This window comes from Ctenopharyngodon idella, chromosome 9 (assembly GCF_019924925.1).
Source record: "Ctenopharyngodon idella isolate HZGC_01 chromosome 9, HZGC01, whole genome shotgun sequence".
NCBI lineage: Eukaryota > Metazoa > Chordata > Actinopteri > Cypriniformes > Xenocyprididae > Ctenopharyngodon > Ctenopharyngodon idella.
The window spans coordinates 13,269,116-13,413,294 of NC_067228.1; the positions used below are offsets into that span (position 1 = coordinate 13,269,116).

The following is a 144,179-nucleotide window of genomic DNA, read 5'->3' on the forward strand; positions in this document are numbered from 1 at the left end:
CAGGGATACACCCCTACTCTTTACAAGAAGTACCATGGGATTTTTAGTGACCACAGAGAGTCAGGACCAGTCAGATTGGTCTCATCTGAAGGACTGTGCTTTTTACAGTATAGTGAGATTTTCAGTCAGAAAACTGAACTACATTTTGTAAAACAGCAGTCACAAGATCAGCCTCACAATCTTATTTACAGAACAGAACCCATCATTCCAGTTGTCTTGGAATTATACCGATATTTATGTAGAGTAACAAACGTTTTCAGTTACTGATTAGTGTGGTTATTGTTAATTAAAACTTAAATTATTTTAAAAAAAATGTCAACTGAAATAAAACAAAACATAAATATAAGATAAAAACTATAAATGTAAACTATAAAATATAAACTATAAAATACAAAAATTGCTTTGCCAACTGAAAATTAGACTAAAATATATAAAAATATATAAATATAAAAATAAAAGCTAATTAAGTTAATTAAAAACTATAATACAATAACACTGTTACCGATGCCATTGCAGAAATTTGCTATTCACAGTTAGCAATGATTATACATGTTCAATAAAATGTATTGACTAAAAGTATTATTCAACCGGTCATGTGATTTCAAGATGGCAGTCTGGTTTTCAGTGCTTCAGGAATGAATGCTTCTCACTGTGAAGAAGTGCATGCATTATGAACTTTTTTCTTTTTTATGTTATGTAGCAGCATGGAGGGAGAATGTGATGTGTCGACTACCACACTGTTATTCAAGGACATTTACAGCAGCCTGACCAGGTGCTTCAGTTCAACAGCTCAGACAGAAACAGTGAGATGAGATGCCGGACAAGAAGTCCACTTCAATTTATATATAACCTCTATGGTGGGCGTTCAGTCACTGGACTGCAGAACTCTCCTGCTGGAGCTTCAATCCCTTTCCAGGTGAGAATGGGACTAGAGATATTGACAGCAAGACACCAGAAAAATGTTTTATATAATCAGGATGCATAATAATAATAATAATAATAATAATGTCATTTTTGATAATTTTAATGCATCTTTGCTAAAGATAAATACTAATTCCAGAAAAAACATTTTCAGTTGAGAAGCTTCAGTATAATCTTACTATCAAAATGAGTGTATAATGAGGTGAAATGCTGACATCTAGTGGTGTGATCATACACAACAGCTAACCTGTTAGGCTTGGATGATACTGATCCTGGCTTTGAGAAAATGCCAAATTGCCAATATTAAAATCGGTAAACGTAAAGAAAAATATATTTTTTGTAATGCGATCTACACATTACCTCAGATGCTGTGTTTGTGCCTAAACATTTACAAGGGAAATCTTCACCTCTGTCTTTCAAAAAGCAGACTGAAATAAGCATGTGACTATTTTCAGATGAGTTCAGTAATTGAGACAGTACACATTTGAGAGCAGTCACTATACTTTATTTGAGGGGAGTAGTAGCATAAAATTTAATCTGTACATTATGTAACAATTATGTCTGATCAGGCCCTGAATGCGTTAAATACTCAAGAGTAAGGTGGACAAAAATGGCATGTCCAGCACAACAGTAATACAGCTGCTCGCACCTAAAATAGAGAGTTTTGGTAAAGCGGAGACATTCACTCAATGAGAAGAAGCATTGTCACTGAAGTGTGTCTGAGAGAATAGACAAAGAGAAGCTGCTGGTCGAATCCCAGGAGCAATACTTGCAACGCTGCACCATGTTGTCTGTCGTGCTACACTGTTTGTTCAATCTTTTGAACGCTGTGAGTGGAAGTCTGAGGTAAAGGACTGATTCTTTTGTAGTGTTGTATCTGACTAGTTTTAAAAATAGAGAAAGCATCACTTCTCATTTATCGAGAAAAGAAGAATGACAGTTGGGCCATGATATAAATTAATAAAACTAAGATACAGATGTACAAAATTAACATTAAAATATTTAATAATAATAATAATAATAATATCAATAAAGGATTTCTTTCTTTGAGACATAAAAAAACTCATGCTCTTTTCACAATCTTAAACAACATTCATATGTACATACGGTGCATTTTCAATTGAGTCTTCTACTAAACAGGGGGCTTTTAAAGTTTGGCTTTTTCTCTTTTTCAACTATCTTCCCAGATTCCCCAAATAAAACACCAAAAACAGACAAGGGTACAGGACAGCACCTGGTGAAAACACTCTACAGGCCAGCAGCAGTCGCTCACGCTTAGTGAATCTTCTGTAGTGTTTACAGTCAAAAGAAATCGCAAGAACCTCACAGATGATGCTCTCAGACCAAGAGCACTCATCCTAACCCTAACCAGAACTTTAGCTTGGTCTTATAACCACCTGGCCTTCAAATTTTGCACCTACAGAGTCCAACTGAGGGCCTTTGAAAGATGGCATGGGCCCTTATTACTTTACCATTCTGACAGCAGTCAGATGAAGTAAAACAGAATGAGCTGGCTGAGAATGCTACAGTAGAGAGAGATAGAGAGCTTTCATTGAAAGGGCTTGATTGCATACGGTCGTATGAACCTGAAAATTGTCAAATGCATCACATGCGTTATCACAAAAGCAAAATGAAGCAAAATGAGCCACTGAATTATATTTCAGAATTTGTTCAGACAGGCAACAGAAATTCGATTTTGTATCATACTCAAATCAGTTTAAATGTTCGTAGTTTGAATGGATGAAAAAAACAAACATGAAATGAGTTGTTTACAAACCGGATTCAAACCACATCCAAGTGTGGTTTGAAATCAGATTAAAATCAGATTTTTATGTGATAAGTCTGAATGGTCTGAATCAGATCTGAATCAGAAATCTAAATTAGTATCTGACTCAAATCAGTTTAGCTGTTTGTAGTCTGAACGAGAAAAAAACCACCACATAAAAATAAGATTTTTACGAATCCGATTCAAATCACATCCAAATGTGAATTGAAATCAGATTAAAATCAGTTTAATTGTGAACAGATTTCAGGCAGATTTTTCATCATCTGGGATGCAGTGCGATGGTAATGACTGATATTGGGATATCGGGACAGATACTGACTACACTGTCTGAACAAATGGATCAGATTTGCAAAATGTCAGTTGATCCGAAAGATTGGATTTGAAAATCAAAATGGATTTAAGTGCAGTGTGAACGAATCCTAAGAGCAGCAACAGAGAAGCTGTTCATTTGAAAGACTGTCAGCCAGTCGGCAGAGAGTTACTGCATGTGTTCGGTCCCCATTACAGCATATTATTAGCTTAATACTCAGACAACCGGGCGTCATAACATATGCATAGCATGTCGTAAGCTTGACGTCAACTTCAGTTCATGATGTACATTATGGTCTAAGCAATCCGCTAGGTGCTTATATTTTTACCACACTGGAAGTGGCCCGTGAGCTGTTAAACAGTCCCTGCTTAGGATGTTATTGCACATAATATGACCACACTAATAAGGTGTTATATATACCAAGGGCCCTTGCATACATAATACAACAAGGGTTACCAGAATGGCACCAGAGGGCTCAAAGCAAAGGGAAACGCTTCCTGAGACATACTGAGATACAGTTCTTGTAGAAGTGTGTAGAAGGTCGCCTGGCTGCTGATCTGAAACCAGTTTGATCTGACAGACAGTGATCATCGAAGACCAGGATTGGACGATTCCAAATGAAAATGAAAATGAAACAAAAAGTGACGCCCTGAAGACAGGAAATACTTCAGATTAACGAATAACGAAGGGGTTTAAATGACTGCTAACGGGATCTCATGCACAAGCTCCACGTGATAACAAAGGTTTGAAAAACAAAGGAAAAAGAAAAGAAAAAAAAAAGAACACAAGGCATGCACATACGTCAATGTTGTGAGGACACTGCAAACCTATACTGGTAAGTGCTTCTGTATTATTTTCACAAAATTCATATTTTCAGGGATTTTTTTCTTCTCAACAGGTCTCGATAAAGGTCAAAAATTGTTTCAACAAACAAACGGTCACAATGCTAAAAAAAAAAAAAAAAAGTATCACATTTTAAACAGCAGGGCAACACAGAGAACAACTAAAAGAAAGAAGGCAGAACACTGGTTTATGAATGGCCATCGTTTCTTGGCATAATCTGTCATATAAAAAAAGTTTTCCCCGTATTTAAAAAGCTTCCGTGCCAAATGGAGGTCATCGAAAAGCCTCTTTTTTTATATCATATAGTGTTACAAAACAAACGTATTATTAGGATGAGAAACTGAGGTATACCTTGTCGAGAGGTTGGTGGTTATCTGACAGAAGCTCTGAAAGCTTTCAGAGAAAACACGTGTTGATTTGGGTTGTATCGTCACCCTTTCTGTTGATATCTGTACAGCAGCGTCACACTACACATTCAAAAAGCTGTTTCTTATTGGCATTACAATAGTCATTCATATGAACACATTAAATGTGTTTTTTTTTTTTTACATGGACGTTGCCCTTTTTATACTGAAATGACCGTGCGGAGGAGTCTCGTTTACTCCTTGAACGGGAAAGTTTCTTCTCCAAGCAGAGAAACGACAACAACGTTTTTGATGCCGGCTTATAATCTTCCGTCCTTACCGGAGCGCTCCGTGGTACTAGTTTATATATACACACACAAACATTAACATAGCTGGCTCCAGGTATACCTGTATTAAACCCAGATTCGCCGCAAAATGTATAGTCTGCATTTGATCCAGTCGTAAGTACAGGACAATCATCCAGCATGTCTGAAGCTGGCTGTCAGAACAGCAGTCCACCACCATTCCCGACACGTCTTTTCTGTTCGGTCAGCCCGCAATTCACATGCTGATATCCTCTAGTCATAGACTGGACTCCTTAGGGGGATAGTCCACGTTGGTCACCATGGTTACGACGGTGACTATTTCCTCTGGGGCAGAGATGCTAGTCTGCCGCTGCATTTGGACCACACGTTCCTCGACACATCCCGCGGAGAGACGCGCCTCGGCCTCGTGGTCCCAACACTCCTCTATAGTTTCGCACAGCATGGCCAGACCCTGAGAGACAAATGAACACGTTTTATATCAAGCATATTATTCACTTAATTAAAACCTTTGGTGAGGTTTAACAATGGACTTTATGTACCGGATGTTTCTGCCAGCACTCCCTGAGAGTGGGCCGAAGCTTTTTGTGGACCACCACCTCCTGCATGTCCTCTAGAGTGGGATGCTGGCCCACCTCCTCCTCAAACGGAAGCATGTACTCGTCAACTGGACCTTCAGAAAAAATGAACAAACATCTGTTCAGATCAGGAAGTCCAACCACTGAGGGTGTTTTCTAACTGGGGTCAGGAAGCTACAAGGGGTACACAGAAAATTTGCAAGACAAAAACAAAAAGTGAAATTTTCACATTAATAAACATTATATCAGAATTCACATTATATCAGAGTTAAATGTAATGCAATATTTTTTGCATTTACTAAATTATTATAGTTTCATTTTGTATTTTTCTTTTTAAAGACAGAATTTATGAGATTAATTGTGGCTATTTTATTCTATTGACAGCCCTAGTTTTTAACTATTTTGAAAAACAGTTTGAAGGTTTTTTTTTTTTTTATGTTGAAAATGTGTTCATCTCTCCTTTCATGCAATGTACATTTAAGAATTGTTTGTATTTATGTTATATTTTTCTAGGTATTTTCTCAACACTGTCGACTTTATCTTTCTAACTGGAGGTTGTAATGCAACGTTCTCTGTAAAGGTGCCTTAGAACAACATGCATCGTGAAACATGCTATAAGTAAATTTAAATTTCATTAAAAAAGTTTTTTTTAGATTTTATTATTATAAATATATTTACTTTTATAATTATCATAGTGGGTAGAAAAAACAATTATCATACTATTTTATTATAATATATTTGATAATATTTAAATAATTTGCTTTGGCTTTACTACATTAACAATATTAAAGGCAATTATTTAATTTGGGAAACAAACGATAAAATTATGCTTAATATGTTTTTCCTAAAGTATAAATGCGTCTGTATACACAAACATAAATAGCTGCCTTAAAATTTTAGAAAAGGGATAGCTGACACACAATCTTTTGCATTATCAACAGAAACACAAAATAAACAAGGGAAAAGAAGCTAACCACCTGATCTGCCATCACACATCATCCATTCAATCCTAGCATGCACTGTGACTGCACCCAATGAGACTGTCACAACAGTCCCAGTCTGCTTCACTGTCCACACCTGATCAATACTGTTCCATTAGACCAAACAACAATAATCAATAATTGCGAGCATGCTGAACTTAGTGACAGGCTTATTCAGGAGTTCGAGTGGCAGTAAAACATACAGAAAATGTGTGAGCGGGGAGAGCTGCCAGACATTTTACAACTAATATCAATCAAATATCTACTATATAAGTAAGGGATAATTGGCTAGGTGTGCATTAGGGCGTTTTCAGACCTGCAGACTTTTTGCTTTGTTCCGAAACAGGGACTTAATTTGTTACAATGTTGCATTTTCTTCTTGGTTTGTTTCGTTTTCACAAGGCAACATTTCAAAGTGTACCAAAATGTCTTTATGAAGTCACATGCTAGTAAAACTGTCCTCTTATTGGTCAGTTTCCTCTGCGTCATCCATCGAGATGTAGCTGTCATTCCCGCATAATTATATAGCCTATATAATGCATTTAGAGCGGGAAGCAAGGCTTTGTCGGGACTGCATTCTTGCAATGCACAGATAAGAGCAATTACACAACATTTTAAGATGAAGAGGCACTCTTTGGTTTTCAACTGCGATAACTAATGTGCTCACTCACAAAATCAGACACTGTTGCTTTTTTGTTTGCACGTTTGCCGTTGGGTCAGATTGCTTTCTCACCTCAACCAAACTGCTCCAGTATTCATTTGCAATTGGGCCGAGACCACCTCGTTCCGGCGATCTCGGAGCATTTGTTATGGTGCTCATACAGTATATGCCCAAACGAACCGAACAAAGCGAGAAAACGTACCAGGTTCTGAAACAAACGCTTACACGGTTTGAACGCACACCTTCCATCCATAAATCATCCTTCCATCCATAAATCAGAATCGAGTACTCAGACAGACCATGGTATAATAACTGATATAACTGTAGACCAGGGCTATTCAACTGGCGGCACGCCAATCATCTTCATCCGGCCCGAGGGAAGAGAACGTGGAGGTCGCCAATGTGCCTTGAATTGTTTTTGCACTAATTAGTTTGTCCACAAGGTGGCAGCACTGGCCCAGGCCGCTGTTTCATGGCCGAATAAAAATAAAAAAAATAAAAAAAAAGGAAGAGAGAACATTGACAACAACAAACTACCGGAGACCACAAAAACAAGTGCAGTGCTAGTGTGAGAAAGATAAGAGATATCCGCAACTCTAGTTTAAACAAGTATAAAGACACTGTTATCGGTCATAACTTCTGGAGAGAAATAGTGCAGACAATGGACAAAGATGATTATCAAATGGAGTATACTTTGAAAGGCTGCGTGTTCAGCTAAAAGCCGAAGTATTCTTTGGGCTTAACGCAACACAAACTTCTTCTGGTGTCATTCAGCGCGATTTGCATGCATTTGGCAATGTGTGGGTTGTCATCATTAATTTTGAAGTATTTCCACACCCCTGAGGCTGACATTGTTTCTGCTGCTGCTGCAGGTGTCTCTGTGCGCGGAAAATTCTGTCAGTTACGTCACGTGAGGTATCGGTCTTTGGTATCGGGGGTATTTTTACGAGTACGAGTACAAGTACATGAGCTTGGTATCGGGCCGATACCGATACTGGTATCGGTATCGGTGCATCCCTACTATATTATTAATGGTCATGTATATTGTATTAAATTTATTAGGGGAGTAAGGGAATATAATTAATTTTTGTTATAAAACTATGGAAGTTTCTTTGTGTGTGCATGTGTAATATATATATATATATATATATATATATATATATATATAAATATATATATAGGTGCTGGTCATATAATTAGAATATCATCAAAAAGTTGATTTTTTTCACTAATTCCTTTAAAAAAGTGAAACTTGTATATTACATTCATTCATTACACACAGACTGATATATTTCAAATGTTTATTTCTTTTAATTTTGATGATTATAACTGACAACTAAGGGAAATCCCAAATTCAGTATCTCAGAAAATTAGAATATTGTGAAAAGGTTCAATATTGAAGACACCTGGTGCCACACTCTAATCAGCTAATTAACTCAAAACACCTGCAAAGGCCTTTAAATGGTCTCTCAGTCTACTTCTGTAGGCTACACAATCATGGGGAAGACTGCTGACTTGACAGTTGTCCAAAAGACGACCATTGACACCTTGCACAAGGAGGGCAAGACACAAAAGGTCATTGCAAAAGAGGCTGGCTGTTCACAGAGCTCTGTGTCCAAGCACATTAATAGAGAGGCGAAGGGAAGGAAAAGATGTGGTAGAAAAAAGTGTACAAGCAATAGGGATAACCGCACCCTGGAGAGGATTGTGAAACAAAACCCATTCAAAAATGTGGGGGAGATTCACAAAGAGTGGACTGCAGCTGGAGTCAGTGCTTCAAGAACCACTACGCACAGACATATGCAAGACATGGGTTTCAGCTGTCGCATTCCTTGTGTCAAGCCACTCTTGAACAACAGACAGCGTCAGAAGCATCTCGCCTGGGCTAAAGACAAAAAGGACTGGACTGCTGCTGAGTGGTCCAAAGTTATGTTCTCTGATGAAAGTAAATTTTGCATTTCCTTTGGAAATCAGGGTCCCAGAGTCTGGAGGAAGAGAGGAGAGGCACACAATCCATGTTGCTTGAGGTCCAGTGTAAAGTTTCCACAGTCAGTGATGGTTTGGGGTGCCATGTCATCTGCTGGTGTTGGTCCACTGTGTTTTCTGAGGTCCAAGGTCAACTCAGCCGTATACCAGGAAGTTTTAGAGCACTTCATGCTTCGTGCTGCTGACCAACTTTATGGAGATGCAGATTTCATTTTCCAACAGGACTTGGCACCTGCACACAGTGCCAAAGCTACCAGTACCTGGTTTAAGGACCATGGTATCCCTGTTCTTAATTGGCCAGCAAACTCGCCTGACCTTAACCCCATAGAAAATCTATGGGGTATTGTGAAGAGGAAGATGCGATATGCCAGACCCAACAATGCAGAAGAGCTGAAGGCCACTATCAGAGCAACCTGGGCTCTTATAACACCTGAGCAGTGCCACAGACTGATCGACTCCATGCCACGCCGCATTGCTGCAGTAATTCAGGCAAAAGGAGCCGCAACTAAGTATTGAGTGCTGTACATGCTCATACTTTTCATGTTCATACTTTTCAGTTGGCCAAGATTTCTAAAAATCCTTTCTTTGTATTGGTCTTAAGTAATATTCTAATTTTCTGAGATACTGAATTTGGGATTTTCCTTAGTTGTCAGTTATAATCATCAAAATTAAAAGAAATAAACATTTGAAATATATCAGTCTGTGTGTAATGAATGAATATAATATACAAGTTTCACTTTTTGAATGGAATTAGTGAAATAAATCAACTTTTTGATGATATTCTAATTATATGACCAGCACCTGTATATATATATATATATATATATTTTTTTTTTACCCGTTTAAACTACTGTTTTTAAAACAAATATAGTTTTATAGAAATCTTAACCATAATCATAGTTACATTTAACCATGGTAGTGAGAAGCCATGCATGGTTTAACCTGTGGTTACCAACTCAATCACACTGTCAGAATACTTTATTTTAACCCTATAAAAATTAGATGTTAACTTTTTATAGTGACTGTTGTTAATATCAGTCTACTTTACTGCTGAACATGCAATTCAATTTAATTTGTAGGTCCCCCGGACGGAGATCGGGGCGGCACCTCCTTGGCCCACCTCAAATTTTCAATTCGATAATCCGGCCCAAAAATGAAGCTAATTGAGTAGCCCTGCTGTAGAGTGTGATGTCAAAACGGTCTTAAGGAACAGCAGCTCACGCATTCATACCATCAGAGGCAGTGCAGCGGGCCGCCAGCTCCCAAAGCACCAGCCCGACTGCATACATGTCTATCCTGAGGAAAGAGTCTCGCTGGAAGTTGATGGCCCCCTCCAACACCTCCGGAGCCATGTAACGCCTTGTTCCCACCTGGAGCACACAGAGAGACCACCGTCTGATTAGCACAACAGTAAAAATGGTACATGTACATGCATATAGTCTGCCTTAATGAGTACAGCGTCAGTGAATTATGTGCCAGGATATAGCTGCCAGAGTAACGTTTACATTAAAGTATATGAGAATGTTTTAATGATCTAGATACACACTACTGCTTAAACACCTATAATAAAATGCTGTATATGTAGTGGGGAACTAACAGTACTTCAGTCAATACAATACAAACAGTATTAATACAAGTCCTTCTACAATCTTTCTGCCATCACTGCAGTCAATTCAGTCATGGTTTGAGAATGGATGGTCCAAGACAGCTGTGATTTATAGCCTAATAAAAACTAGTGAATATCTTAATTTTGTATGTCTTATATAACACATTAGGACAAGAAAGTTTTTTTTTTTATATTTGATCAAATTTTTATATCTTATTCAATTACTAAATGTTTACCTGAATACTTCAGACTGCTGTTAAAAAGCTGAAAAACGTCAAGCATTGTTTAATTAATTTGTATCCATTGTTCATAATTGTTCTATTTGTTCATGATTTTATTACCACCTGTTTACTTGAATAATTTCTTGGAAAAACTTCAAGATCGAGGAACACTTGAAGGCTAAATGCCATGGTTATAATTGAATTTGTTAGCATTTATATTAACATCTATTTATTAGCATTTATATTATAATTTAACTTTTTACATAAAAGAGTGTGTTCAACAGCAATTTGTTGCGGTACAGAGAATGAAATTTCACTGCTCATACGGTATCGACTACTAACGTTTAGGTTTAGTGACAAGTCTATTATGTGGACAGCACATTAGGATTTGAGTTACAGCCTCTGATACACCTCCACAGAATCATATTCATATTCAAACACACTTCAAACAGCCAACCCTTGCACAAAGGGCAGCACTTTACAATCAGCACCGGCTCCAACACTTACCTGCCCATGCGTGTCCCCAGCTGACTTCCCTGCCTCAAACCTCAGAGCCAGACCAAAGTCAGCTATACAGGCTGTCAGGTTTGTCTTCAGCAGCACATTCTTGCTCTTAATATCCCTGTGCACATATAATACAAGATTAAATATGTAAAAACTGCTCAAATTGATCACAAACAAAGATATTTTGAAGACTGCTTCAGCAATTTATGTCTATACAATGTAAGTCAATGCAGTCCAAAACAACACTGGACCCCATTGACATCTACTGTATGAAAAAAATCTTTTGTGTTCCTGCAGCAGAAAGAAAGTCATATAGTTCTGGAACAACATGTGAGACAAGATATAGACCAAGTGTCTATTCAATATATCCAAGAACCACAATGGTTTTTAGATAGTTGTATATTTCAAACCTGTGTGCAATGGCCGGTTTGTGGCCATCTCTGTGTCCAGGGAAGTCAGAGTGCAAGTAAGCCAGTCCTCGAGCCATGGTCTGAGCGATGTGACATAGTTCGTTCCACGTCACTACGTTGGCCTTCAGGTAGTCCGTCAGTGAGCCCTGCACACAGACAGCAGAGACGTGCGGATCAATCATGGCTTTGCATCAGACTGTAGTACAAACAACTAAAACCTTTTAACTCACAATAAAAAGTATAAACTCAACAATAACACACAGACTGACTGCTGATAAAGTAACTCACTTTGAGTGCTACTGTAGCACATATTGACTCAAAAAAATTGAATGATCTTTTTTTATGAAAATTATTTCTTTTGTATAACTGGATCCTACCAGGCATCAACATGACATATAAAAAATGTTTCTTTTGTAATGAATCTTTTGTCACTTCATTCTTTCTGTCCCTTAAGAACAGAAGACCTTCATAACAAAATGTTTTATAGACAATACTGCAAATTTATGGATAGATGCATTTACTACCTCAATAGCGTTCAGAAAATAGCCATGCGATGTGATATATTAATTCTCTTTCTCATTTAACACGCTTTCTTTGTCATGTTTATTTGAGTGTTCAGCTACTAGGATTGATCATTTCAATGAGCAAAATTGAAGTCTTTAGTCTAAAGTTCAAAGTCTTAATAAAAATTTATATCAAATAAATAAAAGACTTTACATTTCATTAACAACACTGCAAAAAAGAATATAACATGTAATATCCCTGCTAATAATGATGGCAGAGAGATTTATTTGCAAGTTTGGAGAAACTAAAATATGGATCTAGAAATGTTCCTCCTTTTAAGTGCAAGCCAATGTTGTCCAGCCCCCATTCAGTTCCAGACCTTTTCATGGTAAGCCGTGATGAGCCACAACTCAATGTCCAGGTTGCTTCCTCTCTTCTCGGCCCCAATGAAGTGAAGAACATTTTCATGCCTCATGCCGGGGAGATTGTAAATGTCATACTCATTCTGCCAAGACAGCTTGTCCTAAGAAAGACACAAAGTACACAGTTATTACAGCATACTGGCATGATGGGCAAACCCCTGAACACTGATCCACTGGTAAGTCGAAATTAGTATTGCTGCTAACTGACCATTAAAACAATTGATACATCGAGTTGCAGAGTCTTAGCTGACATTCACAATCAACTCAGATTATGTAAGCAAGCAGTCATTTACCAGAGCAAATTATTACATGGGCGATTGATAGATGAAACAAATAATTTCACTCGCACTCTAAGCTATGTAGAGAAACAGCTTCTGTTAGTTGTGTTTCCACTAAGGATGCCAATTCAGGAATTTATTTCATTTCAAGAAATGCATATTTATCTTTCTACAATTTATTGTTATTTAATTAATGTATATTTAACACGTTTCTATTGTAATATATTGTAAAAATGTAATGGCAAAGCTGAATTTTCAGCAGTCATTTCTCCAGTGGTCAGTGTTACACAGACCTGAAAAATCACAAGAGGTGAAGAAGGTGACATGTTTACAAACAAATTTGTTGTAAGGAGATCTGGGGGCATCCTCCCCCAGGGGAAAATTTTTGTGATTTTAACATGTAAACAAAGCATTCTGGTAGCTGACTAATGAGTTTTTCGGATATTGAACGGCTTTTCTGAGGTAAAAGTGATGGTAAATGTGACATTGTTTACAAGCCGTTTTATTGGCGCCTTTCCGCGGTTGAAACACTGATTGAGCGATTACAAGTGACATGATACAGATTTTGGTAAATTGTACTGTATCTTTCAACATACCTTCGGATGTTCATTCATGTTTATTTCGAGTTGTAACTAGTAAAGCGGAAGAGATGACAGGTTTACGTGCGCTCTGCTTGAACTGAAGCACTACAGCGATCTGTCACGCCACAGAGTGCCAAGAAAGAACCTGACAGCTCGAGACATATCTATGGTCAGTCTCTACCCAGGTTTATTGTGTTTATTGTGTAAATGTTTAGTACCAATGTAAAAGTCTTTACGGTCACTTTAATATATCCTTGCTGAATAAAAAGGTATTCATTTCTTTAAAAAATGTCTCTTGAACACTGTTCTGTTCATATTCTGTTTAAAGTCATATTTAATTATACAATTTTCAATATTTACAATAAATTTTACAATATTTATTTTATACAATTCATTTATTGTTTTATAATTTAGGTAACTATGTATCTGTCTATATGACTATTGTGTTCACATTCTGTTTTGAGCCATTATACAACTGCATCATCTTTGCTGACAAGTCTGTCATTAACTAGATATACATTACATTACACGCAAATTCATTTTTATTTAAATCACATTATATGTTAATGTTGTACATGCAGTGCACGTTTATGTGCTTCACAGGCTGACACATGGCTCAGCTCCACGTTTGGCTGTGTAATTGGTTAAGCAGGTTAGATTAACTCATCAGCTTTAGGAGCTGATTCCTTGGCCTTGAGTCCACGTGGTACCTGAATGGGGAAGATCTTCACTGCCACATAGTCATTGAGCAGCTGAGCCTTCCACACACAGCCAAAGCGCCCCCTAGCTTTGATTTCCAACAACTGCAGTGGCTTCTGGACCAGGGTGGGAGACGGCGGCATGGGTCCAGGGTCCTGCAAGACAACAAATAAGGAAGTGTAAGCTATAGAGTTAGTTGAACAGACCATATGTAGGTGTAATAACTGCTGTAGACTTCATCACTATGGTGACCTTCATCAAACAGCACGTTTCACTGCGATTTTCTAAATAACATGCTGGCTGCGCTGATTTCTAAACGCCCTATGCAGGGTTATTAGAGTGACATCATTAACCACCATAAGGCCATTTCAATAAGATGTGTGTACAGGGAAGGGCCATTCAAAATGACCTTTACAGAAGGACACTGTCCGGAATTCAGACCTTGGAATTAACCCATGACTCTAAAACATCATCTCTGTTTTGTTGATTACTTGTTCCACAGGTGAATTGTGATCCCCACTTTAAAGGAGTTAAGGGTCAGTTCATGCTAGATTTTATTTTCAATTTTATATACATGCAAACGCAAGAGAATGGGTGCACAAGCACATGCAAAGATTTTGTCTTCACTAAACTATGACCTATGAATTAGCATAGAAAAAAATTGTTTGACAAATATATTTTTTTCAGACAAATATCTGTGACACCAAGAATTGTAAATCGTATCGTGAGATTCCAAAAGATTTACACCCCTACTATTGTGCCAGATACCTTATGTAAAAATAACACATGCAAATAGTACTAGCTGACTGTGGTGATGTGGTCGGGTAAAGGTGGACCCATGTCATGCAGCTGAGCTGCATAAAGCTTTGACAGAAGGGGCTTATGGGAGTTGAAGTTCAGAGCTTGTTAAACATAATCCATAGCTTCTGTAAGTGGACCACAGATTTGATAATCAGCTGACCTAGTTTGTGGATGCAATGAAATGCACTGGCATGCCATTACACCTTGAAGGAGTGAACCTTTCTGAACATGCCTTATGTAAGCAGAGACCATTTAGCAGCTCATCTAAATGCATGAGTGTGCGCTCAAACCTTGTCTACACCCGACATGACCTTTCTGACCAATTACCCTTTGTCACAATAGGCTGTTTCCCGTTTATCAAATAAGCTAATCCCTGTTATTTAAGTGAATCAGTGTAGGCACTATAGATGGCATCTGTAGGCACAAATCCAAACCCTGCCGCTGTGTTGGCAGAGCCTACCATACTGCTCTCCTAATTCTCAACGCAAAACAAATTGAATCTATAAATTTCACATTGAAAATAAGAAATAATATTTTGCAAAATATAAATATAAAAACATATAACTGATTAAATAATATAAACGTATATACACACACACACACACAGCCTTGCAAAAGTATTCAAACCCCTTAGTTTTTCACATTTCGTTATATTGCTGCCTTATGTTAAACTACTTTTTCCCACATCAATCTACGCTCCATAATGACAAAGCAAAAAACAGATTTGACAACTTTGCAAATTTATTAAAAAAGGAAAAACTGAAATAAGTACATTGCATAAGTATTCAAGCCCTTAACTCAGTACTTAGTTAAAACACCTCAAGTGTTTTTGGGTATGATGTGACAAGCTTTGCACATCTGCATATACTGACGAGAGGCTTGAGTCTGGCCACTCTGCCATAAAGCCCAGATCGGTAGTGTTGCAGTGATGTTTGTCCTTCTGTAAATTTCTCCCATCTCCATATATGATCATGAAGCTCAATTAGAGTGACCATCAGCTTCTTGATCACCACTCTAACCAAGGCCCTTCTCCATCGATTGCTCAGTTTGGCCAGAAGGCCAGATCTAGGAAGAGTCCTGGTTGTTCCAAACTTCTTCCATTAAGGATTATGGAGGCTACATGCTTCTGTGAACCTTCAAAAGAGCAGATTTTTTTTTCTTCCCTAGATCTGTATCTTGATACAATCCTGTCTCTGAGCTCTACAGGCAGTTCCTTTGACCTCAATGCTTGGTTTTTGCATTTTCAGCTGTTAGACCTTTTATTGAGAGGTGTGTGCCTTTCCAAATCATACCCATTCAATTGAATTTGCCACAGGTTATCTCCACTCAAAGTGTAGTAACATCTACAAATGAAATTGGAATGCTCCTGAGCTAAATAAAGTGTACCAGAAAAGGGTATGAATACTTATGCAAATTTATTTAATACATTTGCAAAGTTATCATAAATCTGATTTTTGCTTTGTCATTATGGTGTAGATTTGTGAAAAAAAGTAATTTAAAGTCCCCTGTAGTCAATAATTTTATCCCTTAAAAATCATCTTTGATCACCAAAATGACACATTTAAACATTTTTTCCTGTGAAAAAAAAATTTCTTCATGCCTTAAAATAGCTTGAATGTAACTCTTCATTTATTATACACGGATCAATGAATATGCTCATTAGCCCCGTCTCCACTCACTCGCACGAGCTCAGAGATCCGCTCAGTCAACTTACCAAGATAAATGCTGCACAATGATATTGCTATTTACAACGTCGGACATGTGACGGTAACTAATATGATTAACCTTTTGCTTGACTACATTATCAAACAGCTAATAATGTGTTGCTAATGTTACACAAACCATGTTCCCGTTTGCGAGTCAGACAGCTGCCTTCTAACAATCAGTATCCTCAGAAACGCTTTGAACAACTCAGAACGTCAGTGGAGAAAGGCATATTCATCATAACATTGTAATATACATTATACACCCGCTATATTGCTAAATCTACCTGATTTTTTTATATCAACAAAAAAATATACTGGGATAACCTGGCTTCTTGAGACTCTCCTGCTTCAGAGCGGTCATAGTTAATGATATGCTAAAGCCCGCTGGCCCGTTGATGTGATTGATGGTAGTTTGTGGCGTCAGAAACACCAGCGATTTCAAACCGCGTTTTTGAAACTGTCTTTAGATCACTGCAGTTTTAAACAGAAAATACTCTGCAATGGTGTTGACTTATGAATTTGCGCATGGTTTGTCTTAAAGCATATTAAAAACACCACATAGACAAAAAGAAAAAAAGTATGTTAAAGTTAAAGTAGTTTAACATAAGAAAACAACATTCAATGTGAAAAAAATGAAGGGGTTTGAATACTTTCGCAAGCTACTGTATATATACATATATTTTTTCTCAGCAATGATTATAGTTCAACTTAATGTTGGTATGCAAATTATTCTTCAGGATCCTATATACAGCCTCCATTTTCTTTAAACAAATATAAACAAAATATAATTTTGAATTTTTTTTCTTAATTCTGGGAAGAAAAATTACCCAGGTACATTTCTTTACAGGTCTTGTGAGATTCACCTTAAAACTCTTCAACAACTTACGCATCCCATTGTTAGTCTTAAGTGCTTGAATAGGGAAAAAAAAGCTACATTTGGCCTCCTTTAGAAACAAATGCTCAATAAGTAGGTAGAATGAAGAAAGGCTGTCCACGGAGCACCTGCTGAATTGTGGTTTGGAGTTCAGGCAAAAGTAGGACAACTGGAGAACATGTTTTTATATGTGGCCTACATTTCCACCAACTGAACATGGGGGGTGGGGGGAGAAGGCACCGATTGTTCTGAACCTAGACTCCTTAGCATATGGATCTGGGTTGTTAACTAACTTTTTTCCAAGTCCTCAAGGAAACAAATGCTGAAGAAAAGTACATCGCATGACTGTGGGTGGGAGGAGACAAGGTTAAAGAACAGAACATCCATCATACAGAGAAGAAAAACACGAAACGGTCAGGACGCAGGCGAGAAAGCAAATACTTCTGAGATGGCAATGCTTTGCTGTTACACAAACCGAGAGAGCCGACACGTAATGAGGGAGGATGGAAGTACGGGAGGGACTGAGCTCCTGAGGGGGACGTAAAGAAAACAACCCTCACCCTGACCTCACACACCTACACCCACACAGGTCAGGGTCATGTTTACTTTTCCATTTGCCCAAACGTCAGTCACTAAATAGACACCAATCATAAATATGATGACAATAGGTCTAATGGGAAGTGTTTGCCCCTGGGGCAGCAGCCGTGGATGGAGGCAAAGACTGACATTTTTAAAGCATTCCTTTTCCAAAATAGAGAAAAAGAAAGAACAACACAGGTAATTTAAGAGGGCTATCCGTCTACCCAGATGCCTGTGGCAGATATAGTATTTCAGCGAGCAGGTTACTGGAGTTATTTGTGTTGTTCAATGTCTGAAAATAAAGAGACCAGTGGAAAAAGTCCAACGGACACATTTGTTGTACGTGTGAAGCATTCATACATGTTTTTAGTGTCATATTATGACCACAGATGTCCCTAATTCTCATTTCTCAACCTATAATTTGTATAAGTGGTTTTAAAAAAGATAAAGCAATACGTTTTCAGATATATTTCTTTCTCATTTGCTTTCTTGTTTTATACACATACGTTCTGTAAAAATCAGATCACAGTCAGTTTGTTTTTGCATTCAGCCCACAAGGACAGCTCACAGAAACACTTGCCTTCATTATTTTGTGGTACATCACATTATCATCACATTCAAATCAGATGTACTAGCTGATTGAAAGTTTTGATTGTTATATTTTTATCAATGCATGTCTGAATAGTTTTTAATATATAAAATTAACCTACTTAAGCTTTAAGTATTGTTATTAAGTCTACTGTAAATTTTCTGTATGGGGAAAAATTTGATTTCTATAACAAAAAACCACCCCATAAGGTCCATGATTGTTTACCAAGACTATACTTTTTGAAGAACGCACGTGCATTTGAGGGCTTTTTGTGAATTATTTAACATACAGTTGTTCATTTGGAAGACACATTTAGTTCAAAGCAATACACAGTGGTTTGCTTTAACAAATGGAAGCGTAGGCAGCATATACATACATATAGACTTCTGAGTGCCAGAGTGCATCTAATCAGTACTGACACAAGGATGGATAAAAGCATCAATGTGATGTTTTGTAATAAACTTTCAGGATGGACTAAATCTCTCAGCAATCGAGCAACAATCTTTGGCTCCAGACACACTGAATGACCAGTTGATTTCCTTTTACGTGTTTTTGGACTGCCCAACATTACTGTTCAAGCACCCTCTGGGAACACAATTTTTTTTTTTTAAAAAAGGCAATATCTTACACTTTTGCAGCATTTTTATTTTCCCCCTGATGTCCACTTATAATGTTAATCAAGGTTTCCTTGACCAAAAGTTAAATATTCTGGTCATAATTCAGTTTTTCTTAAACTTTCTTTCTGGCCCTAGGAAAAAAACAGACCGCTTTTGCTGTTAGAGTGATATGGAAAACAATTGTTGAAAAAACAATCAATATAATCTATATAATCACTATACTGCTGCATTTTTTTGCTGGGAGGGAAAAAAATCCAGTTTTACATAACATGACCCTTATAAAACTAGCAATATTTTGCTGTTACAGATTTATTTAGCTCATGGACGAACATCTGTCATGAAGCACATTCATGCAAATGTAAATAAAGCTCAGGACTCATTAGGGAATAATCTTAGTTCATTCCAGATTTTAAGAGTTTTGCCTCTCTGGCAAAAAACTACCACACAGACTGACAAATGAGTGCTGCACAGGCCCACAGCTTCACATCCATTAAACTGATCAAACCACTGATTTTTCATGTGCATTTTGTGTGCTGAAACGGAGGAAGTCCAAGGAGTGATGCTAATGCAATATGACAGTTTGTTATGAATCTTTCAATATGACTGCAAATGTTTCATATGCTAAGTACAATAAAAGCACTTTAAGATGCTCCCCATTCCCACATTCATAACATTCATCTTTGCATACATTTGCTGCATGCTTGGAGACGTGCATTTATCAACCTCAGTACTGTCATTTTACCATGCACCTAAATCAAGGGATCTCTGCCTGAATCCCCTGAATCAGAGGGGATTTTGTTTTTGTTATCCGTGCACTGAAATTCAGAACATCACAGATTGATGAGGCAATGTGCAGGGATAAACGCAAAATAAAACCAGTGGGATATTATAGAAAAATGTGCTAACGAAAACAAAGGGGTGCTTTTGATAGCAATGGAAAAAAGGTTTAAAATGAGGTTCCAACATAATCTTGAAAAAAAAGATGAATGAATCAGGCTTCTCTTACCTCTATCATTATATGAAAGGCGTGCTAGTTGAGGAAGGAAAGAGGAAATCAAGCGTTAGTTTTAGTTTAACGTATATGAGATGGAAAGACGAGATAGGGAATTTCATGGTTTCTGGAAGAACGAGTAAATCTGTTTCACTATTTCAGTAGGAACTTTTACTTGCTGGCCAACACAAGACATTTCCAAGGTAAACCCAATTTTGTCTGTCCAAAATATTTAAGATTTATGTCAAGTCAAAAGATAGGAACAGGATTTTGTTATAGTCTAAAAATCATAAAAATTAAGTGTTGAAGTTAAAATACTATAAAAATGAAGTTAAAATACTTTCTTCTACTTTAATGTGCCATTCAGAGGTTGACTTGCCCGAAAACGGGCCAACGTAGCAAAACTGACTGAACCAATGTCTTCCGGATGGGACAATCTGGTTGTCCAACCAATGATTTTGGGATTTTTGTATTTTTAAAATTCTGTTTGGAGCAGCTTGTGCTACAAAAAGCACATGCTTCATCTTTCAGATGAAAAAGCAATATACTTGTGCAGACGTGGGCTTCAAGTTCATATTCTGATTAAAATCTTGCCTTATGTATGAGAATTTCTGGCTTGTGTGTGATTTTAACTTTATGTAAGTGAATCTAACTGGAAAGAATGAACCTTCTGCCCCAAGGACAACACTTAACAGTTGCTGCTTGCACCTGAGGCCAAATCTGCAAGTTACAGCAACTTCCAGACTTCCACAAGATACTGAGAGAATTCACCAAATAAACTGACAACTAGGAACATTTTAGAATCTCAGAAAAGAAACCACAAAAAAATGGCGATTTAGATAAAGACAGAAGTGGCACATATTAAATATTAATTACTGCCTTAAACAACATCAAAATAAGTTTGTAGAACTGAGCATGTGAATGTACAAGAACTAAAACTTTAATATAAAGAAATGGATCCAAAGCAATGAGTTGCACATGAATGCAGGAGCTGACCTCATGGCCTTGAACACTGCAAAATGCGTGCAGTTGCCTGCATGGCCGTTCTTTCCCGAAACAAGAAATTCCCTTCCTCACCATGAAGCCAAGCACTTAATGCGGTTAAAGCACACTGTGCTCTCTCTCCTGAGGGGCATGTTGGGTCTTGGGCCCTTGTAAGAAAACTGTTAAATAATCAAGAAGCGTCTCTCTGCCTTCTAAATGGTATGAGACTCAAAAGTGGAGGCTGGGGGCCAAATGTTTCAAACGAAGACACATTATTTTTAACTACATGCTTTAAAATGGCCTGAGAATTGATGGAGGAACATTTCAATCAGAGCTATTCAAACCAATGTTGATGACAACTGCTAAGGGCATCATAAAATGATTCTTAAAGTGTCCAATGTAAATGCATACAGCAACCACCATAAGGTGGTTACCATACAAAGTTAAAGATGGACCCATTTAAATGAGATTTACAGTGCATTTTGGAGTTGCAGTGTAGAAGTCAATGAGTGAATGAACTAACCGACCAAGTTATAGGAAGACAAACAAAAAGAACAAATAGTGATAAATATCAAGTCGAAGTCATGCAGTTCTCACGTTACTCATATTTAGTAGGGCTGGGGGAAAAAAAATTGATTCACCTTTTAATTTGATTTTAATTTTTTTATTCCAGAATCAATATTAATTCTTATTAAAAAATTGCTTTATTTTAGTCCTTGCTTATAGATGAGGCGGAGGAAAATAATTTCTTTTATTTCAGCAGAGGGCAGTGCTCGACAATAAGGACTGCACGATTGCCCGGGGTCAGCGTAAACGTTGCTCGGGACAGTTGACGCACATGTCACTTGCCCAAACGGGCCAGTGCTGCATCACGTAAGTTTATCATTTGTACATGTTTTTAAGCCTTGCCAATTTAAATTCTCAAGTGCAAGAAGATGAGAAAGCGAACTCAATTCAGTAGTGTGAGAAGTTTTGTGTGCGCGCACATCTGAAGCGCACGCCCAGAAAGACGCTTCTCAGACAGTGTGTGAATGCTGAATTGAGCTCTCTTTCACATCTTCTTGCGCATCTTCTTAAAGTGATAGCAGCTTAATAAACCTGCTGCTGTCTTTGGTTTAATGTTAATCAAACAACAAAGGACACAGAAAAAACAAAATCGCTCACCACTCTTGACTGAATAACTTTTGTAACTTTAATCTATATTTAATTTATACAGTGAAGACTATGCAGTGCTATTTCACATTTGATTATTAATTTTCTCTACCGGAAAAATACTGTTAGACTTACCTGAAAACATGCAGTGTTTATTTTATTTTTATGTTTGTTCTATTGTATTTATGCTATTTCTCATAATTTGATCATTTGTTTTTATTTTATTACTGACAGTTTACTTGTCTTTTGAGTTAGGCTAGTAGTTTTTGGTGTCACAACCTTATTTATTAAGGTTATGGGTAAAAACAATGAAGACAATAACTAGGCCTATTTTATTTATTTATTACTTTTTTGTGGTGGGGCCAATGAAAATTTTGGCAGGGCAAGTAAAAAATTTGAACCACTGCCCCAACTGGTCCAGTAGAAAAAATCCTTAGCGTTGAGCCCTGAGAGGACGATGTGTGCTTTTACACGAACGGTGAGAATTACATGACATGACATATACGACCTGCACCATCATGTATAAGTATCATTCAATTTTTCCCCATGGTCTAGAGTTAAAAAAGCAAACAAAAATAGCAATATGTATCAATATTGAATCGCAATACTTGTGGTTTTTAAGAATAGCGATTCTACAATACATATCATATCAGCACCCAAGTATCGAATGACAGTACCGAATCGGAAGATAGTTGTATGATCCCAGCCATAATATTTAGCTCTGGCTACACAATAAACATTGTGAAAGTTAAGCTCAAATCTTTAAAAAAAAAAAAAAAAAAAAAACACTAGAAAATAGGGATGTGATATCGGCTGATAATCACATTCTATGACTCGATCGGTAGTCACTAAATTTGGGCAATCTCACAAACCGATCCCAATTTGATGACGTAAAACACTTGATGACGTCAAACTTTAGTGCCACAGTCACCTGTCATGTTCTAAAGAAATATCACATGGAGGAACCCTGGCTAAAGGATTTAATACAACAGAGCAGATAGCCACACACACACAGAGAGCAGACAGCGACAGGAAAATGGAGTGTGTGTGATCACCTGCATCTGTCAATCTTCAGGTCAAGCCATATATTTGTGAAAAAAATCTAAAAAGTTTGCCATCAGTTGTCAGAAGATGAAAGCGATATCTTTGTCGTAATATCCTTCCAATGTTTAAGGGGATTTCCCATGACTGCTGACAGCGCTGTTCAATGCACTGAATCAATGCCACTGATCTCTATGAAGTGAAACATCAACTTCAGCGTTAGCCAGGTGATGCGTTGTTCGTCGATTATGGCTTGTAAATTGGTGCTCAAAGTTAAATTAATTTCAAAACCTTGTTTTATTCGTGAATGAATCAGCATTTTTAAGTGTATTAGTTGAACGAACGGTTTAATGATCTGTATCGACCGATAATGACGACAAGAAATCAGTAGTCAGTATCGGCTGCAAAAAACCTGATCGGATCATCCCTACTAGAAAGGGAGGTGATATCAACAATATACTGCAGCAATATTAGCTCTTCTGAAAGGCAGATTAAAGCAAAATGTTATTAATAGATGCTAAGCAAGCTCTTGGAAGGTAATGGTTTCATAGCACAAGCAGATTTCTTTGTATTTCTTAGCATTTTGCGAAATGTCACACTTCCCGTTACCACGTTACAAAATCATTTCTGGCAATCTTGCAATGTTTGTGACACAAAAGACTGACAGCTTTGAGTCTTGAGACAAAATTCTGGAGGAAATGACTGATCAAAACAAAAAGTAAATTAATATACTACCGTTTAAAAATGTGGGGTAAGGTTTATTTGCTCACAAAGGCTGCATTTATTTCATCAAACATACAGTTATAAAACTGAAATATTATGAAATAATATTTCAAAATAAAATACCTGTTATCCATTTTAAATTATTTTAAAATGTAATTTATTCCTGTGATGGCAAAGTTGAATTTTCAGCAACTCAGTGTCACATGATCCTTCAGAAATCATTCTAATATTTCGTTCATGAATTTAAAGGAGAACAGCACTTATTTAAACATTTTTTAACAATGTAAAACGTTTAATGTGTCCTTTCGTTCAAAAAAAAATAAATCTTACTGACCCCAAACCCCTTTGATTTGAACTGAAGTGTAAATAAATAAATACGAAATAAAACTATATTGTCCTTCAAAATGATTTTCATTTTCAGCTGACATCACCAAGCATGTTCCCAACCACCTGTCATATACAGACTGCTTTTCACAATCCAATTAATAATAACATTTCTACAACTTTTACCGAGAGGTTATGGTAAGAATATACCATTACGGAAGTTGCAAACAGTTTCATATTGACTGTTGTAAGTGTTGTAATAGTCCCCTAAGATTTCTGACTGCTGCATTAAGAACTAATAAAGCTTCCAACATATCAAAAACAAGTTTGGGCTGATTATGATATTTGATATCAGCAGTGCTGTGGGGATGGTTTATCTGTCAGATCTGGCCTACATAACACTGAAACTCAATCGGGGAATTCCAAATGCTCACCTGACACAAAGGTAACCCTTTGTGCTACCATACGGTCCCACATATCATCCTAGTACAATATATATCTATATATAATGAAAATGCATCTATTCTGAGCTGCCAAAGATGTCCTGCAAGGCTTTTTTTTTTTTTTTTTTGTCACTGGCCTAGTAGTTCAGATTTTTACTTCACTGGCTGAATCTATAAAGATCTATTGTGTAGTTCAGAAGTAGATGTGAATCTTAATACTAGTCACACACAGGGGGTAAAGGTCACCTGATTGCTCGTGTCTTGTGTTATGTCAGTTCTGTTATCTTGTGTTTATTGTGGGAGAAGAGGGCATCGAAACACAACAGTGTCCTGACAGATCTTGTTTGATTTCAGCTGACAGTGTGTTTGAGCTTGAGCGAGTGTGACACTGAGCACATTAGATCCCTGAATTCAGTGCCATTCACGTCAACAGGAGGTTCTGCCCAGGGGAAATAACAGCTCCCAACAACACAGTTTCTACTGACATGAAGATGTCCTGATACACCGAAACTCAAGAGCTACTGATAAGAGCAGATGGATTTTACAACATTTTGTTGCATGTGATACATTTACCTTAGTGTTTCTCTTTCTCTCTCTCACACACACACACACACACACACACGCACACGCACACACGCACAAAAAAATGAAATGAGACTTTCATTCTCATTTTACCAAAAGTGAATCAAAATATCGAGTTACCTGGGTAGGCACCAGAACAGGTGGATACGCTAGCTTGTGATGCCGATACATCCAGAAGGAGAGCAGGACAATGGCAGCGATGCCCATGATGGGCACGATGGAGTAAAGGAGGGTGCTGAACAGTGGTGGCTTCTGGGTGAAGGGGTTGGATGTTGCTGGGGAGATAAAAAGAACGAGAGAGATCAATACCAATCAATACTTTTTATTTGATTATTTATCATGTACTGTAAAGCTCAAAAGTTTGGGTCGGTAATATATGTATATTTTTTTAAAGAAGTCTCTTATGCTCACCAAGGCTGCATTTATTTGATCCAAATACATTAAAAACAGTAATGTTGTGAAATATTATTACAATTTAAAATATCCATTTTCTATTTTATTATATTTTAGAATGTAATTTATCCCTGTGATCAAAGCTGAATTTTCAGCATCATTACTTGAGTATTCAGTATCACATAATCCTTCAGAAATCATTCTAATATGCTATTTTGGTGCTCAAGAAACATTTCTTATTATTATCAATGTTGATAACAGTTGTACTGCTTAATTAAAATTAATTTCTAAATAAATAAATAAAAATGTTAGCCATTGTGACTTACAAGTAAATCAAAAAATAACAAAAATAAGGAAAAATATCAAGACCCCTGTGTTCGATTCAATGTACTTGTGTAAAGGCATCCTTATATACAAATATGGTTACACTTTATTTTAAGGGGACCTTGTTACAGTGTAATTATACATTTAAGTACTGAGTAATATTAATTAACAGCATATACTTACTATAGGGTTAAGATTAGGTTTTGGTTTGGGGTTAGTTGCATGTAGTTATGCATAAATCATATTTATTACTATAGTAACTAAATTTAACAAAGACACTGTAAAATAAAGTGTTACCACAAATACTTATGAGAAACAAATATGATTGTTGTATTCTACTAGTTAAGACTGTTACAATAAACTTATATGATATATGTCATTATATTTTTACAGATACCTATTATTATAATCATATTTCATCAATTATGAAAGTGAACATTTCTAATTTGTCTGTTAATAAAAAAAGCAAAGTAAAGAGTAGGATCTCCTATATGCATATAGGAGTCCACATTCTAAGCTTTTATTATTTTTAATTTGTCAAATTAGCGTTTTTTAAATTTAGTGAACTGCATCAGCTGAAAGGAATAAAATAAAGTAAATAAATACAAATGAATAATAAGTAAATAAACAAGTAAATAAAATAAATATAAAAAATATCAGTACTTCCCTTTTTTAATACATATATGCTCTTTGGAAGCTGAAACCCACACCATTTTGGTTATTATTGGTTTAATAAGAGATATGAATGTGAAAAGGGATGATATCAGCATTTGACAGAATGACTTCAGCTTACATTTGCATTACTAAGCAGAACCTCAGACGAGATTTTGCTCCTAATTCCCTCACGAGGAACAGCACATGCACACAAGACGGATGTGAAGTCTAGCATACACCTTCTATACGTTGCATTAGCGAGATACACGGTGTGCGTTGAGAATCTCTCACTGCATACTTATCTTATGTCCCGCACCTTTTGAACTCGCTAATTACAATTCTTACATGCCAGCCTTGAAATTCAAGGTTGGTTTGATTCCCTGAAGGCTGCTGACAGATCCTGCCTTATGCAAACAGTTTTATTCCAATGCTCAGGCGTCTATGCAAATGCACATTCCCGTTAAGAGCGGTTCAACAGAACTGCACGAGTGTGCGCTTGAGGGAGAATAACGTGTATACTTAGAGCACACGGTGGCCTTTGGTTTCTCTGCATCTAGTGCCAGAGATCGGACTGGGCTGTGGCTGTTCGCCAGAGATGCAGTGATCCCTCACTCTTGTGTTATAGCAGAGCATTTCCCATTCGCCTGGGTTGACTGCGGGACCATGTGCGCAACCCACCCGGTCGAACTTCGGCTGAACCCATATTAGCGTTGGTCCAGCAGAGATCCCATTCGTGATGCCATTTCTTCCCTCTCGTGCCAGCTATGGACTTGGAAGTGGGTTAAGGACTCTGGATTAATCCACGAGCAGAGGAAAAAACACATCCACCCCCAACAAACCCACTCTCATCCGACCCTACTTCACCCTTCCCCCACTCAGCGGGCAGAATGGCCACATGCAGCTGCGGGGCATAAAAGTACCCAGTCACAAGGTCATAAAAAGCACACAGCTCCATGCTCGCAGAAAACGAGTTCTGAGAAACTCCAGTGTGCTTTGTGCAACTCTCTGCGTCCCTGTGGGTTTTTGCATTTCATATCAAGATCATTCCATATGGAGTGAGTCAGTGCTGGAAATAGACCCATTACATAAGCACGAGTGAGACCCCCCCCAACCCACCTCCTCTGCTACTGAAGTACTGAAGACTCTTCTACCCACCACATTTGCACTGATACAGACAGTTGTAGTGTCAAAACTCATCAGGCGGAGCTCAACCAGTGCTGAACGCAACTAAATCGGGCATCTTTTAAAGCGGCTGCGGGCAGATGATAAATCACAATTGCTGAAACGTACAACAGCCCTCCTGCGGGGAGCTGAGAGCAGTGGCCCGCTGACATGCCTCCATCCCTCATTTAGTTAAGAGGATGTTGATGTCAGTGTTTACTCAGAAGAGATAAAGCGACCAGATCAGCCTCGGTAATCTAAAAGACACGGTCATCTCTGGGCCTGCAAGAGCACGTTATGCTGTTGAAAGCCCAAAGACAGCAAAGCAAACTGGTGCAATGAAAGCTCTGATGTCTTCTATATGATATGCTAGACGATCATCTAAAGATTTCATTTTAGGATGGATGGAAGAAAGCAGCTCTGAATTGCCAAATTACAGAATTGCTCATGTTCAGGTCTTGTATTTTGAAGATCTACTGCAGTGGATGAAGAGCTACACAGGCTCAAACTCTGTAATGTTACGCTTAGACGAGATAGTGTGTGGAACAGAACAGTGTAAAACTGAAGTACTGCTATTTATTTAATGTATTTCCAATGAATTTAATAAAACAAGTTTTCAAGTTGTATTTAGTACCAATTTGTGTTCCAATGTGATGCTGTCAAATTGATCGTGATTGTATTTGTGCCACATTATAGGTCACCCTGCTCCTAAACACACATTAAGTTCTACAATACAGCTGCTTTAGTCTTACAATTTGGTCTACTATTTTTGTAACATATGAATGTTGCTTTTTTCTACATAAAACTTAACTAATGTGCATCTTTAACTACACATTGTCAAATGAACAATAGCTAGGCAATTAGATTGATGTAATTCTCACAAACCTAAAGTACACATCATAGTAATGATTCTCTGTAATTAACTAACACCAACTCACCAGACGAAATCTGATACAACTACATACTGACACAAAGGTTTCCCATGTTACCAATATCAACTATAACTATAACTGACGATCACTGTTGTCACATCTGCAGTCTGTTTAGCCAATTTTACATCAGCCAAACTTATGTACACCACCATTCAAATGAATTTTTGGTAACACTTTAGTATGGGGAACAATTCTCACTTTGAAATAGTTGCTTATTAGCTTGCATATTGGCTGTTTATTAGTACTTATAAAGCACATATTAATGCCTTATTCTGCATGACCATATTCCACATCCCTTAATCCTACCCCACACCTAAGCTTAAATGCTACAACAACTACCTTACTAACTATTAATAAGCAGTAAATTAGAAGTTTATTGAGGCAAAAGTCATAGTTAATAGTGAATATGTGTTCCCCATACCAAAGTGTTACCGAATATTTTTTAGAAAACACTTTTTTGCTCAGCAAGAATGTATTAAATGGATCAAAAGTGACAGTAAAGTTATTTATAATGTGACAAAAATGTATATTTCAAATAAATGCTGTCAAGTCCTGAACAAAAATGTTATCACGGTTCCCACAATTTTTTTTTTTTTTTTTTTAAAAGGAAAAAATAAATGATTACTGAGCACCAAGTCAGCATTTTAGAATGATTTCTAAAGGATCATGTGACACTGAAGACTGGAGTAATGATGCTGAAAATTCAGTTTTGCCTTCACAAGAACAAATTACATTTCAAAATAGAAAAAAATATTTCGAATTGTGATAATTCAAAATTTTACTGTTTTTACTTTAAAAGCCTTCAGTAACAGCAACATCACAACAATCATTTTCAATTTTACACAGGAATCTGCCTCTCTAAAAAAAGCAAAGGTTATGAAAAATGAAAAAGCCTGATGAGCTGTATCAATAAGGCATATGAGACAGACAAGCTCAAAAGCAGAATAATCCACAGCCATTGAGTTGTGCAGTGGTCACGAGAAATACAGATGTGTATAGGAGCCAACAGATTTAGCAGTTAACAAAGCTTTTGTCAGTGGAGATTTGGTGGCTTGGTCAAGATAAGCATATCAAAGCATACATTTTTATAAAACAAACAGAGAATTATCTTAACAAATGATTAAACATAACCAAGTTTATAAAAGTCCCTAATATCCATAGCTTAAAAGCACATCCGTAATTTGATATTTCAAAAATCAAATGTTAAAACGGTATTTCCAACATTTACATGGGGGCACAATGGATTCACTGGAACTGTACATTTATGCAAAAGAAAAATTACAAACTTAAGTTATAATACTTTCAAACCCAAAAAGCTCACAGAAACTGCACCTCATCAATGTCACTGTCTCAGAAGGAAACTGAAAATACAGACCATGCAGAAAAAAAAAAAAAGAAAAAAAAAAAAAAACTTTAGTTGCACCATATGTTTCCAACAGGAACTAATAATGAACATTCACACCACTGACAACACTTTGAATATGTCACAAATTCAATATGAGCACACTAAAAAAGCAGTACTTTCAAGACAACCAGCTGATTTAATATAAACATCATAACAGTGATATGTTATGATGTTCTGCTAAAAAAGGAAAGTAAATATGTGTATATAATATATGTATATATCATTCAGAATGTTGTCTAATGTGCACATTTTTATTAGATTTTCATTAAAGATTTATGTTCAATAACATGTAGCACAGAACACTGATGTACAGACTATCAGAGAAAATGTTCATTATAACGCAACAAAAACACAGTTGTTACAGGCAGGTATGCATTGGATTGTGGTGCTAAAAGGTGGCTACACAAATACACACCTCATAATTCAGGCTATATTAAAAAAAACACATGAAAAACAACAACAACAACAACAACAAAGACGCTAAAATGGATTGTAAGAGGATACGAAAAACAGCAAGCCTGTTATGACTTGACATGAATAGTCATGAAAAACACCTTAGAGGCTTTGAGGTAATCTGATTATTTTAATGATTAGGTTATGAGGGAATTTAGGCTATGATGAGACAAAGACAGAAAGAAGAGTTTCACACCGACAGAATCAAAAACCAGCACAATTACAGCAGAAGAAGAGGTAAAACTGAAGAACTTCCAATACCCTTAAAGACTTTGCTGTTTGTGTCGCTGAAGGGAGCCTTACTCTGAACTGGCGGGATGTCGGGGTTGTAGAAGAACTTCTCGTTGCACATGTTGCCCTCACAGCAGCAGAAGAACACATCTGGGTCCTCCTTCTTCTCCACACACTCAGTGCTGTAAGATAAAAAACAAGCAGAACTGTCAGTCCACAACTGATGTTCAATTTATTTAACCACTGAAACACTGAAATTTCTAGTAGACAACTTTTTTTCTCAAGATTTCATCCATTCACCAAATGACCCAAAAGTGCAAAACAGTACATACAGTATCTCACAGAAGTGAGTACACCCCTCACATTTTTCTAAATATTTTATATCTTTTCATGTGACAACACTGAAGAAATGACACTTTGCTACAATGTAAAGTAGTGAGTGTACAGCTTGTAGAACAGTCTAAATTTGCTGTCCCCTCAAAATAACTCAACACACAGCCATTAATGTCTAAACCGCTGGCCACAAAAGTGAGTACACCCCTAGGTAAAAATGTCTAAATTGGGCCCAATTAGCCATTTTCTCTCCCCGGTGTCACGTGACTCGTTAGTGTTACAAGGTCTCAGGTGTGAATGGGGAGCAGGTGTGTTAAATTTGGTGTTATTGCTCTCACTCTCTCATACTGGTCACTGGAAGTTCAACATTGCACCTCATGGCAAAGAACTCTCTGAGGATCTGAAAAAAAGAATTGTTGCTCTTCATAAAGATGGTGTAGTCTATAAGAAGATTGCCAAGACCCTGAAACTGAGCTGCAGCATGGTGGCCAAGACCATACAGCGGTCTAACAGGACAGGTTCCACTCAGAACAGGCCTCGCCATGGTCGACCAAAGAAGTTGAGTGCACGGGCTCAGCGTCATATCCAGAGGTTGTGTTTGGGAAATAGACATATGAGTGCTGCCAGCATTGCTGCAGAGGTTGAAGGGGTGGGGGGGTCAGCCTGTCAGTGCTCAGACCATACGCCGCACACTGCATCAAATTGGTCTGCATGGCTGTCGTCCCAGAAGGAAGCCTCTTCTAAAGATGATGCACAAGAAAGCCCGCAAACAGTTTGCTGAAGACAAGCAGACTAAGAACATGGATTACTGGAACCATGTCCTGGGGTCTGATGAGACCAAGATAAACTTTGGTTCAGATGGTGTCAAGCGTGTGTCGGCGGCAATCAGGTGAGGAGTACAAAGACAAGTGTGTCTTGCCTACAGTCAAGCATGGTGGTGGGAGTGTCATGGTCTGGGGCTGCATAAGAGCTGCCGGCACTGGGGAGCTACAGTTCATTGAGGGAACCATGAATGCCAACATGTACTGTGACATACTGAAGCAGAGCATGATCCCCCTTCCTTCGGAGACTGGGCCGCAGGGCAGTATTCCAACATGATAACGACCCCAAACACACCTCCAAGACGACCACTGCCATGCTAAAGAAGCTGAGGGTACCTAAACCCTATTGAGCATCTGTGGGGCATCCTCAAATGGAAGGTGGAGGAGCGCAAGGCCTCTGACATCCACCAGCTCTGTGATGTCGTCATGGAGGAGTGGAAGAGGACTCCAGTGGCAACCTGTGAAGCTCTGGTGAACTCCATGCCCAAGAGGGTTAAGGCAGTGCTGGAAAATAATGGTGGCCACACAAAATATTGACACTTTGGGCCCAATTTGGACATTTTCACTTGTACTCACTTTTGTGGCCAGCGGTTTAGACATTAATGGCTGTGTGTTGAGTTATTTTGAGGGGACAGCAAATTTACACTGTTATACAAGCTGTACACTCACTACTTTACATTGTAGAAAAGTGTCATTTCTTCAGTGTTGTCACATGAAAGATATAATAAAATATTTACAAAAATGTGAGGGGTGTACTCACTTCTGTGAGATACTGTACTACTTATATATATATATATATATATATATACACACACACACACACACACATATACACACACACACACACACACACACATACTATACACACACACACACACACACACACACACACACAGGTATCATATTCGGGGATTATTAAGACATGCGTGCTGCAAGGTTTATTTGGATTTCGCTCGGGTTAGAGAGCAAACAAACGAATAAATGCACATGGGCGGAAAAATGCCTGTGCCAAAGAGATACTTTTTAAATATCTGGCAGCCCACATCAAAGCAAAGCTCTCAGGTTGGCTTAAAGAAGATAAACAAAGCTTAGCAGCACACCAATAATCCTTAAGATACACACACAGGTGCAAATGAATAAATAGGAGGGGAATAGATGACATTCCAGAGGCATTTAGTCAGAAATGTGAGTCGGTTACTGTCTTGCGACGCACACGCGCCATTAAGAGGTTGCAATACTTGCTCAGCTACCTAAGGACTTGACATGAAAAAAAAAAAAAAAATCGTTCCAGCGAAGGAGGTAAACGGGTTCAGCAGCATGTTAGAACAGGAGAAGTGCTGCTGCCTTTGCACGCTATCAAAACACCTTCGTTCAGGAGAAACACTTCCTGATCTGACAGCAGTGCTACCTGTTGCATAGGGGCAGATGCGTTGATAAAACTGTTTTTAATATCTCCCCTTTTATGGCTGGAGGTTACAAGGTTCACAACCAAACCTGAATATGGAAACATGTTTACACAAGACTTTATCTGAAATACTGTGAAGTCCTGAGAAGGAAGTATTTGGTTAAATGAATGTGTGGCGTATTCTCTCTCTAATGTGTAGAGCATTAAGCATGGGCAATTTAGACCAAGTTAAATAATGCTTAAAGTATAAAGCATAAAGTATACATTACTGTTCAAAAGTTCGGAGTCGGTAAGATTTTTAAAATGTTTTTGAAAGAAGTCTCTAATGCTCACTAAATTGATTTGATCAAATATTAAAATGTAATTTATTCATATGATGGCAAAGCTCAATTTTCAGCAGCCATTACTTGTCTTCAGTGTAACTTCAGAATTAATTCTAATAGAAATCATTCAATGCTGTTTTGATGCTAAAGAAACATTTCTTATTATCACCAATGTCGAAAACAGTTGTGCTGCTTAATATTTTACATATACATACATATATACATATATATATATATACAGGTGCTGGTCATATAATTAGAATATCATCAAAAAGTTGATTTATTTCACTAATTCCATTCAAAAAGTGAAACTCATTCATTACACACAGACTGATATATTTCAAATGTTTATTTCTTTTAATTTTGATGATTATAACTGACAACTAAGGAAAATCCCAAATTCAGTATCTCAGAAAATTAGAATATTGTGAAAAGGTTCAATATTGAAGACACCTGGTGCCACACTCTGATCAGCTAATTAACTCAAAACACCTGCAAAGGCCTTTAAATGGTCTCTCAGTCTAGTTCTGTAGGCTACACAATCTTGGGGAAGACTGCTGACTTGACAGTTGTCCAAAAGACGACCATTGACACCTTGCGCAAGGAGGGCAAGACACAAAAGGTCATTGCAAAAGAGGCTGGCTGTTCACAGAGCTCTGTGTCCAAGCACATTAATAGAGAGGCGAAGGGAAGGAAAAGATGTGGTAAAAGTGTACAAGCAATAGGGATAACCGCACCCTGGAGAGGATTGTGAAACAAAACCCATTCAAAAATGTGGGGGAGATTCACAAAGAGCGGACTGCAGCTGGAGTCAGTTCTTCAAGAACCACTACGCACAGACGTATGCAAGACATGGGTTTCAGCTGTCGCATTCCTTGTGTCAAGCCACTCTTGAACAACAGACAGCGTCAGAAGCGTCTCACCTGGGCTAAAGACAAAAAGGACTGGACTGCTGCTGAGTGGTCCAAAGTTATGTTCTCTGATGAAAGTAAATTTTGCATTTCCTTTGGAAATCAGGGTCCCAGAGTCTGGAGGAAGAGAGGAGAGGCACACAATCCGCGTTGCTTGAGGTCCAGTGTAAAGTTTCCACAGTCAGTGATGGTTTGGGGTGCTGGTGTTGGTCCACTGTGTTTTCTGAGGTCCAAGGTCAACACAGCCGTATACCAGGAAGTTTTAAAGCACTTCATGCTTCCTGCTGCTGACCAACTTTATGGAGATGCAGATTTCATTTTCCAACAGGACTTGGCACCTGCACACAGTGCCAAAGCTACCAGTACCTGGTTTAAGGACCATGGTATCCCTGTTCTTAATTGGCCTGCAAACTCGCCTGACCTTAACCCCATAGAAAATCTATGGGGTATTGTGAAGAGGAAGATGCGATATGCCAGACCCAACAATGCAGAAGAGCTGAAGGCCACTATCAGAGCAACCTGGGCTCTTATAACACCTGAGCAGTGCCACAGACTGATCGACTCCATGCCACGCCGCATTGCTGCAGTAATTCAGGCAAAAGGAGCCCCAACTAAGTATTGAGTGCTGTACATGCTCATACTTTTCATGTTCATACTTTTCAGTTGGCCAAGATTTCTAAAAATCCTTTCTTTGTATTGGTCTTAAGTAATATTCTGATTTTCTGAGATACTGAATTTGGGATTTTCCTTAGCTGTCAGTTATAATCATCAAAATTAAAAGAAATAAACATTTGAAATATATCAGTCTGTGTGTAATGAATGAATATAATATACAAGTTTCACTTTTTGAATGGAATTAGTGAAATAAATAAACTTTTTGACGATATTCTAATTATATGACCAGCACCTGTATATATATATATATATATATATATATATATATATACACACATACACACATTATATATATATGTATATATGTATATATATATATATATATATATATATGTATATATGTATATATATATATATATATATATATATATATATACATATATATATATATATGTATATACGTATATATGTATATGTATATGTATATATGTATATATATATATATATATATATATATATATATATGTATATATATATATGTATATATACACACACACACACACACACACACATATTTCAGGATTCTTTGATAAATAAAAAGTTCAAAAGAACAGCATTTTAAAATAGAAATCTTTTGTAACTTGTAACTTTTGTATCTTTACTGTTACTGTAGAATTTTATGCATCCTTGCTATTTAATAAAAATATTTCTTTAAAAAAATATATATATACAGGTGCTGGTCATATAATTAGAATATCATCAAAAAGTTCATTTTTTTATTATAAATTATTTTTAAAAATGAAACTTTCATATATTCTAGATTCCCTACATGTAAAGTAAAACATTTCAAAAGTTTTTTTTTTTAAATTTTGATGATTAGAGCGTACAGCTCATGAAAGTCCAAAATCCAGTATTTCAAAATATTAGAATATTTCCTAAGATCAATCAAAAAATGGATTTGCTAAACAGAAAAGTTCAAGTTCTTTAAAGTATGTTCTTTTGTGCACTCAATACTTGATCGGCAGGACATATTACAGCAAATGACTTGCTCCTAGCACAAATTACAGCATCAGTGAAGTGTGGCATGGAAGTGATCAGCCTGTGGCACTGCTGAGGCACTATTGAGCCTTCAGATCATCTGTATATTGTTGGATCGACTGTTTCTCATCTTTCTCTTGAAAATATCCCATAGATTCAGGTCAGGCATATTGGCTGGCCAATAAAGCACAGTAATATCATGCTCAGCAAACCACTTGGAAGTGGTTTTTGCACTGTGGGCAGGTGCTAAAGTCCTGCTGGAAAAGGAAATCAGCATCTCCATAAAGCTTGTCAGCAGATGGAAGCATAAAGTGCTCCAAAATCTCCTGGAAGATGGCTGCATTGACTCTGCACTTGATAAAACACAATGGACCAACACCAGCAGACGTCACGGCCCCCCCAAATCATTATTGACTTCAGAAACTTCACACTAGACTTCAAGCAGCTTGGATTCTGTGCCTCTCCAGTCTTCCTTCATACTCTGGGACCATGATTTCAACATGAAATGCAAAATTTACTTTTATCTGAAAAGAGGACTTTCGACCACTGTTCACTGTCCAGTTCTTTTTCTCCTTAGCCCAGGTAAGATGCTTCTGACGTTGTCTCTGGTTCAGAAGTGGCTTGGTAGTCCTTTTCCTGAAGATGTCTGAGTGTGGTGACTCTTGATGCGCTGACTCCGGCTTCATTCTACTCATTGTGAAGCTCTCCCAAGTGTTTGAATTGGCTTTACTTGACAGTATTCTCAAGCTTGCGGTCATCCCTGTTGCTTGTGCACCTTTGCCTACCCAATTTCTTCCTTCCAGTCAACTTTGCATTTAATATGCTTTGATATACACTCTGTAAACAGCCACCCCATTCAGTAATGACCTTCTGTGACTTACTCTCTTTGTGGAGGGTGTCAATGATTGTCTCCTGGACCATTGCCAAGTCAGCAGTCTTCCCCATTAGTGTGGTTTCAAAGAACAAAAGATACCCGGAATTTATACTGTAGGGATGGTCATTTAATGAAACTAAAATGTAAATATTCTAATATTTTGAGATACTGGATTTTGGACTTTCATGAGCTGTACGCTCTAATCAACAAATTTAAAAAAAAAAACTTTTGAAATGTTTTACTTTACATGTAGGGAATCTAGAATATATGAAAGTTTCATTTTTTAAAATAATTTACAATAAAAAAATGAACTTTTTCACGATATTCTAATTATATGACCAGCACCTGTATATCTTACTGAGTTCACTTTTGAACGGTAGTGCCCTCACATTGCAATATTTTTACAAAATGACAACAATCTAGAAATGCTGATGCAAAACAAGTAAAAATAAAATGCATGTGAGCAGCAAAAATATCTCTACTACAGTTACAGCTTTGAGAACTATGATATTGTCAAAACAAAGAAAAAAGAAAAAAGAAAAAAGAAAATGCTGATCGTATGGGCAGTGCTGGAGGGTCTTACCATGCCTCTATAAGTGAAATCAAAACAATTGAGAGGAGAAAGCTGTGACATGTGACTACGGTTAGCACTGAACCCGACACTTAAAATGATGCTGATTAACACTGACGGAGGCTATCAGTCAAAAAGCCTCACAAACTGCTGGGTTATCAGTTTGAATTATTCTAACAAATCATTCACTGAATCCATCAGAGCGAGCACTGAATAAACATATGATTCACTTATTGAAGCACAAGTCACTGTCTTTTTCATTCATATTTGACTCAAAAATATCAAGTTAAAGTTAGTGCAGTTAACCCTCAAAAGACCACATTATGATAGTAAATTCAAAAACAATAATGAAAATTTCTGCATTAATCAGAAATTGACTTTTCCCCCCTCACTTCAGTTATCTGTATCACACCATCCAGGTCAAACAGCCAAACAGGCATATAAGCACTAGAGATTACCTGTCATAGCAGTTGACATCGTCAAGCCAGCAGCCTTGCTTTACTATTTCAACTGATCCTGACACATTTCGCCAAGTTGCGAAGCAATGAAGCCTCTTGTCCTTGTCTCCCACGCAAGGCTCAATACCGCTGCGGTTACCTCGGTTCTCCAAACTGGGGTTGTAGTTGTAGAACACACACTCTTGTGTCTCTGAGCGGCCGAGAATGGCACCTGGAAAAAAACCACAGGGGACGCTGGTTAAGACATGGACTGCCTGTAGTGGAAACAGAGATCTGCTCCAATGATCTCTCAGAAGACTTTACACACAACTCAAAGTGTAAAGCTCAAACCCCAACAATCCATCAGTCACTGATTGGCAGCTGAATATCAATTAAAGATGACAGACATTGGAGGTTCATAAGGTTCATAGGTTCATACACAACTGGTTTAAAATAACCCAAAAAAGGTGAAATCCACAGATGGGACTTCATATTGTTTTTAGAAGCTACTCATGGGTTACCATATGGTTAAAAAAGAAAGCAAAACACTAGCGAGTTTTGTGGTAAACCAAAAAACAAACATAAGTTAGTGAGTGTGATTAACACAGAAGGGCCACTCTGAAACAGGATGTGGTGGAGGCGGTTTCCCAACATCTTCCTGAAACAACCGCAACTCAGATCATGTTTGAATATGGCACTGATGTGATGAGTGTTAAGAAATTATCCAAAACATACCCCATGTCATCACTTAACACTTTTTTTTTTTTTTTTTTTCACTCTTTTATCACACTTTTATTTTGATTTCAAGAACAAAATAAAGAGAAAATAGTGGATTGAGATTCTTACTTCCCTTGCTAATCCTGATCAAAAGACACTTGGGATCTTGTGCAGGTTCTGCGGGCTCGTACGACAAAGTCTCTGTCTGGACGTTTACATAAGATGCGTTCTTGCACTCAAAAACATTTAGACGGAGCGTAACAGAATAGAACAGAAATTCAGGTGTTAGAAGCACTAGTTTGGCGGCAATCTTGCATCTATGGGAACACCTGATGTTCATATATTGTGCCACAAGGAAGAGTTTATGCTTTGGGCCAAGTATTTGAGGACTGGTTGCACAAGTTTAGTGGGAGCACTACGCTGAGTACACTTGAATGAAACACATTGTGCATAAAAAACACAGCAATAAAGTGATTACAGGAACATTCTTCAAATGTCACAAACTGCACTTTAGTATGCCCCAAAAATACATACACAACTTCTTACAGGAAAAAAAAAAAATCATTATGTGCATTCCACATACATACAGGGCATCTTCAGTACAACAATTTCATTGCACATCAGTGTTATTATTACCACAATGACATGTGTTAATTAAAACCAAATGCACATACATATACATATGCGTACAGCGCAAACCAGTGCTTCCTGCGTCACTTTTTTGGAGTGGCACAGTGAAACAAACAAACAAATATTAAATATTAGGGCTGTCACAATTCCTTGATTAAATTTGAGTTCTTGATTTTAAAATTTCCTCAACTTTACCCATGTTGAGTAACTGGCTAAATACCGGAAGTGGAGCTTTCCATGGACGGGAATCCGTGAACCACATTATTAGACCATTTTCTAAGGCTGCACGATATTTTAAAACCATTTAAAAATAGGTATATGATGAATTCACAAAGGCTGCGATTCAATTAAGTAAATATATGCCCTGTTAGTTTAATATATATGCCCTTTAATTTCACATTAAATGCTGGTCCACATGAACTGTTATCATTTACACTCGTGGATCGCGTCTCAGACTCCATCTCTGCATATAATGTGCATTTGGATTGCTTATAACTTTCATCTGGGAACGCAATGTGTGCTATTTCATCAGATTTGTAAGGTAAATAATTTATAAACCTACGCCAACACAGAATACATCAATATCTTTCTAAATATGCAAACGGATCGTAAAGACGTTGTCTGCAGGCATTAGTTATAATACATAATGTACATAAGTTTAAAACCAAATTATTACTTGCTTTTGATGCTTTTAAACCAAATATGATTGCCTCATTGTTATTATATATGTATTTTAAGTAATTTTAAAGGCTATTGTTTGCTTAGGTCTATTTTTATTATCACAAAAAATGTCCTATTACTCGATTAATTAGAAATTGGTCAAAATAATGACCGATTACTAAATTACAAAAATAATCGTTAGTGACAGCCCTAAATTAAATCAACTAAAACATACCCATACCAAAACAAATACACTACTGTTTAAAAGTTTGAGGTAAGAAATTAATACTTTTATTTAACAGGACACATTGAATTGATTAAAAGTAAAAGTAAAAACCTTTGTTACAAAAGATTTCTATTTAAGATAAATGTTGATTGTTTTAACTTTCTATTCATCAAAGAATTATGAAAAACTAATGCATCATAGTTTCCACAAAATATTAAGCAGCTGTTTTCAACATTGATAACAATAAGAAATGTTTCTTGAGCAACAAATCAGTATATTAGAATGATTTCTGAAGGATCATGTGACACCAAAGACTGGAGTAATGATGCTGAAAATTCAGCTTTGCCATCACAAGAATAAATTATATTTTAAAATATATTAACATAGAAAACATTTCTTTTAAAGTGTAATAATATTACAATATGTAATAATTATCACAACATTACTGTTTTTACTGCATTTTTGATCAAGTAAATCCAGCCGTGGTGAGCATAAGAAACTTCTTTTAAAAAACAAAACAAATCCTTAAACATTTGAATAGTAGTGTATCTATGTGAACACATGCAAAATGAATCCTGTGGTTCTTTTACATGAATTAGACTAAATTGATCACAGACTGAATCATGGAATTGAATCACAGAAAACTCACTGGTTGTTTATACGACAATGATGTATAGTTAAACATCTGCAACAGGTTTTGTTTTAATGAAAAGTATTTTAATAATAAAAAAAAAATATATATATAATTTGTTGGAAAAAATAGGTATTGTTATCACACTACAAAAACAATATCCTGAAGGAAACATGGGCATAAATTATTTTGGTGGGAATTAATTTGCTAATTGCCCATTAGTGGGGATAAATCCTCAGGATTTGTTCCAGAGACACAAGTTACTGTTATTGGGATTAGGAGGAAATCTGCTGGAATTACTGTCACATCCACATCAAGGCAGAGAAGAACAATGCTGTACAAGACACGCAATGATCAACAGAGGAAGAATCACATTTACTCATCTTAAATAACAAAAGGAGCACCCCAAGTTGCTCCAATGCCCTCAGCATATGTTTGGAAACATCTAGAATAAATTAAAAACTAATTACAAGTGTCAAACATAAGGGAATTACTCACCTGCCCTCTCCACTAACAAGTAGATAGCTCAATAAATCTTTGACCTATATTCTACGACTGCTCTTCCTGACAACAGCCCCTGCCCCTCTGCTGAGCTGCTCTCGGGTTTTAATATGAGACGCTGGGATACACAGACTCCTCTGAGTCAGCAGGGTTACATGAGGTAAAACAGCAGAGCGCACTGTAAATATACGGAGCTGGTGGAAGAGGCAGTTTAAAAACACTCCGAACACGGCCCATGAATGACATGAGTGAAAAGACCACATGCCGTAATGTTAATGGATCACGTATGGTGGTTTCCTGGACAATAAACTTGATGACCAACACTTTGCCTGTACATTAGAAACAAGCTACAATGTCTTTTGAAAGGTTCTGACTTGTAGAAGTGGGCTGCTGATGGCATGTTTGGAGATTCTCAAGCTTGCATTTTCCATCTCCATATTTAAACCCTTTGCATGACCACACAGCGATTATACCTTACACATTTCAATGCATTCATGTACATTTTGATTTAAAATATTTCTGCATTTTACATAAAAAACTTTTGTTTTAAACTTGTGCTTTGACAAATTACTTACTCTCACTGAGAGTGAGACTGCACACTGACTTTCCTATCAGACACTAGCTGGGTTTACATGGACCCTAATAATCCGTTTGTAATCGGACTAGTAGCACAGTCAGAATAAAAAGGTCACGTAGCCATGTCAACCAGAATGAATTGGCCAAATCCGATTGAAACTTCATTCGGATTTTAAGGGGTGGTTTAAACCTTTTCTAATCCGTTCGACAGGACATGTAAACACTCAATCAGATTGAAAACTGGAACTTTCTGCGCATGTGCAATGACATATGTACGGCGTAATGACCTATGACGCATTGGAACAACTGAAGAGTTCATTTGCAAAAACTGATAAATGCTACTTTAAAAAAAGAAGTGAGAAAAAAGAAATGAGTGCTGTGCGTTATTCTCCACATATAGCACGTTCTGAACCCTAAATACGTTTTGTCAGAAAAGCCACTTTTGTCCACTGTCAAAGGCATCGCAAGTTCACGTTTTACAGCAGAACCCGAAAAGCGCCCTATTCAGGTCAGGTGACAAGGCTTCTAGTCACTTCAAAAAGACGCCCTAGCTGAGGGGAGTTTCGTCAAAACTGACTAAAAGTCATCGAGGATTTATAATTTCGACTCCTGCATCTCCTTGTACACCATACACACCTTACATGCCGAAACCTTGGTTGTCTTTTTGCGTTTGAGTGTGTTTTAAATGCAGTCATAAAGCAATTACTTGGTTCTGTTTAACTCTGAAACATGAAATGTGGGAGTTATCTGCTTTTGCCAAAAAACGACTTTTGGAGTTATCTGCTTTTGCTAAAAAACAAACTATATATATACTTTCAACGAACTTTAATTTTGTAAGTAATCTATATTTTTTGGAGTTATTATTACTTAATCAAAACAACCCAAGTGCAGTTTGATTGATATTACTTGGAATGCACAATAAAAAACATGATTTGTGAGAATTAATAAAAACTGAGTTATCTGTTTTTGCAAATGAATGAATTGAATGAACTCAACTGTTGTTGTTGAAAAGTGTAATAAATGAACGAGTCCAGAGCTTGACATTAACTTTTTTGCTCACCAGCCACTGTGGCTAGTGGTTTTCCAAAGTTACTAGCCACTGAGCATTTTTACTGACCACAATTTTGATGGTCAATGCCAAGAGTGGCATTTTGACATTATTTTGTGTGTATTTGACTGTGTAAGCGCAATAAGCAGCGAAAAAGAACTCAATTTAAGTACTGAAACAGAGGCGGCTTTATGTGAGCGCACTTAGGGTGTGACCACAAAATCTGCAGGGAATGAGTAAAATTATGCACAATATAACGTAGCTACTACTTGTCGTTTTTTATTAATTCACTTTATATCTATTTATAACCAGTGATTGTCCACGTTTGTCTGTCTGTGTGATGTGAATTGGTCTTAACTCTACAACAATTCAGCGATAAAGAGAATTACCTTCACTATTCTTAAATTGAATACACATCTTCAATTCATACACATCTAAGGCCTTGTCCAAACTAATACGTTTTCATTTGAAAACGCATCTTTTTCTCTCCATTTCTTGTCAACAAAGACGGAGCTTTTTGGAAATGCACTCCCAAGTGGATAGATTTGAAAACGCCGTCACAGTATGGACTGTGAAAACGGAGGTATTCTAAAATGATGGCGTATTTTTAGTCATGTGATGCATATTGTACCTATAGATATCTATGTTTATACTGGTATTATTGTGCCTGTGCTATTCACTTTCATACTGTTGCTAAAGATATGTTTCTTTGTACACTCTCCATACCACAGTCCTGCAAAGATGACAGAAAATGTACTCGCAATTGCTGTCCTGCGGCAAAACATGAGAGCAACTGTGTTTTAGTCCAAACATATATTGGTGACTGAGCTCGACCTGGACGCATCAGTGAATGGTGAGATATTTTGAGAGTGTTTTGAAACGAAAACACCATTTTCAAATGTATCCAAATTAATGTAGATGTAGCCTAAATGTTTATATTTTCAGATGCCTCATTAGACATGGAATAATGGCAGTACGACATATGCATATTGAACTATATGGTTCTATTCTATTTTTTAACACAGGAACTATTACACCAAATACCACCCTAATGCAAACAAAAACTTGACCTCAGCAACAGGGAAGTATGTTATTTTCTATTCACTGTCAAAATTTTCATTATTAGCTGTTCTGGTCCATGGAGCATTAGAAAGAATTATGAACCATTTTAAACCACTGCATACTGCAACAAATAAACTACACCTCTTAAATCATAAATGTCCTATTTGTTTTTCTAAATGTGATCTATAGGGCTGACTGCCCACACATTTGCATGTGATCAGACTGAATCTGAATGCTTATTTTCAGTCATGCCTATTGGTTGCTTCAGTAATGCAGACATCAGTGCTCAACTACTGTACCTGTATGCAGCAAAAGACATATAGCAACTAGATGTACTCATATGGTGCATCGAACACCAAGAGGCCTCATTACATTTGGCATTAAAAAGTGTGTTGAGTAATCAGGTTTATTGGTTTAAAACACATAAAATCATCCATGTAAACACACCCAAGTGCTTTTATGTGGTCTAGGACAATTGAATTGCAATAGATAGCTATCCAATTACTTAAGATGCAGTTTCATGGCAAGAGTAAACGGGGCCCAAGCAGTGGAGAAGGGTGGCATGAGGCGCTTTGTATCATGCCACCCTCACAACTGCCTTCGCTGTTGTGTATGAAGTATAAATATCAATGTTTCAATCGCTATATGAATTAGAGATGCATCAGTCGACTTGCCATCAAACAGAACTGGCTGTTTTTGCTCCAAACACACAATCGCCAACCGGCCGGACTTGTACACAAACTACATTGCAATCATTTCCCAAAATGTCATTTGTGTGGAAATATTACGAAGTCTGTAAACAGAACGTTAACACAGGCCAGAGACGGGATTATTTTTAACTTCAAAATGCGGCCCCCATTCACAACCATTATAAACCTTGGAGGACTAAGGATATTTTTAAATATATCTCTGATTGTGTTCATCTGAAAGAAGACAGTAATATACACCTTGATGGCTTGAGGGTGAGTAAATCATGGGATCATTTTCATTTTTGGGTTAACTATCCCTTTAAGCACTCAGTCAGAGTGTTCAAGACGAGTGAATGCGAGTGAAAATATATCTGTGCTAAACTTAGCCTCTAACTCAAACACTAGCTAACAAATTGTTAGATTTCATTTGAAAATGGCTAATGATACATTATTTAGTCGCCTAGCATGAAAATTTAGTCTCATATACAACTGATTTACTCTCAAACCAGACTGTACCAGGCACAGGAAGTTCACTTTCGCGATGCTCAAAATTTTGAAAGTAAAAAAAAATATATATATATATATATTGGATTGGGGGTGGGGGTTTATATGAATGTATCTTTGAAGGGAACTGACTGTTTTCAAAAAAGTTTTGATGGCATTTTCTTTTCCCCTTAGCTCTGTATAAAAGCGTATTAAAAGTAGTGTTTATAAGCGCAGTGCTGCTTTGTGTACAGCGGTAACCAAGGAAACGCTAGGGGTGTGCGATATATATATTGTCTGCGCTAATATCGTGATTGTTGTTTTAACGATGTGCGATCTGAAATTATCGAGTATGTCCCTCACTTTACAAAAACACACAGAGAGTTGCACGCATACACTACGTGATGTACAGTAGTCTAGTAGGTTAGACAAAAATAATTTATAATGCACCCAATATTCAAGATAAGGGGGTAAAAGTACATCTGTATGTCTTTTATATTTATATCATTTAATAGTTAATATCACAACAAGAGTGCAGTTTTCTCCAAATATCAGCATGATTACAAATGACTTACATTTTAGACACAATATTGCCCATTTTCGCTCTATTTCACCAACAAAAATAGTTCCAAACAAAGCCACAGGACTGATTTGTGTGTTTGAGCAACACACGGTGGTGAATGAAACATTTGAATGGATGATTCAATGACTCACTCATTAAAGTTCACAAATTCTTTGTTCCTGATTGAATCAGCCTTTTGAATGAATCAGTTAAAACTCAATGACTCACTCATTAACAGTGACTTGCTGCCACCTACTGGCGGTTTAAATTTCACATTTAAAGTAACTTTTCATTACTTAATAAAAAAATATATAAAATATCAATATTCAACGTTTTATGTTTAAAACATCAAAACATTATTTATGCATTTGTAACTGCAGTTTAAATGCATTTGTCAGCTCTGAACAGCATTAAACAGTGTGTGTAAATGCATATAAATGCCACTTCAGATGCAGCTTCTGTGTTTCCTCTGCATTGCAAATTTTGTTGATTCTGATTTCAGTTGATTGGTAACAGCCCTATTGTGTCAACTGAATTTATTGATTAAATGTAAGAATTTGAAAGAAAAAAAAAAAAAAAAAAGATGAGGCATACATTTAGGTTAAAAATGGCTTTATTAAGTTAAAAAAAAAAAATCAATTTCAACTTATTGGAAAAGATCATTTCCATCAACCACCACACAAAATATGAAGAATATCAAAAACTTAAGGAATCAGCTGCCCACAGCAGCCTAAAACCTGCCAAGGTACCAACACAATAAACACACTCAGTAAAATATCGTCTAATTATCGTTATTGAGAAAATCCCAGAAAATATAAAGATGTCATTTTTTGTCAATAACCCCCTAGGAAACGCTATATCACTACTGTTCCATGAGAGCCAGCTACTGTTAGAGAGTGAATTTGCATTATCATTGAGTCCTTTTTTTTTTTTTTTTTTTTTTGCTTTAAATCTTGAAATTATACAATTTAATTTAAATAAAACACAACTGCTCATATTACATATGTGTTGCATCTTTGTTTGGATCGCGATTAAAATGCAGTGGTTGCCTACAATTTCAAATGGCTACAGATCATTTTTGTTTAAGGCTAGTTTGGTCCATAATAGAGCAAATAAACAACAAATAATTTTGTTATCTCTAGACATTTCCAAACATTTTATTTGTGCTGTTCTGACCACATTTAAATAATAATTTGACTGATCTGCACTGCCACTATTAACACACTATTAACACAGAATTAGAGTCTGTCTCCACTGTACACTGTAAGCCAGTTTTCAACAGTCCACCAAACCTTTATAGAACTAAACTGAATATAAAATTATGAATATAAATAAATATGCAAATGTTGCATATAAATGCTGAACCTTAGTTATAAACCCTCTCAAATAAATATATATAAAAAAAAAAAAAACTTTTTAAAGAACTTTTCGCTGCATAATTGGGCATCTTATGCTGTGCTCCTATTGAGAAGCTCAGACAAAAGCCCTCTCCGGCAGTGTGAGACCTTGCACTTTACCATTACAAACACGCTTCCTGGCATTCATGTCACTAAAGTTCCTTCCAAGAAATGTTCAAACCCGGATACTAATAGAATGAAGCAAATATTTGAGGAATTGTTGCACATTTTAAAACTAAACTCTCCCAGAATCAACAAGTTAGTCATCAAATGGATAAGCCTATAATCATCAGCTATTATTAGAGCACTTCTTGTTTTTAACTAAATTCCACTGCAGATAAATATTTAAGACCCAAAATGATTTCTTTTGCATTTTAAAAACAGAAAAAAGTGATCTAGTCATGTTTAGTTCCTGGATATAAAGCACATGAAAAGATAAAGTTGATTGTATACTCATTTAATCATTTTTCTTCTCAAACAATAAAACAAATACAAATTAAAAAGTTTTCTGAATCATGAATATCATGAATGGGGGGTCATACAATAAAAAAAAAGGTCAAATTATTTGACATTAATAATTATTTGACATGTTTCTTTTTTATATTTGTCACAAAACACAAACAAACAAACAAAAAACAATTTGAGCTCTGTATTCTGAAAAACAGGTTGCATAGCTTCTGCTTCAGGTTTTTTGCATGTTCTATGAAAAACGCGTTTCTGCGTTCTCCTACAACAGGGAGACCAGTTTTCCTGTTTGGTCATGTGACATTCAAAATAAAGCCTATGGTTTCCTGCAAGTTGGTGACACCACACTAACTTTGATTTGACAGGCAAAAGTTCAAATATTCAAATTTTATAAATCATAAAAATAACAGTAAAAAAAAAAAAGCTTAACAACATTTTTAAGAATTTCAGCCTTTTAATGAGAATTTTTACTTTTCATCATTCCAATGTAAAGGTGATTACAACACTAACATAATGCGGGAGGAAAATAAATTAAAAACAAACTAAAAACATGTCAACCACAGAGAAAGTCTATTCTGTCTGTATGAATCTCATTTTTCATATGTTTTCAATAAGCTAATATATCCAGACACATCACTGATCCACCAATATATACAATTTTTTGCATACAAGTCAATCAGCTGTCAATCATATTTAACACACTTTTGCTGCAAATCCCTTTAATCTGCTTTGATTCCCCTCCACCTTCCCAAACCAGCCACAACCAAAGGACTGTCTGAAAGCTCTGCTCTTGACAGCGCAAGATCGCAGATCTATGCTGCAAGACATGAACGATCACACTCAGAAAAACAAACTGGATCAGCCTTTGTTCCTGTGTCTAGCTGTCAGAAAGCAACATGACTTTGTGTCGTTGATTGCAAACAAAGTGAAATTCATGTACAGATGTGTCATGAACATTTTTGAAGACACTTGAAAATCTTGTTCAGTGGTTGCAAACACGTTGAGATGGCAGGTTTAATCTGCTATCCATTGAAAAACCATTCATATACAGAATATTTAGGCCAAGCAGATTTTTAACGCTGAAAGCCCTAAACATATCTGCTGTTACAGTGAGAAACTGGTGGGTTGATATATATTTGCTTGATCATGATTTAATTGTCTGTCAACAAGAAACAGGAAAACTATGGCACAGGTCAAAGCAGACTGTTAGAGGACAAAGGCAGCACATTTGATTTCAAATAGCCCTTCCGTCAGCAGTGGTCAACCGTGGTTGTAAATTATTCACAGAGGCATCTGCATCTTGGGCAACAGTGGCTGCAACCTGCCTATGTCATGGAAGTCCAGTTGGCGAGGATCAAAATACACTGCGAAGCAACACAAGGTCAAGCTATCAATCACACATTAGCGCTTTAGGCGAAATAAAAAAAAGGGGAAGAATCAAATTATAATGTGTTTGTATCATCAAGATTGCATGGATCAATACAGAATAACTTTAAACAAAAGACTTTCCATTTTTAAACCCCTCTTCCTGTGTACGGAAAGTCCATTCTTCTTTTGTAGTCCATCTGACCTTCTGTTTGAATATTAGCGCTGTGACTTTGCTTAATGGGGTGAATGAGTGTCGTTTTATAACAGTGCGACAAACTGCACAGCACATGGGTTCATACCGACATTTGATACTGGGACAAAAACATCCATCCGACTGGCATTAAAGAAACATGGTGCAGCCGAGAACACTGATTACATCTGAGTAAAGATACTTTACTGAGATAAACCAACTAAGGAAGACTAAGGTCAAGTACAGCAAGGCAGAAGTTGTGACACCTACTTATTTTGCACGTTTTCTTCCTAATGCAACAAGAATGCACACATGACGTACGGTGTGCCCACAGTAAATTAGGATATTTGATCAGCTAAGAACAGAAGGAAAAGCTGAACCACCCCATATGGTACTGTAAGATAAGAGATCACATATTTAATAACAAAAATAACAATAGTTATAATTATTATTAATAATAATTTTACCGAACAGTACAGAGCTGCACGATTAATCGGAAAAAGATCACAATCTCGATTCAAACACCCAAGCGAATGACGCAATCTTATTTTATTAATGGCAACGATTGCCCACGTCTTTTAAACCTTTGGCACTTCAAATAACGGTTGTATTACATCTTAAGCCACTAGGTGGCGACAAGTGACTGTTAAAAAATGTATTTGTCATTGAATCATTCATTCAAAAGATTCATTCAAAAACACTGATTCGTCCAGTAATGAAACAAGTATTTATTAATGAGTCATTGAACAGATTCAAAACCATTAAAAAAAAAAAAAAAATTCAAATTAATTAAACATTTTTCCAGCAATTAGAGTCCAGCAATTAATATTTTGTCAGAACCTCTAGTAAATTGCATAATAATTTGTTTAGTTTTATATTTAGAATCTTAGAAATTTGAAACCAAAAAAAAAATCATGATTCTCAATTTTATCCAGAATCGTGCAGCTCTAGAACAGCAGTAAAATTACAGTACTACTATTTATGCATGCAATTCTTGGCTTTCAAATGTTAAACCATAGAGGCTTTTATTTTTGGTGGGAAAACCTGTTGACAACTGATTTAGAAACCAATTTGGGAAGATGGCTGGCGGTATGGCGGCGGATACCGTTTTAAAATGCATGCTATAAGCGACCCATGCATAGCACTTGCAGAAATGTAGCTCATGTGGAGCAGCATTTACTGTGAACCGAGCCACTGAAAACACCATCAAATTCTGAGCATCAATTCTCCCTTGGGATTTTCAGAAAATCAGATATGAGATCATACACAATAAATGCACTAAAACACATACAATTTACAGATCTATAGTTGCAGTTTGTAAATAAATAGTGAAAGGACTCCCGGTTAACTCTTTAACCCGAAAGTGAAATAGACTTAGAGCTTCAAATGTGCAATAATGTGAAATTAATTTGTTTAACCCTTTGACGATCACACCAGTGTGATCATTCTAGGCTGGTTATAACGCTCAGTGCGTCACGTGATCAACTGCTAAAGTCAAATGTGCTTTTGTGCTTTGGCTGGAGCAGAGCCAGAGATGGACATCATATATCACAACTGTTCAGTGTTTTCAACCACATAATGTTTATTTTAGGTTTCAGACATTTAAATACACAAAAGTACTAGCATAAAAATACATTTATAGTGTGTTAAATACACAATGATATCTATGGAAGTGACAATAATAATTCTTTCAATTATAATTTGTCGATGTATTTAATAGGGGTGGGCATTGACACAAATTTCACTATTCGATTCAATTTCAATTCACAAGCTTGCGATTCAATTCAATTCAATTTTGATTCAATTCGATTCAATTCAATATCGATTATTTTGGATATATATTAGATACAGTACATGGCACATTTTCTCATGGAAAAAAAAAAATCTCTCAACTAATGCTGTAAACACATGGGAGTCAGTTGGTAGGCCTACTACATTACTATATAATATGAAAGGTTTAAGGTTAAAATTAACTGATTTGTAATTACATTACATTACACCCAATGAAGTTTTTTATAATAATAAAGTTATAATAACTTTACAATCACATAATTATTTCTACTCCAGTTCATTTTTAATATAAACATTTAAATGGTGGCTGTCATAAAAACTTGATGGATTTATTTAAACATGCATTAAATATTGAAGAACATAAAAAATTATAATGAACATGTAATATGGTGCATATATTTATATTGTGCATATGTTTATTTTGAATGTCTACCAAGCTAGTGAAGCTACTGGTTTATTTACAGTTGTTGCACTGACGTACAATTATTTAATAAATAATTCACTACATTTGTGTCTGTTTGTTATTTGTTTTACAAAGTTAGGAAAGTAACATTTAAGTCAAGCCTGATGCCTTGCACAAAAGAATGATCCCAGTCTCTTCAACAGAGTGAGACATACAGTTTATAAGGTAATTAAGCACTTTTTATTATTATCACTTGAATATCGGATCGGTACTTGGTATCAGCCAACACTGAAACCCAAGTATCGGAATTGGTATTGGAGGCAAAAAAGTGGATCGGAGCATCCCTAGTTAGGGCTGCACGATGTATCGCACAATACGAAAAATAACATTGAAATCACGCTTAAACGCTTTGTTTGTTTTTTTTTATGCGCAGCTTGTCAATGAAGTATGGCTCCAAATGCTAATCCATCTGAAAGCACTGCGAATTTGAGTCACTTATAATGTACATTTGAAAAAGTAACAAGCGTCAAACATCTTTCCAGACATGAGAAGCATTTATTAACATCTTGTCCAACAAAAGACAACATTTAATAACATGTTTTTACTCCAAACTCACTTCATAATGACAGTTGAGCATCCTTCTGTGAGATGATGCGGCTTCCTACACAGAATAAGGCAGTCGTGTGTTTATTACTCACGTTAAATCAAAGAGTATCAATCTTCTGTTTATTCAGCTACAGCGATAGTATGACGTCCACAGGGATTTCCTGGAATTGAGGCGTGTTATCTACTTCTGCGGCAGGGCATATTTGGAGTTTCTGCATGAGATCGCCCTCTGGCTTTCAGATGGAGAAGCATTTACTACTGATCACAGAGCCGTACAGCTCTGACAAGCTGCGCATAAAATAATCACAGCCTTTGGCAAATCGCATGCAATAAAATTTGCAATAAATCACAATATATCTTGCAGCCCTATTGCATGTTATAGATCAACTAACATGATTGATTATAAAGGCTTTTAAATGACAAAACACATTTACTTGCACGTATTTGAGAATCTGAATATATCAAATAGTTCATGATATGGTAACAGGTTTGTGAATATTTTGAATAAAAAAGGAAAAACTGAATAAAACAATACATCTGTCATACAGCGCTATTGTGGCTGCGGTGTGTCACATGACAAGCATGACGCATCACCATGGAAATAATATTAAAATATGTTCTAAAAAAAAAAAAACGGTCGCCTTAAAAAACTCACACTGTGGGCTCAGCTAGAATATTTTAAACCTGCATATGAAAGAGTTAATCCAAATAACCATGTAGAAATACTAAATTAGCACATTATTCCAGAAATTAGAAGAAAATTGAAATAAAAAGAAGAAAGAGCAACCAACAGTTTGTGACCATTTCCTTCTGCAGCAAAATAACCTTGTACTAGTATTTTCACTTATCACATATGTGACCCTGGACCACAAAACCAGTCATTACGGTAAATTTTTGAAATTGAGATTTATACATCATCTTATCTGAATAAATAAGCTTTCCATTGATGTATGGTTTGTTAGGATAGGACAATTATAGCCGAGATACAATTATTTGAAAATCTGGAATCTGACGCCGGTTTCACATTGCAAGCGTAAGCAGCGCGTGAGCAGCGTGTATTTTTTTCGGCATGCATGTTAATCAATGAGTGCATTCACACTGGCAGCAGGAGCAGCACGTAAGCGTCAAGCAGGAGCGTCGCGTAAGCAGCAGTGAAGCGGGGGTTTCGGCGCAGAGTCTATTTTTGCTGCGCTGCTAACTGCGCTGCTCAATTAAAGTGAAAGTACACTTTTGATGGACAAAATAAATATAATTTCACACAAAAAGTGTTCAAAATGCACAGAATAAGCATGTCTAATGCGTTTTAACAAGAATTTCAGTATGACAGAAAAGAAAATTAAGAATCAAAATATTTATAGAAGATTTACCCATTTAAACTTGTTTTTAATTATTCAGTTTGGGTTAAAGTATGGTGTATTATGAAAAACTAAAGTAAACTAGCCAGAAAATATGATATATAAACATTATTTTAGTTATTACACAGAAAGATATATAGGCTGCAGCATACCCAAATCAAACCCGAGTCTGCTGGCTTTTTTCGCCGAGTTTGCGGTCTTGTAAACGTGCATGCGGCAGATGATGTAAAACACAAAGCTTACCTCATTCATGTGCAGCAATGGATGACACAAGGCTTTTATTTATTTATTTATTTATATTTATTTATTTAAGTTTATATGCGAATGTTGTACACCTCCCCATGTTAACAAACTTTAATAGCGGTCTTTGCAAAGAAATGCTCACTTTATATGTAGCTTCGAGCCGCTGCTGTGACGCTGTACAAACGCTTCCAGTGTGAATATTTGCGCGTCTCTGCAGCTGCAGTGACGATGCAGTTACGCTCACGTGCCGCTTAAGCTTGCAGTGTGAAACGGGCATGAGGGTGCAAAATAAATCAAAATATTGAGAAAATCACCTTTAAAGTTGTCCGAATTAAGTCTTTAGCAATGCATATCCACTCACAAAAATAAATTTTTGATATATTTACAGTAGGAAATTTACAAAATATCTTCATGGAACATGATCTTTACTTAATATCCTAATGATTTTTGGCATAAAAGAAAAATCGATAATTTTTACCCATACAATGTATTGTTGGCTATTGCTACAAATATACCTGTGCGATTTATGACTGGTTTTGTGGTCCAGGGTCACATATGTACAAAAAAGAACTAAGCAAGTAAGATAAAGGTGAACATACTTTTCAGTGAAAATCTTTTTTTAGTCTACAAACAAAAACCAGCCACTGTATAATCCAAATGCACATTTATCGATTTGCCCATCAGCAACCCTGTTGTGGCTTTACAAAAGAGGATTTCAGGAGTAAATGTATGTTATCCACAACACAGAAAGATCTTTGTTTTGGGGATTTGTTTTAGAAGTTGTGTTACTGTACAATGACCCCAGCTAAGCTGTCCGGGTGTTATACAAGGGAAATAAATGTAACCTCTCTTCCTCACAACAACTGTGCTGACAGATTACAGAGAATAAGACAGTGGAAGAGGAACCACCATTACTTCCATTCTGCACTCCAGTCAGTAGGCTATGTAGTCTAAAACAGTAAAACAATCACAAGCGCACATAACGCTGTGCATAAATATGTCATTTTAATGCATACTGCCAAATGATGATGCATTCTGGAAGGCACACAAACTTTTTTTTTTTTGTTTGCTTTAAATGTTAATCGTGCAAGGCACTCAATTCCAAAGCTCTCATGAAAAACAGCATTTACTTATAATAGCTGGTAATTACTTACAAGAAAAACAGATACAGGAAACAGAAGCCACTAAACAAAGTTTAGAAGTTCAACTAAGAAGTCTACGGTCAACATTATAACATAAAATAAAGTGCATTACTTCACACTTCTAGCATGTTATCATCCATCAGATCTGAGGCACTATGACCACTACTCACAAAGTTAAAACTGTTATTATGACTTATTATTAGTAGTAGTAAATAATAATAACAACAACAACAACAACAAATGTATCTTATTTCAACTTTTAGGTTGCAGGTTTACTACAACTTCGAGGTAATAGGTTTACCAGTGGTTTTATACTTCTAACATGTACTGGCATGGATGCATTAAGTGTGTTTGCTAACTGCTACTGCTGCTGTCTACAAAATGTAGCTCCATGCCAAAACTCAAGTGTGGATTTGTAATGCATCAACACAAGCTACAAGCGTAAGCTTTTCGCTCTAATGCTTTGATTTCAACCAGAGCACATAGCTCATCAGCTCGTGCATAAAAGGATTAGACTAGAAATTGAAAAATAAAAAATAAAATCATACAATTCATGTTATCCTGACATAAAACAATCCACAAATAATGCAGCATTTCACCTACTAAGTAAAATATATCTATATTAGAAAAACACTGTTTCTGTCATCCTGCATTGATTGATCTATAGAATCTCCATTAAATAAATTCACAGATTCCTCTTTAAGCTTCCCGTTTCTCTGTGTGCGTTTAGCGAGATGTTGCCAGTTGTGATTTATTTTAGGAGTCGTGGCGTTTAAGGCATAATTTACATTCGACTGGGCAAGCGCTCAAACTTGATTCCCTCAGCAGGCATAAACTCATGCCTGTGCAAAACTTCTGTGAAAGCTTACATGCAGCATACAAAATCAAACTGTTCAATTATTTCTCATATCTGAATAGTAGCAAGCATGGTCCAAATACAGACAAAACATCCTGAAGTAACTCTATTAGGCATTGAGTTGTGTAACACAAGTATACAACACAAATCTATAAACACAATTCAAACAACAATCAGGTGAAAGATTCCTCATATCACTACAAGCAGGTATGCTCGTCCCATTTGTTTACACCGATTCCTCTGAGAGAGCATGTGCAATGTGACCCATAAGATAATGTTTCTTATGTTACCCAGATGCTCCTGAATACTTCTGCCTATAGACTGATATAAATACCGAAGCGATGTGCTCAAATATAACATTGTATTGATTAATTGTCTCTGTAGCCAAAAGAGTGCAGGGATGTGTGGGCAAGTGTGATCCAGGATGAGGGATGTAGTGGGAACACAGAGTACAGGCACAGACTGTGCCTCTTATGCATTTTTCAATAAAAGCAAAATTCAAACCTTGATCACAGTCTGTATAGAAAGTAACATACACCATTTGCCTTGCTATTCCTTAAATATTCCTGAATAAATATAATCATATAAAGGTGCACATTAAATATGCTCATGTAACTTCAGCCATATCTTATCTAATGTTCTCACATGCAAATATGACCTTTGGCCTAGCTGGCCTTATCAAATGATTTTTTTCTCCCCTTTTTAAATCACTCATGTACTAATATACATAAATGTAACAGTCCTTATCCATAATTAAAAAATAAGAGCTACCAGTAGAGGGGGTTTACATGCAACATATAAAACATGCATGCATGCATACATGAGCAGCAGCCAGCACAATGATATTAGTCAATATTATATTAACATACAGTAGTTCAATACATCACTAGTGTGTTTTCTCAACTCTACCGAACAGGTCTTCATGTTGGAAACTTGTCAGACCAGTCACTGAGAAAATAAACTGCACAATCCTGGCAGTAAACGCTGCTCCTGTATGGTGCATGCTCAGATTATATTCAGATGGTGTTATGTAGCTATTTTACGAGAAACCAGAGAATTCGATCTCAATGCGGAGTAACACGAGAAACAGCCTCCGGTGGCACATACATACACAAAGAAAAAAACATGTCATGATACAAATGAACACTCTGTACATGCATATTGCATTTAAAGGGGTCACAACATATTAAAACCCACCTGAGGAGCAGGAGATGAGGAACACTCCAAACGCCAGCTTTGTTGCAGGTCCCATTTTTCAATCTTCTGTCTTGTCCTACAAAATCCAAGAGTCTCTGCATTCAAGTTTCCCCTCGAATTACTGATCAGCAGTCAGTGAAACACATCCATGTCACCGAGTCAGTGATATATGGCAGTGCACAAATCCAATGGCAGTTTATAGTCCTCAGATTTAACGATTGGGGAAACGGCATCAAAGTGTCCACTGGTGATAGTTCAAGCAGACGTGCTTTTAGAAATAAAGTTATCTATGACTGTCCATGCAGTTTTCCTGAAAAACCATATCAATAACGAGTAAATTCCAACGCGTACGAATACTATCTATACAATGTTGCCCTGTCGCGCGCTCAGAATAAACGAGCCCGTTCAATAAGATCTTTCAGTAAATGGGACAGCTCCCATTTCCAATGAATAGAACTGGACAACCTGTGCATAGAACCCGCCATAAAATATATATAAAATATTGTTAGCAATGCAAAGGAACAAATACTTCAAGCAGAGCAATGTCTCTAAATCACACCCACCTGAAAAGTCTATGGCAGTACACTAAATGCATGCACATTTACCGGGATAAAAATATAATTAACATCCCTAAACGATATTTCCGCATCACGCTTACTTCACTTATTTTTTATTTTTTAAATATAATTTATGTAGTACAACTGAGCATAGATAAAGTGAAATAAATGGGGTCACGCGCACGATTCAGCGCACGCGCGAGCTCAAGTTGACAGTGAAGGACTTAAATATGGCCAAACGCGCTATATCCACATTCCCTTCGGGTGTTAATGACTCAAACCTGCATTTACCAACCTCACAAAGCTTTTCCAGAACTGCTAAGGTAGGTAGTTAAAACAAGCAGTCGTTTTAAACTAAGACATGTCGACGGCTGAATAAAGCTTAGCATGTACAGCCTCCGAAATAACTTCATCAGCCCCGTCGGGAATATGACGCCAAAAATGAGACGGAATTGACAGATAACGTCACTAAATGTAATCCTTCAATATGTATTTTCCCGGTGTTCGCAGTCAGTTGACTTTTTAGAGCGGTCGGATCTCAATTTATCGCGATTTCACTCTCCGTTGCTGTCAGTCACCGTTGGCTTACTGTATTCAAGATGGACGCCCGGGCGGATTGTTTTTGTTTTTTTCTGTCCTCCACTGCCTTTACCCGCCCATTTTTTACGTATGCGCAGTACCGTACCGATTGACAAGGGTTTTACCCAATCAGAATCGCATATGTAAATAATTGAGACCAACCACAGTGCTGGGTTCACATAAACCCAGCCCTCTCTATGAGGGGTTTGTATGTGGCAGTAGAGTGACGAAGGTAGGCAGTGAAATGTTCACTGTATGTTAATAGTAGTGTAGGATACTATCATACCTGTGATGTAACGCCCTCTAATTTATAAAAAGGCGAATTTAAATGCAGAATTGTCTGTTTTTATTTTATGTTGCACTTTGGTAGACATATTAGGGAGACCAGGGCTAGTTCTCACATGGGGAAGTTGTCACCAGTTTTATATCTTAATAACTATAGCCTAAGGTCAAATGTCCAATTACAGAAGTGTGTTTTCTCTATGCATAGATCCCACCATAAAATGTATCTAAAATATTGTTATTAATGCTAAAAGGAACTAATTCCAAGCAGAGCAATGCCTCCAAATCACCTGAAAAGTGTAAGGCAGATGACTCAATGTATGCACATTAACAGGGATAAACGCTATGGTAACACTTTATCTCGATAGTCCACTATAGACATTATAATAACGATAAGAAACTTTGCAACATACACAACATTAGAGTATTAGTATACTGTTTCCTTAATATCTGTTAATTAATTCTTAATTTGCTTAATTGTAACTAACTTTGCAAGTACATGCAGCTTATTCTACCAACCCTAACCTAACAGTCTTATACTCTAAAGAGAGTTCGTTGACAATGACTTGTAGTCTCTCTTTTTTTTTTTTTTTTTAACTCTAAACATGCATTACTAATTACTCAAGTGTTACTCTTCAAAAACTACAAGTGATCTGGACCAGATCATTGCTAGTTCTTGAAGATTATCTTTTTCACTCTGAACATGGTCATAAAATGCATCATAATTACTCAAGTATTTTCTAGTCACTCTGCAGGAACTACTAGTGATGTGGACCATTATTTTTTCACTTTAAAATTATGACTCCAGGTCACTAGTAGCTCTTGAAGAGTGACTAGGTAACACTTGAGTAATTAAGGATGCATTTTATGAACATGCCCAGAGTAAAAAAGACAACTGCTCACGTTTCAGACACCTTAATGTTGTGATTAGTAATTGGTAATACTTTATAATTTGTCATATTTAGTTATTACTTCCTAATGAGGCCAATCTCATTCAGTAATTATTGATTACCTATTAACTATCTCAGCCCTAAATTTGCTATTACTTACTGATTAGTTAATCTTGTTACCATATTAGTTAATAGTAGTAGCTGAAGTGTTAATGTAGTACTACTCATTTGTCCTACATTACTTACTAAAAGTCTGGCATCACTGTTTCTGGGTCCAAATGCTCTAACAACAAACGTGCTAATATACACTTGTAGTGTGCAGTAGTACTACTGAAAAATGATGATCCTAACCTTTATAGCAAAATCTCAGTAACCTCCATAGCAAAATCTCAGTTGGCCAGACAGTGATTCATCTTTTCTGAATCTCTAAAATATTGGTGTCCAGACACCGTAAGTCAGGAGACAGCACCTTGTTATAAATGAATACTGCTCATAAACAGTTTTTAAGATAGTATTCTCACTTGAAACAGAGTAGAGGCTTGTACACAGAAACAGTTTGATACGTTACAACTTAACAAGCAAATGTTCGATGATGTTCGATGGCATGTTCCCTTATGACAACTTACCCCATAGTGTGACAATATGCCCGCTATTGACGTGTTCAATAAAAGTGATGTTTAAAAGTTTTTTTTATAGATAAGACTTTAAGAAATCTGCATACAGTAATTTATTTTAACAGGAATCATATGAAAGGGAAACCATCAAAGAAAGACAAAGAGGTAATGAGTCATTTATTGTTTTACTGTTACTAAAAACCATTAAATGCCTGCATGGTTAATGAGAAATCATTTGCCATTGTTGTTGTCAGCATTTGATGAAAGGACAACAGCTTGTGGATGTTTCGCCTTAATAGCATCAATGACTTTAAATAAAATATCATTATTTTCTTTTGCTTTATAAATGTAAACTCAATAAAAAAAAATTTCAGTCAATTTTGACAGGAATGTCTGAATTCATAATAGAGGTTAAAGTGCACTCACACTTCAACTTTAACTTGGATTATAAAGCAGATTCATCTTCACATGAGCTGTAATACTAATTTTTACGCCTCTGTGCTGAACAGTTGTTGATTTTAATATGCTTGTGCACATTTTAAAACTATTGTGATGTTGTCATAATCAGAAGTGACCACTGTGTGAAGCAGCTTTGTGTATTTTAATTTAATTTAATCTCATGCAAACATTTCTTTTTATTCACATATTTAAATGTACCATAACAAATCATCTAGTGGCATAAGATAGGTACCATCCAAACCATTTTAAATGAAAAGCATCATAAATCTACATTACAAGGTCTACACAGAGGACTGTTCTTAGTGATTTGTGTGCTGCTCTCATTGTAACATAATAGCAACTCCCAACCTGGCCCAATGCAGCCTATGTAATCTGATCCACAAATATTCACACATAATCCTGATGCCCTATTTAACCATAAGCATTTTTTTCATTGCTGCAGTGATCTGAACCTTTGTTGAAGTCTTTCTGTTTCTTCATCCAGTGTATGCACCGAAAGAGCTGAAAGTTTTGGAACTAAATGTTAAAAGGGCACTCTGGAACATATTTCACAAATGAAATGTCAATTTTCCACCAACCTGAGGTGACTTTGGAAATATTCAAACTAAGCTACTGTGAAGGTCAAAGACATATGATCAATGACAGTGCCCACCGCACTTTGTCTCCCTCTCCTGATATTTCAAACCCGAGAGAATGCTGAAGAACGCTCTTTTTTACCAACCTCCACACCTCCTCTTTCCCTTTTAAAACGAACCAATGCAGTTCTTCCACAGATAGATAGATAGATAGATAGATAGATAGATAGATGTGAAAGGCCATGTCAAAAATAATTTATTATACTTTTGACAAAAAAGACCAAAGATAATATAGTATTAATAATAATAACGGGGTTTCTGTGGGTCTTAAAAAGGTCTCAATTCACGCTTACACAAATTAAGGCCTTAAATCAGAGTAGAAATTGAATTTATAAAGTCATTAAATGTTGCTTACTGTACATTGCAAAAAATGAACTGTTTTCCAATACAAATATCTAAACATCTTTAAATCAAGATACATTTACTTGAGATCAAATTTAATAAAGAAGTCTTGAAAATTTGAACACAATTAAGTGAGTTTATGCTTAAAACAAGAACAAATATCTGTCAATGAGTTATGAAAACTTTCCTTTGAATTAAGTTGATTTTTCTGAGCCTATTGCAGATATTTGTTATTTATTTTAATCCTAAACCCACTTCATTTTGATACCTTTGACAAAAATCAAGCATTTTCAAAATCAATATTTTATGTCATTTTGTACCTCCTGTAAATGCATCTTGATTTAAGAATCTTTAGACAATTGCACTGGAAAACAAGGCAAAAATACTGAGGAAGAACACTTCTTTTGCAGTGTGATCACAGGGTATAGTAAAGGATATTTGCATATTCTAATGATTGGGAGCAGAGCAATTCAATTCATTTTTTTTTTTTTTTTTGTAAAACAAATTAAAACAGATCTATTGGAAGTTGTATTTTCCAAACTCTGAAGTGTTGCTAATACAACCTTATTGTGTTTCTCTCTAGACATATACATTTAGAGAACATACTGACATATTGTTTTTCCTTCAATTTATTCCTTAAATTTTCCTTATTTGGTCTTAAGAGGTTTATTATTTTTATTATCATCATTATTAAAGTATAACGCATAATTTTTGGGGTTTATATTTCAGACATGTCCTTTCACAATAATGATAAACAGTTGTGAAAAGGAAATTCAGAGCATGTACAGACAACAGAGCATCTTTTCTACCATCTCGCCACACTGGCATTGAGGTTCACTAGGCCGTCATCTTCTCTGTGCTGATCAACAGGAATTATTTCTCAATTGCTCAAGGCCAGAGCAGTTTTGTCAAGCAATTACAAAGATTCTTTGCCATTGTCATTACTAGGAAACCTCTTTGGTCCATATTGTGCAGCTAATGATTTTGAACGTGTGGTTTATAATCTAGAATGGGATTACTCTTTTGTGGCCTTTGAGGGACTGTCAACTTGACCATGAGTGGCTGTTAAGTGTTTATCTTCTTTCCAGCTCATCGTAATTAAGAGCTTAACATTTTTTTGAATTTATCTACAGCAGCCGTGCGCTCCCATGGAAGGTCATTACAATAACCCATTGAAATGACATTCCCTCACGAGCCAATTTATCGACCATGTGACACACAGGAACCTCTCTGCTAAGTCAATCACACGTACCGCACAATGCTCGAGTGGATACTTAACACATACTTCAACTGACATGTTGTCAGCACAGTGTCTCAGTGACAGCATGCACACATGCTCTCTACTGGACCACGAAGAAGATTTTGCCTTGCGGGTTGACTGCCGGAATTCTGCAGATGCCTAACATATCTCTTCCTGTGAGTTCATTAACTTTTAATCAAAGTTCTAAACGTGCCGGGGATTATCCTGATAAATTTCAAAGGGAGCTAGTGAGACGGCAGCGCATCTGTCAGTACTTGTCATACCCATCGGACCGGGCGTCCTTGGGCGGATGGACATGTGGCTCTTCTGTGTGGCTAATTAACATTTCCCTTGGTGCTTTATCTGCCAGTGCTGCCCAATAATTATGCACAACCTACGATCAGGCCTCAATCACAATGGACCTGGGTCTGTGTATTTGTACTAACATCAGTCTAAATCAATGAATTTCTGTGTCAAAGATGAAAACAGCCAGATTGCGTATTTGATGCAAACATAACCCCTGCCTGGAAAATGAGCTCTCAAAAACTAAGCCACATTCTTACGTCTTATATTACCTCTTCCTGCTCGTGGCTAAGCGCACAGCCTAAGCGCTGGCAAATCACATTACATCCTGTTCTCTTAAAGCACATTAATGCTGAGCCTTGACACGTGACAAGAATACCCCTATTCATTCACCATAACAGCAAATCAAGGCATCATCTTCCACTTCCCTTTCATTTTCTTTGATTTAATTATTTTATGGCAGCCTTAACGAGGCCCTATCATTTATCTCTGAAAGCTGTAATCAAGTCTCACATGCTAAATTACAGCTATTCCGCTGACCGACGTTCTACGATAATAGCTAGAAAGATCTGAAAACAGTCCTGAAATGTATTCTGGGAAAAATACTTTATGTATGCTTGAGATATCCATGCAGGTTTAACCATGCATAACATACTGTGGTGAATGCACTGTGCACAACAGTGTCAGTAGAAGAGTCTCAGAGCATAGGCTATATTCTGTCTCCACCTCTATATTATACAGTAACCTTTAAAAATGCATGCATCTTAGGAAGATGAACTTGCTTTGAAGAACATTTAGACTTATCAGTTTATCAGTTTTACACAGACTGTAAAAAAAAAAGAAATATGGACGACGCACCTCCACTCTCCTCTTGTAGAAAAGTGAAGCTGCCAATGTCCCAATATGGCGCTGATCCGGGATCTGAGTCTGCGCAGTAGTGCGCATGAAGTGGAGCCGTACGCTATCAAGGCCCCGCCCACACTCACGTTTAGTTTAGTACAGTTTACTGCAGAACAACTCATTATGTCGGTGTAAAATAAACAGTTATGGAAATGTAGAAATTAAAGTTAAAGCTCCAAACTCCTCCCGAAAATCCAGAAAAAAGTCTGTTAGTGCCTCAGTGACTACTTCGCTCAGAGAAGCTGTCAATCAGGACGTCACATCCCCGTTTTAATAGCATCGAATAACAACCAAACTTATTTTAAAAAACGAACACTTGAACTTACATCAGCGTGATGATAATTACATAAAATGACAGAAACATCTTTAGAAAAAAAATATTTGAAGTGTAATTTAATTGTTTAGTTTGTCTCACGTCCCATTAAATTACATGGAGAGGGCGGGGTCTATATTTATGACCTATACTGATCTAGATGCTTTGGATTCACTTTTCAGGACTTGTGTGGCACGCTTGGTTTTACTCCATTGCACACTAAGGAGCCATTCACACGGAACGTGTTTTTTTTAGAACGCCTTGTCATGTGCGAGATAATGCAAGAGACACGAGCGCAACTGTCAAACACATCCGTCTAGGGTGTTTTCATAGAATAAACAATGGAAAAGCAGAGCAGTGGAATGTAAAACACGTTCTGTGTGAATGGCCACTTAGTCTATTTTTACTTCAGTTTTAGCTCATCTATTGTTTTTTCTTTTATTTTTTATTTATTGTTAATTCTTTAATTTTATGGACCACATTCTTCAAAATCGCTTCTTTTATGTTCCACAGAAGAAAGAAAGTAATACATGTTTGGAACAACATTAGGTTGAGTAATTTTGAGTGAACTATCCCTATATATTCTCAGTAAACAAATCTTAATATCTTGAATATATTTTGCCCTTCAAGTTTATTTATTTTTTTTAAAGATGTTTACTAGAAAACAGGAAAAAATACTGATTAAGAAAATGATTTATTGCAGTACTGCAGTTTTACCGCACCATCAAAATAAAGCATCAGGCTCATTTCATCATTTCACAGCAGAGGTTCTTGTCTATGCATCTTTAATGTTATGATATAAACTTAAAAAGATATACAGCAAACTCAAGGCAATGGCAGAGCTAACTGATCAACATTTATTAGATTTATTAGAAACAAGCGCTGTTGTTACACACCGTGTAAGAGTAGAGATTAACGTGCGCGTAAAACAGATTTGTTTTAAGGCAGAGGCTTAAGGTTGAGTGTGACTATCTCAGATACTAAAGGTGACTGGAGATTACCTGAGTGACCCAGGCCAAAATGACACATGCCCAATTAGCTTTAATCTCACTAATGTAGTGCTGAGCATGTGCCTGCATGTGAGGGAGAGAGAGCGGGAAAGTTTTTTTTTTTTTTTTTTTAAATGTAATTACATGTTTAAATTGTCTATAGAGTATTTAAAGATTTAAAACCTAATATCAATCTTCCAACCCTAAGGCATTAAAATGCAGACTGAATTGGGTCTGTCAATTGAAAGCAAGGTTTTTCAGGCTTTTCATGATCTGACTGCCATTCTGTTTTTTCAAATATCACTGACCTTGTCATTGTCCTGCTGTCTACATCATGCTCTACAGTGTGGTAAATAGATCTGAAAAGCATATGGAGAAGCTGGTGCCTTACAGCAAACACATAATAAGCAGAAAGAGCTCTTAATTATTTTTCAGTTCCTAAGATGGAAACAGCGCCTCTGGGCCACAGACACAAGAGGAGGAATAAATGACTTTCCCTTGAGGATAAAACAGCTCATGAAAAGGTAGGAAAATATTGTCAACATATGGTGAAATAAGAGCCTGCACGCCCCCTAGTTTGACTTCACACTAAAATATGCTTTTACATTATAAACTGCCTCTCTGTTTTTGGTGTCAGAGCTCATATTGTGCCATAGAGACCCTTGGCTTACTGGTTAGGCCACATGCTTCAGCACATTGAGCCATGGTGGGTTGCAATGTGATGTGAGTTTCATTATACTTTTAAATCTCTTTTCACCTTCTCTCCCTCATTTCTCCTTTGTATCAATAAAAATCCATTAAACTGTACTGGTACCTTCGCCCCAAAAGTGCCATGCAAAGTGGTCCTTAGAAGGTATTCGGCTGTCATAATTGAGGTTTCAAATCACAGGAAGCATATATGTTAAGGTGCGGTCATATTAGCAAAATTTTGTTGGAAAAAAGATCCATTGTCTATTGTCACTGGTGAAGCAACACTCACACAGAAGTCTAGTGAACTTCTAAAGATGTCCTCTTCTGGATGTGTAGGGAGCAGTGAAGGAACCCCAAAGATTATGTTTGTACCATTTTTTTTTTTTTAGCTGCTTTGTGTAAGACAATAACAGCCAATCAACCCATAGTTCCCGTTCAGAGAGACTAACTGCAGGTTTCACTCCCTGATGGTTCAGTTTGTCCAAGGCTGAAATGAAAAGCTAGTGGCCGGTGCCAAGTGGGGTTTCATCCAAAGACTGGCAGCTTGGCTGGGCAGAGACTGATGGAGCCATAGTGATAAATTCCTCACAGCATGAATGCGTCTGTCACTAGACGTGCTGTTCCACTGGACATCTTCACTTCATTGTTATCTTGACCACTACTGAAAAACAGTGAAGCACTGAAACATTTGTTTCATAAGAGCCGAGGCATAATTGATTCTCCATGTATGTGACAGTATTTTCACGTTGGCACTTCTATCTATCTATCTATCTATCTATCTATCTGTCTATCTGTCTGTCTATCATAATTAATTTATTAAAAAAAATAATTTATAAAAAAAATATATATTATAATATAATGGTGCCCCAAATTATATTATGGTCACACTTTAGGGTCCAGTTCTCACTATTAACTAACTATTAACTACTTTTGCCTCAATTAACTCCTAATTACTGCTTATTAATAGTTTGTAAGGTAGTTGTTAAGTTTAGGTATTTGTTAGAATTAAGGGATGTAGAATATTGCAGAATAAGGCATTAAAGGGTTAGTTCACCCAAAAATGAAATTTCTGCCATTAAGTACTCACCCTCATGTCGTCCCAAAAACCTGTAAGACCTACGTTTGTCTTTGGAACACAAAGTAAGATATTTTTGATGAAATCCAAGAGGTATATGACTCGTCCGTAGACGAGCTATGCTATTTTTGTTGCAGAGCTTGAGTGCTTACGTCCGAATGGCGGCTCAGTATTGGCCAGCTCCTGCGTCAACATCACACGCATGCGTTGTGCTGCTCATGTGACCAGAGCCGGCCAATACTGAGCCACCATTCAGATGTAAACACTGAAGCTCTGCAACAAAAATAGCGTAGCAGTATGACAGAAGAATTGTTGAATAAAGTTATTTTTGTTTTGTTTTTGTGCACAAAAAGTATTGTCGTCGCTTAAGGTTGAACCACTGTAGTCATGTCGCCGGTTTTAACGATGTCTTTAGTAGCTTTCTGGACCTCAAAAGGTCGTTGCTGCCTATGTGTGGATCAGATACCCTCGGATTTCATCAAAAATATTTTAATTTGTGGTCCGAAGACAAACGAAGGCCTTGCGGGTGTGGGATGAGCACTTAATGACAAATTTCATTTTTTGGTGAACTAACCCTTTAATATGTGCTTTATAAGTACTAATAAACAGCCAATATCTTAGTTATATATATGCTAATAAGCAACTAGTTATTAGTAAGAATTGGACCCTAAACTAAATTTTTGCCATCATTATAATATTAATATCAATATTATATTACAGTTGTCATGTAAATTGAACCACTGTAGCTTTAGATTTTATAAAGTGATGTTTTCCTTAAAACTCTCATAAACTGCTCACATTGGGAATCAAAGAGATTTTGACAGCATGACTTTCAAGGAAAGCTTGCCTGATCTAGCCCCGCTTTAAAGGTTGTGAGCTGCCCCCTGCTGTGGTGTCGCCCCACACCTGGGCATACTGGCAGGGGGTCACTTTTGTGTTTGTCTTTACCTGGTGGTTGTGGGGTTGAAGGCTGTATTGTGACTACATGACCTGAGAAAGCGTTCCTGGCTGTGCCTCTTGACATCCACTAGACCCAACACAGCTAAACACTTCAGACACTGAAGCGTTCTGCCCTCATCTTCACTATTTCAACTCTTCGAGAGGGATGAAAGAACATTGGAAACTTTTTCAGACATATACACAAGACATATAACAGTAGTACTAGAGCTTTCAAGCAATTAAAAAAGGGGTTTAATTACATAATACTTACAGGTATATTTATTTATTTAGCAGACGCTTTTATCTAAAGTGACTTACAATTGATATGCTGATATTCAAATTATTTGCAGTTAATGTTTGCAGTGATTAAATGCCTTTTGAAGTATGTAAGTATTATTATTATCATATTATATCATTAATTGTACTAAATTAAATAACTAAATAGACCACCCAATATGCTACATATACTACACAAAAATGAAAGTAGTAACAGGTAAGACAGTAACAAAAGGATGTGCTGTCTGTGTGTAACAAACAGGATGTGGGTAGTGAAATGGAAAATATATTAATATCTAGGTCAGCATCTGTGGAGTTCAAGTGTGAAGTTAGTTGCTGCTTGAAAACATGAGCAATAGAGATCAGTATGTTGTGAAATTGTTCATACATTTATTGCTGGTGCTTTCTCTTTGAACCACAAACCTTTCATAGTAAGCACTAATGACTAATGTAGCATTATGGGTTGAAAACATGTCATGGCATCTCGTGACTCAAATATGGTCATAAAGGTTTCTTTGGTGAATATTTTGTGATTCGGTGCAGAACCTCACATTTTGAGAATTCTAAAGGCAAGGAATTTATTTTACATGTATACAGTGTATTAGATCCCTAATTTACATACTTTCTTCAGCATGTGATGGCTAATAACAAGGCTCAGGCAGAATCTCTCTATTTTTTGCACTTTCTGCATTGATTTTTGAGAAACCGCACATAGTTCTGCAAAATGTGGTAAAATGTGTTAAATGGAGATGAGACACTCGTATTGCTAGCTGAAAGCATTTTAACACACAAAAATGCGGTAGAACTTTGTAAAAGACGGATGTTCCAATTCTGTGGAAATCTGCAGAGTTTTGTGAGCACAGATTCCATGTGGACCTGCTAATGACCTTCAAAAGCACAGCACAGATGGTACTGCACATCCCCCCAATACAGTACTGCTGCAGTCTTTACACTGCACATTTAGATATAAAACATCAGAAAAGAAAGATCATACAAATTGTATATTACAAGAAAGAAAGAATACATAAAGGATCTGTGAAAAAGTAAGCTTAGCGAGCCACTTGGACTTTATCACACTTTAAAGAGTAAACAAAGGTAAACTTTCGAAAATGCCACAAATGTCAGAGCTGACACATATAGCGGATGACACCAGAGTAAACTCTTCAGGAACATTTTGTTTACCATCCTTCACCTTGATCTTTGTTTAGTTTTCTGACCCCATTCCACATCTTGTTGTCCCCCCATTTTATCTTGCCCTTTTCTGTAATTATCATATCTACTGTCTATGAGTGAATCTCCCTGCTGTTTTTTATCGTCTTTATTGCCTTTCTTATGTTTTAATTATTTATATAGATTAATTTGCAGTGAAATGTGGTAGCGATGGCCGAGCAGAGCTGGTTCTGCGTGGGCACTTCACTAATAGCCTCTCTCCTGCAATTAAAAAACCACTTCATTTGATCTCCCTCAGTTATTGTAATCTGTTGTGAGGACAGAACCATTTCTGAATGGCTGGAAAATGGCTGTCCTTCTCTGCTCTTCCTCTTGGGTCTGTACATTTTACACTGGGTGCAAAATTAACAATGTGATCTCAAAGAGAAAATGTAATTATATTACAAGGTAACAATTTTGTATGAATTTGTGCGATCTGATTCATATGGAAATGTATCATTTTTAGAAAAAGTACGCCTTTCAACACACTTATGACGTAACAAAGCCTCGTTTACTGAAATCATGTGACGTTGTCGCTCCTGAACCACTGATTTGAAACAAAAGATTTGTAAAGCTCCGAAGCAGTGTTTTGAAATCGCCCAGCACTAGATATTGTTGAATAAAGTCGTTATTTTGGTTTTTTGGCGCACAAAAAGTATTCTCGTCACTTTATAATATTAAGGTTGAACCACTGTAGCCACATGAACTGTTTTAAATATGTCTTTAGTACCTTTCTGGGCATCTGAAAGTGTTAATTATCTTGCTGGCAATGCAGGCCTCACTAAGCCATCGGATTTCATCAAAAATATCTTAATTTGTGTTCCGAAGATGAACAGGTGTAGAACAACATGAGGGCGAGTAATAAATGACATCATTTTTATTTTTGGGCGAACTAACCCTTTAAACCTATGCAGATTTTAATCTGAATTAACCACTAATTTGCCAAAACCATAAAATAGTTAAAAATTGCCATTAGAGCATGTTGGCTTCATCAGTGTTCACCAGAGTTAGTGGACTATGTTTGTTCAAGCAATGGAAAATGCAATGAGTTTTTAAGTAAAAAAAAAAAAAAAAAATTATTAAATAAAAGTCAAAAATGGATTTTGGATTTCTTAAATGAATAATATCTTACTGATTTCAAACGGGGGTTGGGAGAATGGCTAACCAAGCTAGATCCCTTTTTTTAATTTTTTTTTTTATACATATTCATGTCAATAGCACAAATGCTGTGGGGCTAGTTTATTAAAATCATTAACCGTATAAGCAATTATAATTTAACAAGTGCCACTAATTACATACAGGCCTGTTTCAACTTACCTGTTTGAATGCGCATGTATAGCCCAGGGTTGTCTGGGGAAATGGGGCGGTTATTCACCTTCCTGTGATTAATTCATTCTCTGCTGAATTTCCAGTCATATGTACTTACGGGAAAATGCCAAATTCTTGAAGGACAAAAAGAGACTGCTCAACTTGTTTACATTACTGTACAGAATGCTTCTTGAGGTGACACGAGAAATTGCCACACATATGAATTTAAAGACACAATCAAACGCTAAGAAAATAAACTAAGAAAACCTGTTGATTTACCAATAGTGCTGGGTAGATGCCAGACAGTGCACAAATGTGCACTATGGGACTGTATCCTCAAAACGTAGATTCTTTTCCCTCAGGCCAACCTGATCGTGTCTCTCCAGTGGAATGTTCTGGCCTGAATCCCCATGCTACTCCTGTCCTCAGCTGAACCCAGTTACCAAATCGGCTATATGCTTACTCGCATAAACACACTTCTGAGAAACTTGTCCTGGCAGGCTCTCCTGATGTCTCTCTCAAGCGTGGCCAGCATCAGAGTCTCTTTAATCTCGGCCCATCGATCAACCAGCACTTTAGTGCTGATAAAAGAGCCATTTCTCAAGTTCCTGCTTATCCCCTCCCCTCCTCGTACCTTCCTGCCGAAGTGGTTTTGTCCAAGGTAGTTGATCTAAATCATACTGAATGTATCAAAGTGCTCCATGTGAGAGCAAGTGCCAAAGGGGACTGGTGGGGTTGACAGGCCTCAACCATTTCAGCCATTGTTGAAAACGATATTGTTTAAGATGTCAGAGAGAGGAGCTTAGAAAAATCACATATGCCTTCTCTGTGTTGATTCATTGAAGTTGTTGCTGTCAGCATGGCCACATTCTGGAAAAGTGATATTGTCAAGTCTGAAGGGATGCCAGATGGGTTTCAATTCCCGTTGTGGTTCTACGCAGCCTGTTTTCTCAAATTCACACCTGTTTTATTTAAATGAAAGAATTCACTGTAAAAACACACCAAAATGATTAAAAAAAAAAAAAAAAATGATTATAAAATGCTGCAGAGCTAGGTAAAAAAAAAAAAAAAAAAAAAAAAGTGTCAAAAGTCTCTTTGAGTGAACTGAAGCATTTCGACAGAAAAATTAAAATATGTTATCCTGCAATGCTATCATGAGCTAGGATATTTTGAGCTGTTGAAAGAACTGAATTCTTGCACAAAGTGCTATCGGAGAGTTCGAAGCCTATAAAGGGACATGGTGATGGTAAAAAAAAAAAAAAAAATAAAAAGAGATGGGAGGAGAAACTATATTTCAATGCTTTTTACATTATCTTGTAAAACTTTTGTTCACCCAAGAAACTTTGCATTCACTCGCAAAACTTTTGAGATGGAAATAATATGAGGTGGGAGGAAAAATTTTAGTGCTTTTGCAAATAAACATAAAGCATCTCATAAGAAGGCAATAGTTTTCAGAGAAAGAGAAGATATTATTGAATAAAGTCATTATTTTTGTTTTGTTTTTGTGTACAAAAAGTATTCTCGTCGCTTCATAAAATTAAGGTTGAACCACTGCAGTCACGTCAACTGTTTTAACGACGTCTTTAGTACCTTTCTGGACCTTAAAAGTGTTGATAATATTGCTTTCTATGGACGAGTCATATACCTCTCGGATTTCATCAAAAATTTCTTAATTTGTGTTCTGAAGATGAACGAAGGTCTTACAAGTTTGAAACGACATGAGGGTGGGTAATTAATGACAGAATTTTTATTTAACCCATTCATCCTCTCATGGAAGCTGAATTTAACATGATCATTAACATTTTTCTTAATTTTCATTTACCCCCTTTTTTAATCATTACATATTTAACATTTTATTCATGTTGTATTTAAAATGTTATTAATATTAAAATTAATATTAAATATTTATAAAACAATCATTAATGCTAAAAGTTATGGGAAATCAATAAAAAATAAGCAAGGAAAAAGTTTTTTTCCATCTTCTATCTACAGTATTCAATAAAAAAAGTATATATTCAAAAAAGAAAAAAAGAATTGAGACCAAGAATGTTGATAATGGATTAGTATTTGCTTATTTTTTCCTGATAAACGTAATTATAAGAATGCAAAAAGCTCAGAGATCAGCACTATTTTGAGATTTTCCTTATACTGCAAAATACAAGAACTGTACTGACAACTACTTCCAACTGAAACAATAAAAATCTTTGTATAGTGTGAAATATGCTGTATGCCTGCCCAGTTGTCCCTGAAAATGACACATTGGAAACAACTTTGGGGTGCATTTTAATTGCTTGTCTGTGTGGTAATGATTTTGAATAATGAGTCAACAGTTATGAATAATGTGATTTGCCAGAGGACATCAATACAAAGTCAGTTACCAGACCTGAAAAAAGGAGGGAAAAAAAAGGAAAAAGAAAAAAAAATTCAATTGTCAGATTTATTGGTGTTTTGTTTTGTTCCTTGGCAGAAGAACAAGCACTTCGCTGTAAGCTCGTCAGACAATGAAACGTTGGCATTGACAATTACAAGGGAATCTTGGAGCAGATGCTGTGAAATCAAGGCCTTTTCTTATGAGCTCTGCAAGTTATGTGAAATCTGATGTTATAACCTAAAGGAAGGGTGTCATTTTTTTTTAAATTTTACTCTTGTACTTCATTGTGAGTGTCTTACTGTAACCATAACCAAATAACAAATCAAAACGGTTTTGTTTGCTGATCAACATTATGTCATAAGCCAGAACTTAACTTCTCTTGAACCCGGAAGTCTCCTTTAATGATTCAGTTCTGCCCTGTAACCACATATAATCCCTTCTAGAGAGATAAAGTCCTCAAATCTGCACAGCTTTTTATCCCGAGGGGACCGACAGCGCGGACGACACACTGACAGCTCCTTATGTCATGGGTAAACACTTATTCCGTGGCAGGCTTTTTGATGCCTGTCTCTTTTTACAAGAGCTTCTGATATCAGATTCTCACTGCGCTTGAGATCAAACACGCAGGCCAGGAGACGAGATGGCGTCTGCACATTATTTGTAGATAAAATCCTGATCAGAGATGCAAATGAAACTTGAGCTTGGGGCCTGTGTTCCTGGCTGCTGAAGCTGTCTGCAGTAAATGTGGTGATATATGGTACATGGTTTATGTGGATGACTCAAGGGTATTTTGAGACGTACAGAAACCCTTCAGATCAACCAGAACCTTCTGTTATCAGATATCACTTGCATTTTCTCATTGCACTGAACATGCAACGTATGATGAAGTTGAGTGTATCAGAGTTACGTGTTACTCAGCGGAAACTTAATTTCCAGGGAAGGAGATTTGTTTTTTTTGTTGTTGTTGTTGTTGTTGTTTTAAATCAAATTACGACTTAAAACTTAAAACAAAAGTTCTAATAGATAAAGAAAAAAATTAATAAAAGAAAACATTTTAAAGAGTTCATTAAAAAGGATGTTAATACTGAGTAACATTGTACTAATACCTACAATAACTATATTATTGTCCACACCAACTCGCGATAACATTCTCTTTACAATAAACACAATACAGTTTACATTGTCTGCCACTTTAAATGCTCAAGCTCTTTAAAGCAGGATGGATTCTGATTGGCTGTCAATGTTTTTATCACTTATCAGCTGGAAAAAATCTTTCTGAAAGTGATTTCAATGATATTGTTCCTCTCTTTATAGCTGTGGTGTGGACTTCCCTGTTATCATAGAATTAGAATGATTATAAAAACTATATAGATATGGTCCTTGGTGTGAACAGGCCTTTACATTGTGCACTTTTGCTTCGCCAAACAAAAATAGTTCCAAACAAAGTCACAGCTGAATTGACCACTGCTTGTTGTTTCGGGATTTTACGATCTTTTTTTTTTTTTTTTTTTATGATTTTACGATCGTTTTAGGTGAACAGACCTGACAAAAATCTGTCATATTTCATTAAAAATATCTTCATTCATGTTTTGAAGATGAATGAAAGTCTTATGGGTTTGGAAAAACATGAAAGTGAGTAATTGATGACAGATTTTTCATTTTTGGGAGGAACTATCCATTTAAAGGGTTCACCCAAAAATGAAAATTCGGTCATTAATTACTCACCCTCATGTCGTTCCACACCCGTAAGACCTTTGTTCATCTTCGGATCACAAATTAAGATATTTTTGATGAAATCCGATGGATCAGTGAGGCCTGCATTGCCAGCAAGATAATTAACACTTTCAATGTCCAGAAAGCTACTGAAGACATATTTAAAACAGTTCATGTGAGTACAGTGGCTTCAACCTTAATGTTATGAAGCGATGAGAATACTTTTTGTGCGGCAAAACCCCCCCCAAAATAACGACTTTATTCAACAATATCTAGTGATGGGCGATTTCAAAACACCGCTTCATGAAGCTTTGAAGTTTTACGAATCTTTTGTTTCGAATCAGTGGTTTGGTGCTTGAAAAACAGCAGTCCACTAGTGGAACTCTTTCGCACGAACTCTTTCCGCGCTTAAGGCCAAAGGAGTATAGGTTACTTTGAAAGCGGGACGCGGAAAACGAAGGCCTACACCCGCGCCTTAAGACAGCTTTTATTTTCTTTCACACACAGCACAGAGAAACAACTTTCTAATAAAGCGACCAAACTGCCTGTCAAGTATAGACGAAACTGACAATGATTTTTTTCTTTTTTAAACTGAAATGAAAGGCAATGTGGATAAACATTCACAGCCATGATGTACAGAACACCACACAAAGAAATGGAAGAAAACAAATATTTATTGGATCAATAAACCTTAAAAATATATATAAATAACTGCAGAAAGGCCACACTGCAGATAGATATGCATTTCACCCGTCTGCAAATCAAATTAAATCTGCTAAATTGCCTGTGCGAGCAAGCTTTAACATCGATGCACCAAAAAACAATCAAAAATTAATTTACAGAATTGAATTAGAACAGAATATACTGTTCTAATAAATAAAAAAAAATGAAATAGTCATAATCAAGTCACAAGTGCAAAATGCCTAAAGTGCAGGGAAACATATATTCAAAACACAAGCCACAAATAGTTAAATTAGATAACCTAGAGTGATCAATGAATAAATTAAAATGAAAGAAATTATTAAAATAACGAAAGTATAGCCAGAATTGTCAACCTTGTCTTTTTAACTGCAGAGACAATAAACGCTAAACAGTCTTTTTAGCTAAACATTCACAGCATCCAAAAATCAAATTATAACCGGCTGAAATGTTTTAAAAATCACTACCTGATTGAGAGAAAAAAAATCCAGTCTGTCACGCGATCTGCCTGTGTCCGTTTGAGTCTTTTCAAATAGCGCGCTAGTAAACTTGTTAACGTTGGCCGGCAGAAGCGCGCCGCAGTGTTTGTCGTTGTTGAGCGGTAGGACATGAGACATGAGCACAACTCGCATCTTACGTTTTTTGGATCATCTTTTACCATTTCGAAGTGCATCCAGTTCTACACTTTTTCTAAAGATTTAATCCCTGCCGCCAAGATGCTCCTCTGTCGGTCACTGATCATGAAACTTAACTCTGTCAGAGGGGTGGTTGGATTTATTCACGCACATTAAAAATATTTATTAAAAGCTTCTTTCTTTTCACATTTTTATTTACAGCATTATCATAATAGGCTGTATATTAACCTATTGGGAGAGAACCAGTACGTCTATGTAAAATCAGATATTGAGCACCCCCATATCTCGTTTCATAACTCTTCTGCGAAGATTCGACTGTGAGATTGGTAGTCGAATCAGGCTCCTCCTATCGAAGCTTCGAATCGTCGACTATTCAGGGTCACCCCTAGTAGTCACATGAACTGTTTTAAATATGTCTTTAGTAGCTTTCTGGGCACTGAAAGTGTTAATTATCTTGCTTGCAATGGAGGCCTCACTGAGCCATCGTGTTTCATCAAAAATATCTTAATTTGTGTTCCGAAGATGAACGAAGGTCTTACGGGTGTGGAGCAACATGAGGGTGAGTAATTAATGACAGAATTTTCATTTTTGGGTGAACTAACCCTTTAAGGGGTATTTGAGGCTTGATGGGGCTGCAGGGGCAGCATGAGACAAAACAGGCTGCGAAACAATGAAAATATATATGTAATCACCAAAACAAGAAACAATGAATAGTCTTAAAACAGCGTAATATTAGTTTGAATCTCTCCATCGACACCCAGGAGATGGATTTCCTCACACCTTTAAACTTCTCACTTCACTTCGAGTTTCAATTTCTCACTCCAGTCACCTCATTTTCATTTTGCTCTGCTCGCAGTCACCCTGAAGCTGGCAAAACCCCTTTTGAAAATGTGCTTATTCAAATCTCTCACTGAAATTATTCAAAGCAGCGAACTGTTGTTGCTTGGCGAGAACTCCAGCGTGACAGCTGCTGCGGATCTTTGAGGCGGCGTGCGTGGGCCCCTCTGACGGACGGACCTCTTTGTGGCTTGTCCCTGGGAAACCCTTTCAGTCTGCAAGGTCGAGAGCCACTCTCCCACACTGCGCCGCTTGCGCTGGCCAAACCTACAGTAGAAACCAGTCACCAAAAGTGTGCAAGGCAGCTGTAGTGAGCTCGAACAATATTTTTTGCGTTCACATAGCTGCCTCTCACCGTGTCTTTGTCTGGAGCCGTTGTGTTGCCATTGAAAAGATGTAAAGCTAACTGTATTGACAGCATATAAATAAAAGCCTTTTATTTCGAAGGTGCTGTGGTGGTCATGCATTATGTGTGTGCCACCTTTGAAATAGTGGCTCACGTTTTGTTGTTGTTGCTCAGCTGTCACCCCCGATGCGTCGGTCCATTTGCATCACGGCTTCGCCATAACCTTGATGCTCCTTGCCTATTTATCCCATTAAATAAACCGTCATGTGCGAGGACAGTGTCATGAAATGAAAAATGACAGTGTGGCACCTGCGCAAGGCCTTTTCAGAGAAACCTTACAAAACACAACTTGTATATCTAACAAAAGTCCCCCACTATTCCCTTTAACCGAAATGAATTTCATAAAACTCTTATTTCAGCATGAGGCCAAAGATGATACAATGAAATAGGAAAGTGTGGGAGGAGAATGAAGACGGTGTACCAACAGGAAATAAACATACAAAAATACCCAACTTTGTGAAGATGAACAATGCCAATTTTCTTCTTGTCAGTCAAACATTCTCAAAGAAGTCATCTCCCACCCATTTAAACAATATGTGTCCTCTTACCTCAGCAGTTCCCAGAGCTAACAGACATCAACTGATGTGATTTTGCACTCAGGGCTAATGTAACTGAGCAATATACCTGATATTATTTGCATACCAAATGAACAACTGGTCTAAGACTGCTGTTTTGTAGCATGCATATATTACGCCTCTGATGTGACTGCCTACATGATGTGCATTGATGGAGGGTTAACCAGGAAATAACCAATAGGGCTGAGCTTAGTTTGGAAGCCACAGGGGCTCTTAAAGGTATAGTTCACCTAAAAATGACAATCCTGTCATCATTTACTCACCCTTATGTTGTTCCAAACCCTTTGACTTCCTTTCTTTCATGGAATGAGTCATATAGACTATTTTTATGGATCTTTTTGGAGTCTTACAGCCTGAGTGTCCATTTCTTTTGTATGGAAAAGAATGGCTTGTACATTCATTTTTCCTTTTTTTTTGCTTCATAGGAAAAAAAAGAAAGTCATACAGGTTTGGAACGACATAAGAGCAAGTAAACGATTCCTGTTTTCAGTATTTTTTTTTTTCATCAAATTAGTCTGCCTTCCCAAAATTAGCTCTCTGCATAGATGTACTGAGCACTGGAGCAGTAATAAACATAACTCTCTTAGTGACTTCTCCCTCAGCCGTGTTGAAATCGATGTTACCTGCGATAGTTCACATTTCACTGCTAGAGTTTCCATGAAATCATTACACGCCAATAGACTCTCTCCATCACACCTACAGTTTAATAAATGGACATTTATGACAAACTTCATGTGACTAATAAATATTATATTGCTATTTGCTTAACAAATAAGTTGACATATAAACTTGTATCAAATTCGAATTTGTAAAGACAACAAAAACAGCCTTTTTTAAATAGCCGATCCGCTGTGATAATCAACAATTTATCCAATCATAAAAACATCCAATTATATAAAAATATATATCCAATTTATCCTAAATCTTAATATTATTAATATGCATAATAACATTAATTAGGCTATATTTATACTAAGATTATATTTATTATATTATATTCATTAATTTATATTTACTACATATTTACAGCTGTTCAGATTTATATAGTTTTATAACTTTATATTCAGAATTACGTAATGTTTTTCTGGTAGGTCTCCTTTAAGTATGCATGTCTAAATGTGCATAAATCATGAATATAAATATAACCACACTAAATTCCAGGAGAGGAACCAACCAGTCTTAAATGCCACATTATCCTGAAAGCACTTCAGCTGTCTTGGGACTCCAATTTTCCTCCCTTGTGAAAAATCAGTCTTTTTTAACTAAGTTCATTCTAAGCATATGGAGAATTTTAGACTTCTGGACTTCTTTTGGAGAAAAAATACAGTGTATCAATTACATAGCCTTCTTTGCTAGAAAGGCATTATTTCAGGGCAGTTGGCCCACATTTCTAAATCAATTACCAGTATTTGTTCAAAGTGAGAGGGAGAGATTAGGCAGGAATGTTTTACTGGAACATAACCACAAACGCAATCAGAAAATGGGGTTTGCCTGTAAATTACAGAGATTAGTTTTCCAGAAACTACCTTTCAGTGTCAGCAGTGGCCAGCTGTTGTCTTGTATTTGCGTGTATCTGCTGTTCTGGCTATCTGACTCATTTGGCATCAAATGTGTGTATGTTTGTCAATAAGAATGGTTGATGGTTCACCAATCTCATGCTCATATAAACTGAAGAGGTGTAATAATAGTCACACTGATGTGGGTAGGGGGTTAACCCTCCCTCTGGGGTAGCTCATTATTGGCTGGTTGTAATTAAGGAGCAATTTATACAAAGATTACTTTAATTAGCCAATTAGCTGATCATTTGCAACATGAGAGTGCTGAAGCAAGTGCCATTTACAGAGCTTTGGTCTCATCAGAGGAGCTTACTCTTACCAGCTCTCTGCTGAGATCCCTTTGAACGGCTGTGCAATTGATGAAAGCACCACGGTGACATTGTCACGATCATGGCAAATGGCTCGAGGACATATCCAAGGCCGTCAGCAGAAGGGTCACAGAGTTTAAAGCTTTGCTTTTAATGTGGGTTCCAGTTATTAGTGTATGCATTGGTCTATATAAATGTGTATGGCAGGGTTAAGCAACCTTTTTGACATGAAATGCAATTCATATATGTATGTGTGTACAGGCTTGACATTAACACCCGCCAACCCGCCAAATGGCGGTGGATTTCAGCAGTGGCGTTTAATGTAGTCATTCTTACTAGCCACTTTGGCGGGTTGAATTTTATATATAATAAATATATATTTGCCATTGTAGTTTTTTAAAAATGCATCTGAAATAATAAATTATGTGCAATGTAGTGTTGTCAAAAATATAGATTTTTCAATACATATCGATCTTGAAATATCTGAAACGCTTACAATACTGGAATAGATGCACGATACTAGATGCGCATTCTCGCTCTCTCAATAATTTTACTCATTTCCACAGATTTTGTGCTCACACCCAAAATGTGTGCAAATGAAGCCGCCTCTCAGTACTAAATTGAGTTCTTTTTCACTGCTTATTGTGCTTAAACAGTCAAATACACACAAAATAATGTCAAAATGCCAGTCTTGGTGCGTATTCACGTAAACACAGTCAGTTATGTTTTAAGTGAACAAACAGTTGAGAATGAAAACACGTGTAACAGTATAATGGATCCGTGCTTCAGGTCTTTAAGTGACAGCAGCCTAATATACCTGCTGCCAAATTGAAATAATATTAAAAATATCTATATAGCAGTTTTTCCCCATGGTAATGATGTCAAAGTTATGGCCAGTGAAAATGCTGAATGGCTACTAACTTTGGAAAACCACTAGCCACAGTGGCTGGTGAGCAAAAAAGTTAATGTCAAGCCCTGTGCGTGTATATAAATGGACATATAGTAAAGATGCATACTTAACATCCTATGTCCCTGCAAATTGCTGCAGTAATTTTTGTAAATTTAGTGTTTACTGTTTACTTTTTTTTTACTGATTAATATATTGTTTGTAATGGTTGTTGTGTTTGATTAGAGTGCATTTTCCCATTAATTATGTAGTTTTGAGAGTCACTGTCAGTGTGTGAAAAGCAGTTTGGTTTGTCTCCTGAATGCTAAAATTCTTTAGAAACCTCTCAAACATTGATCGTGGTGACTTTATTTGAATCAAGTAGACTTAGTGTTCTGAAAATAAAAACTGTACAGCATGCCTGATGCAAAGCAGACACAAAATGAGTCACACAAAATGCAGCACTGACCAAATTAACTACCTGGATGCTTCAAAATGTACTTCCGAATAGTGAAGGGTTGTTCATGAACAATTTGAATCACATTGTCTGTTTTCACCCACGTTTATTTTTCCCCAAGTTCGAAACTGCATACGGTAATTATAATGGTTGCTATACACATAAAACAAGCTCTCAATTTGTCATGTGTGTTAACTTATGCAGAATGGGAAGAGAGGATCATTTTACTGACTTTATCTTTGAATCTCATTCAGCATAATGATCAAATCTTTAGTAAAGCAATTTTGTTCATTTGAGTGGAGTTAAAATGTTATATTTTCAATAGCCAGATTCCCAGAACATGTTCATGCGTGTTCATCTTTGATCATATTCCGAATGAAGAAATCATTATAATGCAGCCAAAGAGAAATTATGAGAAACATAAATGATTAGTTCACCTCCTGAGTCAGTCAGTCACGTGACTGACATTTACAACACTAGCTGTGTCGTCTTTCAAGTTTAGTGGAACATTGTGTTTTCAAAGCTTAAATCTAAAAAAAAAGCAGTGACTGGCAAACATATGCCAAGACCATTTTACTATTCCCTCACACAAAGGTCTGTAGCAGATATTTCATCATATATCAGCTTGAACTGCAGTTCACAGAGGATTGAAGAAGACTAGTAATGGGTGTCAGTGCCAATGCTCAACTACACTCTTCAAACACTGCAATGTGTGGGAGAGGAGAGAGGGACCTGATGAACTCATGCATAACAGATCTAATAATAGGTTCTGAACCAACACACATATATATATTTATTAAATATTTATTTTTCTTTGATCATTAATTAAAATGAACTATTTATTTAATATAAATATGTTTGTTTTGTCAGCATTTGTGTGTGTGGTTCAGGTATTCCCTACGTTGTGGGGACGAAATGTCCCAACAAAGATAGTAATAACTAAAATCATTGACTTTGAGAGGAGTTTTTTAGTCCCTGTGAGGAAAACAGCTTATAAGTCATACTAAATTATGTTTTCTGTGAGGGTTGTGTTTAGGAATAGTGGATAAAATATAGTTTGTACAGTATAAAAATCATTATGGCTATGGAAAGTCCCCATAAAACTTGGAAACCCAACATATGTGTGTGTGTGCGCACACAAATTCTGTTTATCAGTAAATAATGAATAAAAGCACTTTTCTTTGTGCCTTCTTAACAGCAAATTTATTTCTAATCTCATTATAATATTTATAATAAGCTCAACATGTGAAATATCATCAGTGCGTGAAACACACTGTTAATGAGAAGGCCAGCAATGGTGCTGCAGGCTATAGCAGCAAAAATATATTCTATTTATTATTCAGGAACTGAATCCACTACATTTGGAAAAGAAAATATGTATTTATAAGCAAATCTCAGCAAATTTAAATAAGTCCATAGCAAACAGGACATCATTTGTGCCATGCTATCAAGGGGTTTATGATCCACTATATGCAATATGCTGTTACTACTAGCCTGCAGCATGCGGTTTAGTGGGTTGTGCAAATTATTTCTCAGCGCAGTGCAGTTCTGTTGATTAGTACATTTTAATCACACTTCACTATTGTTTTTCTTCCAATTCAGCTCATAACTAATTAAAACAAGCTTTATGACTTAGAGAAAAAGAGAAGTATGTATAACCCTTCTATCGCTCATGTGCCATTTAAGTTTTCTGATCCCTGGTCTACGGTGAACTAAAGTAACATTTTCACAGTAAAATCAGCGGGATACTATTTATTCATCAGCCCCTTGGTTTCCTTGGTTCTGTCTCTCCATGGGGATGGAATCCGATGCTAGCGATACTCTCAGCCGCAACCTGGCAAGGCCTTGCGTGGGCATTCTTACAAAGACCATGCTGCTCTCTCAACAATATTTTATCTGAAAACAGGGCTCAAGAGCTACTAAACAGGTCAAAGCATGTGCGCTACGGCGGTGCGGGACAGCAGGGGTGGAAATAGGTAAGCTGCGTGACATCTCCACAGCTGTAAGATTGATGTTGTTTCCCTCCTACACGGCTGCGCTTTCCCCGTGTAACAGATTAAGCTTGAATTGCAAAGACTAGGTGCAACAAGGGTATCTAAGGACAACCTTGGCAGTAACAAATCTAGTCAGCTGACCAAGCTGAAAAAAAAACAACCCCTCCAAACAAAGAGTAAATAATCAGGAAAATGTAGCATAGTATGTCGAGTGTGCCAAGGGATGAGGGGCATGTGATCCTACCCTTATAAAGAAGACCTGGAAAAATCCATGGAGGCAGTAAAAAGACTAATAGCTTTTGGTGGAAATTAAATCCAGTTCTACCTGCCTTAACTTGTAACCAACAGCTGCAGAAACCTCCATTCAGCATCAGGCCATCTGTTAAGAGCATGTAGCTAGAGATCAGTGTGCCAACAATCAATTATTAATGCAGTCATTTACATCACCACTGATGAACACAACAGATGACTGCGAGCGCTAATTAAGAAGATTACAATTCAGAAACGCGTCCTCATATGATAATCATCATTAACACCCTCACAGAATCACCAGAACCATTGTAATCCTCAAAATGTGACATTAATATTTGAACAAATATCCAGTTCTGCTGTGTTTTGAGATATTTAGGGGCGAATTCACTTAACAGTTGCGCTACTTGAGCGCAAAATCTGAAGGTTGCGCCTCATTCCAGCTTAACCTTATGCTAAATGAAGTTCCAAATGTAGGTTCGGGAGGAGCCTAAGCATTCAGTCCATGTCTTGTCCTCCCCATCTCCTCCTCTATTTCTCTTATTCTTCCTCTGCACAGGGGTCTAGCTCCAAGCTTGAGCAGAGTGTCGGGTTCGAGCCTCCTTCGAGGACAGCAAGCCAAGTTTGTTCACTATTAAATGGGACCTATTATGCCCCATTTTACAAGATGTAAAATAAGTTTCTGTTGTCCCCAGAGTGTGTATGTGAAGTTTTAGCTCAAAATACCCCACAGATAAATTTTTATAGCATGTTAAAATTGCCACTTTGTGGTTGACCAAAAACGCGCCGTTTCAGTGTGGGCCCTTTAAATGCAAATGAGCTGCTGCACTCGGCCTAAGAGGGCGGAGCTTCACGAGCTGATTCTCCAGTGACAGGATTCAGTCAGGACGCACTATAATGTCAGGAACTGTGAATATATGCTGCATGGAGATAGAACAGGTATAGTTTAGTTCAATTACGGTTATAACTTATATTGTCTTCTTGTTTTTATCCACTATATTAGTACAAGCCAGTTTACCGATGAGTTTTATAACGTTTATTGTACTTCACGCAAAATATGAAGCGTCCGTTTTCACTCTAGAAAATCACTGTAAGAGCTTAATAAAACACAGTGTAAGTGTGCATTAAAATATTATCCATAAACTCTCTCTCTCCCTTGCATTATCATCAACATACATAGCAAAGTACACAGAAACACTCGTTACAACTAACAGTAAACAAATATATAAAGATCTTATGCCTTTTCAGGTGTTGCTTAATAAACTGGTAAACTTTATATCCGTAAATCAACTCCAATGAACTGTAATAAAGTGCTCTCACCTTCATTACTGCCATTTCCAGTATCACTCTGGAGACTGTAAGCTGGATCACGAACAGTTTGTAGTTATATATCCTTGAGTAGCACATTTTTAGCACAGTCTTTGTTTTGTATTGTCCCTTTGTATTGATATTCGTTCACAAAGCAGACCGGTGTGAAATGATTTGCGCAGACATAAACGAATTAGGTAGAGTTGAGGGAGCATTTTCTTCAAAAACAAAATGAATCCACCTCGTCTTCAGCGGCTCAGATTCAGGGAGTAAATGGAGAGAGCTATGTGGATTAATCCATCCAGCTACAGAACACCTAAAAAGCTTGGTCAGTGCAGCAATGGCGGACTGTGTACAACTGGCTGTGAACTCGCTCAGGGCGGTTCTATGTTAAAATGGCAGTGTCTGTCAACATTCGTGGGCGGGGCCTGTGGCTAGTGTGATGTCACATTGCCAGGGATCTGGAAACAGCTTGTTCTGAGACACTGCTTATGATTGGTACACACAGGGTGGTACACACACTGCCAACACACATTTATGTCCAAACACCATGCAAAAGTGAATTTTGCATAATAGGTCCCCTTTAATGAGCAGGCGAACTTGTGAAATACATTGCAATCAAGCTATTCTGCGATTATTTAAATGAAGTAACAATTTTTTTTTTTCTTTCCTTTATATGTAAATTCAGTTCATTATAGATTGTGCTACAGAGCAATATGCAAGATCGAGAATTGTAGAGTGCAAATTGCGCTCAGGACAGTTTTTGGCTTTAAAAGGCCTATTTGGCTTCTACAGCTATATGTTCTCCAGTAGTGAGAATGTAAAAGTACACTGTCTTATATTTCAGCACTGCCATATTTTCAGCACTAGCATGTTCATGCTAACGGAACAGATCTGCTCTCTTTAACACTGGGCGGTGTTGTGAGGAGCGTCCCGCTGGGTTGCGTGTCCATGCTGGCTCCAAAAGCCACTTCAGCTATGCAGCCTGGGCGAGATGGTCCAGGCAGTGTGCCAGGCGAGGGTGGTTCAGGCCTTGGCACAGGATGCACTTCCACAACAACGACGGGAAGAGATGATTAGCAGCCACTAAACGCACAGACCATGCAGTCACTCAGCTCAGCCAAGAACAGTGGGAAAATTCACACACGTTCTCACTCTTTCCGATGATCTTTCTCTTCTAGGCTAGAGAAAAAAAGTGCCAAAGATGACAAGACAACAGTTGTCTTTGGTTCCCAGGGCTATGCTGGACTATGCATTATATGGTTGGCTGTTTTTCCTTGTTTTCTCTCTCTCTCAATTTTTTCTTCCTACCTTTTTGTGTGTGTGAAGAAAATGTTGAGAAATGGATTGGGAATCAAGGAGTTCTTATTCAGAACTGAATATATTGATAACGTTCATGAACCATTAAGAACTAGTTCTTTTTCGTCATTCAGAGCAACTCATAAATGAGTCACAGGCAAACTCGTTCGTCTAAAACAACTCACTCACTCACTGAATCATTCAGAGCTGTTACTGAATTAACATCTGATTCAATCACTCAAACTGAACCACAAGTCATTACTTATGGTCATATATGTTGTACTTAAAGGGTTAGTTTACCCAAAAATTAAATTTCTGTCATCAATCACTCACCCTCATGTCTTTCCAAACCCCTAAGAATTTGTTCATCATCGTTAGTTTCAGCCATAGTTTTTATGGACATATTTCATATACTGTTAGTGCTCTAAACATGAACCAGCACTGTGCGCACATATTTAATTTAATCAAAACTGAAAATTTAAAGAACAATGTACAAAAAAGTAACTATGCCTTGATTCTTTGTGTTAAACTGACATGTCATTTGTTATTGCTCGTAAATGTAATGAAAATATTATTAGACCTTTTTTAAATGTTCTTCCGCATTTCTTCCTCGTTCTTGGGAGTTTGTTGACATATAGGGTTATATTTTTTAAAATGCATCAAGGTGCCTTCAACTTTTTTCTGCGTGGTCATATATTAATATTTATATGTCTGTATAATGATTGTGTTGCAGGTCTGTGTTTTATTGGTTGTTGTCTCCCCTTTTCCCACTCTCTACCCTCCCACTTTTCCACAGGGGGGTTCATGACACTTTAAATCAGTGCAATTGGAACCAGATTCATTACATTTCTTGTGATTCTCATCCCTAAGGAACTTCTTACATTACCTTTACTGCTGATAAAGTCCTCATCGCTCAGGTTACTGGGACGGGTACATGTCTGTGAAACTTTGAAATATTGTTGAACCATCCTTTTATATGTAATCTATAAAAATAAACTACAGGACATAGCTGATTTTCATTAATGGTCTGACTGGCCATTTAGTAAGATAGTGTTCTAGTTTAGATAGTGGTCCCATTAATGAGGTTTATTTTTTCCACGTTTGCAATCACTCTTTAGCACTTGAACAGCTGATCGATTACACACGGTGATGCAGTGTTACTGCTGCATATGAAATAAACAGTGATCCCTATTCCTCTGCCAAGGCAAAAAAGGAAGCTACAAACGTTATGTTTTGCCTTTAAAAGGTACTTAATTACATTTACCAAACTGACACTGAGAAGGAATGAGATGCTTATAGCAAAAAAAGTTTATATAAAATGTTATTTTTTTTCGTTTTTAGTGCCACCACCTGGTGATGTCCATGCCCAGTTCTGCATGTTATAGATCACAACTAGGTTTGTCAATCGATTACAAACTGTGATCAAATTAATTTCATGATATGTGAATGAACCTTTAAAGGGTTAGTTTACACAAAAATGAAATTTGTCATCACTCACCCTCATGTCGTTCTACACCCGTAAGACCTTTGTTAATCTTCGGGACACAAATTAAGATATTTTTGATGAAATCCGAGAGCTTTCTGGCTCCCCTATAGACTGCAACGTTATTACCACTTTCATAAAGGTAGTAAAGACATCGTTAAAATAGTCCATGTGACTACAGTGGTTCAAACTTAATGTTATGAAGCGACAAGAATACTTTTTTTGCACCAAAACAAAACAAAAATAATGACTTTATTCAACAATTTCTTATCTTCCCCGGCAGTCTCCTACACTGTTGACGTAGTAAACACAGTGCAGCGCTTCCAGGTTCTGTGTCAGAACGCTGACTCAGTATTGCCTGACGCTGTTCACATGAGCAAAATGAATGTTTTATATTAACATTTTTGGCTATAAGCATCTCATTCCTTTTCAGTGTCAGTTTGGTAAACATAATTAAGAACCTTTTAAAGGCAAAACATAACATTTGTAGCTTCCTTTTTTTGCCTTGAGAAATAAGGATTGCTATTGATCACACACATGCATCATGGTGCTCACGTGAACAGTGTCTTCCAATACTGAGTCAGCATTCTGACGTGGAACCTGGAAGCGCTGCACTGTGTTTACTACGTCATCAGTGTAGGAGACTGACAGGGAAGAGAAGAAATTGTTGAATAAATTCATTATTTTTGTTTTGTTTTTGCGCTCAAAAAGTATTCTTGTAGCTTCATAACATTAAGGTTGAACCACTGTAGTCACGCTGACTATTTTAACAATGTCTTTAGTACCTTTCTGGACCTTGAAATTTGTTATGACGTTGCTGTGTATAGGGAGATCAGAAACCTCTCTGGATTTCATCACAAATATCTTAATTTGTGTTCCGAAGGTCTTAGGGGTTTGGAACCACATGAGGGTGAGTAATTAATGACATAAATTTCATTTTTGGGTGAACTAACCCTTTAAGACATTACATGGCAGTCAAAAGCATTAATTATAACACTTTATATTTTCAATAGCACTTACTATAATTAGCACTAGAAATTATAAAGTGTTTTTACCAAATTAATTTATTGTTAATTTTATTTTCATATTATTGAACATGTCTACCTCTGGTCTACAGTCCATGCATTCACATTCGATCTGCATTAAATTTTGGTATATGCAGACAGGATTTGCTCAGTCTTTCACGCTATTCTTTTCAAAGCCAAGTTGTGTTGACTTTAAAAATCGGTGTTCGGTTTTGTCCCTTCCTTCCAGCGCCATGGGGCATTTTTAACTACATTAATTCTCCCCAACCTGATTTTTCCAGATTTTCCCCTCCCTTCCTCTTCCTCATACAGTACAATGCAGCACTCAAACAACTTGAGCTCCAGCCAATACAGAATAAGTACTTTACTGATTGTGCAAGTACTTACAGGTGGGATATCTGATAGATGCTTACATGTGTGTTACTTCAATACACAATAGTATCTCATTTGATTGTGTTTGCATTAGTTGCATGATCACTGTACTGCTGGTAAGCCTTTGTTCTTGTCAGATGTAATCTACCAACCTTCTCACATGATACAGTGCTTTAGAGGTCACTTCTTGTATTACCTATTGTGCACAATACAATACATCAATCGTCAATAAATATCAGAATGTGCAAAGGATGGTGGTTGACTACTAAAAATGAACTAAGCTAAATAGCTAATCCTTTAGCTGAAAGCAATACTTCAGAGAAAGCAGCTAGTTACAGTACAAGCTACATGGCTAAAATAGGTTGTTGCTTTTAAGCAAATTCATTTTTTTTTAGTGTTGTACACAAATTATTTTTGTAATGTTCGTGTTTTGATATGCTACTTGGCTAGGTTACTAAATTAGTATGTTTACAGTAAATGCTCTAATCTTCACACTGTAAAAAGTATAATACGCTCTATCTACTCAAAATTGTGGCAACAGATTACACGCAATATTATTAATTAAATTCAACATATAAGAATAGGTAGTTTGCAATCACGTGGTTCTGGTGACACGTGAAATACCGGTGGAGGGCAAGAAGTGAAAATTGGAATTGAAGAGATGGAGAAAAGTCCGTTTTGTGCTGGTTTAGAAAGGTATAAACAGAAAATTACAACAAATGTTGGACGTGATCCTTATGTTATGAAGAGAAGCGACTTTTCCACTGAATTGAAAGACTTGCCTGCCATCGAGACGGTAGATATAGAGAATGTGAAGCTGCCGTCACGTCGTGTTCAGTTCTAGTCTGGTTTGTTTATATCGTGCTGCCTTTCTACTAGTGACGTTAAGGACAGTATTTCGATTTTCTGTCGTGATTGTGAAAAATGGCGCCATTGTAGGTCATTTATGCTAAATCGAGAATTGCAACAGGAGCTCATATTATCGTTCAGGGAAAAAAATGGATGGTGTAATACAATTTTCACCTTTTATATGTATAAAAACACACTAAGGGAAGCTGCTGAGGAGGTGAAGGGAAGACGATGTATAGCAAATGTAATGTCACTGATTAAACCCACTGCCTTTCACTCAATAAAATAATCACATTGCTGAGTGTTTTTGAAAGTTTTGTATTTTGTTTTGGTGTAATAATTAACATTGCATTTGCGAGTATGACTCACTCGGCTTGTGAAATGAGCATAACTTGCACACAGCCACTTCAAAACTGTTCACAAGCTTATGGGTTTGATTTTGGTTGTCACTTGTTAAAATAAATACAAAAAAAAAAAATACAGCGTGTCGGTGTCTGTCCACTGAATGTGACCCTCCGATTCTCCTCCGTGGTCATATGGAAAAGTGATTATTTACAAAGACAACATTAAAACTACAGTTACATTTACACCCTTCCAACAAAGAAATGGATCGACTTCTGTCAGCTTGTTGAACACATTTTTTTTATTTGGATATTTTCTACCATATGATGGCTGAAGCAGCCAGATGAACATGGTCACCAGATGAACACTGCGAACGGAATTCTACAAATCTGAAGTGAAAACACCAAATGATCATGCAATGAGATAAAATAGCTTCTCTTCCCTGCAAACGATAGCATGAAGAATGTGAATATTTAACCAAGTCAAAAACAAATAAGGTAAGCAGGTATCCATATTAATTTCAGTATCGGCAGACACAAAACGCTATAAAAGGCGACAACTTTTAAAGTTAAAAAATGATATAAGTTATGTAAACGATAAAAGCTCTTTGTGGGTTCTCGGTTTGATCGATTTGAGCAACCATAAACAACGCAAAACATAGGAATTTTGAGTTTTTGATAGGATTCCTATATCGAAAAATCACTCCTTGCCCTCCAGCCGCATATCGCGCTACAGCAATGACGTCATGTGCAAACAACCTATTGAGTTATAATTAATCAAATTAATTCCTTAAAAGTCAACCATTTAAAATGTGTCAAATTAGTAAACAACATTACAAAAACCACAAACTTACATAAAAAGCAAAGAGTCAAAGTGCCAAACTAAATGAAACACTGATCACCATAATTCTGACCAAACATTTTCAATAAAATCATAATTATTAAATTAAAACATCAACATCTAACCTCTGTTAATTCTTGTGTTTATCTTTCCTTCAGTGATTCTGCTTGTTGTCATCAGGTGTCTTCAATTTTGGCAATAAAAAAAATAAAGAGTTCTTAATTCATCTTTGACGTCTGTCTGTTATTCAGATTTTTTTTTTTTTTTTTTTTTTTTTTAAGTTTTAAATGGTTGACATTTAAGGAATTAATTTGATTAATTCTAACTCAATTCTATTTTTTTAAATTGATGTACATTACATGTATTCTGATTCTGAACAAAACTTAAAAGGTTAGTTCAAAAATGAAAATGTCAATTATTACTCACCCTCATGTCGTTCTACACCCGTAAAACACAAATTAAGATATTTTTGATGAAATCCGATGGCTCAGCGAGGCCTCCATAGACAGCAATGGTACTTCCTATCTCAAGATCCAGAAAGGTACTAAAAACATATTTAAATCAGTTTAAATCTTCGGAGCGTTATGAATCTTTTGAGTCGAATCATTGATTTGGATCACGTATCAAACCGCCAAACTGCTGAATTCACGTGACTTTGGCGCTCCGAACCACTGATTTGATTCGTAAAGCTCCGAAGCTTCAGGAAGCAGTGTTTTGAAATCGGCCATCACTAGATATTGTTAAAAAGTTGTTATTTTGTTTTTTTTTGGCGCACAAAAAAATATTCTTGTCGTTTTATAATATTAAGGTAGAACCACTGTACTCACATGAACTAGGGCTGTCAAAAAAAATTTGAATTTCGAATATTCGTCGAATTAAAAAAAAAAGGCACATTCGAATGTAAAACCCGGGCATTCGAATTTTTGCTGTGTCAAGAGGAGCACAAGCCATGATGATGTAACTGATGCGGCTTGTTTATCGTTAGGTTATCCAGTACAGCGCGGTGCGGGGTACTTTAATGTGATAAATATAATGGAGGAGTCAAAAAGTGAGCGCGTTGATGTTGTAAAACAACCGGACGCAAGAAAAAAATACCGCGCTGTCTGCCATGGGCAACCAGTTCGACGGCGTATGCAGTGAGACCCTAAGCAGTGCTGAAGAAGGCATCAGGCCTTTGGAGCACGAGATGGATATATGAACGAGAAGCTACGCTACCTGCTGACGAAAACCCTCTCAGTTGGTGGCAAAAACCATGCGGTATGTTTCCACACATTGCGCAGCTGGCAAAGACATACTTGACCATATCTGGCACATCGGTCAGGGGTGTGTTTCCCAAAGCGAACTATGGTCGCAAGTTCCGTCGTTACCAATAGAGTTGAATGAATGGGACTTACGACCATAGTTGACTAACGATGCTTTTGGGAAACACACCCCAGAGTTGAGCGCAAGTTTTCATCAACTGGAAACATTGTCAAAAAAAACAAAAAAAAAACACCGTCTGGTGTTTTGACGAGCAATATGTAGATGTGTAGTGAGCGGATTGTTTCTGAATGGCAGGTTGCTATTTTGTGTTCATGTAGTAGCCTACAAACATTACGCTGTCTGTTGAAGCGTGTTTTCTCAGGTTACTGATGTACTTGGTTTTTATGCACTTTTTTGTTACCTTGTTTGCACATTAATGACATATTTTATTTAAAAACAGTTGTTTGAAAAAAAAAAAAGTGAATGTCATTTCATTTCAATAAAAGATGCGATGCTTGATTTGATGTATATTTGCTTATTGCGCTTGCTTGCGCTCTCTTGTTGGCATAGCAGACAATAAAGTACTTTTTTCCTCTAACATTAAGTATTGCCTTTAGAATTTGAATATAATTCGAATTTTGCAAATATTTCAGAAAGAATTTCGAATTTATCTTTTCAGCCATTTTGACAGCCCTAACATGAACTGATTTAAATATGTTTTTAGTACCTTTATGGATCTTGAGAGAGGAAGTACCATTGCTGTCTATGCAGGCCTCACTGAGCCATTGGATTTAATCAAAAATATCTTAATTTGTGTTCTGAAGATGAACGAAGGTCTTAGGGGTGGAGAATGACATGAGGGTGAGTAATAAATGACATTATTTTCATTTTTTGGTGAACTAACCCTTTAAGTTTGCTGCGTCCGCAGTGGCCCAGTTACATATTCAGAAATGGAGAAAGCCACTGCAATAATGCATAGTTGCAGTTTTTGCCTTCATGACATACATGTATCTAAAAAGAAAGCTGACATATGGGAAGTTTTTTTATAGCAAAAATTGAGTAAATATTCAGTCTCCCCAACTGAGCAGTTCTTATCAAACAAGATGTAAATAAACATCCGCATGTTTGTAAGATGTAAAATTCATATAAAACAACAACAACAAAAACAACAAAAAAACCAAACGGGCAGATTCAAGTGTTTACACGCTTAATTTTTTCATGTTGGTCAGATTATTGCAGGTCTTCACCACCCCTTTCAGTCGAGCTTATTTGGCTCAAAAGCTTACATGAAGGCTTTTCAGTCAGGATGAGTCATCAATCCAATTACTAATGGAATATTTGGGTGCATGTAAACGTAGCTATTGATAGGATAGATTTTCAGGTTTGAATGAATTTATTTTCAATTAATTGTAGTTAAATGATTCAGTGTGTAAGTGAGCTGTCTGAATGATTCAGAACTGATTCACACTGCTTTCCTAACCCATGTGGCCAATTCAAATGGAAAAAAACAAAAAAACAAAAACACAACAATAAGTGATTAATTCGGGAATATATAGGCTGGGAACAATACCTAATCAGTTGAATAAATGTAAAAATGCAATCTACTCAATTATCTTGCAACACTGCAAATCTGCAGCTTTAAAGTTTGTATTCTTTTAATTCAGTTAAGAAGTCATGTCATGACATATTGATCTTCTATTGGTCATACATGCTATAAAAATTAAAAAAAAAAAAAAAAAATCACAGGTCAGAGTTTACCAAAATTGAACTTTGGAACGCAGCGAAATGCCAAACTTCTTCACATGAGCGTTTCCAGTCTCCAGTATTTTCAAGCATATGGAACAAAAAGTGTAGTGTGACTGGCCCTTAACATGCCTAAAATGCAATTTATATAAGTGAATTAATCATATGCTATAGTATCTAGTTATTATAGATCGGTTTTATAATTTTGATGATGTTTAACATTGTTGATACTTTGGTATTTAAACACTTCATGGTGAACAGGTTTTCATTATGATAAGGGTAATGCAATAAAACTCCACCTTATGCCACAGGCTTATTCCACCTGGGTGTTCTCAGAAATGGAAATGTCTTTTCTGCCAACAGACAGAACAGCATGTCCTCCTCCTGCAGTTGAAGCCAATCTAGCCTATCCAACTATCTAATGAAGACGACTCACGCCCCTATATATCAGTTTGTTTTCTATCCCTGCTTCAGCGGGTAGATGTGCTCTTGTTATCCTGTTACTTCAACTCATTGCTTTTCTGTAACTATATACAGTGAGTCAGATTCTGTGGCTACGGGTTCACTTTTTCTGATATCGATTAGCCAGTAGGCTTTCAGTCTGGTTTGCATCTGTTGTAAAACCATAGGTCGCGAGAGAGCAAAAATAGATGCACAAGCTCTTGTTTTCCTCATGGGCGTGTGAGCGTGTGTATGTGTGCTCTTGTGTGTATGGATTACTGCGCGAGCTGAGTTCCGCTCTGGCTCTCGCTGAAGGAATCTGCTGCTCGGGCAGTTTGCGCTCCCGTGAGTGAACTGATTGAATGATTAGTGACAGTCGACTCATGCTGGAAGAATTATTCTCTGGAAGAACAGCTAGAGTTGGAGCTTAGGGAGATTAGCGCGCACATTTACTGAGGATGCACTATGTTGTGGATGTGTGTTTTAGCCGCCATATTGAATAGTTTGGCATTGTCATTGATACTAGCATTTGTTTCAGTGGCACTTGGTCTGTGAATACACCATTCATCATTTGATCAAAAATTATTGTTCACTTTTAATTAACTTGGTTTTACATATTTCACACACATCTGTGAATAAAATTCGACTCTTGAACATTTAAAGTCATTTTCCAGGGTTTAGTAAGTGAAGTAAGTTAAAGGGATAGCTAAAATTATCCCATGATTTACTTACCCTCAAACCATCCTAGGTGTATATTACTATCTTCTTTCAGATGAACACAACCAGAGTTATATTAAAATATATCCTGGCTCTTCCAAGCTTGATAATGGTAGTGAAGGGGATGTGAGATTTTGAAGCCAAAATAAGTACATCCATTCATCATAAAAGTAATCCATACGGCTCCAGGGGTTAATAAAGGCCTTCTGAAGTGAAGCGATGGGTTTTTGTAAGAAAAAGTATCCATATTTAAAACTTTATAAACTATAATAACTAGCTTCCGGCAGACGGCCGTACGCATCGATTTACGGCGAAAGAGTAACCCCTGACCTGACGCATGACGTATTGGCAAACGCGGAGGCGCAGAGGATAGAGCAAAACAAAACACCGGTCATGAGTTATAAAGTCTAAAATGAAACGTCAGATCATTTCAATATAAGAGAAGAGGAGCTTGAGTTTGTTGCACAGCCCTATTTGTTTGAGCTTACTCTTTTGGCGTAAATCGTACGGCCATCTGCCGGAAGCTAGTTAAAGTTTATAAAAGTCTTAAATATGGATATTTTTCTTACAAAAACTCATCGCTTCGCTTCAGAAGGCCTTTATTAACCCCCTGGAGCCGTATGGATTACTTTTATGATTGATGGATGCACTTATTTGGGCTCACACCCCTTTCACTACCATTAACAAGCTTGGAAGAGCTAGGATATATTATAATATAACTCAGATTGTGTTGTCTAAAAGAAGATATACTGTACACCTAGGACGCCTTGAGGGTGAGTAAATCATTGGATAATTTTTGGGTAAACTATCCCTTTAAGCTCAGTCAATAGCATTTGTGATATAATGTTGATTTAATAAGGCAAAAAACAAGGTAACAGTAGGTGCAGCCTTTACAATGGAAGTGATTGCACTGAAATTTTGGAGGGTTTATATGAAAGATAAAAAAAAAAAAAAAATTATAAACACATTTACATTAATTCTTCTGTTAAAACTTGTGTATTATTTATTTGAGTAGAAAATTTGTTTAAATGGTCAACATAGGATATTGGGTTTATAGTGTTGCATTATCATGGCAATGAAGTTTAAAAATTGGATATAACAGAAAAAGTTTAAGTATTTTTCCACAATAAATTCATGTTAACATGAATATTGTTTATGTTTTTTTTTTTTACATACCATTCACCACCATTGTAAGTGCCTCACTGTAGCCCAGGTTTTATTTATTTATTTTTTTTAAAGAAAAGGAGGGACAATGGAATTTGATTTTTGTGGTAACCTACATTATGCAGTCGATTTGAGCTTAATTTGTACTGAACCAAGAACATTACTCTAACCTGACAATTTTCCATCCATGTAAAATACACTAATTATCTTTGCAAGATGTGACAATACAAAACACACAAAAATGTGTACACAACTTTTGTTCATTAAAAACATGCCTTTGAGTCCTATTGTGCTTGTTTCTGTACATCGACAGTGAGCAGGGGGGTCAGGAAAAGCGTAATTTCTTTCCGACAAATGTTAGCAAACCCGAATCGTGTGATCTTAATGCATGCATGAAGATCTTTCTATAGTGTTTCTGTAATGTTCCTCGTATGTTAAGAAACAGGATTTCTGCTGGGTGGAAATTGCATAATCTCTCTATGAAAAGAGCGCGTGGGCTGCAGGAAGCACAGCATGGATAATAGATGACTCTCTTAGCAGCAGAATTTAGATGCAATGTGTTAGGTCAGGCCGACCCTCCCCACTTCAACAGAAAGCTGCGGTCAGCGTCTCTGATCCGTGATGAAAGAAACACCAAAACTTAAATAAACAGTCACAAACCTACTTGTGCACCTTCCATTTTATTGTATTGTTAAATAATCTTATTTCCAGCATTCTGGATTGTGTACAGATCCTACATGTTCAATATCCTTATAGGTGTGCTGAAGTGTTTCCATTTGAACTGAAGACAAAAACATGGCTTCTATTTACTAAATCAAAAACAACAAAATGTGTATTTGACGAACATTTGAAGTGTTAAGATCAAGCGATGTGTAACATTTACAGGTTTGAGTGTGAATCCTTTGAGGACGTTGTCCGCTGCATGAATGTTTTATGTATGCTGCTTTAAACAGTCTTGACTTCGATAAGGAACATTTTAGTTTTAAGTGACCCCCACATCAATATTGACTGTTCTTTTGCACCAGATACTGTCGGCCACGTGAATGATGCACTATGCGGTTGATCCAAACCTAAAGAGGCACGCAAAAATAAAGGCTTGTAATGAATAATTCATCAATCTCCTGACAACATCACGCACGGATGAGTAAGACACATTCTGCATGCTCCCAAGGATATGAATATCAACTCCTTAAATGAGATGAAGTAAAAATAGAAATGCCACTGCATCTCTGAAGCTCAGCAGTATGTCATTTTGTTTGTATTTTGCTGCAGTTTGACAATAAAACGTCTTTTTTTGGCATGAATTTATGAGATTTAATTATGAATATTTCAGAGTGTGATGGAGCATTTAGTTTTCTCTATTAAATCATAGCTCTTTTTTTTTTTAACAATAACATGGGCCTTGAATAACATGGGCCACAATTTAGTTGTGCAGATTAAATTGACCCCCCCACCCCCCGTCTCAATAGTGATCAATGCTACACCAATGGATCATGTAGTTCATAATGCTTCACCAATAGATCATATAAAATATCTAAATGGACTTTCACTCTCGGCTTCCGCTTGTGTGATGAGAGATGACACATGTGTTTAAGGGTACGTTCACACCTGGCATGTTTGGTTCGATTAAAATGAACCCTGGTGCGATTGCTCTGTTAGTGCGGTTCATTTGAGCATGTGTGAACGCTGCCATCCGAACCCTGGTGCGCACCAAACAAGTGGACTGAGACCGCTGAAAAGATGGGTCTCGGTCCGCTTCCAAACGAACTCTGGTGTGGTTCGAATGATATATGAATGCAACACGGACCAAAGACATGTAAACGAACCAAAAACAGGAAGAGGAGACCCTAAAAGGGACAGAATCCTCATGCATATTGTTTTTTTCTCGTCATAGTCGTAAGTTTGCCCATCACAGGCATCAGACGCGCGTCTCCACGCAGCAGATCGTTTGTGTGTGTGACGGAGGGATTCCTGCCGCTGTTTTGACTCTTTTACACATTTTATAAACTCCTCACGAGCTACCAGCTGGCCAAAATACCATCACATGCAGGCTACGCACACACAACGAGCACATTTACCTCAGCACACAGCATTGTTTTGGATGTTCGGTAAGTTCCGTCTCAAAATAGGCAATACGTCATAAAATCAGACCAATCAGTCTGTGAATGTATCCCTATGCCTTTAGGTTCGGTATCTTTTGGTTCGGTGATAAAATTGCCAATCTGAAAGCTAATCGGACCAGGACTAAATGTTTTTTTTTTTTTTTTTGGTCCGGACCAAATGAACCAAATGAACCGAACTACAAGTGTGAACGCACCCTAAGTTAAGATCCGGTTCCAGTGGCCTTAATCCATGCACAGCTTTTCAAAATGTCACAAACCACAATAGCCACACAATAGACCATTTCAACATGAAAACTGGCAGATACATACTATTTGCACCTCAGTATTGTTGTACATTAACAGGATGCAATAATAACATTATTATAAATACTTCTATCATTATTAAACACTCGTTAGGCATTTTACTTCCACTTTTAGAACATTTTCTTCACTTTTATTGAACATAAATTCTAATGTGATATGTGATGGGAAAAGGGAGAAGAGCGGGCTCGGCAAAAGCCGGACTCGAACCCAGTCAATTGCGTCACAAGCTAGCTCTCCGTGCCCAAAGCGTTACTGCCTACACCACTGAAGCCGTTAATTATGTAGTTTTTAATCTTGTGTGACACTGGAGGGCAGAGCTATTGTAAATTTGCACTTAGTAGTAGACACTCCGAATAATCTTGTTTTCCGTTTGCATTAAAATTATTTTTATTACCACACTGGCAGATAATTTTACTTAAGTAAAATGCACTTAATTTAGATCCCCCCAGGAAACAAGACTAAATAACTAAATATAATTTTCTTATATAGAAAATCCATCTTGATTTAAGAATTTTTTGATATTTGTACTTAAAATAAGAAAAAATACTCAGTAAGAAAAGCATTTTTGCTGCATAAATGAATGAATGAACAAAGTATTTAAACATCGCTTGCGCTTTAAAAAGGGGGAGGAGACCGAAGGAAACTCTGGGTTTACCGAAGAAAACCTGCTCCTGACCAGGTTAGGTTCACAGTGTAAGTTACTCTGAGTACAAGTTACATCTCTTCTAGAAACGGGCTTGACTTACCCTGCTTTCTCGGGTTTGACATACTTCCCATTCTGAAAGAGAAAACCCAGAGTTTTCTTCATTTCAGGGTTAACATACTCAGAGTTTTCACTTAACCTCCTTTCTGAAATGGGCCCTGGGTTTCTTAAACATGACAATGGTATCTGTGGAGGCCATTTGAGTATAATATATATATAAATAAATAAATAAAATAATTATTAATAAAACAAGGCTGATCTGTATATATAATCTAGTCTGATCTGTTTTACAAAAGACTTGATAAAAATGAAGAAAAATACCACAGAAAAAACAAACAAACAAACAAAAGAAAAACAGAAAAAGATATCCATCAGGTGAGTAAAGCATGTAATGCACTGTCTGTCATCAAACTCAAACATACTGTGATATAAATAAATTATATAAGCCTAGAACACTGAACAGTATTTAAGACCCTATCGTTTGTTTAAATATTGACCTTTTTTCATCATTTTAAATGCGGTCAACACTGCTGAATGGACCAGACTACACTAGCAAATGTTGCTTCAGGCTAGTTTATGTTTATTTTCTACAAGTCTATCTGGTGTATCAATAGCATAGTTTAAGATGAACATAATGCTGATAAGCAGCAGATGATGTGAAAAGATTGTAGATCCACCATCATGCTCATCCAGATGTGAGTCTCACATGTCACACTGTTAATGGCTGTTGATTATACGCTTCACAACTCTATTAAGCTTTGTGAGCCACGGTGACCTACATGTCACATCAGAGTGATTACAAAAGCAAGGGTGACACAGAGAAGGATGCCATTTTCCACCCACCCTTCATACCGTTTTTGGAAACGGTATTGAAGCTGTTGATCACAGCTATTTTTGTTATTATCTCAGACCTAATGCTGAAATGAAGGAAATGAACAAGACCGTGCATAACTAACATTATTAGAAGCAACAGAGATACTTTCATATACAGACAACATACGCATGTGCAGAATAAACTTGACTGTTAGAAGTAACTTGGATTGCAGATTATACACAAAAGTTTGGGGTTTGTAAATTTTTTAATGTCTTTGAAAGAAGTTTCTTATGCTCATCAAGGCTGCATTTATTTGATCAGAACATTGGAATATTGTGGAATATTATATTATTACATTTCATTACATTTCTTTTTTAGTATAATTTAAAATGTAATTTTTTTTTTTTGTGATGTTAAAGCTTAATTTTCAGAAGCCATTACAGTCACATGAGCCTTCAGAAATCATTCTAATATGCTGATTTGGTGCTCAAGAAACACTTATTATTATCAATGTTGAGAACAGTTTTTCTGCTTGATATTTTTGTTGAAACTTTGATGAATAGAAAGTTCAAAAGAACAGCATTTATTTGTAATAGAAATCTTTAATGTAAAGTCTTCACTGCCACTTTTGATCAAGTGAATGCATCCTTGCTGAATAAAAAAAAGTTTTAAAAGGTTTACTGACTACAAACTTTAGAACGTTATAATAAAGCTTGAAGCGAAATATAAGAATATAATTTCAACTCAAATAAGTAAATGGGCATGAAATATAATTATGTTTATTTGGTAAGTAGCCATATAATAATGGTGATAATGTGCAGTCAGCTGGTCATTATCTTAAAATAAACCCATTTACCGTAGGGTGATACAAGACCCCTCCAATTCATATTAAGGTCCTAATCACCCTGTCAAGAGTTTATTTTGCAATAATTACTTACCGACTGCACATTATTGCTTACGTAATTACTTATTGTGAGCAAAGTTGAGAGAGAATTCATTGTACTTGTATTTCTCATTGAATTCCAGGTTTGGTCACACGACTGGTATTAACAAGCACACATTATTTGGTCTTTAGTGGGTCACTGACACAGATTGTGAGATTGTACTGTGCCGCTGGCTCAACCACTGCTGTAAGTCCTGCTGCATGTAGTTCAGATTGTATTAAATATGGTTCATATCACATGACCAGAAACCCCAGGCCCATCCCCCCCACCTCAACCCGGCAGGACTAAGCCATTGTGTAGTTAACCAGTCACATTTCATCCAGGAGCTTACAGCTATACGTGAGAGGACAGCTGTTTCACTAACTGAAGAAGCGAGGAAAGCAAACACTTGTGAAAACACAAACAACACAAAGCTGGTGGTTGATTCACTGATGCAGACACATGACTGCGTGTTGGATTGACGCAGAAAATGAAGCTTTGCTGATTACACATGATAATGTGCCCCCTCTCTCTCACACATACACGCACACAAACATTCCTTCCGTTCTGCTCTCACACACACATATACGCCGGCAGTCACGCTAATTATCCTACACACCCATGCACATACTAACCCTACTACTGGAATGTCCACGCACACAAACACCTAAAACCATAAAGATTTCGCATTTGAACGATGAAAATATGTCATGCAACTTCAAAGTGAGAGTTCACCCAAAAATGAAAATTCTGACATTTACTCACCCTCATGTTGTTCCAACATTGTATGGCTTTCTTTCTCTTGTGGAACACAAAATAAGATAAATTTTCCCTTTTTGTCCATACAATGAAATCAATTGGGTCCAGCGTGGTTTTGGACCCCATCGACTTTTCGATTTTTCAGAATGTCTTTATTTGTGTTCTGCAACAGAAAGAAAAGTCACACACATTCTTTAAAAAGTTCATTGGATTTCTATATAGAACCCTAGGGTTCTTGACTCAATTTTACAGAACGCTTTAACTGTTTTTTCAAGTTTTTTCTAGTGATAAAGTATGAGTGGTTTAATTCATAAAATTTTATTGAAATTAAAACTAAAATGAAAACTAAATGGTAACACTTTACAATAAGGTTCATTAGTTAAACATTAGTTAATGTATTAACTAACATGAACTAACCATGAGCAATACATTTGTTACTGTATTTACTAATCTTCGCTAATGTTAGTTAATGAAAATACAGTTGTTCGTTGTTTGTTCATGTTAGTTCACAGTGCATTAACTAAATGTTAACAAGATTTTAATAATGTATTAGTAAATGTTGAAATTAACATTAACAAAGATTAATAAATGCTGTATACTTGCAGTTCATTATTAGTTCATGTTAACTAATGTAGTTAACTAATGTTAACTAATGAACCTTATTGTAAAGTGTAACCAACTAAACTAATTAAAACAAAATCCATAAAATGATCCCATGATGGGAAGATTACATTTATGAAGTGCCTGAAATAATCCTTTTAAAGGTTCTATGTAGAAGTTTCAAGTGCAGGTCTGGAATGACATGAAGGATGAGAGAATTTTCATTTTCGGATGAACTATCCTTTTAAAGCTTAAGAGTCACAAAGGACATGTGGTGACAAAAAAACAACAACAAAAAAAAACACGTCTGTCCTGCATGTTAAGCAAGTTGCACTCAGATGCCAGTCAATATAGCTGGATCAACCACAGCTAAAACAGTAAACCCTGCCTCAGAGGGACGGGTCCTCTTATCCCATCCTCACCTTCCTCTTTGGTTCAAGGCTTAGAGGGAACGTAGCTGGTCGAACACATGTCTCCCATCATCTTAGCGCACATTCTACCATATATAAATAGCCCAAAAACACAGACACATGCCCTGGGACACATTGACACCTCATTGACACCACATTGTCCCAGTCAATAGATAATTCCTCTATTTTTAAGGTAGAGCCACTGAAACGGTTTAAAATGATCTACTGTGCACAGAAACTGCTGGAATATTTAGTTATAGGCAGGATGTTGGTGGTTGGCAGGTTTTGTTTTGCTGCGGTCAAGCTCGAAAGGGCCTCACACTACAGATTTTGCAAGCTCAAGTGTGTTTAACATTACAGTTTGATTTGTTTTGTGTGGTGACAAACTTTAGCATGAAGCATCTATATATATGTATATATATACACACACACACACACACACACAACCATTCAAAAGTTTGGGATCAGTAAGATTTTTAATGTTTTTAAAAGAAATTTCGTCTGCTCACCAAGGCTGCATTTATTTAATTAAAAATACAATAAAAATGTACAAAACAGTAATATTGTGAAATATTATTACAATTTAAAATAACTGTTTTCTATTTGAATATATTTTACAAAGTAATTTATTCCTGTGATGGCAAAGCTGAATTTTCAGCATCATTAGTCCTGTCTTCAGTGTCACATGATCCTTCAGAAATCATTCTAATATGCTGATTTGCTGTTCAAGAAACATTTATTATTGTTATCAATGTTGAAAACAGTTTTTTTTTTTTTTTTTCTCCAGGATTCCTTGATGAATAGAAAGTTCAAAAGAACAGCATTTATCTGAAATACAAAGCTTTTGTAACATTATACACTACCGTTCAAAAGTTAGGGGTCAGTAAGAATTTTTTGAAAAGAAATTTTAAAATTAATACCTTTATTCAGCAAGGACGCATTAAATCAATCAAAAGTGACAGTAATGACATTTATAATGTTACAAAAGATTATATTTCAAATAAACACTGTTCTTTAGAACTTTCTATTCATCAAAGAATCCTGAAAAAAGAATATTGTACACAAATATTTTGTACAGTTGTACACAAGAAATGTTTCTTGAGCAGCAAATCAGCATATTAGAATGATTTCTGAAGGATCATGTGACACTGAAGACTGGAGTAATAATGCTAAAAATTCAGCTTTGCCAACACAAAAATAAATTACATTTTAAAATATTTTAAAATAGAAAATAGTTATTTTAAATTGTAATAATATTTCACAATATTACTGTTTTTACTGTATTTTTAATTAAATAAATGCAGCCTTGGTGAGCAGACGAAACTTCTTTTAAAAACATTAAAAATCTTACCGATCCCAAACTTTTGAACGGTAGTGTATATTTATATATATATATATATATGTGTATATTTATTTAAATAAGCAAAAGGGAAACAATCAAACCTTTCACTCAGATTTTTATGCATTTTACAGTTTTTTAATGCCAAAAGTCTTATTTTCTAGGTTTAAACTACATTTTGAAAAAAACTTATATATATTATATATATGTATGTGTGTGTGTGTGTGTGTAGATAGATAGACAGATAGATATACAACTGTAAACTGTAAAGCCCTTGTCCTTTAATCTCTGAAAAACGAGTCATATCTTTGATCCTCTGGTGCCAGCCTTCATGTGTGGTTACATGAAGTAAAATGGCACATAAAAGAAAGGTTTAAAATGGCATATGGCTTGAGCTTTTCATCCCCCCAAACACAGAGTTCAATCTCACCGAGGACATCAGTATTTATAGCAACAGGCAGCTCAATAAACCACGATTTAACAATTGAGCGATCTTAAACAACATTTGATTATTTTATTACATCTTTTATTGTTTAAGTCACAAAGTGGCCTCTTCATAAATTCAGATATCAAAAGGTTTCTGAATCACAATGAAAGCAGAATACCAACAAAGAGTATTTGTAGACTGTTGTTATCAAACAGAGACGAGCTATACTTTCTCAGATCCACTTTTATACTTTATATAAAAGTTGTACAAGACTTGTTCTTTCCTAACGGCATGATTTCTCACCAATATCCCTCGGCCTCATCTTTTATATAATCTGGTCAAAGCCTTACACACGGTTGCATCATGCATTACATCATCAGGCATCAATAGGGGGTCTTGCGTTCAGAATTATGTTGCATTAGATGGAGCTATAAGTGCTGCCAAGAAAATCTCATTAAGGTGGCGGTGGAAACTACCTCATTACACAAATCTGACATCAGTTTTGTGGTTTCTCTTCTAAAGGGTGAAGCAGGGTTTTAGTTATAGAGATGGCTCTGGCGTAGCTTTACTCAAAAACCCTCATTAAGATCTTCATTCTGAAGTGCTGTGCTTCAATAGAGGAGAAGATCTCTTCTTGAGAGTGAATAACACTGCCATCTTATGATAATTCATCATTACATTTAATTGAATGAGAGATCAATTAGTCACTGTTGTCATATTCTGTTTCTGGATTAGTATATCTGGTTAAATTATCATTTGTGTATGCTGTGTTTGTTTTTAATATGTACAGACAGTCAGAAGATGATGGGCTCCCCCTGCTGAGTATTAGTTCCTCCCAAGATTTCTTCCTTGTCTATCTAAACATCTCAGGAGGAGCCACAGATGACACTGTGGGTATTAAATGGACAAAATAAAAACTTACTTTCTTCTGTGGAACACAAAAGGAGCAATTAGTCTCAGTTACTACTTACTTTCATTGTATGGAAAAAAGATAAATCGTGTCTTGGGCTGTGGCTATAGCCTTTGCAGCATCTCCTTTTGTATTTCATGTATGAAAGAATGCTTGGAACGACATCAACAACATGAGTAAATGATTACAGAATTTTTTTGGGTGAACTATTTTTTGAGGCACTATTTACTGTAAAGCTGGTCTAAAATAATATGTATTATGAACACCACAATCATTTATATTTTTAAAAAGTTACACTGATAGAGTGGTTACAAAAAAAAAAAAAAAATGGAATTCATCTAGACAGCTTTCTCTAGCAATTTATAGGATTGTAGAGCTAAAATTGAGGGTTGTTCTGCTGTAGTAATAACCAGTTCTTTTAAGCACCGATGTAAAAACATGGCATAAAAAATAAACCATCACGTTCACTTTAATTTTGGTTGTATAATTTAACTAACTATACTGTTTGAATCAAAGCTTCCATGTGACATGAACAGAGATATCAGCTATATAGACAAGGTCTTGCTGCCATCTGGTGGCTATATTTTGTTGCACTACTGCTGTCTTCTGCTGTTTCTCAGGAATAGTTTGTCCCAAAATCAACATAATTTACAACGACACACTCCAAAACTCAGGGATTTAAAATAAAACAATTTATTGCCTCTTTTACAAAAGCTTAGAATGAAAGGAAGTAACGATTAATAACATTCTGCTCAAGTGAGCAGCTAGTAGAAAGTATAGCCAATATGTTTTGAATTAAATAACATAAGATTATTTTCCTCTTTAAAAAAAAATCTGAAAACACTTTCTTGCATATAACCTTGTCAGTTTGGAACCAGCTGAAACATCTCCCTTTGGTTTCCACAGAAAATATAAATAGGCCTATTTGTTTTTTTACTTTATATTTCTAATAGATCCCATTTATTTAATAACTTAATGTTTATTTGACATGCATTATTGCTATGGTTCAGTCCAAAATTAGCCTATACGAATTGTTTTCATGTTCAGGCCTATACTGAACCTCTGTCTGATTATATATGTGGTCATATCAATTGAACTTTTTATTGTAATTAGTTTTGACATTTTAATTAAAATGAAAATGGGTATGTAGTTTTAGATTTATTTCTTATATTTATTTTATGTGTGCTAAAAATGTTTCCATTCACAGTAAAGTGTCTCTCGAACACTAGAGGGCGGCATGTTGACATTAACACAGTATTTCAGTGGCTAGATCGACATGCTTTAACACATGGTTTTTAAAGCAAACAAAAACACTTTTCAGAATGTTGATGTATTGCCTACTGACAGATTGAGTGTACAATAACATGTTATGAATGTAATTTAAATGCACATCAGTAATTTCAGTTTGGCTGTGTGTAATTGAGTGTTTTTCTCAACTGTTTTTCTTTCTTTATGTAGATTTTTTTTTGTTTCTCAAAAAAGAAAAAAGAAGGTAGTTATCAAGTTGATGGCTAAATACAAGCCACTTCCTGTCTTTTGGCTCAGTCTGAGCATTTCACGGTATGTTAACAGCTGCAGGGTGTTGGGCAGGCCAAATTGGTCCACAAGTGAAACATTAAGTAAGCTCTTGGACATGTTTACCAGTTCTACACAGATCGTGGTCACTGTGTGTGCTTAAGATTTAAAAATCCACAAGGGTCAATCAAAAGTTATCAAATTCACACGGTGCACAATGTCTCTTTAATATAAATGTTTAGTTAAGCAACTCCTACCCGGCTGCTTCAAGTATTAGTTATGTCATCTACTAATGTGAAATGTTGCATGTTGTCAGTAACTAGATCTTCCAAATGAAGAGAGTCATAGCTGTGGGAATAACTCAAATATTTATATAAATGCAGGTGACATTAATTTATTTTAAGTGTTCATCTATGTACCAAAAAAAATAATTAAAAAGCCATAAAAAAAGACTTAACATTTATATTTTAATGCCATGACCACTTTTTGATGCCAGGTATTAATTACTGCCCCACAAACAAATTTTCCACAGCATTTATAACAAAGCAGCCTGTATAATATCTCAGCACAAGGGCAATTGTGCAACAGTTTTCAACATTTAAGCCAAAAATATAGAAGCATTAAAGAGGCTTCCATTTCTGTCTGGGTGACTTGCACTTGTGAACTTGTCTAAATGTTGGCCAGTGCCCGTAATGTGATCTGGTAATACTTCAGGTTTAAACAATCTCTAATTGCCGACTAATAGTCCTGATCCCATTATACTCTTAGAAAAGCACAGGTGTGCTTCAGTAGAGATGGCTTCAGGGCTCAGCAGGTCACTAAATTACCATTCTGAGTGGCTTTTAATGGAAGCAGATGTTAGAGGTAAAGAGTGACAGCAATTTCTGTAGGAAACCATGCACTTGACAAAAATCACCTCAGATACTGTATAGCAAATACTGGCCTTTACTTAAACCCTGCACCAAAGGAGCATTTTTTAAAAGATAAGTGCATATTACTATTTTTTCTCTTTCTCTTCCGTTTTAAAATGTTTCAGATGTTCACAAGATCCAGCAATAAAAAAATAAGAATGCAATAAATTAATATAATTAAAACCCTATGTAACATTTAAACTTTTGGTGACATTTAACAATAAACAGAATTGTGCATATAGAAATGTTTTTCTTAAGAACAATCAGGCAGATATTTTCCTCCTCCTCTTGTACTGGTGAAGCTTTCAAAGCTTTTCAAATCTTGGCTTGGGCACATCTTCTAAGCCTGGCATTATTCATCATAGACGGATGCCACAGTACCACTGTATAATGCCACTGTATCCCCCACCTCACTGGCACTCCACTGATAACACACAAACAAGACCACTATGGACCTTGGATTGTTGGCTTGTTGGTATTTTCTTTTTCTACTTTCACAGGCCGAAAACAGTCTAATCCAGTTCTTACAGTTCCCAAGCCACAAGCCAACAGCTTTACTCCAATATCCACTCCATAAATCACTCTGATGGTCTGCACAATCACACAAAGAAATAAAAATGCAGTTGTAATATGCATTAATTATTTGTAAATAAATTCTCATCTTCAATACATAAGATACACACATAATTACAGGGAACAAAAGAAATTTATTATGATCCTAAAATGCAATTCCTTACACAGTTTTGTCATCTTTTAAATATCAAGTGCAGAATAATCATAAATAACCGCAACGCGTCACAACTCAAATGAAAATTCCAGAATCCACATTGTTTGTATGATTTAACCAAACAGCCAACAACACTCATCGTGCTTTGTTACTATATCAATGAGAGCCTGGCTGGAATTCATGAGAGTAAGATTTTTAGGACCACTCCAAGTCCAACTGTTGACACGATCCTACTTTCAAAAAAGAAAGGAGGTAAAAATAAGGTTGACATTGAACAATGCAATTGTTTATGTAAAAACTAAACAGTAGTTTGAAACCCTAAAATGAAGGACTGTTGCCAACCCAAACTAACTAAACCTCCTGAGCTACTACAATAGTCCCAATCTCAAACACAAAGGCTGCTGGGATTCGTCATATAAACAGTCACCAGACATCCTGCACTGTTAAAAAAAAAAAGGTAAAAAGTGGTATACAACTGTGTTACTGATGAGAAATGATTAGATGTAATCATAATGTACACAACACAAATGAAGACAATTATTGCATGACTAGGTCAGTCTTGCACCTGCAGATATGGCTAAGGGTACGTTTACACATTGACGTACTCAAAAGGGAAAAGTTTTTCTTTTGCGTTTTTCACATACAGATGACAACTTTGTCAAAACGATCCCCGTTCACACGGATCTGTGAAAACGACTAAAACGCTGTTATGCACGCCAGGCCAGTAGTTGGCGAGGTCACTTTGTAAAGAAACACTACGTACCTATAGACTGAACACATAATACGCATGCGCATGACGTCACAGTTTTCACAAATTTGTGTTTTTGTACTTTACACGGAGACAATAACGGTATTGTTTTAAAAAATGCGCGTTTTCAAAAGCTTGCATTCAGGCCACCAAAACGCTGTTGTCGTTTAAATGAACGGCCAAAACGCATAAAAAGTTTACCGTTTTTAGTTGAAAACGGTGTTGTGCAAATGGCCCCTAAACTTTCACGTCACATTATTAGTTATTTTTTCTTCTTTTTTGTTATATTCTTTTTTTCTTGCATATTTTAAAGCAGATTATTTTTTAGTCAATTTTTAATTTTAACTAATATTATTAGTTAATATAGAGTGAATTCTGCCACTACCTATCAAACATTACAGCACAATATTTAATGTACATTCCTTTTTCTCCACATCTTTATTTGATTAAAAATATGACCTAAAATGATAATTTTAGGGGATTTCTCTAAACTGGTCAAATAGTTAAAAAAAAAGGCAATGTACTAAAACACATAAACAGTTTATACTGCTCTCTCTCAATAAAAGGAAATGGCAGCCAATTATTCCACCCAGTTCTGTGTATCAGAAAAAAAATCCAGTACGAGTTCATTCATTTCTTGAGGAAGAGGTGTGTATGTGTGTGTGACTGGATGTGATACTCTGGGTCTCAGTATGTCTATAGTTTTGCAGTGATGATGGCCCAGAATTCATTGTTTATCTGCCTTTGGAAGGGAAAAGCTGGATTGGAATCAGAGAGCACACTGGTTTCCTTTATAAATGTCACAAAAGCAATTTGGATGCCAAATAAATTGAGGTCTGACTGATAGTTGGATCCAGAATGATATATCGTCATTGTGATGTTTGATGACTCGTGATTGGTTTGGATTTGTTTCATTCAGTAAGTGAAATGCGAGGTTTCCCCTCGTCTTTTTTCCAGAAGGTGAGGAGAGGCTGACAAAGATCAAATTAATCTATTTTGTTTAAAAGTAGCATATCAAGTAAAGCATAAATCATAAAAATCAAACCTTCACATAATAGACAATCCTGCTCAACTAATATTAAAAATTAAAATCATATGACATAATAGTTGGATAAAACGACAACAATGCTATGTCAGGGCAATAATCCAATATTTGAATTCAATTTAGAAATTTCAGTTTAGAGAACATCATTTCTTGAGAAATACTGGTAAATCAGTCTTTTTTTTTTCCCTGGGATAAGAAGCTGTAAAAATGTCTGTTTTGATGCTATGTTCGAGCAAAACTTTAGATTCCGGGTGTGAGGGGGCGGTCAGAGTACACTTTTTATTCCATTTATGTATGCGTCTCATTTTCAAAAAGCAAAAATGTGCTCCGTGTGATCAGCTCCTTATAAGCATGACACTCAAAAAAAAAAAAAAAAATAAAATAATATGTTGCCAAATTGGACAGACAGGCTACATCCGAATATGCATACTCCCTACTATATAGTACATGAAAAATATTTTGTGAAAAGAGTAGCATGAAGTTTGCCTACACTTACTGGCAAGAATACAGAAGTTAGTTGCTTGTATGAACAAGATCTACCAGGAAATTCAATCTGATAATTTTACCGTAATACCGTAATTACCGTATTTCCAGATATTAATGTGTGAATGTGGCTATTGTCCATTCAGAGACAAGTCCAAATATAGTGTTCATTAGAAGCGTCCAGACAGAGTCATTTCTGTGATTTCTTATTAGGAGTCAATAAATGTTTATGGGAACTACAGAGGGCCAGTTTAACATTAATAGCCAGTGACAGCAGACTCTCGGGTGATGCCTGAGATCAGACTGACATTTCCCACCGTTACGGTCAAGTTTTGAGACTAGAGGATCTAATTTAGACGGCTTCCACCCAGAGTGTCCGAAACACCTAATGTCTTCCACTGTCTTCTCTTGGGAAACACGGCACAGGGCGTTTCATATGACCTCAGCAGCAAAACGACATGATGTCACTTGGTTGGATGTAGGACACAATTCACTTCACTGTTAAGATGTTGCCTTTCCCATGAGCAACCTTATTATACGCAGTATTAATTGACTGAAGAACAGGCTGATGTTGAACACGATAAAACAGCCATAATCAAATCCACTGCGAAAGGCAGCTCAGTGCACTGCACATTCGTAATGCAATGTAGCTGATTGATTAAAAATGTCTTTTTGTTCTCTGCTGGAATTGCTAACTATAGACTCATTAAACATCCCATGAGTGATTGTTAAACAGATTTCCTGATGCACTATTTATAGCTGCAGCGCCACATAAACCCGTTTTTCCCACAAGTCCTCTCTCACAGCCACACGGACGCACTGTAAAGGTCTCTGAACACCCCCTACACAGATCTCTGTGGATGAAAACTCAGACGCTCACAGCACTAATCACTAAGTGACCATTCCCAGCAGCCGAAGGAGGGGGTCAAGCACAGGGCAAACGGGCATGGGAAAAATGCAACAATTATATCATTTCCTGCTCTGCCTTCACTATGAAAAAATGGAGAGCGTTTACTGCTGGGTGGAGCCATTGAGTTGAGTGAGACTGTTGTGTGTGAGGCTTGTGGCAGTTATGTTGAAAGTTTTGTGCTCTTCCACCAAACTACGGAAAGAATGTTTTGCTGAAGAGGTCTCAACCCAACTGCTAATATTTATTTAAACATTTTTAAACACATTTTTATTATATTATTTTTTAATGTAATTATTTGTAATTTAAAATATTATTTTAATATTTTAAATATTTTATTTACATTTTATATTTTTACCACCACTATATTAAACATTAAAGCACAGTATTTAGTATACATTCATTTTCTCTCCACGTTTGATTACAAATATTACATTAAAAGTTAAATTCTAAACCAGTGAATAGTAAACAAAAAAAAGACTCTCTTTAATTAAAATATATTTAATATATATTATATTAAACCTTTGCACAGTTGAGTTACTATGTTGACACTTCAGAAAATCTTAAGACACTGATTTGCTAAAATCAGTTAAAATCATTAACATTTGGTTTTTCATGTGTAAATGAAAAAATATATAATAAAAATGACAAATTTGTAACTTAAATCGATATTTATTAATTTAACATCAAAATGCATTATTGCCATTTGAAACAGGCTTGTATTTGCATAAGCTTTAAGATGATTTATAACTTTTTGAAATTATTTTAAGTGAATGTCTGAAAGTGTGAATGAATCACCTACAATGTGATTAAAATCTCTGAACATGTAATAATACTAATATACAATAAGATCAAAGGGGCTATATGTATAAAAAAAAAAAAAAAATTATGTATTAATCACTTTTGTTACTGCTAATAGGCCTGGGTGGGCCTAGATACAGGGAAATACTTTTACTTTTTTTTTATTTTTATTTTTTTTTAATAACACAATATTCTTAATGTTTAACAATTCGCCAATATCTGGATTCCAACCGATTCCAACTAGCAGGCACTTTTTATTATTACAAAAATGGCTAAACAGCTTTCTATGACATTTAAAAAAAAAAAAAAAAAAAAAACATCTAGACAATGAATTATTTTAGACGAATATGCTTGCACTGACTAGATACATTTAAAATAATGCCACGTTTTACTGGTAACGTAAGACATTTGGCATCATAAAGGACCCAAAAAAATATTCCCCCATTGCATTAATATACATTATATTCAACTTTGGGTGAACTAAATGCTATCCAAGATACATATTGTTGCATTTTTATATTGCGCTATATTGTGGCACGATATATTGTTACACCCCTATTATACAATGTTCAGGATAATTTTGAAAGAACCTTTCTGTATTGGGCAGCGGCTATTTGCACTAAGTGCAAATAGCAATAGATGCTATATACACTAAGTGACAATAGCAGCATTTTCTTAGCAACATGCTATTTACACTAGGTGAAAATAGCGGTAGACTCTATTTACACCATGTAAAAGTATCAGTTCTTTGCAATAAGAGTAAAGATGCTATCTATACTTTATATTGGCAGATACTATTTGCACCTCAGTATTTTTGTACATTAACAGGATGCAATAATATCAGAGTGTAAATGATTATATTTATTACAAAAATTAAATGGATGCTGCCTTATTGGGAGAATAAAAGCCCTCCCTACACCTTCCCCTAACCCTACCCAATAAACACTTTTAATAATATTAAACACTCGTTCGCAGTTTATTTCCACCTTTAGAACATTATTTTCATTTTTATTGAAAATAAATGCGAACTCGGCAAAAGGCGAATTCAAACCCGTGTCGATCGCGTTAAAAGCCAGGTCTGCAAATCTTACTCATTACTGCTGCGCCACTTTTAAAACTTAAGTGGCCCAACCAGACATTGGTGGGCAGAGCTAGTGTAAATAGCATTTGCCAACAAGGGACAAAATAGACACTCCCTTCTGTATTGTAATCAGGGTCGGATCTATGGGTGGGCCAGTCAGATCTAGGGAAAAACTTTTTTTTTTTTTTTTTTTTTTAATAATACAATTTTCTAACGTTTAACAGTTCTTCAACAATTACTTTAAATGCGTTTTTGCTTGTTTGTGTTTGCCATGCATTAGAACTCTATCCTAATATTAACAAGAATAAGCTAATTCTCTTCAGTTACGTCACACCAGTAATGTTAGGTTCTTCGCGCCACTATCCGGATTGCAAATAGCAGCGACCTTTTTATGCTATTACAAACATGGCTAAACCACCATCTATGATGTAAGAAAAACACGTCTAGATAAAGATGACAGGACAGCGTAACAACCTGACACTTTTGTCTTCTGAAAGAGAACTAACAGATAATTAGAATTACGACGATATTATCAACATCTTCAAAATCCCGCCAACTCCGACTTGTTTAGAACAGACATCGGCCATACAAGGTAAGCTATGGGTAGGTTTTTGCAGTCTGTCCCGCCGTGGCATTATTATGTAATATTATTTGCATTTGTAAGCAATGGGTTTTCTGAAATGTACATAAGCCACATGTATTGTGTTAGCGATGGCAGGTCATCGATACAGACTTCATTATAGCGCGTCTTGCCCCGTTTGCTTTGACGTGTTCGTGACCTGTTTAATCTTTATCTTACATTCTTCACCTTTAAGTCATGGACGTTTATAGTGCCGTGCAGGGGACCCATTTATATTTTTACTTTTTAAATTAAGCCAGTTGAAAAACATGGGGTGATGCGAATTATTCCGGCCCACCCACACTTTTAGAGGCCCATCATCCATTTTCTGCACCCGCCACTGACTGTAACGTCAATGTGTCATGCAAAGAAAAGGGATTACTTCAATAGTCTCACGTAGTCAGATCTATAAAAGTCTCAAATATACTCAAACTATCATAACAGAGTAATTTTAATTACCTCATCCGGTGAATTGCAGAGCTTGTGAAAACAGATCCACGGCACTATGATCAGATGCTTTCTTACCGCTGCCATTTTTGTTGTTTATTTTTTTATTGAAAGGAAAGCGGCGCGCGCAGCACATTCATCTAACAGTCGCTCTCAGTAGACGGCGTCTGGATCGTTAACAGTATATTGCTGCAAAGGTATGTCCAAACTTCTTTTTACTTCTTGGCAGAAAACGAAAAAGAACTTCGCCGTGAGTATATTGGAGACTTAAATCACGTTCAGTTTACGTGTGCAGGAGTGCGAGCACGAGCAATATTGGCTGCAGTTCAGTTAACAGCCACCAGTGTCGCTAAAAACAAGGGTTTCTGAATTCTACATACAGCTCTTTTAATTCATATTTCGCCAAGAAGAAAATGTTGTATATTTTATATTAGTAGTATACAAGTATATTTTGTCTGGAATAGGTTTGGTTCCAGCACACCTGCCTGTGATTTTCAAGACTTTGATTAGCTGCTTCAGGTGTGTTTGATTAGAGTTGGACCTAAACTCTGCAGGAAGGTAGATCTTAGGAACAACACTGGTTTAAACAATTGAAGGCCTTAATGGAAAAGGCCTGTGGAATGTTTGGATAATGAACTCTTGAAAGGGGGGTAATTGGTGTCAGGTGTTCCAGTCAGTTCAGGTGTGGCACCCCACCATAAACATAACTGCATAATATTAATGACCTGCTGTTCAAAAGAAATATGGTCCTATGAAAAAAAAAATATTTCAAAGGGGCTGAGAATATGATATTTTGGATTGAAAGATTTAAGTGTCATTGAATGGTCAATGAATGGATATACTATAAAATCATCACAATTTGCAGAAATACTAACAGCAGAGATGTGTATCAGCATTTTGATTTTGTTGTTGCCTAAGTTCATTAGACAACCTTTAACACCAAAACTATATTTCAATCCAAACAGTTCTGAATTGATGAACACGTCAAAATACCTCACAAATTCTCAGCATATCTGATTAGCATTAATAGGAAATTTCCAGATACACAATGCTCACCCCACTTACTACATATAAGGGCTCACATTCTTCTTTCATCACTGAAGTTGATTGCTAACACGATTTGCTCAACAAAGATGGCACTCTAGCATGTTGCGGGTTTTCATGTCTGTGGTTCATTAAATTATATGGTTTTGATGATTTTTATCAGATGAAGATAATTTTATAGCAAACGTTTAAGCAGAAATCCAGATAATTCCAGAGAGTTAATCGGTTTATATGTATTCACTACTGTTCAAAAGTTTGGCATCTATTGGATTTTTTTTTTTTTTAAAGGCTTAATTTATTTGAGTAAAAACAGTAATATTGTGAAATGCTATTACAACTTAAAAAAGTTTTTCTATTTTAATGCATTTTAAAATGTAATTTATTCCTGTGATGGCAAAGCTGAATTTTCAGTGTCACGTGATCCTTCAGAAATCATTCTAATTTGCTGATTTGGTGCTCAAGAAACATTTCTTATTATTATCAATGTTGAAAACAATTGACCCTTCGCAAAGACCCCCCCCCTTAATTACTGTTGCTTTGTACGACAAGCCATGGCTCTGTCACGCCACACAAAGTGAAAAATACATCGCGGAGCAAAGAGGACACTGACAACACAATGACAGACAAGACAGAGCAGGTTACTTATGATATTAAACAAAGTCCCAGCTTTCAAATTGTGTAATTTTTTAAGAAATTCGAACAATAAAAAACGTTTTGTGGCTCTTTAATGTGTCGTGACAGATTGCTGTAGTGCCTCAGCTCAAGCGGCTCATGAACCGATCATCTCTTCCTTCTAGTTAATTCATAACATCAAATAAACATGAATGAACATGAGAAGGAATGTTGTTTCAAACGCAGAAAGACGTCAGTACACACCATTTTTCAAGTTCAAGTCCACCGAGGTTAATCTTCTAACTCCTGACTGCTTTGTCGGACAAAATGGCGGATTTGGCGTTATGATTGGTTAGATCGCTTGTCAATCAAACTCCCGGCGAAGGGTCAATTGTGCTGCATAATATGTTATTTTTTTTTCATAGTATGTTTTTTTTTTTTTCCCAGAATTCTTCAAAAAGCAAAGATGAGAGATCTTTGGTAACACTATAAATGTCTTTACTCTCACTTTTGATCAATTTAATGTGTCCTTTGTGAATAAACTAATTTAAAATAAAAAATTGTATTGACCCCAAATCTGAAATTTTAACCTATTAATAGAGATTTATTCTGTCCGAATCAAGACCAGCACTAACTCATGCAAACCTCCGGATCCTCCACCCTGATTTTCATAGAGGGCTTAAATGAGAAAACACCCACTGTCTTCCGGACTTTTTCCATTGCGCCAGTCATTTTCTGTCTCTTGTCGACTGTGGTAATTCGCTCACTCATGGATATTCATTTAACAAGTCACAATACAGAAATAAAGACATTCTACACAAACCACAGATATCTTTTTCTTCTTCTTTTTTTTAACAATAACTAGAATTTGAGCTGAAGTAAGAAACAGGCCTCTCAATGTCAAATCTAATGGAACAATTATATGGCAATTTCTAGAGGCATCAATTCACACTCATCTATGCTGGTGGGGAAAGCCAGTGTACCAGTAAACTAAATCTGTCAACTTCAGCCTTTCAGCTCTCACCCAAAACCCAAGCTGAAAGGTATTGCTGTAAAAGCTTGAGGTAATGACAGACTGGCCTGAATTTTACACCAGTCTTTTTTTCTTTTTTTTTTTAACTCCCATAATTCACCCCCCTGACTTTTATATCCAATATTTCCATGTCATATGTTTGTTACCTATGAGTCAGTGTGTGGAAGGTAGAGTCAGTGAGCTATTTGGATAAGTGTGTGGATACTACTATGAAAGCATTTATTTAATTTGGCATGAGCTGAGGTGGAATTACGTCCACTTATGAGGTAAGAACGTTTGTGACAAGGTACTGATGCCAGACCCATTGTGCTTGCAAACTCAATTATTTCTGTTGCTATGAAACATGGAAGAATCTAACACAGCATCCGAAAAATAAGATTTATACTGGGAAAAGAGAGTAACGTAGTGACTGGTACATAATTCTGTAAATAAAATCCACATAAAATAACATAAAATAAAACTGTAAACATCACAGTTCGGATTGACTTTAAAAAAGACCAGTCTGAACACTGTGATCACATATAAATAATAATACATCAAGGGATTAGATTTTTTTTTTTTTCTTAATAAATAATGGCCACTGTGAGGGCTCCTTGCTACTCTAGGCTTTCTTTTGTCCCTCATATATGCTTATAAAAGCTGTGTCCAATGGGCAGAAAAGTTTCTGTTTCAGAACCATGTAGCGCTCTAACGACTAGGCAGCACATTATCCTCAAAATGGCTCTTCTCTTTCTCTTCTGTGGGCTAGTTTGAGAGAGGACAAGTGGGTTTTTTTTATCCCCTTCCTCCCTTGGCCTTCTTAGTCTTTTCAATGTCACACAAAAGCTGTGATAATCAAGGCTCAATTTCCCTCTCTTTCTCAATGAGTTTGGTCTGAATTTATTACGATGCCAGAGACTTGCTCTTTGATGTCATTAAATCCATGAGGGAGTTCATTTTCTCTCAAAGCACTTTATCAAAGCACTTCAGATGCGTCCTCAAGCTTTCTTGTGCAGAAACGCTCTACCAGAGGGCTGTTCACCACAGATGCAGTGTGTCCTTCCTGCGAGCCCTTTAAGAATGAGCTGCTGTGGCTATGTAGCACTCAGTCACTTTATAACCCAGAGAAGCAGGAAGGGTCAAAGGTCAGATCTCATTCTGTCAATCTCTTTTTTTTTTTTTTTTTTTTTTTTTTTTTAAATCTAAAAGTTAAAATTCTTTCGCTGTTTAAGGAATTTTGATAGAATTTCCCCAGTGGGTTTGCTCTAATTTAGATTAATAAAAATAAAATAAAGCTTTTAAATAATACCTAAAACTAAGACACACATTTTGATTTGCCTTATTTCCAACCTTATTTTGAAATTTAGTAATTGTAGCATACTTACACTATATATGTACAGTATATAGTAGACATATAAATTTAGGTTCGCACAAGAACCGGGCCGCCAAAAAGGGTTACAAAGGCTTGATTTATTTGGGTGGGTGGAAAACTAAATTTTTCCTTAAACATTTCATAGAATATTTTGAGAGAACACTGTATAAATAAGATTTGTCTTTGTGTTCAAGTTAAAAACTTTTTTTTTTTCTAGAAACCTCTTCATTAGGATACCTAATGTGCATGGTTTTTCCACAGAAATAAGGCACAAGCTAGGGTCATCTTACAGTTTGTTACTCTCACAACAGTAAATTAATCTATATTAACTTTAAAAACTTGCATCGGTATCTACAGCATGTCATTTGCAATCATTTTACCTCTCAAGGCAGAGAAAGATTAACCACAACTTATTATGAATATTCATTTATCTGCTTAATTTATTTGACGGCGTCCCTACGAGCAGGACACAATGAGAGGCAGATTTGAATCACTATCTTGTCACAATGTCATTTCATATTTGAAAAGAGGAAGAGATGGTCATTTAACTCACAAATAAAGTGCCAACTAATTAAATCAGACAAGGACAATGAGTTGTGATACTTAAACTTGGATAAAACAGAGAGACTGCGAACATCTCAGAAAGGTCTGTGATAAGACTGAATGGTCAATTCAGAACTACCAAATGAGGTCTCCTTAGGTTATCTTGGATAAATTACTTTACTCTGCTGACACAAACAATACAGAACTGCCAAATTGCTTATATGCGCCATTGTCTGTGGTGGATTGCAACCTTTTTCAGGCCGTGGTGCGTGACTTAAAACGGGGCATCGGTCTTTTTTTTTTTTTTTGGAGAACTTCTGTGAAATAGACATGTGAAATCTGCAAAGTTTGTGTTGTAAGGCCAAGGCACTGAGAGAGTTTTCTTTATGTGTGTATTTAAATTCCTACTTAAAACAAATTTGTGTCCTCCCCTGTGGCATGGCTTCTAAGACCCAGCAGATGAGATGCATCTGTACTCTAAATAAGGCTCCTTGAGGGCGCGATGAATCTCTGCATGGAGCAAAAACAGAGTGGCTTACATCCAAACACTAACGCAAGACAGTTATGCAGTATTCCCCTTTTTCTTTTTCACACACTACACAAAATAGTACGCTACAAATAAAGAGCCGGCTTAACATCAATTCTCTCATTGAAATCAAATAAGTTATTGTTCTGCACGGGGTACTGTTTCGTTTTTCCACCGAGGATTCTGCAGTACAAACAAACAAGAAGAGCACAAAAAATGTTTGAATACAAAAGTAAAGTTATGATAAAATGTATTGTGATTAATAAGGCCTCCACATACCCCACAGCCATTGAATGTCATCACTTAGTACTGCATGTGACTACTGTTGTTGAAACGGTTTCATTTTCTCACGAGACCTCCATTCGGTTGGTTTAAATGCAGTAAGCCAGCTGTTGACTAATGGTGATTCAAACACTGTATATTCTCACTATATAACAGCACTTGGGAGCCATTGAGACTTGGCCGATTAAAGCTGATTTGAGCAATATCAGTCTCATACATTGATATGAAACGCACCTGCCAGTCACTCCAAAATCCTCTGACTTTAGAAAATGATTGAAATAGGATTCAGGAGAATAACGTTCTACCGTCACCTCTGATAAACAACACTCTTTTTGATCAAATATCTGTTTGTGTGATTTCTGAGAACTTTGGCATACTTCCTTTTACTTTTTGTAAAACTCAACGGGGTTTCACTACAGGCTATAATGGCCAATGGGGATATTCTGCCACATTAAAATCATATTGTTATGGTGCTCAAAAATCTGCCAAAATCTCCACGATGTCCCTCAAGTTTTTATTTGAGCCACTTCTTCTCCTTTCTCTGCTGGAAACCCCGTGATCAGAGGAAACCCAGACACATCGATCCAAACTGAAACAAAATGTGTATTGTAAGGCTCTGTATTGAAAATAGGGTTTACATGGTGGAGTGTTGTCTATAAAAGTCATAAAAACAAAGGGGGGATGTGTCTCCCAGAGTGCTTGGACATTAGCGCAGGAAATGGAACAAGGTCAGAAAATTAAAAGTGCAATTTTCCGGTTCTCATTTTCTTAATTCATTGCAGCTTAAGCTGTTCTCTACTAAGGCTGGTCGGAAGGAAGGAAGAGGTTTTGGCTTCGACCAGTGGTCTCTTAGCAATAGCACAAATCCGTTTGAACCAACGTGCTGGTGTCCTTGTGGCATCCTCCTTTTTTTTTTTTTTTTTTTTGAATGAAGAATGGAGGCTTCAAGTTGTCGATGAACACACAATGAACCATGTTAGTTTAGAGCTGCTACTGCTGAGAAACTGACAATAAACAACAAGTCTGTAGTTACAATAAAACTCAAAAGATGAATGTGACATTGAGGTTCTTATTTACTTATTTACAGGGCTCTGAACTTCCTCAAAATGACTGTTGACCTATGCATTATGGCTGTGAATCAATTAAAAAATAGTTATATAAATCTGTCTGACTTAATCACACTAACATAAATATATTTATGTGCAGCGATTTCTGTACGTACGTATTTCTGTAGGCCAAAACCCGGAAACGATTTAGGATTTTAGCACTTACAGTTCCATCGTCCCAAAGTTAAAGGGTTTTTTGAATGGGATTTTGGTTAACACAAGGTCAAGATATTTTCACGTTTTATTCTACAACATAAAACACACCAGTAATACCCCACTCATGACTTTTTAATGCTTCTACATATCTTGAAAAAGGCTATCAAGTTGCTAAATGGGACTATAAAGACTTTCAGGGAAGATGTTCTTTTAATAAAGACTGAAAGAGTTGTCGGAAGCTTAGTGGTGGTGACGTTGAAGTCGTGAGACCATGATGTAGTTTGTTTATAGCCTATATTTAGCTTTTTTGTTTCTGGTGATTATATTTAGTTGTCATAAAAGTTGTGCTCATTTGTGAAAATTATCTTGATGGACAAAACATTTATCAAACTTTTTTGACAGAGATTATTTTTTGCAATTAATTCAGAAGCCTATAGAAAATCCTGTCGGGTTTTTGTCGAGGGAACCAGTGTGATGCTAACTTCCGGGTTGGCCTACAAAAATACATCATCCCTGTACCACTCCATGTGCAAAAGTATATAGAATCAACATAATAAGAGTATAAAGAAAACTGAATTTTCTGAATCAGAGAAAGATATGGAAAGAGCTACTGTATCATTTCTATGATATTCTGTGAAACATTCCTGCATTTGGATATAGCCTCCAACCATTGCTTCAGTGGCATCATTTCCAAAATAATTTCACATCAAATGAAGTGTACATTGTCCTCGATTATAAATGCCTTTTAAGTATTTGGAAACATAATAAAGTGAGTATTATTTTAGGAAAACAGCGTCATACTCACTGAAAATGAATTTTGTCACTCTCTAAGCATTTAGACCATATTTCCCAGGAAATCTATAAATACCACTTAAGCATCAAACTTCAATAGTACCTTAGTCAGAGAATAAAATCTCCACCACTTCTCAATAAACAAACTCTCCATGAGTCATTACCATAATTTTATTCATGAAATCTTTTTTATTGTTTAATGGTAAACCTTTCTTGATTCCCTTACAAATCAGTATTGTTAAAGAATAGGCCTATTCATCGAGTTATTCACTTATTTAAATATGTAGCTTTCATAATCATATTAGTTCTAGCATGTGTGATAGAAAACAGGCCTAAATCACAGTAATATGTTCCAAAGATATCACAAAACCATCTCCCATCTGGATGCACACTTCTACAACAGTAAATAGAAACATCATGTGATCACAGATGTTATTCTTAATTTGTAATTTAAACAGATAAAAACATCTTTGTTTAATTTTTATGTCCTTTTCTCAGTCTATTTGTTGCTTTGTTGTCATTGATGATCTTATTCTGAACAAAGTGACAGTTAGTTCAGTTCCTCAAATCTGATCCAAAAGCGCCGATTATAGTCCAACAGCACCGGGACTTTTCACTGTTTGAATCACTCCGCTTGTCCATGTTTTCGTATTCTAGACAGACTGTGTTAGTGACTTTTCATGTTACGTCATTACGTCAGTAGGTGGTGCAAGTGGCTGTCTTAGTCATTGAGTCATTTATTGAACCCATTCGCTCAAAACACTGATTCTTTCAGGAACGAAATAAGTCATCATTCATTCAAACGATTCGTTCAAAGCACAGATGAATTTAGGAACGAAACGAGGGGCATTTATAACTGAGTCCCTGAATCATCCATTCAACCGATTCGTTCATTAATGCTGATTCTTTCAAAGAACAAGTGGCTAGGTGTGTTCGACTTGAAGCAGCGCTGTGCCGACTGATCAATGTATGACATCAAAGTACCGCGAGAGCAAATGGAAAGCATACATGCATACTTCGATGTCATACACCAATCGGTCTGCACAGCACAGCTTCAAGTTGAACACACCTGCTGTCTTTCTAAGCTAGTCATTAAATCATCCAATAGGGCTGGGACAATATATCGATGCATCATAACATCGATTCTGATATTTTCCGAATATATTCTGAGCTTAGTTTTTAACAGCAGATGGCGCTCTAGGCTAATTTTTACTCGCACGCTCAAATGCTTATGAAGAAGAGCGCTTGTGCATTCGCCTGAGTCTGAGAATGTACTTGGACCTCAGAATGCTTTTATGACACGAGATTAATGTAAACAGCCCACTGCAAACACCCTTGTAATTCGCTTAAACCTTTTTGAACTTTATGAATTGATTATTTTATAGAAGGTTCAAGTGATGTGGTTAAGGAATTGGAAGGAAGCAGAGTAAGGCTGTTATTAAAGCAGGCAGTGCTATCTGCTGTTAAAAACTAAGCTCAGAATCGATTCAAGAGAGAATCGCGATAAATTTGGAAAATATCAGAATCGATCCAGAATAATTTCTCGATTCGCAATGCATCGATATATTGTCCCAGCCCTATCATCCAACCAATTTGTTAAAATGACAGAATCATTCAGGAACTAACCTCTACTGCAAGGGTGCCAATCCTGTTCCTGGAGATCTACCTACCTGCAGAGTTCAGATCCAACCCACCTGTCTGTGATTATCAAGTGTTCTTAATTAGCTGGTTCAGTTGTGTTTGATCGGGGTTGGAGCTGAACTTTGCAGGAGGGTAGATTTCCAGGAACAGGACTGGGCACCCCTGCTCTACTGTGTGTGGCTCGGTGTTCTGCTGTGGCTTTATTCAGAACTATTTATCTTAATATTTTTTTTAGTTGAGCAAACAAAGTAACTGGCAATAACTGTCTTAAAATGTAAGTTACACTCAATATTAACTTCTTGTTAATTGAACTGTTGTATAAAAAGCGACATCACACAATCATGGGCTGTTGTATAAAAGACCCCCGTTTCATCTGTCTTGTGCTTGTATATAGTAGTTTCCTCCTGTATAGTCAACTAAATTAAGAAAGGGCTCTTATCAGCAGCTATCAAGATTTCCACTCTGTAAAGACCCCCCAACTTCACTAACATGTTACATATGGCACACATGTTTGCTATTACAGCCATTTTCCTAAGCCACACACTTCTGTGCTCTTGCAAATGAGAGGTTCACAGCCCCGCTTCGCCACCACTTGTCTCCGATTCGTAGACTCCCATTGGCAAAAAACTGGATGGGACACGAATACTGATTTTATTTCCTCCCCATCTGATATACATTGGAGGTAATGGAACTTGCGTAGATCAAGCAATGATATATTCCAGTAGAAATCAGCGACAGAGCTTTGAGGTTGATTGTGTCATCTTTGATTGCGTGTTAATGAGAGTCTACTTTCGTATGTCTCTAAGTCAATTCTTTTCTTTTTTTTTTTCTTTTCTTTTTACATTTTTGCTAAAATATGTTGGAGACAGCAAATTTACAGTTAAAGTCAGAATGAAACGGAAGTTGCGATAGTCTTTTATTTCCTATTTCCAAGTAAAACTGCTTCTCGAACAAGAAAAAAAAGTAGGGTGGGACTTGATTCTGTCCGTCATAATTGATTGGATTGTTGTGGTTTGCTATTGCTGCATTCTCATTTGAGTGACAGGTTGTCCCTGCCCTTGTGCCAGTAAACATGTCAGCAGAAAACTATTCAGTTATTTTGATTACAAGAGCACACAAATTTAAAAGAAATAATGATGTGCACAGATAAATCATTTATAATAAATACTATAATATTCTATTAAAAAATAAGAATTTTGATTTTATGGTGACTTTAAACAATGGTACTTGCATGAACGATGAACGTTTTTCTGAACTTTGTTCAGGTGATTCCAATGCAAGACATAAAATATGGTGAACATTAAAATATCCCAGTCCAAGACAAAATGTAATGCCACAATTGTTGAAACTTTCCAGTTGCTTACAGCTTGGAGATGAGATGGGCCCTCTTGGCACCCTCCCTCTGGCAGTGTCTTTGCACACAAGTATCCGAGCTATCCTGTGCCAGCTCTTAAACACAATCCTCCAATGCTACTCTGGGTTTGGCACGGGCCTGGAATTGGGGACCAGAGCTAAATAACTCCAGACTCTCTAAGCATTTGAAGGGCAACATTTCTGATGTACGGAGTGAGAATCGGAGGCCTGTGTTTTCCAACCAGACTGATAAGGCTATTAAAGATGTTTTTGGGGCGCTATTTCTGTTGTGAAACAACGTGGCCAGCTAGCGGGAGAAATAGCAATCCTTTTGTTATTGAGAGGACAGAAGGATTTCTTGAGGCCTTTGGCTCTTTTGTAATCGCATCCAGACTCTGTTTGATTATGATATGTGAGTTATCGCATCACTGAAATCCCTAAAGTGGCTTATGGTCTTATAGGTTGACATTTGAGGTTGTGTTGGCCTGTTTGCTGTCAATATACTGCCTGCACACTAACAGTTATTTAATGTGGTGATATGTTACATACATAAGAGAAATGGTTTAGATTTGAGAATCAATTGGCCCCAGCAACCATACAAGCCATAAATTAATTTTTTACCTATAGTAATTGCACAGCTAAACAACTTGGTTGTTTAGGGGGAAATCTTTTATGCATCTTACAGTACATTTCATGTGAGTATAATACAAATAATTTCCATGAAATGCTCTGAGACATCATTCCTTAAAAAAACAAACAATCCCATAGATTGTAGACCTACACTAAATCTACTGACATAACAGTTTATGACTTTATTTAGAGGCAAGTATGAGTTTATGGTTGTTGTTTTTTAAAAGATTCTACAGTGGCAAAAATCCCCCTTTAGAACAGGCGCTCAATTCAGCAGACCCTGCGCATGTGATCTGGCCCCTGCCACACAATACAGTCCCTTAGGGCATGTAAATAGCCATCATTCAGTCATGTTCAAAATGACAGACAACACAGCGATGCACTGGGGTGAAAAGTCGTGACTCTCTCAACCCTGTCCCAGCAAGACACCATGTTAGTCACATGACCTCAGAAGGTTCATTTAAGTTTAAGTGGCTTGCATCGTATTAATCATTCAAACAGGATGCATTTAGATGATTTTCATGTTTGTAATAGTGGATCTACTGAAGAAATGTATTGTACATGGGAAAAAAATACATTCTTTGTTACATGAAATAGTGTAATGCGTTTAATTTAATTATTTATTCATTTGCTTGCTTGCACAACAGTTAATTATCTATGAAATGAGTCACTAAAGCAAGTCATTCAAGTCTTTTATTTCTAAAAAATAATATGCTTCTCAGTGCCCTGTCTAATATTATTATAACATTTTACAGTTTTTCCTAATAATTCAATTGTATGTCATTCCTTCCAGGTATTCTTGATATGCAGTGTGACAAGAAGCGGGGACAGTTTCATGAGCTCAGAGAGCACATTTTGGCAGCGAGCATCTTTTAGCACCCTGCCCAGATGGTGCACGACGATCGGATGTGGGGGAGCCACCAGTAAATATATTTCCACATTTAAACTACGGAAGAGGAAAGGAGTGTCGATCAAAGAGCCAGATCTCCGAGACAGGTACCAATTACTCTCCGGATCAGATATTTACCATGAAGCCTTTGTGTGCCTTTCATATTCCAGACAGTTTAAGGAAAGGCTGTCTTTGATCAGACTGATAAGCCATGGTATATGCCAACACACGCATGCACATTCTAACACGCTACAGCACACACACTCACACTAACGCATGCTAAAATGCACTCAGCGCCACATGTGTAGTCAATTAGCAGCCGAGTGTTTATGGGGGATCCAGATGAGTTTCAAACAGGGCACGCTGCTCGGCAGACTTTGATGGCTTACAGCTTTAACCTGCTCTCATCACACTGTTAGAGTAGGAATGGATGGAAATGTTGTTGAAACGTTTGCTTTGGTTTAAGGGTCTTTAGAGACAGCGTGGGTTGAGCAGGCTTGAATCGCCGCTGCATGCCAACTCCTGGAGTCATGAATTTTCGAAATGGAGCTTGATGTGGAATATTTCGGTAAAAAAAGTTACTTTTTGTTTACCGTTAAAGATTTTTTTAAACATTTCCCTTTGAATCGCTGTTCTCAAAAACCCACCTGTCTACCTTGTTCTAGCTAGTAGAACAAGCTTAGTAGAGCCATAAATTCAGTAGCTTTAGTGATTGATTCCATATCCGCTGATCCACTGAAGCCTGAGGTTTTTTTTTTCAACAGAGCTCAATACATTGTATGCATCTCCATTTTGCCTCTAAACCCCCGCTTCCCCAACATGTAGTTGATGACTGCTCCTACAGGGTACAGGGATTACAATTTGAAGCACAATACCAACATACCCAGATTAAAGCACAATACCTTAATCCTGACAGGCATTCAAAGTTTATCAGAGTTTCTCAATTTGCGCCGCAACTAATCTTGAACCTTTTATCAGATTAAGATTTTTTTTTTTTTTTTTTTTTTTTTTTAAATGATGGCTGACACATAGCACCAAAGTGGCAATTTTCTTGTCCCAGGTTAAGGTTTTGCACATCTGTCCTATATGGTGCCATGTTGCTGTTGTTGTTTTTCTCCTGAGGGATTAAATGCCGATTTGAGAGCTCATTTCTTGGAGTGGACATGCTAATCTGATTGAGGATGATGCTGGGTTATGGGGCCATGGAGTGCACAGGTGGGTCGGATGTGCTGTCTTGCATCTGTTGCACCCTGGCATGACCCTGGCATGAGTCAACGAGTCGAGGAAAACTACACTGAGTATGTGTTTTCCATGTATAATTATTCAGTGATGACAGATGAGTAAATCATGCACAGCCAAGACTGTCAGCATATTTCAACCAACTTCACCTCGACAGAAGAATAGAACAGCACATTAATATATGCACATATTTTATGTATTGTGTGTATTTGATGCCCAGGAGATCTCATTTGGTGGCTTCTCCACTGATCCCGACTGCTCTGTTGGTTATCAGAGACGGGTTTGCGTTCTTCAGATCAGTCCATCCAAAATGGACTTTGAAGTCCGTGCCCCGTAAGGAGACATTGGTCTCAGGGCGGCTGAGCTCTGGGATGTGTCAGACCTGAATGGAATAAGAGTCAGAACGAGTAATAATAAGGACTTTTAAATTGACTTTGAGAAATTGTTTGAGAAATTTAAAATTGTTTGATAAAACTATAATAAGAAAAAAAAAGAAAAGGGGAAAAAATAAAGGTATATTCTGAATTCAAGTTAAACTAAATTGATAGCATTTGTGGCATAATGTTGATCATCACAAACTTTCATTTTAACTCATATTTTCTTTTATTAAAAAAAAAAAAAGCAAAAATTGCAGCTATGTTGAGGCACTTACAAATGAATAGGGCAGATTTTGGGGGTTTAAAAGTACAAATGTTAAGCTTACTTTATATAACTTACTTTATAGATTAAATCTTCTCTTAAAATGTATATATTATTTGAGCTGTGATGTTCTTTGAATAATCATTTTTAAGGCATTATAAGGTTTATAATATAAATCTACACATTAACATGCATATTGTCCCTATACTATTTCAACAGTAAGCTTTTTTTTAACATTTTATTAGAAAATATAGTTTTTCAGTTCATCAGTTTTTCCTTCTTTTTCTTTTTTAAAGAAAAGGAGAGATGAGCCAGTTGATTTTCTACTAAACTAATATTGAACCTGGAATATTCCTTTAATATCTCCTTAAACATACCCCTTTCTGACATGTTCCTCTCCATGATGTGATGGTCGAAAATTGAGAAGACTTTAGTTGGCGTCATGTAGGGTGTACCCAGGAGTCCCAGAGAGTAAAGTTGGAGGGCGAGTAAGCCTATCGGTCCGGTATGTGCTCCGAGGGGCAGTCGTGGCACCGTGCCATGGGTTCAAACACGCAGGGTAAATATTTGCTTCTCTTTGGTAGGCCGGCTTCACGGAGGTCATTCGTCTGGGATTCCCTTGGCATCTGCCACTCTTTGTTGTTACAGTTGGCATTTTTGGCACAGGAAAGGTGGAGGGGCTAGAAAACAGTCACCTGGAGAACAGAAAGAGGGACTTAGGAGCAGAGCGGAAGCATCAGAGCTGGCATTCATACAACTGTTCCATTTGAAATTCAAGCTTCTCATGTGCAGCCCATAAAAATGCAGGAAATGGAGAAGAATGCATTTTGTCACTATAGGTCACCTCTCTCTTGTTTGTCGAAGCCTTTTATGTGGAAATACGTCAGGAGGGTTTCAAACTGACTCACTCTTGCTCATGTTGCAACTATAAAACCAACATAATCCATCTCTTATCAAAGCGATTTCACCCGTATCACTACAGTGAATTTATCATTTATTCTTCCCAATCACAAATGATATCCAGTCATGAAAGGAAACGGCATCCCACCCACTTCTGGACGTCCTCCTGCGATCATCTGATGGTGTGCCGTATCAGCCTGTAGATGGTGCTGTGTTCCACCGATCTCCTTTTCATCCCTCTATCATTTCTCTACAATGAGTCCATTGTTTTCATATCCTGTCTTACCTCCTTTGCCCAAGATCCCCCACCGCTCACTTCTTTGACTGCTCTCTCTCTCTCTCTCTCTTTTTCTCCCCCCTTCTCGCTCTCCTGCTCTGTTTGACTATATTACTAGATTTGTCTCCCCTCGCAATCCAAGCTACATTTTGTCAGTCTTTTTTAAACCCACCCAGCCAGGGCAGACCCTGATTATGCCATCCGCGTGCTATCGTGGGCATTTGAGGAGGAGGAAGATGGCGTAAAACTCAAGTGCAGAGGAGGTGGGAAGGGAGGAGGGAAAAGGCACATATACACAAACACACAATTCCCAAAGCACTCTTGGGGATTGGCGAGGGCCAAGAAATCTCTCTTCCCTGGAACACCTAATCCTTGGGTCGGGGCCAAGGACCACAATCTCTGTGCACAACTGACACCGGCCACCAGAGACACTTTAGGGTTTTTTAGGCGTGTCCTGTTCTCTCTCAGCTCACCGCAGCCAGAGCATGAAGCATGGGAGAAAGACTCGGCAGCCCAAAGAAAATAAATGATGTGGGGAAATACAATTCTGAAGCTTTTCATAGGTGCTCACTGCTCACAGCCATTTTTCAATGAGAAAATCACAGTGTACGTTTTTGTGCCGCAGTGTGTGTGTGTTTGAAAGGGAAAAACTTGACAGAGAATGTGAAACGACAGTATGGAACAAGCCTTTAGGGAACTCTAGTGCTGATTTAGGGAACTTGATTGTTTCGTGTAATTTATAGGCTTCTCAATTTCCGACGAATCCTTAGGTTATATGTGAAAAAGGGAAATGCCTGATTTGCTAAATACAAATGATGGCACGATTTACATTAAACACACAAGGTTCTAAAGTCGATTGCATTTTTAAATATTTAAACGTATACTCTCACAGCTTTTCTGCTGCTATGGAAATTTATCTTCTACAAATCATGGCTGTAACTGAAATAGTAAATGAACAGCATTGAGCTAAAAATACAGTCACAAATCACTCCTGCATGCTTCTTGCCAGATTTCATGCTTTCAACTCACGTCTGTTCAAATAACAAATATAGTGAGTGACATGTTGCAGGTACCTTGCTGTCTGAGCATTTACACTCTAATGATGCAAGTTTGTGGCACTGGTTGGCAGGCAGCATGTAAATCTTCGACAGCTGTTGCATCCTGAATGGCGTTGTGTGTTTATATAAGGGTAAATGCCACACTTCCCCTGGTTTTAAAAATGTAAACGTCGGACATGGCCAATTAGAAGCAGGAAAAGCAGGAAATGTCAGGTGTGTACCTTTGACCTCACTGTGGCCATTATTTTGTAGGCACTGTTTTAAGTGTGATGTGTGTAATTTTTTTTGTTAAAATACTTTCTTCTGCCCAAGTCTAATGTGCATTGACCTGGTACAGCAACACTGACTTAACCAATGGTGTGAGCTATGGGGCGGGACTATCTGTTTTGTCCAACCAAAGGCAGATGGGCGGAGCTATTTTTTGAATAATGACTTAATTAATTAATTCTTAATTCCTTGACAAAAGATGTCTTTGACTTTGCTTCTTAGTATATTATGCCACCTAAAAAATATAAAATGCATGCTTTTATTTACATATGTGACCTGTGCTGGCAAAATGAGTCGCAATGAGCAAATTTTCAAAGATGAATTATTATTAAAAAACCTTCAAAATGATGAATGATTTGTTGGAATCTGACAAAAAATGACTGAGCTACAATTGTTTGAAGTTGATAGAGTCAGCAAAGTCAATTTTGAGAAAATTTTCTGAATGTTCAAAAAAAAAAAAAAAAAAAAAAATCACCTAGCAACCATACCTTAAAATCCCTGTTAATAATACCTAATTTGGCACACACCTCATCAAAACCAAATATCTATAGGAAAATATATATATTCAACTTTTTTTTTTCAATATTACAATTTTTTTTGAAGTACTGTAATCGGGATTGCACGCTATATAAGGCGTCTTTGTGCAAATGCTTCGGATCTGTCAGTCAGTGCGAGTAAGATCGTTTTGTTTACATCAGCATGAGTTTGAAAATCACATTTCATTGGTTGAGACTTGTGCCATCAAAAATTCGCTATGAGTATTCACAAAGTTAGAATGCTGCGCTTTAAAACAATACCAAACTTGGACTAATGAGGAAGTTGCTGAGGGGAAGCACGAGTGGTGAAGTGAGCAGAGAAAAACAGCATTCTTTATGGTCAAAGGAAAGGTACTCCTCTCAGAAAACATACAAATAAAGATACTTTTAGATGTTTAATTGCTATTTGAAGCATTTGGATCACTAGATGAGGGCTTAATGAACTCATTTTTGTGAAAACCTCAAATTCATCCAAAATCGACATTTTTGACTTGTTTGTTTTGCCTGTAGCTCGTAAATTAGTCCATGTGCATTCCGATTCATTTTGCCAGCATAGGTCACATATTTTGATATTTTGAAAAATATATGGGAACCTTAGATGTTTAGAAAAATATCCATTGTATGTTAGGTTAAAGGGTTAGTTCACCCAAAAATGAAAACTCTGTCATTAATTATTACTCCCCCTCAGGTTGTTCCAAACCCGTAAGAGTTTTGTTCATCTTCGGAACACAATTTGATGCTTCAAAAAGTTCGTAAAACTAATCCATATGAATTGAGCGGTTTTGTCCAAATTTTCTTAAGAGACATGATTGCTTTATTATATGATGAACAGATTGAATTTAGGCTTATATTCACATGTAAACATTCATCAACTCACACATCAGTTGTGGTAAACAGAAGCTCAAGCATGTTTGCTGGACGCGTGTGAGAACCAATGAGGTTCATTCTCGTGTTACGCAGCACGTTTGAGCTTCCACAAGAGGGTTGTTCTCAAGCGTCAAGCAGTTTCGGTTGAGCTTCTGTTTATGTTCGCTGATCAATGTTTATATGTAAATAAAAGCCTAAATTAATTCTGTTCATCATATAAAGCGATCGAGTCTCTTCAGAAAATTTCTTAATTCATATGGATTAGTTTTATGATCTGGATCTGGATGAGGGACAGAAAGCTCTCATATTTCTTCAAAAAGAACTTCATTTGTGTTCCGAAGATGAACGAAAGTCTTTTGGGTTTGGAATGACATGAGGGCGAGTAATTAATGACAGACTTTTGATTAAATTTGTCACTTGATTTGGTGAGGTCCACAAAACTAATTAATAACAACTTAACAAAAAAAGCTGAACAATGCTGTTTTTTAGACACTGAAGAAAAAAAAATGACATATTGACCCCTGGTTGTTGGTTTGAGATGCTGTGTGTCGTTTGACACTCAAGAATGCACATTTGAAGGTGCTCCTGTGGTTCACACTGTAAGCCTGTTCAACAACACATTGCACCATATTAATCGAGACCTGACAAACGGCCAGCGCAAAGTTCATCTACATAGTAAACTTCAAAATGAATAAAACTATATGAGAAAAACAGTGCTTGTGGCTATTGGCAATCAAATAGATGGGCAATTAGCTTTGACATGTTTTCCCCACGATTTGATTGATATTTACATTATCATATTCTAATTGTCTGTTCATGCATACTTATTTACGTTACGAAATGAGAGGGCCTTATTGTGTTCAGCTTAAAAATCATTTGCATAGATTACAATGTCACTAAGCAAATTATGTGCAGTCAGATGAACATATGCCTCGTTCTGACAGTGTCAGCGACTCGGCGTTGTCATAAAGCATATAAACAATCTGTGATATATCAGTAAAGAACGGTTTTCAGTTGATTTTGGAATTGACATGGATTCATTTGACTTGAATTTTGTTCTGTCATGAAACTAAAAGGTGTTTTTTTTTTTTTTTTTTTTTTTTAGAAAAAAGACTTGCATTTAGAATTTAACTTAATTTATCATTTTTTTTTACACATATGAGGGACACAAATGGCACAGTTTTGTAGATACGGTGAGTGTGATATGGTGATAGCAGCTCTCGGAGTTTGTTGGAATAATATCCCATTAATGACCTTCTTATTCAAGGCCACAGGAAAAGTTCATTTTAGTTCATGATGCACAAGGGCCATTTCCTCAAACAGATGCTGGGGTCACGAGGGGCCTAGATGAAGGCCATGAATGTTTTGATAGAGGAAAAGGCTTAAGGAGACTGAACCACTACTGTCGCTTCCTTTCCGGGTAAATAAAGCCCTTTAATCGTGAGGGTAGATTTAGGTAAGGTGTGGGGTAAATTGTTGAGGAATTTCAAATTATCTTTCATTTTCACATAGTGTAATTCCTTTCCACCCAAAAAATGCCAACCCACCAGACTGGCAAAACCTGTGATTCACCAGCTATCACTTACCAGCAGACCCTAAACTCTCACACACATACAAATAAATGCTCACACATACAGGGAGAAACACACAGTCACATGCAGGGAGCTGTGGGAAGGCATGTCAGGTGCCGTTAGATCAGGACGCTCCCAGCAGGCCTGTCGTCTGGGTAAGGTAATCTGCCACGGACCTGATTGCTCACTTCAGCTGCTCAGTGCTGACCAAACGCTTCCTATTACAGCAACAAATACCTCCACCCCTGGGGAGACATAGTCGTCTGGGACATAATTCACTCCCATCATTCTCTCAGGCCCATTTAATTGCCACTCACCATATTTAACTTCCTGTAAAGTTTTAAGTACACATGAACTAATTCTGCAGTCTGATTCAAGAAAATGAATGAAGAAATGTTTTATTCAGGAGAAATGCTTTTATTAAGCAAGGACTCTTTAATTTGTCAAAAATGACAGTAAAGACTTTTACATTGTTACGAAAAATTTCTATTTCATATGTTTCTTTTGTTGAACATTCCAGTCTAAGAATCCTGAAAAAAATGTATCATGGCTTTCACAAAAATATTAAGGGTAACACTTTACATTAAGGTTCCCTTTGTAAAGGGTTTATAAAGGTGTTTGTTAATGACTAATAACTTATTTACAAATGCATTATAAGTCGTTAATAAGGAGTTATAACTGCATGAATAAAAAGAGTGACTTTAACGTAATACCTGCCAAATAGTGAGTCATTTTTAACTCACATTATAAATGCTTAATAAATGTATTTATCCACACTAGGGATGTGACGGTGAGAAAATTTTCCCACCGGTTAATCGACACGTGACAATACCGTTAATACCGGTGTTACCGGGGGGCGGGGCCTCCACCTTTTTTTTTTTTTTTTTTTTTTTTTAAATCGCTTATGAATCCCGGTGTGCGGCTGTGTGAATTTTACCTTCACTTTCAAATTAGCGGCGATTTTGAATGGTGGTTTATTATTCTTACTGAAAAACACAACAACAAAACAGTACAACGACAAACTCTTTAAAATATTAAACATAGAATGTTTATTAACAAAACGAGTAAGAATACACCATGCTAGGCCAAATAAAATAACAAATAGCCAAGGCTAACTTAACGTTTATATGAAAAACTGAAAATCAAACCGTGGAAACTCTGGAACCAAATAAATAAGGAACATAACGTTTAAGTACTTTAGTAAAGAGCAGTGAGTAATTCTCTCTCTTACCTTTGTTCTTTGATTAACATTAATGACACTTTAAGATCTGCCGCTGCTGCACACGACGCGGATCTGACACGTTTTCTCATAAATCTTTACGTTCATTCAAGACTTAATTTAACTCATTGAAGACTCCTCTTATTAGGACACTCGACAAAATGTACATTTTGGCATAATTTGTGTGTGTAATCGTTTGTTCAAGCGCGGAAGAGAACTTAATACTGGCGCTCGTTGTGTGTGTGTCACATAGGCAGGACATTCACAGACAGCGCGTTCTCTTTTGTCGCACTTGAATGGTTTAAAAGCATTTGCATGAATAAGAGCTTGATCATATAATGCAGAAAAACGGTACTGCTTTAATTGCATTAAATATTTTTAATGTGTTAAACTGAAAAAAAAGAAAAAAATGCCTCGGTGGGCAAGTGATGAAACCGGTGTTGCGACTGAACACCGGTAACACAGACTATCGTAGCAAGCCTAATCCACACATATTTTACCAGATTTCTGGTTATTTCATGATGCAGCAAAAATATACTGTTATGGCGAGACTGAAGGGTGATTTATTTATGGTCTTCTCAATAATATCTCATGACTTATGACACTTTTCTCACTGTTGCTCATCAGACTTTACTCTGTGCATTACCCATGATACTCTGCAAAATGGCCATGATGCCTATTCAGAGGAATGTATAAAAACTGATTTCATGTTTATCAAGATAAAATGTTCAAACTTTATTTTGGGGAAAAAAAACAACAACGAAAAAAACATATGAGAACAACCATAACTTGATGAGATTTTAATAATGAAAAATGTAATTACATTAGTTACCTGTGAACCCTAATGAAGGGTGAACCATTTATTCATGAGTTATAAACGTTAGTAACATGTGAAAGTGAACCTTAATGTAAAGTGGAAACACGTGAATCATGTCTTTATTTATAAGTTTATAAATCATGAATAAATGGTTCACAGGACTTCACTTTAAATTAAGGTTGCCTTTCGCAGGTTATTAATGTTTATAACTCATGAATAAATGGTCCACAGGACTTAACTTTACATTAAGGTTCACTTTTACATGTTACTAACGTTTATAAATCATGAATAAATAGTTCACCCTTCATTAGGGTTCACAGGTAATTAGTAATCACATTTTTTAATATTAATATCTCATCAAGTTATGGTTGTGCTCGTATGTTTGTTTGTTTTTTCAAAAAAGTTTAATCATTTCATTTTGATAAACATGGAATCAGTTTTAATACATTCCTCTGAATAAACATCATGGCCATTTTGCAGAGTATCATGGGTAATGAGTAAATTCTGATGAGCAACAGTGAGAAAAGTGTCACAAATCACGGAATATTATTGAGAAAACCACAAATAAATCACCCTTCAGTCTCGCCATAACAGTATATTTTTGCTGCATCATGAAATAACCAGAAATCTGGTTCTGAGTAAAATATGTGTGAATAAATACATTTATTAAGCATTTGTAACATGCGAGTTAAAAATGGCTCACTATTTGGAAGGTATTACGTTAAAGTTATTCATGCAGTTATAACTGCTTATTAACAAATTATAATGCATTTGTAAATTTTTTTTTTAGTCATTAACAAACACTTTTATAAACCCATTACAAAGGGAACCTTAATGTAAAGTGTTACCATATTAAGCAACACAACTGTTTTCAACACTCTTAATAATACACTGTCATGAAACTCTAGATGGCACAGGCTGATAGGTCCATAACTCAATCTGCTTGCAATCACATCATTCTCTATAGGACACAGCTGATTGGTTCCTGCTGTATCAGTAGCCAATGAGCTCGCTGCTCAACCTTCAAATACTTGGACAGCATTTGCTGTAGCAGTTTGCATCACGCTTTCAGAAACGCTTCAACTTCCCCAGCTCCACCTGTGTAGATCTGCTACTGGTAATTCATATATGCTATTTTGTACAGCAGCAGCATGTCTTACTTGCTCACAGCAGCATGTCGTCTATACGCAATAACAGCAGCAGCAATAGCATAGCTGATCTATTCTGCTAAGACCAAACAACATTGTCATATCTATTACCATGCTAAACACTCCGAGAGTTGTTATGACAGAAATAAGAAGAAATGTTTCTTTTAGCAACAAATCAGCATATTAGAATTTCTGAAGTATCATTTGACACTGAAGACTGGATTAATGGCAGCTGGAAATTCAGCTTTGCCCTCACATGAATCAATTAAATTTTAAAATATATTAAAATAGAAAACAGAACGGTTATTTTAAAATGTAATGTTTCACAATTTTAATGTTTTTACTGTATTTTTGGTCACATAAATGCAGCCTTTGTGAGCATAAGAGACTTCTTTCAAAAACATTAAATTAATCTTACCAACCTTGAACATTTGAATGGCAGTGTGTGTGTATATAAATTATATAAGAAATATTGCTGATGGAAGCAGAAAGTGACTAAAACTAAAATATTTATTTGTAATATTGTTTTTTGTAGTTCAATTAATTACTTGACCTATATAATTAATTTTATGAATTTTAATCTATTGATAACCATAATAATCATATATTAAGTGTCAAACCAGCTCTGTTAAATGTGATATACATATTCTTAACACTCCTGAGAGCGATGCTGATTCAGCAGGGGTTTAGTGTGTGTTTGATGCATCTCTCGGTGGTCCAAGTCTCTCTGTGGTCCACCTTCTCTAATAAAAACAACATCAATGGAACTGCCATGCCTTCTTCCCCTCTCTGTTAAGATATCATATCTCCCTTATGAAATTTCAAATAAGTTATTAAAAATTGATAAACCTCCTTAGCGCATATGAATATCTGCCCTGTTAACAAGTGCAGCGAGATTAGTCAATAAATTTACATGCTTGATTATGTTGTGCCTGAGACCTGGATGTGGCCCTAGACACCTCTATGTGATGAGAATCTGACACAATTCACACTATTTCATCAAAACTTTCCATTTGCATGAGAGCGAGGTGCCGTTTTTCATGCGGTAATTCTAGAGGACAGATGCCATAGTGTGTGTGCTAAAAGAGGGATAATTCTGAATTTTAAACAGAGGCCAGTGTATGCTTCAGGCTGCATTTGAATTTATGCAGATTGCTGTCAAAGCGATATTACTCATATTTGAATGTGTTTTTCAAGGGGCCTATTCATGTCATGTGTGTACATGTCTTATTAGGTAGCAGTGCAACCTGAAAGGTTAGAGCGTAGCGTTAGAAATGAATTACACAAGGCTACTGGGCTTGTATCTTTTAACACGGTGTGAAGGCATCAAGTAGAATCTAGTGAGTCAGTGACCCATAAGAACTCTGATATTATGGGGGAGGTTAGATTTATGGTAATGCTTTACAGATCCATTAGCATTGGGGGAGATATCACTACTAATGACAGGAAGAACTAAAATATATCTGTGGGCTTAAAACTTGTAACACTGCATTTTGTACTCGACCCTGCTATAATACTTCAAGCACAATTCCCACCCACATGTTCCTTAGCAGTCAATAATTTAGCTGCTTTAACGTGTTGACAAATTATTCAACAAAATGTGCAACTGAAACAAATGTGATTGGCTGTTTAAGTTTAAGACTTTGTCTTTTTTGACTTTTGGGTAATTTTACCTTTTTAGATAAAAAAAAAAAAAAAAAATGTTTTCAGTATATAAATTAAAACTACAATTTAACCACAAAAAAATTACTTACCAAAGTACGACAAGCAACTTGTGTGCATAAATGTCATTTGAAAATCTCTATAAAATCAGATTTTCCTGCACTTTTGATGTAAACAAGTTTGCCCCAGACAGACAACTTATATCTGGTGCCATTTAAGTGTGCATGATTTCCCACTGGCATAAATTATCATATATTATGAGACATCTAAAAACCTGCCAGTTGCCTCTAATTGCTACTACCAAGTTGACAGCACTAATGTAAACAAAGGAAGGGGTCAAACTTTAACATTTTTTAAGGACCTATGACACATTATTCAGGAAGAACCATGTCTGGTGTAATCCAGAGAAAAAAAAAAAACACGCAAATGTGATGACGTTTAGGGGATTTTAAGGCAACTTTGTGACTATACAAACAGAAATCAGGGGAGAACATTTGTTTCTCATTCCCATGAGGCCGTTGTCTCTCTGTCCCTAATCAGACAGGTTTCGACAAACGCAGTTCCTTTGTTGATAATGTCGGTAATTAACGCAAATGACTGCTAGTCTTACAGGACTCGCCCCTGGTGCGATTGTAATCATTCTTAATAGTGAAATGAAGGCCTGTGCTTGTTCATGTGTTTTTCATCAGTGCATGATGAGCTACCTTTAAGGCCCAAGATTGCATGCAGTAATTTGGCATAATAAGGCTGTAACTTTGTGGTAAAGGTTTGCGAGAGCAGTGACTTTTCTTTGAGGGAACCACAGCCTTAGCAGAGGGCAGTTGTGGTTGTGTAATCAAGTGCTTAGAACAATGACAATCATATTTTTCTGCCATAGTCTACAAAGACCTGAAATTTTGTTTCATAGAGATTTGTTGATTTTCTCTTAAATAAAACCCACCATTTTGTTGTTTTATTTACTTGTTCCGTTATTGTTAGACAAGTAGCTATTTTACTACAAGTAGATATTGTAGTATTTTTTCTTTGGCACCTCTGTCTATAATAATCTTATAGTAATTAAAATAAAGATAAAAAGATAAAGATTTTTTTCAAAAGTTGCTTTCATTGTCTACTTTTATTAAAAATCTGAGGGGCCCGAATGGACATGATGGACATGATTAACTGTAGTTTTTTACCCTTGTCTCCTATGGTTTTGTTCGTTTACATGAGACATAACTTTTGTTTCCCTCTTTGACTTTGTGCGTTTTGCACAACATTCTTAACCAGATGTTTAAAAATAATTTAACCTCTGATTAGAGTCACCTCTTCCCTTTTAATTTCCTCATGAAACTAAGAGAGAGGGAACTAAGGTTGAGCCAAGAGTGGCCTGTCGCAATCCAGTCGGCCGAACGATGTACCTGGCAAAGTCTGAGCGCAGAGATCTGGGTAGTGAATCATGCTGATAATGCAGTTGGGTTTTCGTGGAGGCTGAACCTTAACTGGAATGCTGTCTTTGAGTTTCTCAATACAGAAACACACAAGTAGCAGTTTCACCTCTATCTGTTTCTCCTTTTACCTCATTTGAGGACAGCGGTGAAGAAAGTACAAGGATTGCAAAAGAAAAACTAGAGGGAGGGTTAGGGAGGGTTGCTTAAGAAACTGTCTCAGAAAGACATGATACCTGTGGTTAAGATAACATGCCTGTAAGGGCAAAATGGTAAAATGGGAAAATGAAGGAAAATCAACAACATAATTTGTCTGTTTATTCATTAACAAGCAGATATTTATCAGTCAGTAGTATTTAAAGATACTTGCATTGTGCTTTGAGTTGTATAGTTAATGGACCAAGCATAAGTGGAGTCAAATTAAGGGGATATTTGCACTTAATAAAATATAGGTATAAGTGTAAATAACCCTAAGAGCACTGAAGACCGACAACCGAACCAATCACATGTTTGTTTAGGCCAGCCCAGGGGTTTTCAAACTGGGCTCAAGGGTGTGCTCTAACATTTAATAGGTTCAAAAAAAAAAAAAAAAAGATACATTGTCAGCTTAATACAAAGTAACTATTTACCAGATAATATCTGCAGGATATATATGTTTTGGCTTTAGTACAGTAACAATATAATAGCCAATTATTTACATGTGCAAACATTTTACTCTTTGTTTTTCTCACACATAGAAATGAGTCTTTCTATATGAAACTGTATTTCTGGCTTTGTAATTCAGGAAGGTGGTCCATTGCAAGGGGATCACCATATTTTGAGGCCATGGCATCCACATATGTAAACTCCTCCTATATTTGTAACTATGTAAGCATGCAAAATGCGGCACATAACAGCGGTTGCAATCAATCAAAATGCATGAAGTGACTAAGTGAAAATGTGCCTCAACTGGTCTTAGGAGTCGAATTAGATAATTTCATGATGGAAGGAAAGAGAAGTGCTGCTGTTACATGTTTGATTCATTTTAATTATTTGCATGGACCATCTGCAGTAATCTCACAGATCTGTAACTTATCCCAACATGTGACTCCACATTCTAGCTCTGCCACACTCCAGCTGGTGAACTTCTTTTGACTGGTTTAGATGAAAATATGGGCCACCGTGCTATAAGTCAGCTATGCTGTTTTATCTTAGAATGCGGAAGAAGATGTGTGTAATCAAATTTTAAATGAAATTTTGCATGTACATTTTCAAGTGTGAAAAGTCCGGCTCTTTGACACATGGCGTCTTTGAGGCGCTAGCTGACTTTCCCCCCTTTCCTCAGAAATACTTGCGATGTGAGGTTTGAGTGACAAGAAGGCGAGAGGTGATCACTCAGGCAGGAAGTAGGGAGTGAAATGACTCGCTGGTTGATTGGCGGTTCAAAACACAAATGGCAGACTTTCAAGCATTCTCTAAAGATTCAATAATTTAAACAATTATTTATTCTTGTTTTTATAGTTCTACATTTTTGCAAAGAGAGATTATGCATTGTACATTAGAAAGGTCAGCCTCACTGCTGTATGTCGATGTTATGTTTGAACAAATCTTTATTTTAGCCTCAATCAGAGTATGATTATTTCCATAAGAGAATACATTTGTGGATGGGTATTGCTCAACATGAGCAGGTGGAGGTCTAGCCAGAGGCATGCTGCCACGCTGACCCCCAGTAGGGATTAACATTGCACCTGCTTTACAGGAAATGGAGGGGGAGGATTTAAAATGGGAATGGGGGGAGAAGAGGCGAGCACCTGTGGACGTGGGTGACTCCGGAAGCAAAGGGAAACCCTTAGGATTAGAATCCATCTGCTCCTGGTTAAACTCAGCTCTTGCTGGAACTGCTACTAACTTTGCCTTTGACTTCCAGCTTTGTTAAGAGGAGTTACGAGGAACTTTGTCGTGATACGTTCTCACCACAGTTTTGATATTTACATGCTAATGTCAGATTATGATATAGAATATTAATTATTGAAATGGGTTAGTCAGTTTGAAATGTTGACGATAATAATAATATTAGTAATAATAATAATAATAATGTACAGTATAGTGGCCAAAAGTGATGTCCAGATTTGTTTTAATGACTCTACAATATATATATATATATATATATTTTTTTTTTTTTTTTTTTTTTTTAAGGTACACTATGTAACTTTTGGCCCTCGGTTAAAAAACAAAACTGCATGCATTTTGCAGAAGAACATTGTTTTGGTTGTGCTTCGGCTCTGAGTGACTGTGCAGATGAATATGACACTTCACATTAGATAATGCTTTACAATGAACTCTGTTATTGAGCTACATATGGCAGTGCTTCCCACACATAGACTTTACTTGGGGTCCTGACCAGGTAGATTAACGGCCGCCCAAGTATATTTGGAGACACATTTATGCTTTTATTATTTTTATCCTCGTATACTTTTGTATCCGCCCGAGATAATGAAACCATCCGCAATCGATTAACTAGTGGAAAATCTCTCCTCGCCCTACGCGTTTCGTACCTGCTTACGTGTGCGTCAGAACTGTTTACTCCCGCTGACATTCCCACGGGCGCTGCAGAGATGCGTGGGTATTTCACAAAGAGCGCCGCATGTTGCAAAGTCACAAGGCGGCACTGTTGCGCATTCTACAGGCTTGCGCAACAGCGCTTCAGACTGCTTCAAATTGATTCTCAATCAATGAATAGCGCACATTTATGCCAAGCGATTGCTAATGAACTCAAGTTGATGAATTATGACAATGTCAACTTTCTGGCCTTTATATAATATGTTTTAGACGATTGTAAAAATATGAATGATCAGCCCGCAATTGTGTAGACATTTCAAAATAAGAGTCCCGGTATATTTGGGGCTTGTTTATAATTAAAATCACAAGCTACGTTTTTTTTCTTCTTCTTCTGGGCATTATTGGTATATTGGTTACACAATAAATTGTATTTAATTTGATTTCCATTTAATTCATAGTAAATTATTGTAGTCTCCCCCACAGGAAGAAAAGACTAAGAACATTATTTGATACATATTCATTATATAAATTTTACTGGTAAAATCTGTGTCCCATTCACTGAGAGAGACACTATATGACAGCAAGGAGAACATATGAAAAGGAGAACCATTTAAATGCTGTAATTTTGCATAATTTACAATGCATAATAATACATAATATTAGTATGTAATTAAATGTAACAGTATGCTATGTAATTAAAATTAATTTCAATAAATAAAAATACTGTTAAAAATCACAAATTATTTGTTTGTCACATGCAGTAGATCATTTCTGTGCCGTGGGTAATAGGAGGATTTTTCACCCGATCACCACCGCAAGTATATTTCAAACCTGTGGGAAGCACTGTATGGCAATTTATCTCTTCAATAAAATGCCTTACTCACCTGTTGAAAGCCAAGCCAATGTTGATTCTCATTATATTCCGGGTTCGGGCGTGTTCTCTTTTTGCCAGCAGACTCTCCTCTGCTTGATGTTTTTTGATGTTTTACACAGTGTAGTGTAATTAAATATTTGTGGGAAGAACAAAACACTAAACTTGGTTTATTTATCTTACAAAATTATTTGGCCAAAAAAAAAAAAAAAAGGCAAACTACAGCTACAGTTTTTATTTTACTATGAATAAACTGCTTAGAAAAACAAAAAGCTCACAGAAAAAAAGCATACATTGATTAATATCAGTTATTAATCAGTAATTAATATTTTGTTCTCGCTCTCTTGTTTTTGCATGGGTTCATAATTTCTTTGTATGACAGCCAGGCCAAAACAGCAATTTGACATGTTTCATTGCATTATTACAAATAAAACAACTGA

The 144,179-nt window shown here is 36.6% G+C and overlaps 1 protein-coding gene and 1 long non-coding RNA gene across 8 annotated transcripts; both read right to left on the reverse strand.

The window, feature by feature from the left end:
- Positions 1-1,404: 1,404 nt before the first annotated feature.
- acvr2aa (activin A receptor type 2Aa) lies at positions 1,405-58,276 on the reverse strand. 7 transcript variants are annotated; one of them, XM_051905207.1, is made up of 12 exons: positions 57,043-58,259; positions 38,266-38,476; positions 30,989-31,098; positions 25,484-25,638; positions 20,130-20,153; positions 13,969-14,112; positions 12,357-12,500; positions 11,474-11,619; positions 11,067-11,181; positions 9,964-10,102; positions 5,070-5,200; positions 1,405-4,981 (listed from the first exon to the last, which is right to left on the reverse strand). In XM_051905207.1, exons 1-12 carry the CDS (start codon positions 57,095-57,097, stop codon positions 4,787-4,789), a joined length of 1,569 nt encoding a protein of 522 aa, XP_051761167.1. In that variant the 5' UTR covers positions 57,098-58,259; the 3' UTR covers positions 1,405-4,786. The 7 variants fall into 7 exon arrangements, with proteins under 7 accessions (XP_051761167.1, XP_051761165.1, XP_051761170.1 ...); XM_051905205.1 differs by having other exon boundaries at positions 30,947-31,098; positions 57,043-58,256; XM_051905210.1 differs by lacking the exon at positions 38,266-38,476 and having other exon boundaries at positions 57,043-58,276.
- Positions 58,277-126,496: 68,220 nt separating this feature from the next.
- On the reverse strand, positions 126,497-129,196 carry LOC127519295 (uncharacterized). The gene is made up of 2 exons (XR_007931771.1): positions 128,962-129,196; positions 126,497-128,327 (listed from the first exon to the last, which is right to left on the reverse strand). It is a non-coding gene; the product is annotated as an uncharacterized LOC127519295 (long non-coding RNA).
- Between the last annotated feature and the right edge of the window lie 14,983 nt (positions 129,197-144,179).

Excerpts from the sequence above, each read along its gene's own strand:
- acvr2aa (XM_051905205.1), bottom strand. The coding sequence starts at position 57,097 with ATGGGACCTGCAACAAAGCTGGCGTTTGGAGTGTTCCTCATCTCCTGC. Across the intron at positions 12,501-13,968 it reads TGAAGATCTTCCCCATTCAG|GACAAGCTGTCTTGGCAGAA; the intron begins GTACCACGTGGA and ends TGTCTTTCTTAG. Across the intron at positions 4,982-5,069 it reads AGTGCTGGCAGAAACATCCG|GGTCTGGCCATGCTGTGCGA; the intron begins GTACATAAAGTC and ends TTTGTCTCTCAG.